Source organism: Danio aesculapii, chromosome 13, assembly GCF_903798145.1.
Source record: "Danio aesculapii chromosome 13, fDanAes4.1, whole genome shotgun sequence".
Classification (NCBI taxonomy): domain Eukaryota; kingdom Metazoa; phylum Chordata; class Actinopteri; order Cypriniformes; family Danionidae; genus Danio; species Danio aesculapii.
Genome location: NC_079447.1, coordinates 27,124,267 through 27,268,445, shown reverse-complemented (window position 1 = coordinate 27,268,445; position 144,179 = coordinate 27,124,267). Strand labels below are relative to the sequence as shown.

Below are 144,179 nucleotides of genomic sequence, written 5' to 3'. Positions count from 1 at the left end.
AGCCCAAAACTAGTCGTCAAATAGACAGATTAAATAGACTTTATATGTGTAGTCATTCATTTCTGTTTATTTGATGACTAGTCTAGTTTTGGCCTATTCCTAGACGTCTATTAGATTTTTACTGACAGTCCAAATTTAGCCTCGTTTTAGCCAAGACGGCCATGTTTAGACGTCTATTAGACATCTTTTAAAGTTAAAAAATGCTTGCTGGGACATTGGTTTCTGTCACACAGAGAGGAATTTTTTTTTTTAAATAAAATGTTTCCAACATAGTTTATATGCATGTTTTATAGTATAGTATATCTGCCTCATTTGCACCAAGCTTATTTATTTGTGCACTTCTTAATTTAGTATTAGCTTGTAACCCCATTTCTATGTATGTCTATTTGTCAAAATGTGTATGAAAACACTAGACTCTACTTGTCTTCAGGTGTGGAGGCTGGCTGGCATGGTTTGCTGATGGGTGTAGGAGAGCTGAATGGTGTGCCGATGTCTGTGTCCCTGGAGCTGTCCAGCTGACTGCTATCCAGAGAGCAGCGCTTTGACCCACCCCCATTTGAGCTCCGGTTTATATCTCCCAAACTCTGCCATAAAAAAAAAGGAAAGAAAAAAAAAAAAAAAAGGAATAAATATATAATGTCTTTAGAGACTAAATGCATCGACTCCTACTTCTAGACTTTGATTTTACCTTCTTTTTCCTCTGCACCAGCTCAGGAGGCAGGTAGTGATGCAGCTGTTTCTTCTTCACATGTGTGGCCTCAATAGTCATGCCATCCTTCAGCATGTTGATGTTGCTGGCCTGCCTATAAACTACAACAAAACACAATATTTGGACATTAAAAGATGGCAAGTTTCTTCAATAAAATCCAGAATTAAAAAAAAGGAGCAATTTACCAGTATCTGTGAAAGACTGAATGTCGTAAGTCAAGTCAATATTCACACAGTCAGAATTGTCCAGTTTTTTAAAGCTGATTCCAATAAACCACATGGAAACAAAATCATTCCTGCAAAATAAAAATACATACATTTAGAAGCAGATTTTTATATTTAAAGAGTCTGAGTAGTCTGAATATGAGGGCAATAATGTGCAAAAACATGAACCAATTATGATCTTGTACAGAATTTATTAATCATGGTTCAACATTTACTAATGCCTTATTAAAATCCCAATTCATGCTTGTTAACATTCATGCACCAACAATAAACTGTATTTTCATTAACAAACATGATCAAATACTTTAACTTTTAATAAAGAATGAATAAATCTATTAATGCATCTAACACGACCTTAATGTAAAGAGTAACCACATCAGATGTAGTATAAAACGGCAAAAAAGTATCAAATTCAAACTCTAAATGAAGAAATGATTCCTGAAAATAATGCAAACCACTTCTGCAGATTTATAGCTATCATTCAAAGGTAAATAATTAAAAATCCATGTCAGATTCAGAACGCTTTGAGATAAGATCCTATTTAGATTTTTATCCATCAATTCCCAAATAAAACAGCAATCGAATGTGTTCACATATCTGCATAAATTTATTGTGAAAAAAAAAATCTGCATTTGAAAGAAAACAAAAAAATACTGTACCACAACATGCCATAAAGGTAACATGAAATTACTGACAACTATGATAATACCCCCAACCGATCTTTAACTTACTCATTGCGGTTCTCTTTTGACCCAGGAAAAGACTGTGGGTTGACATGGGCAAGAGTGATGTACTCATTGCGCTCCAAGTTACCAACCAACACTCTTATCTTTGATTCAACCAGTCCAATCCTGTAGAGACCAGAAATTCATTATACAAACATTCTGTTGCCCTTGAGCCAAAACGGCCACAAAAATTGAACATTTAATAGATGTAATTAATAGTAAGAATTAAGAATGCATTGAGCCTTTACCACTCTAAATGGTTTTCCTCAGTGGATGCACTGGCAGTGAGGACAATATAATGCCTGCAACAAAAACACACATTAGGGTTTAACAATGCACTTAATCCTGGGTTATCATTGTGCGAACCACTTTTAATGCCTGCTAAAGTAAGCCTTCACACTTGCAGTTTAGAAGCAAGATTAGCACCACTTGTTGGTTATCAACAATGCAGCGTCAAACAATGCAATGTCAGAATATTACAGTTAGATGCTTAGCAAATGGAAACCAGTTTAGTGTACTATTGTATAGTATAGATACACTGTTCAAGCTGTAAGTTTCAGCAGTTATTTATTAAATATATATTTATTAAATATATATATATATATATATATATATATATATATATATATATATATATTTATTAAATATATATATATATATATATATATATATATATATATATATATATATATATATATATATATATATATATATATATATATATATATATATATATATATATATATATATATATAAAAACCTCAATCGGTGACAGAAGGGTAAATACTGGATTCACGGAGGTAAAGTGAATACCTTTTAAAGACTTTCCATACATTTTAAGACCTCATCATTTTAAACAGTTACATCAGCAACACTTAAATCGCATTTACTATATTCATTGTAAGACGACACAACTAAACTGACTCTGATTATGATGAATTAAAAAGGACTAATTTGCAATCATTCTTTCGGTTTTTGTTGGAGACACATACCACATCAGAAATCAGTGGGTAAAATTCAATACCTTTTAAGACTCTTGATACATTAAGGTCTGAACAGGTAACATTGGCAACATTTTTACTAAATACTGATTGTAGGAAACTAATCCTAAACAAACACATTATTAATATACTTTATAAAAATGTTAATCCAGAAGGTTTCGCCTATAGAACAGCCGAAATAATGGTGCTGCCTTGGTTACTGCAGTAAACAAAGCAGAGTGACACCAAATATAGCAGGATTTTATCGATTTCAAAAACTACACAGCATTCCAAAATTTCAAACTTTAGCAAACAACTATAATTATACAACTGTATTATCAACGATGAAGCAAAATTTAATACCTTGCAACAGCATTTAAAACCTTTTAAGGGCCTTCAATTTCTCTAAATCGATTGATCAACTTTTAATCCTTTAAAACACCCTGCACATATATCACATGACTCTACTTTGCCCCAAATGAAAAATAAAAAGATGCATGTATAAAGCATATCAGTCTCTTTAAACTGATACAAGACTAATGCCAAAGCAGCAGTTAGTGAGTGTTGAGATGACAAATCCAGTAGGATGCAACAAATGAACCAAACTCCCAAAATCTAAAAAACTTTTTTTTGAACAAAATAGATATACAATTAAAACATTATAATAAATTGTACACCTTGGAAATGGCATTTACGACTATATTCAGAAGGTCATAATTTGCACTCATTAAATCAGGGGTGCCCAAACTTTCTTATGAAGGGTCAAAAACCAAACTTGATTGAGGCTAGTGGGCCGAATGTAAATGTAGCTGAAAAAGTAATTTCCTAATTTATTTAATAATACTTAAAAATGACTAGAAAACATTGCTTCATATTAACCAATGCAGTATTTTAAGTCATGTCAAATTAGATATGATGATCTCGGTGTTAAAAGGCATTCACCCCAACACTCTCCATTATTTTCACTCTCCTCTCAGACGGAATGGTGGGCCACATCAAAGCTTACAATGGGCCAACTTTGGGCATCTCTGCATTAAATAATTACTTTATATAGCTTTATTTTACATTTTTGGGAGAAGCAAAACAGATGTTTCAGCAGTGGAAAGGCATTGAGAAAGGCATTGTGCTGAAACGTTTGTGTTTTGCATCTCCCAAGAATGTAAAATAAAGCTATATAAAGTAATTATTTAATGAGTGCGAATCATGACCTTCTGAATGATATTAACTAGATTAATAGACCAAAAATGTAAAAACGCAAGCGTGCAGTGTAGACTTCATTTCTGAACGCATTTATGACTTTATTACCTTATTAGGGCCTTCATTTTTTCTAAATTGATTTATCATCTTTTAATATGATCTCATGGACACCCTGGAAAGAAAACTAGACCTCTGGAGTGAAGAGACTTCTCATTCTACAAAGAAAATTCTTAATTGGACAGTCCGCAATTCATAAGAGAAATGCACAACTCCAGAGGCTTTAATGCAAACAGGTTGTGTGCGGTGTTTGTCTAAACACTCACAACGACACCACAAATGAAGATGTTACCTCAAGGTTTAGGAATGCAACACTATGTAAAACAGTGTATGTATATGGAAAAATTCCTGTTAAGTTCTAATATATTTGAAAAGATAGATAACTTAGGCATGTTTTACCTGGGCTTTAGAACTAGCCAGGGCTAACCATCTAAACTATGAAAAAGTGGAATGTTTAAAACTAAATCTTGAATATGACGTTGCGGATATCCATGTACCTATACTGTTGGAAAAAGTTGGGAGGTTCAAACAGCTTGGACCAGTCAGCTTTACCCTGAAGAATTTCATCTGTAACAGTAAGTCCTAAAACCAGAAATATTACAGAGGTCAATTTCAATGATCAGTAAAAAGACAAAGCTGTCCTTGTTTGACTTCAGTTACGGACCATTCTTGAACTCCTCATTCATAATGGTGCGTGTGGAAGTGGACACATTGTAGGTGGAATTCTGTTGTGGATATGCAGGAGTGATAATTGGCATTAGGTGATACCTGTCTGATGGATTCACCTGTAAGCAAAAGAACAAACAATGGTATAGTCAAATCAGAAAGCATGTAAAACCAAGAACAACAGCATATAATCACAATGAACATGAGTGCTGACCCGTGGATCCCAGACCGGCAGATTCAAATTGCTGTCTTCGGGTTGTTTTAAAAGCACAGGGTTTGGCCATTCCCTGAATAAGTCAAATCAGAGGACCAATGCATACGAATAGAATTAGGAAGGAAACAGGACATTCCATTGCTACATGATAGGGACTAGACAATTTTAGCACACGATACGTGAGGTTTCAGTTCCGCTATGTGGAACCTGGTGTGATATGACCTCACCATTTAGAGAAGACCAAAAAGAACTTATGCACAAGTGTGGCGGCAACAGCATTTGGGTAAAGCTGACATGTTCTGGCCACCAGCATAGCCCAGGAAACTCCACCGAGAAAGCCTAGCATGTTGGAATAGATTCCACGGCCTAAAAAAAAAAAAAAAAAAAAAAAAAAAAAAGGGGGGGGGGGGGGAAAGAGAATGTCAGTGAAATGTATTCTTAACATGTTTATTCAAGTTAAAATTGAGAACAAAAGATATCAGAAGTCTCCATTTCAAAGCAGATATAAGAGTGGTTAACACGTTAGGACACATTGAGCTGTGTGTGAAACACTTTTGAACCACAGTTTCCACTTCCCACTTTATCAAGAAAAGGGAGGGAAATAAATCAATAAAAGACTTACGTTTGGCCCACAGTTTAATCGCTCTTAATGTTAATCTGAAATTCTCTTTATTAGGCACCAAATATAGGATCTCATCTGTAACACGGCAACCTGCAAAACAATAATTTTGCACAAAATAATTAGACAGTAAATGTGACTATGTAACAATTTGAAGTGATAAGGACATTAATGAGATGAGCACATTTTTTTTAAATGGTTAGGTGAAAATTTTACTTGACAGACTGGACAAGTACCCAATTAAAACACCAAACTAGGGAAGTATTCATTTCATCAAGAGTCATTCTAATTTTAATAAGTAAACAGTGATATTGGTAATGAATTTAATGTAATATGGCCATCAAACTCCATATCATGCAGTTTGGCAGATGCACAATTGTATATTTTTGGCAACTTAAAAAGTCCTAGAGATCTCAGAAATACAGTTGCACATTTCCAACTCACACAGCAGTGTTCAGTAAACCCGGCTTCAAGTTAAATTAAAACTCACTCAATGATTTGCCGCCACCTACTGGTGGTTTACTCTCATTTTAAAAAGAATTAAGAATTTAACAACTTAAATGATTTAAAACAATCAATTTATAACTTCATACATTTATAAATGTTGGCAAGTAAATGCCTTTGAGCTAAATCAAAGACTTTACACTAAACATCTACAGGGTTCAGCATAGAGTACACCCCATTTTAAAAATGTTTATCTATTTCTTAGTAAATATGTAATATATTTTGATTCATTTTTCAACAAAACCGAAATGTATACTTACATTTAAACTTATCAAACAGATTTATAAAAAAATATATATAAATATATTTGGTCACCGAACAGCTTTAGAAATAAAGAGAATACATTAAAATTCATTCAAAATATTGCAAAACAAAACAAAAAATATATATATTTTGTTAGAGCGAGAGAGAGATGCTTATTCAACTAAAATTGACCAAAAAAAAAAACTGACAGCAAAGTAGTATGTTCACTGAACAGCAAATGTGGATATGACAAAGGTTTTGAACATGAAATGAAAATATATCTTCAAAATTATATGAAAACAAAAACAAACATATGTTCTTGTTAAAGGGATATGCTGCACTTCATGCTTAATACTAGGGCTGCACAATATTGGAAAAAACTGATATTGCGATATTTAATTTTTCCTGTGATAATTGCGATATGAATACACTTACACAAGATATTTTAAACAGCACTATTTGATGGTTTTCTGGAGAGTCTAACAGTATTCAGGTACAGAAATTGAATAATCACAATGCAAAAAATGCTTTTCTTTTTGTCTCGTTTCTAATCTAAATATTAAAAATTTATTAAAGCAAGTCAAATATTTTGTTTTCACCTTTATCTGTGAAATAATCTTGTTTTCACTTTGAAACGTAGATATTTGGACTAGAAACAAGACAAAAATTCTAAGTAAGAGATTTATTGGCATAAATACATAATACATTGATTGAATTATACTTGACCAGGAGCTACTGAAATGTATCCAGACTCAACATTGCATGTCTTTGCAATGTGACTATTGCAGACATGCACATTGCGATATCGATGCTGAAACGATACATTGTGCAGCCCTACCTAATACTAAAACATTTTTCAAAATTAATTACCATTAAGACTGCGAATACATCTGATGTCCAAGTTTCTGAGGAGAGAGTCTCCTCTCAGGTCCAGGTTATCAGGAATGGACTGTAGAGCTAGTCTAGCAAACAGCAGATCAATCTGAGTGGAGAGTGCAGGGGAAATTGGGATTAAAAACAAAATATCAAGCCGGTTTGATTTCATAAACAGGTCTTTACCAACAATTATTTACCTCAATGCCATCAAACTTGAATTTGATCACTGGTACAAATGCATCTTCCACAGCCTGAAAAAGAATTTCACACAATATTAAATTCACAAAAAAAATTCATTAAAAAGCCAGAGGAACAAACTTTGTAGAACATCAAAAAGTACTCACGCGCAGGTCCTTAATCTCATCATGCCGTTTTAGTTTTTCAAAGAAGGATGAAAAAAAGTCAGTTCTTTCAACATGACGTGGGGCAACACACAAAGCATCTATATCAGCACCTGAAGAAACATTATTTTGATTAGCAATGGCTCATGTGCTGTTTCTGAACAAAGGCTCTCTCTCAAGTTAGCATCCAGCAGCTCATCAAATGTACCTTTTGTGTGCACTCCCAACCTATAGGACCCAAACGTAAAAATTTTGCCACCAACATTCGCTACTGCTGACGGTGGAAGATTCTGTAGATTAAAAGGAACAATTTAGAAAAGCATCTCATGTAACCTGATGATCAAACAAAGAGACCTGCAGGTTTACTTACCTTTGATTCACTGATTTCAGAAATCCATTCCTTCACAAAGGAATTTAGCTTCCCAAGCACTGCAAGCCTACAAAAACACAAACATCACTCTCTTAATAAATCAGTCACCCAGAACATGCAAAAAGCTCACCTGCAGGACGCCAAGTCGTCAACTACACAAAATTGTGACAAGTGAACTAGGGTTGGGCTAATAGCCATTGATAGCCATCATGATGCTGAGCCGGCATCGCGATCCTCCGCCCCGCCCCAGCAGCAACCCGCTCTTAAAAAAAATACACACGGCCCCATTTACACGAATACGTCTTCGTTTTAAAATGGCATTTTGGAACGAAAACGATCCACATCCGCAGTGGCGTTTCACCTAGCCTTACTGATCTCCCTATAGTTGTTAAACATGATATTTAATTCATCTAGTTTCTATCTAACGACTCTTCGGTCTTTTGAATCTATCAGGTAACGTGTGTCAGCCTATTCATGCCAGAGCCCCACAAGAAAAAGTGATTGACAAGTGGTATTGTGTGTGTAACTTTATTTATGATTTGGTTATGGGTAAAAGAAAGACCATGCGGGTCAGATAGTAGAAACGGTAGGCTACGAATAATAAATTCACTGCCGCCTACAACGACAATGCCATCTTCCATCGCGATGTTTCAAATTAGACATTGTACGATGTTAAATTGGTCAACTTCGCCCAACCCTAAACAGAAGAGTTATTTTGTAACCACAAACCATGACAAGATGAGATTTTTTTTAATCCTCTTGATGCAAAAAGCTGTACATAAAAGATTTTACCACAACTGATCTAGGTATACAGGATGTGAATGTAAGTATGTGTTTGTGTATAAATAACAGTTGAACTGATTTCCAGAAAGAACTCAATTTCTCATGGCGCCACCGAGGGACAAATTTACAAAACGTTAAGTCTGGAAGATTTTCAGGGTCAGTGTTTGTGTCATGATTATCAACTGGCTACTGCGAGGTCACAGTGACATTCAAGCAAAGCATACACTAGCAAGACTAATGACTACCTGCACATATTAATTCATTAATTTCAGAGCCAGCGATTAAACAAATCTGTAGTTAAACGTTTCATAAGTTCAGGCAACAGATAAGTGACCAAGCACCTGCTTCCACGTGCATTTTCAGGGTTTATACCGCATGCAACATTAAAATGCATTTACAAAAATATCTGTAGTGGTCAAACTTGGAGATAGTTTTTGATGAACTATTGAAGAATATTTCTGTAATTTACACCTTTTACTTGTCACAAACCTGTTTAAATTTCTTTCTTCTGTTGAACACAAAAAATATAATGTTGGACACTGGTAACCATTGACTTCCATAGTATTTGTTTTGAAATACTTGGTGGCGTAAAATATTTTTCCCCACTTTTGGGTGAACTATCCCTTTAAAAATGTTGCAAGCCACATTTACATTTGCATTTAGCATCATCCATTTGTGATCAGATTAACCAAAATACATCTTATTATGAGGTGTAAACAGTCTAAACATTAGTGAAAAAAAAAAAAACCAACAAAAAAAACGAAGCTAGATGGGATTAAAAAAAGCACCATTTATAGCAGTGTTTCTCAATCACATTCCTATTGGTTCCAAAACCACCAACACTGCATGTTTTTGATTTCTCCTTTGCCAGTCACACTCATTACAAGTCTTTCATTCTCTGCTAACATGCTGTTGATCTGAATCAGATGTGTTTGGTTAAGGCGACTTGGAAAATGTGCAGAGCTGGTGGTCCACTAGGATCGTGGTTGAGAAACACTGAGTTATAGAACAAAATCAATGCCAAAAGCATTGAAACAAAAAGCTAGTCGAAAAGCCCTAACTGAAAACAATAATACATTGAATTAACAACTGCTTGCATTTTACTGACTTGAATTGTTTGTAATTTTAGGTCTTGAAATGTAACATATCGGTTTATTTAAATTTCAATTCAATACTTCATATTCAACTTCCAGATTTCACTTCCAAAATTCAGCTCTATTTAAAAATACAAAGTATAATATTCAAAACACAATTTTCAGTTAATTTCTTTTAAGCTCAAAAATTAGCTTCCATAACTTCAGTGGTTCAAATTTGGCAATACATCCAGGAGCTGCAGGAAAAGCAATAGACTGCAGACACTGGATTCGATAGATTGCTTTCTCACCACTTTTACATGCATTTTTTTCAGTTAGTGCCATTTTGCCAAGCTTTTAATTTCACCATTTTTAGCATTGATTGTGTTCCATAACATGTAGAAGAAAAGCAATTTTAGGTTCTATGTGACTTGATAAAACAGAAAAAATAAACTACAGCCGGCTAAAAAAGGAACTAAGTCAAATGCCTGTGTCGATTGCCATGGTGATGAAAAAGCACAAGCATGAGTTTCTAAAAGTTGTTAACTGACAGACATCAGCTGACAAGTAAACAGGGATAAATTGGTTCATGGAACAATGAGAAAGACTCGCATTGTTCGTTTACACATACTACCAACATTGTTACAATACAAAGTGGATGGCCCTTGTGCTGTGTTTGGCTTAACTGCTCTACACAATAGAGAAGGGCAAGCAATACTATTTCCGGTTGATTTTGTAGTTATATCACACAACTTTCAATGTCATAAATGCCACAAATAATATGACCAACAAACAGTCCAAAACAGGAGCTTAGAAAGCCCATTGCCCACCAATGTTTCAGAAGTGTTATTGCTTGAGAAGCAGACAGAACGCATAAATATAAATGCTCTATGATATCAGCTATGTGCAAGGTATGCACCATTGAGTACGCTGATCACTCGAAGCAGATCACTGGGCTGTTCAGACTGACACTGACACAAGGTGGACATATTTGTTTCTTTTTATGACGGCAGTAAACAACTGAACAATTATTTGAACTGTACAACCATACAAGCTAAAAATTAACATTTATTTTTATATCTTTATCCACAAAGTGTGCAGCTTTTGTCACTGCAGTGTATCTTTCTAGGCATCTGGAAGAACATTTTTAGTACACTACTAGTACATTGATATTAGTATACTTACTAAACAAAGTAAACTTTTATACTTGACTTTAAGTATACTTTTTCCTAAATGTGTATTTACTGACTTGCTTACTAAGATCAGTCTTGTACAGCCAGGGGGAGTATTGCCACTTTGACAACCAAGTTGGGTCAAAGCTAGGGATGCTCCAATCAGGATTTTTGCAGCCAATGCAGAGCACCTATTCCTTGTCATGGTGATCGGCCGATTCTAATGCTTAAAAGCACATTTCCCTCTAAGTATGAACCTTAAGAGAAGATCTCGCCTTAACTAAGAAAATAAATGGAGGATGCTGCATATAATCTTTTAAACATGTCTCATAACCATTTAGGAATGAATGTATTATGGCTAGAAGCAGCTTTACAGAAAATAATTCATCCGTTCATTTTACTTTGGCTTAGTTCCTTAATTTATAAAGGGGTCGCCACAGCGGAATGAACCGCCACAGAAAATAATAAAGACGAATATAAAAATTGGTAAGTAAAATGACAAACAATGCCATTTGGAAACACTGCAAACACTTTAAAAATGAATTCAACATGTCTCTATCAAGCACAAGTTTGGAGTGCATATTTGATGCATAACTTAAATTGCACACCTATAAATCCATTACTTATTTACTAAAAGAATAGGGGCCTATAACTGATTATTCCAACATGTTAGAAGTTGTATTATTAAATATTCATGTTTAAAAATAAATTAAGTTCTATTCAGCTAATAATTCCAGCCAGATTTAAGTGAACTTGCAATAGTCAAAAATACAGAACTTTCAGTTGTTATATGTAAAAAGGCCTAAATACATGCATACATGCAAATATTTTGCTTGTCTCCAACTATTGACAGCAGATCACTCAATGAGAGAGGGACTTGTACTCACAATGTCTTTACAGCTCTATTCATTTAACCGAAGAAATATAAAGCTTAGAACGTCTCTGTTCCTCTCACGATCTGTTCTCTTGCTTATTCACTCTTGTCGCCATGATTTCTGGGTATTTTAACTCATTTTTGGGGATCAGGGAGCAGGAGTAAATTCATGGGAAACTCCTGGAGCTTCAAGGAGAGGTCATAAGGTTAGATGACACACTACATAGGGGCGATCAATCTGCTCGCGTTACAGCAGCTCAAACACTTGAAATACAATGGCTGCACTTGCAACAAAGAGAACATCATTCGCACAAGTCACACCAATAAACAGGTCGCACCGCATCTATATATTTTAGCTGCTGTGATGCAAGCTCATTGATCGTTCAAGCCTCCACGCATCATTTAGCTGTGCTGTAGCTGCTGTAGCCTATGCATAATCTACGGGAGCGCATGTGCATCTTTGGTTCTGTCAGGTGTGGCTCACACTCCCATACAGCAGAGTGTCTGTGTGAAACTTCAATGTGCGCGATTCAGAGAGCAGAAATTTGTAAACGCGCAACCATGTAGCAGAGACAGGAATAACATGCCGTTGTGCAAGTAAGATAACACATATGGCTACTTCGCTTGTTAATTAGGAGAAGTTGTGAACTGGCTCTATACAGAAAATAAAATTAACTTGACTTCAAAGGGGGTGGGGAAAGCCGTTGGGAGGGCGGGGCGCTCCCGTAACATAATGGTAGGGGAAACACTGGTCTCTAACCTCTGGAAAGCAGTGACTAAACCAGCAGTTACACAACTGAAAGCTCACCTGTGATTGAGCTCATCTTCACCTTCAAACACTCCAAATGGTTTCATAGCCTCAGTGAGCTTCTGAGTGTAGATATTGTCTATCTCTCTGGGAAATGCCAGGCTGATTGAAGATGTGATGCCATAATGTTTCCGAGGCTGCTGCCCGCCAAGCGTACTGTTGCCAGTCCTGTGAATCAAAACAGGACAGTACTTCTGTTACATTCTATACTGATAAATGTAAAAAAAAAAAATGAAGGACCTAAGCATTTGACTCACTCGTCTGGTCACACTTTATTTTGATGGTCTGTTTGTTGAATTTAAGTTACATTGCATCTACATGCCAACTAATTCTCATTAAATTATAAGTAGACTGTTAGGTTGGGGTTAATGTAAGTTGTTAAAGTTTATTATAGTCAGTTAAATGTCTGTTGAAGGAGCAATATCAGCAGATATTAAGCATACGGTCAACTAATACTCAAATGGACCATCAAAATAAAAAAAGTGTTACAGAGTTTCCTTCTTAGAACACAAAACTAAGATATTTAAATCTATATAAACACTATTAGACATTGATGGTTCCCAGTAAGTAGCACTTTTTATAATATCTTGAGTTCAACAGGCCCAACACTACACGCTCATTTCTAGTTAATTTTAAGTATAAATACACACTTGTAAATGAAAAAAAAAAAAACTATATATATATATATATATATATATATATATATATATATATATATATATATATATATATATATATATATATACATATACACACATACATTTTTTTTCTTTCCCCTTGGAAAACTTGACCAAAATCAACAATATATTTGGCTCAAGTTACATACTTTAAAAGATGAGCAATTCACAGAAAACTTAAGACAATACTGGCTAACTAGAGAGCAAATAACCAAGTTTGTTGTAGAACAAGAACAGTGCTCTAATCATTTGTATATGAAACAAATAAGTCAAATGTGCTTTGTAATATTGTTTGTTAAAATGTATAGTTATAAATTACTGTTTGCGTGTTAAATGCTATGAACATTGATATGCGTTTGAATGAAAGCATGCATGTTACACACGCACACTTTAAAATACAAGTAAATACTACATGGAGCACTTATAATATTATCTGAGCACGTAAGAGACACACACAAGATCACGACAATGTTCACATCGTACTTGGCCATTTAGAGAAATTATATGTACATGCATTTGTATTTGCAACTTAATAAATGGGGTGTTTGTAGGGGTTCATGGTGAACTTGGGAACATCAAATTCATGTTGCATTTACATAATGTACCCCACCACACCTGTGCATTCGAATACACTGCGTTTTTGAAGCGTAAACAACAGCTGAAAGATCTGCGCTAACATGTACAAGCATTGCACAATATGTGCGTGTAAACAAAGACAAGATGACTTGATTAACTCGACAGAAAAACTAAATTCCAACTCAAACCACCAAACAATCGTGTACTATACATCTGTAACTACTGCGATTGTTTATTTTGGATTAAAAACACACATTTAGGCCGCTTATCCGCGACAGCCTGCATTCTCTGACCGTTATCTCAATAAACAGGCTAAACTAGCCTAGCCTTGCATATATCCTGAGTAACTAACTCGCTTACCAACATAACATCATTGTGAGGCACGGAACACTTACGCTGACATCTCTCTCATGACCTTGCGTAGAAATATCCAAATATTTTCAGAACAAACGCGCAAAAAACATGTAAACTCAGCCAGCAGCAGCCCCGTCTCAATTTATAACAATAGTTGCTGCTCCAATATGGCGCCCACCGGACAGACATATCCCGACGTGCTTTGCGCCCCGACGCCACCGTATGAATGTTTTCAAATATCAATCACGGTTTTATTGGACCAGACTGAGCGCAGATCAGCTTAGCCTACAGAAGAACTATCAACAAGTGTTTTATTATTTAACAAAGAAAACGACTCTCTCTAGTAAAAGAGGATTCAAGGTTACAAGTACGTTTTCGTCTCGTTGTGTGTTGGAGTGGATTTATTTTTGAAAATTAAATCGAATTGTAATATATTATTCACTGGAATTGTAATGTTTGACAGAGTGACAGTAATATTTAAAGAATTATTTATACAAGTGTTTTTGTGACTGACAACATGCCCTCGCTCGTCACGTGACCAGCGTTCCGTAAGTAAACACTCTGAAATGTTTTGTCCTATTTTAACCGATTTCGACATAAAGTTAGCCAATTCTATAATTTTAATTGGTTAGTATTGGCACGTGAAAGCACGCAGATTAACATATAATCATGAGAGTTAAACAAAACCGAACAGAAATGCTTATTACTTTTATCATAAGACTTCTTGCTAGGCAGTATTTGTTTGTGTCATGTAATATAGCCTAGCATTTCTGTGATATTTTCTTGATTGCAGTAAGGCCTTCTGCCTTTTTGTGTGCCTAGAGTAGATTGGTAGATTTTAAACCGTTTATAAATGACTTTAAATGATCTTTTAGACCAATTAGTGTGAAAAACTACCATCTGAAGGGCTCAGGCATCACTTTTGACCTTAACATTGTGTTTTAATTGGATTACAGAGGTTTAAATAAGGTGGCCTTCTTAGATGATTTCGTTTCTACTACTATGCACTTGATTCTAGTAAAACATTTTAGGTGTGCCACAGAAATAAGTATAGAAATTGGCATTTGCAAATAGACCTATACTATTTTTATACCATGAAAAAACAATAAAAATAAAAACAGTCATGGTCAGCAGTCATGATAAATCTTTTTTGGAAAAAAAAAATGTATAATGAATTAAAAATAATAGGCCTATAAATTTATGAATCAGTATAAATAATTCAGCGGGCTGCACAGTGGCTCAGTGGTCGCCTCACAGCAAGATGGTTGTTGCTGGTTCAAGTCTTAGCTGGGTCAGTTGGCATTTCTGTGTGGAGTTTGCATGTTCCCCCCGTGTTCTTGTTGGTTTCCTCTGGGTGCTCCGGTGTCCCCCACAGTCCAAACACATGCGCTATAGGTGACTTGAATAAACTAAATTGGGTGTTGTGAATGTGAGAGTTTATGGATGTTTCCCAGTATTGGGTTGCAGCTGGAAGGGCATCTGCTGTGTAAAACATATGCTGGATAAGTTGGCGGTTCATTCCGTAGACTAAAAAGGGACTATAAAGGGACTAAGCTGAAGGAAAATTAATAATTGAATAAATAATTAATGTGATAATAAAAGTTATATAATATATATTACATATAATATATAAATAATAAAGACAATAAAGTATAACTAAGTTTATGAGGCAAATTTATATTTGTTGTAGGACAATCCATTTTATACTGTAAAGTAAAAATTATTATAAAATATTATAAATGATCATACATATGGTTAAAAATTTTAAATGTATACATTTTTTGTTTGGTCACACTTAATTTTGATGGTTCATTTGTTGGATTTAGTTACATTGCATCTGCATGCCGACTAATTCTCATTAGATTATAAGTAGACTGTTAGGTTGGGGTTAGGGTTAGTGTAAGCTTACATGTACTTGAAAAGTTTCTTATAGTCAGCTAATTGTCTGTTGAAGGAGCAGTCTCAGCAGATATTAAGCAGACAGTCTACTAATACTCAAATGGACCATCAAAGTAAAGTGTTACTTTAAAAAAAAAAAAATTATTTACTTATTTCGGTAACATTAGGATCAACACTACTATTTTAATGCTAAAGTTTTAGCATCAATTAATGTACTGATTAATATTAACATGAGTAATACACTTGTTAGAGTATTTATTAATTAACATTAATAAACATACAGCTGTCATTAGTAATGTTAACTTAATTTGATTAAATAATGTGTATTGTAAAACATTAAATAGTGTTTAGAGTATTAATTAACTTTAATCAACAAAATGTCGTTATTATTAGTTCATGTTCTTAAATACATTTAATAATGTTTACTATATGCTTTTCTTGAAATAAATAAAATAGAATGTAATTAATAAATGTTATTTATTTGAATTTCAGTGTAAAATGTTACTTTAACATCTTTAACAGTTTATTTATTTTATTATTATTGACTTTAATCCATATTTTTTTATTTAGCCATATTTTAGTAAAAAAATTATCAATTATTTTATTATACTGCTATTTATATTTATCAGAATATTCTTATTTATTTACTGTATATCGTTTTAAATTTTACATTTATGCATTTTAATTATTTTTAATTGAAAAAAATCCACCTGACCCTCTTGCACTCCCTGTTGGAAAACCTCTACTAGGGAATACGATTATTTAGCTAATAATAGGCTTAAGACTATTGATTAAAGGATATAATAGGCTGCATCCGCTCCATTTCATGAAGCGTAGTAGTTCTAGTTAGAAAAGAGCTTTGGCATATGTTGTGATTGAATCGATTAGACACAAACCAGGCCTTGGCAAGAACGTGCGTTCCGTGGGTAATTGCTTATCCACAGCACCATCTAGTGGATCAGTGCCAGTAGTGTCCTGATGACGTCCAGCATCTCCTCAGCGAAAACCAGCTCAAAAAATGTTGCGTGAGTGCAATTTTAAAACATAGAATATTGCTTTGTTGTGTATGTTGTAATAAAAATCATGTAACAATGTATAGCATCACCATTCATATTGACCTACACGTTGGACACAAACGCCTATTAACATCGCATGCAGTGTATTATAGGGATAGTTCAACTAAAAATGACATTTCTACCTTATTTACTCAACACTCAAGTGGTTCTAAACGTTGATTATTTTTTTTCCATTTATCAATTAAACCAAGATGTAAGAATGTTATAAAAAGCAGCAATTGACATCCATACAAAAAAGTTAATGACTTTCTTCAGCTATCATCCTTTGTGTTCAGCAAAGAAATTCAAACACGTGAATTTTTAAACAAGTGAAGAGCAGCCTATATAAGGATATAATTATCTTTTTATTGGCGAGCTATTCCTTTAAAGCAATGCGCAAGTTATTAGGTCTCGGTAACTTTAGTAAATTTAAATGTGTAACATCCTCATGCATAACAGTTTCGGTGATTGTGCCTCGCTGTATACTTATACATCCGTGCTTTAATGAAATTGAATGCATTAGGATATACAATGCACTATACGTGCGTGTGCGCGTGCACATTTAAATACTCAAATTAAAACACCTTAAACAATCTTGTAGTTTGATTCATGATAACATTTTAAACGTTTATTTCTAATGACTAAAAGGCTCAGTGTATGAAATCTTGAGAATACCATCGACATCATATCTTCAAAATAACTTAAAACTTTATATGCTATAAACATAAGTGCTCTTCGCACAGATTCACGTTAACCATCAGCTTGTTGTTCACTAACACTGACGATCTTTAATCGTGGATGATTTTGGCGTTTTTTGACACTTTTCTCCATGTTGGTCAGTTTAGATCTACATCGAATTGATTTTCCGATGTTGCAGTCGAAAAATAATTTTTGTGTGTGTTACCCAACCGAGTTAAGAAACGATCCGGACATAAAGAACATTTTATTTAAGGTCTGTAATATCTAACACCATTTTCAAAGTTTAATGATCATCTGTATTTTCTAAAACAATTTAAGGAATTTTCACATGGCATACACTGTAAAAAATGCTGGGTTCCACACAATCCCTTCATATCGTCCCAATGCAAATCGATTAAGTTAATTTTAATGTTTTTTTTGCAATTTTAGGTTGATTGAACATAAAACAATTAAATTGTCCCAAAAACCCCTCAAGAATTTAGTTGTTTCAGCTTATTTTAAATAAGTAGTTTGAACATGCAAATATTTTTTTGAGTGTATAAGAACCATTTTTTGGTTCCTCAAAAACATTTCGATGAATATTCTTAAAAGAACCATTATTTTCTTGCTGGGAAGCATGTTAACATTGTTAAGGATCCAAAGAACCTTTTGTGCTATATACAAAGGATTCTTTAAAGCCAATAAATAACCTATTTTTAATAGTGCAGGCTATCCATATTAATTCTAAATGGCGTAATTAAGAAAGTATTAAGTATTCGAATATAAAAACCCCGTAGCCTTTATGAACAACGACATTGAGCAAAAAGCAAAGATGATGACTTATACACAAAAGCAAGACAATATTATATTATGAACTGTTTTGATTGCTTTATTAAAAAAAACAACAAAAACAACAACAACAACACTTCTATAGTGTGGATGCTGATTTTTCTCCTCTGTTCCTTCATGTCTGTTTCTGTTTTCATGTGCCATTTGTAAAAAAGAAAATGAGCAGATCAACCTGTTTTAGCAGTCTGCTTTAACCAGAGCTTCTTTGTGTAGAACCTGTTGGAAAGCAGTTATTAGTCACACTTAAAGCGTTGAGAGAGAAAGAGTGTTTAGTCGGTGTTCCCGCTGTAAAGGCCAGTTGGTAAATTCTTCTGCGAGATCGTCAGGCGCGAAAGCAGTGTGTTTCCTGATGTTTCCTCCCGTGTTTACAGACAAGCTTATTCGCTGCCAGAGTTTGTGTGGCAGTGAGTTGATTTCGCGTCGTCGCTGTCCATGGTTCTGAAGCAATTATAACAGCCACAACTCAGTCTGATTAAAATGAAAACATTTCAGCCAACTTGACAAATTAATGCTGGATGTAAAGGCTGTGCAAAAATAACCCGGAAAAAGTGCTATTTCTCACGAACTGTTAGATTGCGTATGTTGTACATTGTATTTCTGATTTACGGTATTTCAACTTTCGTTCTTTTTATATCAAAGCTCTGCTGACTCCTGTATTTATTTCCAGTTGCTGACGTGGGAGTTGGTCGAGACTGTTCATTTTTACACCGTCGAATCATGAGAAAATAACAATCAAATGCAGTTGTACACTATATTTAAACGACAAAAAATCTTTAAAGTTGGCTTCTTCTTTAAAGTTAAAGTTAAATCTTTAAAAATCCATTTGTTCAGCAGAATTTAAGTTTAATGCAAATATAAAACGCATCAAATCAAGATACAGCTTTTGTAGTGTCCATCTTTCGTGCAGAAATAGTCTACTAGTGACTGTTTAATTTTCTTGTTTCGTTTTTAGGCTTCCTGATGACCATGGTTCTCCTCTCAATGAAAAACAAAAAACATTTCACAGGTATAAAAGTTGGAAAGGATTGTATAAACATTTACTTCTTCCTTAGAGAAATGCTACACCTTTTGTACAGCATATAGCTTTAATAAGCAGTAAAAAAAAAATAGAAATAGCCAATTATGCTCAATAATCAAGCAAATTAAGAAGCAAAGAAACTTCAGGAATATCAAAAGAGAAAATTGATTTAAAATACGAAAAAAATAACTTGCACTTTAACGATGAAAACAGATTTCTGTTCTAAACCCCTAGACGTTTATTTCTCTTTAAAGCGTTGTATTTTATTCGTTTGCTGAGCTATATATTTTAATGATTTGTAATGTTATTAAATCAGGTTTCTTCATTCACTTCTTTTAGTGGGCTACGGCGATTCCTTGTAAATAATTCTGTGTCATTATAATTTCGCACACTAGAGGGAGCCTGGACCACGATACATTTCTTTTGCTCCTTTCTTCTCTCCCAAACTCCGCGAGTTCACGAGTCTATCATCAGAAACCTCTGTAAAAGTTTCCAGAATTTACCTTTATATCCCTTTTGTAGTTACAGTTAACTTTTATTTTTTATTATATGCTTATCCTGCTTATTTTTTTTTTTGCTTTTAGGCTATACTAAAAAGCTATTTACTATACAAATTAAACGTAAATGGGCTTTAATACTTGTATTTCTAAAGTAATTTCTAATTGCGCAAAAGCTAAGTTATCATAAAACTAAATATGGTTGCAATTCAACAGTTACCGCACTCAAACGTGATGAAAATAATTTGACAATCGGTGATTTGACATATAGTTTACTTATAGGCCTCAGTGTACATTATCCCGATTGATATTAGACATTTATGTGTATTTTCTAAGTATATTTTCTGTTGTTTTCACTTTAGCATCCTCTCTAAAGGAACATCAGCTTACAGAAACATGTAATGAACGAAAAGCTAAACGACAGGCGTCCCCAGTTTGCATCCATTAGTCAACATAATGTAATAATAACAGTTACAACAGCATAAACCCCATCTGGATTACTTTACAATAACGTTTACGCAGCGTCAAGGATGTGAATTTTGTTCTTATAAAACGTTCTTTTAATGATATATCTCGCAGTCACCACATAGTCCGCTCTCTCAGGTAATCTGATTTCCTCAGCCTCTCCTCTTATTCTCCTCTTTAACTCGCTCACATGCCGTTGCTTTTGTAGAAGAAGCAGTACTCACGTTTATAATTTCGCCCACAGAGTCGTAATCCCTTTGATTATATCTAATACCTGCCAAAACCCAGATGGCATGCCCACCCATCGCTCAGTGTGATAATGCCACATTGTGAAATCTAGCCATTAATATTAATTTTCAGTCTGCGAATGTGTCTGAACTGCCGAAGCTTAAAATTCCTTAAAGAAGGCAAGGCTTGACTTACCAGGGATTTTAAGAGCATTCCCATTTCGCCTTTCTCCGTCCTTTGAGGTAAAACTTGTATTTTGTGGGATGTGTAGATTTAAGGTGGTCAAAGTCTCTCTCAGTCGACACGACGAGGCCTATACATCTAATACCGTCAGGTTGGTTTATATGTCAAATCATTTCTTTGCGACATTTTGATCAACGTGAAGAACTGTTTCTGTAGTTTTCATGGGGGGTTTGTGTTCGAATTAAGCATGCTTTGGAAACTAGTCTTAGATAAAATAATTTGGTTAATAATGCTCACTTTTCCTATAGTGACATTTTACATGGTTAATTACTCAGGTTATTCGCAGAGCCTGTCCCAGAGGAACCCGTAAGAGGATAATATCACGATTACAACCATATCTGAGAGATACATGCCATTTTAAATTAACTACGAACAAGGCAAGGAAGCCGAATAATTTCATGCAGGAGGACCAGTACATGGCCTTCACTCAAAACCAGCCATACATATATGTGTGAATTATTATTTAGATATATCATATAATAGCCATATATGGAAAACAAAACGGGGCATATACATATCTAGCAATTTGGGTTTAGTTTTTTTCTCTTCTATTTAGCCTGCCATGGGTCTGGATTTGGATTAAACCAGTAGAACGTGTCATATTTGCGCTGTAGATTTTTTTTAAAGTTCCCTATATGTAAATGCAAACTTTTGAATTAAAAAGAGATTTAACGACACATGCATATATGATTAAAAGAAAAGGAAAATCTAAACAAATAATCGAGTAGGCTATCATACAAGTTTGTTTTCACTGTTTTGCAGAGTACTTTCTTTAGCACTAATTAGCCTAACACGAATCGTCGTGTTTACCAAGCATTTGTTGATCTATAACATGCTCAATGATGAGTAACAACACTAAGGTATTTATCGAAAAGTTTTATCATATTTGGTCAATTAAATAAAGGAAGAATAACAAAAGATTAAAAGAACATTGCTTTAAATATGTCACGTTTACTATTGGAATACACGTGGAAACCTAGAAAATATTAAACAGAGAAATTAAAACCAAAATTACTTACAATGATAATTTGCAAATTCATTAAAGTGGATAATATGAAAAAATAAAATAAATTAAAACACTGGCCCACACACACACTAGCTGCACGCGACGGGTGCTAGTAAATGCCAAAAGCCCCTCTTTGAACGTGACATCAGCGCTGGACAACAGTTGCAGGAAAACAGATCTGCTGATGAATTGCCAGAGCTAGTGGGAAAATGAGAGGAGTGAAGCATGAACAGGGCGTAGGGCGTTGATTTATCGCATAAGCCCTCGGTCATTTCCATATATTAAAATGTGCCCGAGGGGCCAGTCAGTCAATTTCCTTGAGCCACTACCTGTGGAAGGCAGGCACATGACCAAAAGACATTTAACTGTCTTGCTTTTCACCTGACCCATGTACCAATATTCATCCCCTCACCCCCGGTATAATATTCAATAGTGAAAACCTACTATTAACATTTTTATTATGTAGGTTTGGTAATCTGGTTTTTGTGTCATCCACTGGGCCTGGCGCATTGAGCTAAAACGTTATTTTAAGCATGAATCTGTCATCGCACTTTCCTCTCACTCTCATTTCCCATCGCTCCCTCTGTCATTCTCTCACACAAAAGCACTTTTTCTGTACGAGCGAGCGCGCCTGACCGTGCATTGGAGAGATGGATATTGCAATGCATTTAACGTCTGGCTGATTTATGATGGGATCAGTCGCATTGTCATTTACATATTGAGATTCTGTTTGTACGCGGCGTTTTGTTGCTGCCTGATAGCTTCCATTCTTGAAGGAGGTGTAAACGCTCCGTTTGCTCTGATCAATGTCCGCCTGGGAGCAAGAGACAGAGTTTCATGAAAGTAAAAAAAAAAGTGGAAAAAAGGCGGTCCATCAGCCAATGGCCTGAGTGGGCAGGTGCCATGGTTAGTTATGCTGAAATGCGTAAACGTCCCCAAATTTGTCCAGCACCAAAAGCAGAAGATATTTGCGCACTTTGCGCTCTAACCTCGGTAATATTAGCTGTTTAGGCGCGGGGGAATATTGCTTTCGGATTTAGAAGTGTTTAAAAGTTTTAATTAAACGTTCAGACTAAACCAAACCTGAAGGGTTATTTCGGCAAACTTGTATTTTAGGTAGCCTAGACGCAAATGCATCGAACAAAGTTTAACAGTGAAGTCTTTCTATGGGATAAATAAAACAAACAGCACAATCTCTGTCAAGAATTCCTTATAGAAATCCGTGGATATTTAAATGTAAAAAGTCCCACCTAAAGCCCAGAAGTGTTCACGGACTAAGAATTTTCTTTTGTTACTTTTTATCATCCAGAAACCGCCCGTGCTTGTGTTTTAAAGAAACCAGTTCAATAAGCATATCTAAACCTAACCTATAAGTACTGTTTCTTGTTCTTTATTAAATATTTTTCTTTGCTTAAAGCACCATTATTTCTAAAACGCCACTGAAGCGCGGCACTCTTAAAAGTGCTATAAATGTATCTCGCTCCTTTTGTGCACGCTGAATATAATGCGCTGCGTCGAAATGATATCAAAGGCTGGAAATACAAAATTCAGATCGATACGGTGCTTTTAATCATATGCACTTGTTGAGAACAATGACCTGAAAAGCATCGGCACAGTCAGTGTGGTACAGTCGAGCGGATCCATTGGCATTCCCAGATAGATCTCGCGCAAAGTTGACCTTTTTACCCAGCACAAACCTGACTCAACTTTCGCGTTAAGAGCTGACACCTCGCGTCGGAAAAAACACACGCGCACCAACACAGCGATCAGTCTTGGTCCAGAAACAAAGATGTCAGCGTATAAGCCTGCAAAGCAGTTTCACTCACTCGCTCGCGGGTCACGTATTATCTCCAGCATTCGACTTCAACTCCGATCGGTTCCCTATTGAATTGTGCCTTTTCCCCGCAGACTGTCACTTGTTCACGCAGCCTCTGCTTTCTCTGGAGTAGTCGCTATAGTCTAGTTGTACTTCTACTAGTTCGCAGGGGTGTCTCTCTCTTCCTCCCACCTCATGCATTGAACTAGCTTGTCATCGCGTTCGGTTATACGCTTCATGTCTCTTTAATTTCGAATGCATCAGCGCTGTTTACAGCATCTTTATATTTCTAAATCCACGCGGCGGTTTACTGACACCCCCTCCTCCCCCCAGTCGCCATTCTCTATAATCTGAACACATCTGAAAGTTATTACCCCGTCCCCTTTCTTTCTAGTGGGCTGCTCCCACAATCTATTCGTCAGTGTGTTGTTATATTTTTACAATTACACTCTTGTAGTATTTAAGTCCCACCTACATCGCGCGCAGAGCGCGCGAGCAAGTATCCCATCCCGCTTTATGTGATGTCCCTTAAGTTTCTCTGAGCTGGAGGAATGTGGCAGCGCACGCGGCGGTTGAACCCTGTACATGCCCCGGCTCGGAACCTGTCTGTCCTGTTCATGCAACCCGATCGTGTCTCGCTGAGAAGCAGCTACCTTGCGCGCTACCTTTGACTGTTTGACCAGGAGTTGAGTCAGTGTGTTTGAAACACCATCAGTGTCCACTACGAACCCTTAAATGCGAGGTTCCTCTCTCACTGTCTTTGTATATATAGCACGTCCGGCCCCCTTGAATCTCCTGTCCATTGGCTTTTCGTGCTCTGTTTTCCTGCGTCCACCCCCAGAGCGTGAGCGCGCGCGGACGCACACACACACACACACACACACCGCAGCGCACATTGCTTTCATTAAACATATCTCCCCCTCTCTCTCTCCTTGGGTGTGTACTTGTCTCTCGCTCCCTCTCTCTCTCGCCTCTTGTCCGGCCCCCTGATCTTTCTGTCCATTGGCTTCTTCGGGTCTATTTTTCATGTCCAGCCCCTAATGAGTGTCCATTGGTTTTGTTATTTCCACTCCCTCCTCCCACTCCACGGCTTTGCCCTGCCCATGTTCTGTATGTCTGTGTCCATCCATCTCCTGACGTTCAAGTTCGCAGGGACGTCACGTCCGCACTTGAACTTGCAGCTCAGGGGGGCTTTTGCCATTTTTTCATCTCTCTCTCTCTCTTTTCAAAAAAGCCATGACGGCTATCCCACAATCCATCTTCCCTGCGCCATCTTTGTATTATTTCTAATTTATTTTGGATGTCAAAGGCATTGATGAAGATATTTTCTCTGGAGTCTCCCTTCTAACCCGGCTCTCCCGATGTGAACCGAGCTGCAAGCCACCACCAACCACCATGTCTCGCCGCAAGCAAGGCAAACCCCAGCACTTAAGCAAACGGGATTTTTCGCGTAAGTAAAGACAAATATATGTTGTGCCCGTTGCCTTTACCTGTTTTTGGCTGCGTTGTGTAGCGTTGAGTTGCCGGAGAGGAGCGTAATTCTCAGGGAAGACACACTGGACATTGGACAGCGCAGCGCAGATCAAGTGGACTTTAGCGAAGAGAGCGTTCCCATCTCTTGAATGCCTTTACGCGCACCGAAACGCCAGAAAAGTTTGCCTTCCATCGCTGTACTTGGAGAAGTTCGTACCGACTCTGTGTTTAGGCGCATATGTCTTGGCTCTCATGCCCCAGTCGCTTTGACCACTTAAGAGCAAGCGCTCACATATACCGGACCGTGGTGGGTATATGCACGCGTGCTTTCGCTCGCTTATTTACTCTCACATCTCGTGGAGTGTCCCGTAACGCTGCCTGTCTGTGATTCTGGGCAGGATTTCCCCCCTCTCGCACTATTTTTGGAAGATTTTCAAAGAGTGGAAGCGAATTTTGATTGGGAAAAATCTCGTGTCCGACTGTTTACAAGCGCCGCGTGCGCGTACTACCCACTGCCAGCAAATAGAGCACGATAGTCGCCTGACTGAGACTAACAGCGCAGAGCAAGACATCTGCATATAGCCTAATATCGTTTCGAATTTTACACTTTAAAGCTTTTCTTACGTTTGAAGCAAAACGCGGTTGTGAGTACTTGTGGGCTTTCGTTTAAAAGCAGCAGAAGACTATTTTGCTTTACGCTCTTTGCCGTTTCGAGTACATTTGCAAGAAGAGAAATACGATTTCAATTTAGGCCTGATTTTCGTCTTAAATGTCGTTGACAAAGGTAAGACGAAACCTAAGTATAATGCAACTATTTGGATACAAATGTATCGAGAAAATGTATGCATACATTCGTAACACACTAACCTACTGTTCTAATGGTCATGTTGGTTGACACACTAAACGTGTTTTGAAGGACTATGATAAGTTGCATTTTTCTAAATAAAGTACGGTTCGCATTAAATTAACCTGAAATGTTCTCAGGAGCTCGACGAAACGACAACATTTTAGCTTCTATCTTTTTTATGTTTTAGTTTTGATGTCTGAAACGTAAAGCATCAAAAGCATTAGTCCGCGTTTTAATAGATAAACGTGTTTGACACAAATCCCGAGTTGTTGTAACATTGTAAAGTATCGTGTAACATTATTGGGTTTCCACACACAGGCTGTGGGATCTCAGCGCGGGTTACACTATGCTTTCGCTGTTGCACGTGTCCGAAATCCACCGCTAGGGGGCACACGACGATCATAAACTAGACTCGAACCCGATCAGTTTCATCACTATCTATATTTGACCATATGTTTGCAAGAGCGAAGCGTATTGTATATGAACTTGTAACTGTTTTTCTTACCCCGTCCTGAACTGGTATGAATTATAGGATTTTTAAAAAAATATCTTGAATATTTTGTAATGGATCCAGTAAACTAACAAATTACTTTAAAGTAATGCTATAAGAGCCAGTATCGATCTTGATAAACTTTGCCATCCAATTTATAATTACACAGAAGGTGGTTATTTTTAAAGCAAACGAGACATTATTACAGCGAGCCTACAAACTCTTATTAATTTATTCAAAACCGCTTTGAATGTCCTACACAGAGAAGCTAATACGAAATTTTTTTTTGTAACAAGATGCTTCTAGATTTTACACAGTTTAATTGTTTTTAAATCTTTAAATATATTCTGCAAGAACTGATTTAATTTGAAATTGCATATGCATGTAATGTAATTTTAAAAGCTATTGTGAAAACTCAGTATAATACAGTTTTGCACACTTTCCACAAATTTTGAGTTAGCTTTATTTGTTTTTAAATGGTTGAATATTCTTTCAAAACATATTTACGGAATCCTAGTTTATTTATGCAAGGTCAATCGTAGTTTATAAAGTATATTTGATAATATTTAAAATATGCATATGCACGGAAATCTTTAGATGCCATCACCGATAGTCGAACAAACTAATGTACAACTGTTAGAGCTTAAATGTTGTATTAAGATATGGTTTAATGTGACATTTTATTGAAGCTGAAATGTATATTACGTACTCGCTGGGTGTTATTAAAGCATGACTTAAGTTTTGCAAATATATCGATTATCTCTGTGTTTTTATCACACATTTCTGGACGTTCTACATCTGTTATCATTACAAATTTATTACGAATCAATATCAATCTGTGTATGTTGGAACGAGATACAAAAACGTTTCACTTTACTTTAAATTGCTATTTATTAGCAATGCGAGCAATTACGCTTAAAAATACAATGTAAAAACGGAAAGCATTCGTTCATATTCAAGGGTAATTTATCACGTTCGTCTTTGTTATTTCATGTGCAAACGTGTCGAATATTTTACTCATAACCACGTCTGGGAGATACTTCACATCTGCCCCTCAGTATCTGCCCCAGACTGGGCTGAGGTAAATTTAACCGCCCTGCTCATGATCCCAACCCCTTTTTTATTATTATAAAAATCTGTACCAATCATCACCCACTAAAATTAAAATCTATTTTTTGATTCTCAGTGGTTTTAGGTTCATTAAAGCATGAAATTGGCAGCTTATAAAGAAGGTCAAGATTCTTAACCATTAGCAGGCTATCGTGTAACCTCCGCGCGAAAGATTTCGCTAAACAACCGTTATAAATACCTGTGTGTGTGTGTGTGTGTGTGTGTGTGTGTGTGTGTGTGTGTGTGTGTGTGTGTGTGTGGACTGTATAGCTAACTTTATTGAGAATGTAAAAAGCTATCAGTCCCGTGAAGCATGTATTGATGCTGCTGTGACTGTTTTGGTTTTGCTGGATATCTACACGTGTTGTCCATACTGTCATAATGTCTGTGTGTGTGTGTGTTTGTGTGTGGATGATTGATACAGTCAGTCTGAGATGCAGTTTTAAACACCAAAGCAGATATAACTTATGTTATTTTAGTGTTATATAATCATAAATCAAGATGTCGTGTACTTTTAAGGATTCAAATCTTTGTGATTGTGAAGTTTAATGTTTGTTTTTAAAATTATTTTATGTTTAAATTATTATTTTTTACAATTTCTGAGGTGATTACATTCATGATACTGAAATTAAAAACTGAACCAGAAGTTTGATTTGTAAATATATATTTTTTTGTGCTCCCTCATCTTGTCTGCGTTCATTACTACACCCAGTCTCTAATATTCCCTCTGCTTTTCATTCCCTCTGTGTCGCATATGGATTCTTCCTGCGTGCAGCCGAGCCCCTGTCAGCCGTGGTCTCGGAGGAGAGGCAGGAACAGCGCGGGCTGGTACAGGTAGCTCCAGAGGGAGACCAGGACCTGCTCACCTGTGGCCAGTGTCAGATGAACTTCCCTTTGGGAGACATCCTTATTTTCATTGAGCACAAAAGGAAGCAGTGCAATGGCACTTTGTGCATGGACAAAGCAGTGGATAAGCCCCCCTCGCCATCGCACGCTGAGCTAAGGAGAGCCTCCAACCCGGTGGAGGTGGGCGTCCAGGTCACGCCAGAGGATGATGACTGCTTATCAACGTCTTCTCGAGGAATCTGTCCCAAACAGGAAAACATTACAGGTAACTTCATCCAACGTGATTTCTCTTTTATATTTGTAGCTTGTGTGTATCTGTTTGTGGTGAAGCAGAGTTGTTGTGTGGGCCACATATCGTAGACACATGTCCTTTCTTCGTGGGGCGTCTCGGAGACGTGCTGAATATTTAAGAGCTGTGGCGTATGAAGGGGAAGGGGGTTTATTCTGTCAAACCTCAGAGTGAGAAGCCATAACGAAGACCAAAAGAGGAACGGCGTGACTTCATAGAGCAACAAACATTTGAAATCTGATTTATTATCTCAAGATCAGCGCTGCTTGGAAGCAAGAATCTCCTTGAGTTGGGATTTGGATAATTAAGCTCAGATTCGAACCGTAGATCACACATTGCCACCACTGGCTGTACGCTTCGGTTTAGCACATTTGCACTTCTCAGTCCTTTTTCTCTGGTAACTTGTCGTTCGCTTGCCACATTTATCAAATGAGGCCTAAAGTGGTAGACTTTGCCTTAAAAGTTGTAGCGTAAAGGGTGTGTTCTTTACGACACAGCAGGCTGCTCGTCTGTATGGGGCGAAAAATAGAAGGATTGAGAGGGGGGAAATTTTGGCACTGGAGGGGTGGTTCGAGGAGTCCTTGCTGTGACAAGAGAGGCCATCCTCCTCAGTGTGTGTCCACAGGCTCATGGGAAATGCCTTTCTGAGCTGCACTGCCTCTCTCATGTGGTCTCGACAGATGTATCTTGATTTCGTTGTGGGTTCTTGCACAGCCACATCTTATCCGTACAAATGCACGCCTGCACATTTTCACTTTCTGTCGAAAAAAGCAAAGGAAATGGAAGGCCGTTTGGTTATTTTGGTTTGTCAGGGAACAATAATACGACGCTAATTATTTGTTTTAGTTTTGTGGATGTGCGTTTTAATTAGCGGTTGACTTTCTGCACTATATAAAACAGGGAAAATACAGTCATAAAAGAAGGAAGTCCCTTATTTTCAACTTAAAATAAAGAAAACAGGATTTGGTTGTAGCATAAGTCTAATCTCCCTTAAGCTGAGCGTTAAGTGAATTGAACTGCTTTAAGTTGTCACTGTGCTATTATGCGTCTTGGGCTGGTGAGGCGATTTAGAGTGGCTGTTTTTTTTTTTAAGTGCAGAAAATGTGAGAGTGAGTCTTTCCAGTCTGTTTTTCTGGCCTGGCTTTACGTTTGGCCATTCTCTGGTCTGCCTCAAAGATCAGGTTCCAGGAAGCGTCTGGGTCCGGTTAGCCCCATCAACAGTCATTTGGACTTGACCCTTTGCTCCAGGCTAATTATCGGCGGCTCAGTTCAAGTATCAAGTTGTTTTCCAACACTTCCCTCTCACATATTTCAAATCCTCCCAGTCTGTGTTCATATATTAAACGGACAGTGGAACTAAATTTTGATCAGATATGGAGGCTGAACGGGGTCATTTGCGTCTGCTTGCCCTCTTTGTTTTAAGCATGTTGATGCAGTTTCAGCACAAATTATACAACCTTTATGCGAGCCGGCTATCGCACACGTCTCTTGTTTCTGTCAGCCGCTAAACTGGGTTATTAAACTCATTTACATCATAATGTATCAGGGTTCAGCTGATAGCGTTGGGTCACGGGTATTATGTGTGCTTGTTATTATTATTTTTTTAAAACAATTTTGTGGGTAGGACCATAACAGCTTCTCAGCATGTTTCTGAATCTGCTGCCGTGTCAGGTCAGACAGGGAAGAGATATTAATTAGCCATATTATAGATGATTTCAGACATAACATATTCAAGGTTAGTTATGACTGCAGCTTACCATGAATATGTAAACTAGAACACTTTGAGAGTGCGTGAGTGTGTTTGTACCTGGGTTAGAGGTGGACTTGAACGTGACAACTGCATTTGAAAGAGTGAGGGAAAGGTGGCAGTTCAACACTTTTAAGAAAATGTGGCAAACTTTTTTTCTTTTCAAGTTTGTTCTGCTTAATACTTTTTTATTTATTACATTTCTTTTTGAATGGAAACATATTTCGTTTTCAGTTTATATATGTGTTATTTTTTATACAGCATTTTATTATACATTTTAAGATATTATTTAAAAAGTGGGGTCAGTATGATTTTTAAATGTTTTAAAAATAAGCTTATTCTGCTCACCAAAGCTGTATTTATTTAATCAATAATACTGTACACATTGTAAAATTGTCAAATGTTATTGCACTATAAAATAACTGATCAAAAGTAGTTTATAATTTAATTTAATAATTTATTCCAGTGATTTTAATGATGCATTTTCAGCTTTATCACTCCAGTCTTCAGAGTCACATAATCCTTCAGAAATCACTCTATTATTATTATTATTATTATTATTATTATTATTATTATTATTATTATTATTATTATTAATGGTAATAGTAATAAAAGCAATAATGACTGGAGTAATAATTTCATTTGAAACTAGTAATAAATAAAAAATAAATAAATATTTAATAAATTTGTTTTAACAATTTAACATTTTTGTTTACATTTAATAAATGCTGTCTTGATGAACAGAATAATTTTATTTAAATTATTAAATAAAATTATTAATAAAAAAAAACTGATCCCAAACTTTTGTCTGGTAGTGTACATTAATTATTTAATTATTTTTATTTGAATATTAAAAGTTTTTTTTTTATGAGGGATTATTAGGCTGCAGTTCAGACAGCCAAATAAGGAAATTGGTATGTGTGATGTAACAACTCCATTTCCATATAGAGCAGCTCACTGTGAGGAAAAACAGTACCTGCCAGAGAGGAATGGACTTGCTGTGTGAGCACAGAAAGAGGCAACACACACAGACGCACATGCACACACTGGTGTGTATTACCTCAAATAGCTCAATGCGTCCAGGTGAGGGGCTCTGCTAGGAAGGACTGAGACCCTCTCCTCTATCATTTTGTTATGTGATGCAGATACAATGCATTCATTTTATTTTTAATCCTCCAAATGAATCTTTGAATTCATTTATTTTCTGAAAATGGCCTAAATTGGACCGGTTGCCACAAAACAATTCCTACATCTTTATTAAAAGTATCTGTGTCATGTCGTTTGCTTCTCAATGCAAGATGATGAAATGTAAAAAATATGCAGAGTAACATCCTATGATCTTCTGTTTCTCAACACGTCGTCCAAAAACACGTAGATGGAACAGATTGAATTCGCTTTGGCTCGTGATATGTGGCCATTTGGAGCTCTGAACTTTTTTTCTTTCATCAAACGCTTTTCAGGACTCTTTCTTTCGCTATGGCAGCCCTTCAGAAATTATGACTGCTCTCCAATAAATCGGCAGATTAGATCGGACTAACACTGCCACCATGCAGAACGGACCTCAATACAGATAATTGTTTTTTAAATGGCCTTTGCTGGGTGGGTTTTTAATGCCTCTAACTCTCCCGCTCGCTTGCTCGCCCATTTTGTCACTCTCTCCCTCTCTGCTATGCATATGGCTGTAGCAGTCAATGTAAATCAGGGGCATCCAATTAATATTGAATCAATTACACTGTGTGCGATTGTCTGGCATGTGAGCCGCCTGCAATTTTCTGTGCCAAAATGTGACCCAAATGAGTGGCTTAACAAAGACCCCAGCAATTTAAGCCTTTTTTTTTTCTCCTTATTGTTTTTTTTCCCTTCCTCATTTTTTTTAAATCACATATTATCTGGAGCTTGACGATCTGTCATGATCATAATTATCATCAAAGCGCCTTTTTGGAGTTCAGCTGCGAGTGTGACACTGATCGTTTTTTAAGAGGACTTGTGAGGAGCAGCGTTCACTGACGTTCGGTCATCAGTGAGAGCCGAGGCTAGTTGTTTTTATTTCAGCATGTGTGTGTGTGTGTGCATTTCTGATTGATGTAATAGAAGCATGTATGCTGCATGTATACTGAGGCAGCTATAGCAGGTGTGTGTGTGTGTCTGCTGTCACGACTTAATATGGGGTGACACCCAAACCTTGCATGTCCTTTTTTTAACACCCAGGAAAATGAATTATCACGAAGCGACAAAGAGACATTTCTTACCCGAGCGGCGATGGCGCCCTGGAAGCAGCTCTTTATGAATATGTATTCGGATTGGACGAGAAAGGGGGGGGGGGCTCTAATTTTCCAAACCTTTTTATTTCCTTTCACCGGCAGAATTTCTTCATACACAACACAATCCCGTCGTCTCTTTTCAGAGAATGCCACGCTGTTGTATGCCCATGTGTGTTTGCATGTATTCCCTGCATACGTGTAGCATCTCCTGTCTGACCTTGGGAGAAGAAAAATAGCATTACCAAAATGTGTGTGTGAGAGATGTGCAAAGCTTTTCCAGAGGGACGAGGTGTAATAATAGCCCTGAATGATGTTTAATTCTCTCAGAGCTGTTTTGCTGCATGTGGAGATGTGTCTCGCAGCATCCCTTGCAGAAACATTGTGATATTCTGCATCCTCGGGCTTGATTTGCATGATACAGTCAGCTCGGTGCTGTGGGGGTGGACGGCTTCCTTTCATTCGCCATTCTCATCTAATGGGCTACACCACACATTTTTTTTTGCCGGGATGGGAATTTTGTGTTGCTTGGGAAAAATGAGAATCTATTTTTCATCGTTATTTGAGAAATAGCAGTTTTATTTCTATTGAAATTGACCGATATTATTTGGAAAACCCTAAAAATGGCATCGTTTTTTACCTGCTTTTTTTTGCACCAAAGCTGGCGTACAAGGAAACAAAGGTATTTAGCAGCCAGACGGGCACTGCCTGGCACAGTGCCACCCGCTCCGTCTCAGTTCTCCCACCCCCCGCACCCCTTCATACGCTCTTAGCACCCAATGACGCTCTCATCCCCCCCCCCCACTTACACACACACCCATTCCTCCCTCCTGCAGACAATGGCATCGCCTCCTCCATCACAAGAGAAGAAATACCCAGCTCTCTCCTTTCTGTCTGTCCTCATCTCCATAATGCCACCTGATCATGGCGTCTTTACAGGACTACCTCCAGCAATTGCTTTGTCTTCCGCCGGATGCTAGATGGAAAATAAATGTGCCTTGTCTGGTTGATGTAAAAATGCTCCAAATCTGTTCTGCGAAAGTCTTTCGCAGGTATGTGCGAGAAGGAGCAGAGTTAGATTTTTAGATTCGTGGGAAGTGGAAAGTGTGATTAGGTTTGATGACAGCGAAGAGGAAGTAATTATGAGAGGTTCTGCGTGTTTTTCGCAAAGTCTGCAGCAAATAATGTCTTAATTATGTTAATTTTAGGGCTGGTCAAAATCTTGATTAATTGAATATTTGAACTCTATTGTGATTTTAATGAACGATTATTTATTTATTTAAATTTTTTGCCCTCATAGTTCACTGACAAGTTTTTTATGCAGTCTAAAGGCATATCTAGCGTAGCTTCTAATCATCGTCAATGTAGTGCAAAGTAAGGCTCAAGAATGAGCCCATCGTCCTACTTGACCAGAGATCAGATGTGACTGCAAAGTGGACGCAGAAGTAGGAATCAGCCACAGTCTTTAACAGAGTGGGGTCACATGACATGTAGGGAAAGTAATGGAAAAAAATCATCCTGGAAAAATTTAATCAAATATAGGTTCTGAATTTCGATTTAGATTACTTTTCGATTAATCGCCAAGCCTATTAGTTTATTTGCACCTTCATTTATGGCAGTTTTTATTTTGTCAAAAAATTTAGAATAATAAATGTTTACTATTTCTCATACAATTCTTACTTGAAAGTTAAAAAGCCACATGAGCAATGAAAGAGCATGATTTTACTGAAATTTTGTGATTTCTAAATTTTTTTTTCCTTCTGAAAACTCCTCAGCAATGTCATGGAAATGTTTTAGAAGTTATCTCAGCGAAGTCTCAAACTCAAATTAGCTTAAGATGCCAAAATCTGAGATCCAATGAGGTCTTAATGTGAACCCAAACATTTATTATTAAATTCTTTGAGAACAATATTGATATCAAAAGTGATATCCACTTCATTCCTGTTCATTTACTTGTTTATAAGCAATTATGTCATCCGTGTGTATTTTACATACCCTAAAGAGTGTTAGCAAACAACTGCACTGTAAAAAATGCTGGGTTACACACAAGTCCTTCATGTTGTTCCAACACAAAGTGATTAAGTTAACTTAATCATTTTAAAAAAAGTATGTGGATTGAATATAAAACAAATAAGTTGTCCCCCAAAAAAACGTAACAATTGTGTTGTTTCAACTTGTTTTAAATAAGTAGTTTAAACAAGCAGCAACATTTCTTTGGAGTGTGCGAAAATGTCAACATTGTCTTAAATGTTTCCACTAAAATTCTTTATTATTTCTTGCAAAACTTCAACTTTAATTTTTACAGATTTTCTTTTCAGAACCTCCTCAGGAAACTCAATTTTACAAGAGATCTCAGTCTCAAATCATGTTTACATGTGTTCTAGACACCAAAGTCTGCAATCCAAACAAGATCTTAATATGAACTCCAGGTCTAAAAGGTGTAGGGGTTTGATTTTAGGTCATAGAGAATCAGAATTATGCCTCTGTGAAGAGATTTAGTGATCATTTTACAGATATTCAAGCTCCTCTCTGGTCTGATCTCCTCATTTTACTTGTGCCAACATGTGAGTGTGTGAGTGTGTGTGCTCTGTATGTGGGTGGATGCGCACAGATCCACTGGGTCCTGTCATATTGCAGCTCTCAAATTGTGTCAGATATTTTAGAGGAACATGTCCATAAAAATGTTTATGTACTACAAAGCGTATTTATAAATCTCAGCGGATTACAGACAGCTTCTATAAACACAGATAGGAATGGTGCAGAATTACTAGTGTAATGGTGGAAGGCCCGTGCGTTTGTTTGTGGTTTTCTGCAGCCATTCTTGCGAGGTGTGTGTGTGTATGTGTGTAAGTTGGCACTAGTACTGCAGGACATCCCTCAGCGGCCAATGCCAAAGAGAAATTGGCACAGAGCAGGGCTTGAGGCATCGGGTGGGCTTCAGGAGGGGTGTCCTCAACTACTCTGTTTACCTTTTACACACACTGTCAGACACATGCAGTGGCCGCGTCACTGCTCCAAAGCTAGGCTAGTCCATTTTGTTCACTTTTTGTCTTTTTTCTTTTTTGCTCTCTCTCTTGGTATAGCGGGGCGGACACAACTTCTCTATAAGGTCACCTTGACCAGCTTTGCCCCCCGCGCCAGCCGGGTCGCTCAATACGATCAATTCATCTGGGCTCTAATGGTTACAGATGGCAGGACTTGAGTCTCTACAGACACCTTCAGCGCTCACTGTTTTTTTCTCCCTTCCTGTCTGTTTTGTTGCTCGTTCTATCAGTCTAACTCTACTAATGTTTTAAGGGGGTATGTGGGGAAGGAGAGTCACAAATAAAACTGTGTGAATATTTCCGAAAACAGTGAGAATTTGGTTGATATTGTTCTCCTCAGGAATTGTAGAAAAGAAATCTTAGAAGAGAGTTTAGATTTGACAATATTTTTAGTTTTTTTTTATTTATATGAGGTTTAGGTATGCATATTTATATTTTTGTTCATATTTATATTATCCATATTCATTTTCTTGTGTAAAGAGTTTTGACAAAACATCAGGATAAAGTAATTTTTCTGAGGTGTTTTTTTTTTCTCTCAAAAGCCTTTTTTCACCTTTTAAAGTTGTAATTTAAAAGCACAAAATCTTGTACTTCTCACATAGAAATTGCACCAAGGTTTGGAGTGGGCATGGGAGGATAACCGTTTTCAAGGTATACCGTGGTTGGGGAAAAGTCAAGGTTTTAAAATCACCAAAATTTTCTGCTATACCGTTCCTATGGTATGTGTAAGATTATTTATTTACGTTTTTGTTATTTTAATTCTTTAGGAAAACAGTATCTACTGCAGAAAATATATCCAAAGATGCCGTTTTGTAAGGAAATGTTTCTCAAAATAAAATAAATTGTGTTCAAAGAGGAAAAAAGTTTTTGTTTTTTACCCAGACATTTAAAAAGAGTATATTTTAGAGCAGTAATCACAATACTGTGAAACCACAAAGCTTTTATCCAAGGTTATCATACTGTCAGAATCTTATACCAGCCAATGCCTAGTTTGGAGTCAAATAAAATTTTAGTATGAACATTCCCTATCAAGTATGTTATAGATATTTTATATTTCTCCATATTAATTTACTTGTTGACATGTAAACTGTCATGCTATCTGTGTATAATTATAAATTTTATAGAAACATCTGAAAAAATAGGTCAACTTTGTCTCAGATATTTCTCTTTTTATAACTTAATCAACTGATGATTAAAAGAACATGATTTTAACTTTGAATCATGTTTGACTTAACATTATAGTAGCACTTTACATTAAGTTTGTATTAGGTAATGATCATTAATGTTAGGGCTGGGCGATTTCTAACTTGATTATGTATTACTATTTTATTTTTTGCCCCCCACAGTTCACTGACAGGTTTTGCACAGTAAATATGCTCACATATTACAAGTGAGAGATTTTTTAATGAAAGGTGCATTACTTGATTTTAAAATAATTGAAGGAAACACACACTATCCACTATCTATGATTATTTATTGAACATCAACATTGAACAACTGAAATTAAAACACACATTGCCTAAAACCAACAGTCACTTTTTTAATAACAAAGTTAAAACAAATAGCTTTCACTTCTGGAACCAAACTTAATTATTTTCAATGTTTTCAAAAGTAAAAAATCAGCAGTATATTTTCAACAAAATAATCATGTAAATATTGTTTTAAAGTGCATTTCTTGAATCTTCTGTAAACAAATATTTTAATGAAAATGATAATTATTTTGTAATAGAAAATATGCCGTCTCAAAGCATATCTGGTGCAGATTCCAATCATTGTCAATGTAGTGCAAACGTGCAACGTGTAGTTACATTTTTCTAGAGGTGCGCATGCATGCGACCGCGCGCAGACCATACCTGTGCATTCGACACAGAAGTATAAATCAGCCTTAACAGAGCGGGGTCAAGTGACCCCACATGTGGTAGGGATAGTAATTGAAAAGATTGACCTGGAAATTTTAGAGCGATTTATAGGTTCTGAATGTCAATTTCGATTTAATTTTCGATTAAACGCTCAGCCTTAATCAATGTATTTATTAACATGAACAAATTACGAACAATGCATTCATTACTGTATTTATTCATCTTTGTCGACATTACGTAATGGAAATAAAGTTATTCACCGCCAGATAATTCACAGAGCATTAAATAATGTCAGCAAGCATGAATTTGGACTTAATTTATTAATAATTGTAGAACTAATTAATTAATTAATTAATAAATGCTCTACAAGTATTGTTCATTTTTAGTTTATGTTAGCAAACACATTAACTAATGAAACTTTATTGTAAAGTGTGTTTTACAATCTTAAAAAGTTGCTTAAAACTTTAAAGACACTTGAGCCAATTCAATTTTGCTCTGAGACTTAAGATAGGATGTTCAAGACCAGTTTCCTTGCCAAAAAGCCAACAACAGCAAAAACAATACAAAACAGCTGGACAGGCTGTCTCTTGTATGCTGGTAGATCTCTTTCTCTCTCTCTCATAAAAAAACAAAACAAAAACCCTCCTTTCACTCAGACTATTCCTGAAGCCACTCCACACCCGTCACCCATGTGAGGTCCTCGACAGCGTGCGTGCCACGACTGGAGCTGCCGTCCGTATCTCCCTCTCTGTGTTTGTGTGTGATTTGGGTGGTTGCCTGCTCTGCTCATGTTGGTATTGGGTGCCTGCCTAGTTTTAGTGGGTTGTAGTGTTTGCGTAAGCGTGTGCCCGTGTATTTGCCTGTGTGTGTGTGTGTGTGTGGGTTTATACTAAGCAGCGGTGACGATATGCAGACGTGTTGCGTGACGAGGGCTCAGATCTTTCACAGAGCAATAATGATGGGAACGTTCGTCGGAGAACAGACTGCATTAGGCATGTGCATTTGGTTTGTTTTGTTTATATGTTCTATATTGGGTATCGGACTGCTGGATTCACACATTGTATGATAGCTCACTGTAGATTTATGTGTGTGTGTACATATATGCGTGTATACTGTATATATATCTGTGTGAATGCTCAGAAATGTCCTGTTCTGTCAGTTGCAGTGGTGACTAGGCTTGGAATCTCTTTTTTTCTCCACTGTCGGAGACCTGTGTGGGTCACAACCCCTCACCCGGAGCAGGACGGCCTGTCATACTCTTTCCCCTCCTGCCTGCCAATAAGTTAATTGCTTTATTTTTAGATTTGAGTGGGATGAAGTCGCCCAAAGCCCAGCTGTAGCCCACAGAGACTCAACCTACCTGTGACCGCAGATACTCTCATATAGTTAGAAACCTTTCATTTCATTGATAAAAACTCCATATTGTGTCTTTTGCAAGGATTTAGAGCTAAAAACGTCTTTTTGTTGGTATAAATGAATAGAACTGAGATTATTTGAGGAATTTTGTTCATTTTGTGGTTTTTTTTTAAGTTCACAATTTGATCTTTTCTGTTTAAAATTGTCTTTTTGATAAATAAAGTGCACTCATAAAGTTACATTTGCTGTTTGTTCAAAGTATTTATTTTTAAATGAGCTCAAATAACACAATTCTTTAGTTTTTAGGGGACAACTAAACTGTTTATGTTCAATCCACTTAAATTTGTAAAAACTTATAAGTTGACTTAATTTCTTCATGTTGTCCCAACACAAATTGATTGTATGGAACCCAGCGTTTTTACAGTGCGTATTTGGGTCAAAACAGAAAAATAAAAGCAAGAAAAGCTTTACATTTTGTTTCTCTTCTTCACACATTAGAATGTACTACTTATTTATATATTTTTTCATACAAAATACAGATTATATTATATCTATTTTGTACCATGATTAACATTAGACGCATACTAAAATGTCATTCAGTGTAACAGTCAGGAATATTTAAAATGAAAATAATTTAACGACATATTAAAAGACTCTACATGACAGCTTCAAACAACTTATTAATTATCATTTAAAATATTTGTATATTCATTTTAAATATTTGCCACAATCTTGAAACCAAAAGGTTTCACCCATTTGTCATCAGGACATTTTATTTCTGTCTACAAATAAGTATATAGATATTAGGGCTGCACAATATATCATTTCAGCATCGATATTACAGTGTGCGCATCCGCAATTGTCACATCGCAAAGATATACAATGTTAAGTCTGGATTATAGTTGACCAGGAGCTACAGAATCGAATCACTGTATTTATGCTAACTTTATATAATTTTTTTTCTTACTTGGAATTTTTGTTTCTAGTCCAAATATCTACATTTCAAAGCAAAAGCAAGATTATATAACTTACCCCACTGGCAGATGATTTAGCTTGTTTTAAGGAAAAACTCTTAATTTTGCCTTATTTTATCTGAATTTTCAAACAAAACAATATTTTTTCTTCATCTAAGAATTTTTGCATTGCAGTCATTCAATTTCTGTACCTGAATCCTGTTAGAGTCATCAGAAAAACATCAAATAGAGCTATTAAACTATCTAGCGAAACTGTATTAATTGCAATATTTATCTCAGAAAAATAAAATATCGCAATATCAGATTTTTCCAATATCGTGCAGCCCATATTTAAATACTAAACGTTTGTAAACTTGATTTGAAACAGACACCACAGTGAAGCGTATCAACTTGACCCAGTTGTATTTATTTAGCTGCTGCTTTTGCTGTAATTGAATCGAATTACTTTTAATGTAAATAGAGACAGCAAAAAGTAGGGAAGCTATTATAATTGAATATCAAATGCTTCTTTCTTTAACAAACTATTATATCCACAATAAAGCTAGTTCTTTTATTACCTCTATTACCAATCTACCTGCACAATATATAATTTTAGCATGAATATCGCAATGTGCTTATCCGCAATAATCAAATTGCAAAGATATGCAATGTTAAGTCTGGATTATAGTTGACCAGGAGCTACAGAATTGTATTTATACAGAATTTACATGATTTATGCTACAATTTTTTTTCTTACTTAGAATTTTTGTCTTTGTTTCTTGTACAAATATCTACATTTCAAAGCAAAATGAATATTATGTAACTTACCGCATTGGCCGATAATTTAGCTTAATTTTGCCTTACTTCATCTGAATTTTTAAAACAAAACCATATTTTTTCTTGATCTAAGAATTTTTGCATTGTGATCATTCAATTTATGTACCTAAATACTGTTAGACTCTCCAGAAAAACCATCAAATAGAGCTATTAAACTGTCTGGCGAAACTGTATGTTTATCACAATATTTATCGCAATTTATCGTTTTTGCATCGATATCGCAATGTGCGTATCTGCAATAGTGAGATCGCAAAGATATGCAACGTTAAGTCTAGATTATAGTTGACCAGGAGCTACAGAATAGTTTTTAATCACTGTATTTATACGGAATTTATATGATTTATCAACTATCTGGCGAAACCGTATTTTAATTGCAATATCAATCACAGAAAAATAAAATATCGCAATATCAGATTTTTCCAATATCGTGCAGCTCATATTTAAATCCTAAACGTTTGTGAATTTGATTTGAAGCAGACACCACAGTGAAGCGTATCAACTTGACCAAGTTGTATTTATTTAGCTGCTGCTTTTGCTGTAATTGAATCGAATAGCTTTTAATGTAAATATAATAGCCTCCCTACTTTTGGCGTATCTAATTGAAATCATATGCCTCTTTCTTTAACTATTACATCCACACTAAAGCTAGTTCTTTTATTACCTCTATTACCGCTCTACCTCCTCAGTTGGCTGCTACCACAAATATTGAGCTGCTTTTCAAATGATCGTTTACTCAATAAACCGGCAATTGCCAACCCCTTTTTTCCCCTCTTTATGAATTAACCGATCTGAACGAGAGACAAATAAAGATTTGGAAGAGTCGAGTAAAGCTGAGAGGCAGCTTTGTTAAGCAGCCATTATTGTGTTGATTGGTCTCTAAGCTCACACCTAGACCCTCACTAGCCTGCGTCAGGCCCATGGGGCTCAAACACACACACACATAAACGCACCGGGCAGCTTTTCCTGTTAACAAACCTGAGGAAAATGGTGCAACATTTACTCGTAAAAACATGTGCAGGCGACATACACACACAGACACACACACATACGCACGTGCACGCTGCTACTTCCTGACTGAATCTTACTGATAATTTGCTCAGGCTCATTTGAATTTTAAGCACTTCTTTAATCTTCAAAGCCTAAATTGCTTTATGAATATGCATGGTGTGGGCAGACTTTAGTTCATTACCTAGTTGTAAATTCTAATGACCATTAGGTCTTCTCAGTAATTGCCAATTGTTTTGCATTTTTGATTGGCCTATTACCATACGCATTCTGAACACATCAGCACGGCCTGTCAGACCTTCTGCAGGGAAAGCACGTGTGTGTTTGTATGTGTGTGTGTGTGTGTCTGCATGCTTGCACAAGGGAGGGGGAATAAAGAAAAAAAGAGAAAAGAAGCAAAGGTATAAATTGCTTCAGCGCTTTGCTTTTTTTTCCCCTTTCCACCCTGGATTTTGAGCGAGAAATGGAGGATGTAAATGAAAGCAGCGTTTTTGTATGTGAAGATTGAAAGTTCACCGGGAGATTTGACATATTTAATTTACTTGATGACTCCGCACACCCTCATTAATGCACTTTGCATACAGCGGCGCACTTAATCACTGCTGATCAGACCCGGCTCAGCTGTAACACATTGCAGAGATAGTGGAGAAAGCCTCGGATAACCACTCAAATTACGCTCCATTCTACCTTATGCATATCACCACATCCATGCTATTTTTTCTTTCTTTTTTTAAAAATTCCTGCTTCAAACCCACCGTAAACCCCATTCCCTGTGAGGAAGCAGATGTTGAACCTCCTCCTTCTCCCAAACACACACACGCGCACACACACACTTGCTGGGATTCGAATGCTAGTGCCATTTTCTGAGAGTGATTTGTCTTACTAAGTGAGGCTCTCTGTTAACATGCTGAGGGAAATTAATTAAATCTTTCAGCGCGTCGCGTGTGTCCCTCTGCATGCGGACATGTGGCTGTAATGGTTCCAGATCTGAAACATGCGTTCGTACGGTTGGAACCCATATGGAAATACACATGTAAGGGACGCGCACACACACACACATTTCTCGTCTTGGTGTCAGTGTATACATTTCCCAAAAGAGAGACTGTCATGTGTAATTGAACCAGAAAGAGGCTTGTGGACAGAAACGTGTCAATCAAATAAACACATGCATATATTAGGATGATGAGTAAGGAAATGAAATGGAACGAAATAAAATATAATCATAATATGCCATTAGATGAAGCAGGGATAAAACTATACAATTAAATATAGTGTATATAATAATATGGGATGTTCTAGTTGAAACGTACAATATCTGTGCCTGAAATAAAAACAAATACAGTGAATAAAAAGTATTTAATCCCAAAAATATCTAAAATGGACTGATGGTTGATATCTGTTAAGGAATATGTCATTCATTAAGTTCTCAGATTTTTGTTCTTTATTAAAAACACTTAAAAACTGTTATTTAGAAAAAAGTACTTCAGAAATAGCAAGTTTAAGTTTTCATTCACATCAGTTGATTAAAAACATGAAATTATTAATAAACTCTGTAAATAAATACTACAAATATATAATACAAATAAATTTACAATTGTCCCCGTGTCCTGTCATATTTGCATTAAATTTAACATACTATTACGCCTATAATTTTGACGTGACATCATTTGATGGAGAAGAAGCTGACAGTGATCAAGGATGCGTTCAATCATTGAATGTGTATGATTTTTTTGAGGACGACAAGCGCAAGTGAGGCCCTGTCACGTTTTTTAAGTGAAAATGTAGGTTTCTGGTAGAATGTCCCATATAGTTTATATAATTGTAATTAAGTTATACAATTGTGATATAAAACTGATAATAATAATAACAATATTAAATAGTAGGTTCATGGACAATAACATGCAATCAGATAAATTAATATAATGTAACTATATATAAAATATAAAATATATATGTAATCTCAAAATGAACAATTAAAACAGAGATATTACAATAATAATAATGAAAATATATTATTATTAATCATGCCATTTACTAAAGACATTTAGCATATATTATAATGAATAATTAGATGAAAAAAGCATGAATAATTACAGAAATAATTAAAAATATAAATCAATAAATTAAGTCAGCATTAAATTAAATCATAAATTAAGCCAGGCCAGGCATATTTAATAATAATAATAATAATAATAATAATAATAATAATAATAATAATAATGATTATTATTAATATTGTTGGTATTATTATTAATATTTATAATAATAATAATAATAATAATAATAATAATAATAATAATAATAAATTGAAATTTTTTATTTTATTATTATTATTATTATTATTATTATTAATATTATCATTTATTATTATTATTTTTATTATTATTATTATTATTATTATTATTATTATTATTATTATTATTATTATTATTATTTAATTAAATAATAAATAGCAACAACAATAATAATACAAAATAAAACATACTGAAAATCCCCAAAGGCCTCCAATGTTTTGCATATTACTTTTTGTTCCCCTTTTCTTTTTCTCCTTGCTGGTTTTCACCAAAAAGTGCTTGAAGGGAATGCTGAAACCTACATTGCGATGAAAAGGAATTGTTAATCAGGAGAAAAGTTGCGTACGGCTGCATGGTTCACTCCTCGGACGGACACGGTTTTCAGGAGAGGAGGAGGAGGAGGATGAGGAGGAGGGGGGAGGAGGAGAATGGACTCGGGCCGGTGGGACTCGGCAGGCACTGTTTCCTCCGGACTCCTTTAGCCCTACCCTGGCTGTGAGCACGCTTCAAAGTTGTTAATATTCAGCTGGGAAACCGTATCCAGAACACAAATAAATTATTAAGTGCATGAACTTTTTAGGCAGTAAGATGAACTGATGGGGCACATCTGTGAGATCCAGGGTCTTTTTTTATTTGTGTGTGTGCGTAGTGTGGTGTAGTATGGGTTTCTCTGCGTATGTGTGTGTGTGTGTGTTTGTGTGCATGTGCGGAGTGGATCTGCCCTTTCCGACTTCCCAGCCTCTGGTCTCCGGCCAAGGGCATGCATAATTGATTCCACACGCGCTATCATTTTCTTGATGTAATTGCCTTAGTAAGATATGATGAAATCTAATGGATAATTTATCGTCTCAAAATGGGCAAAGAAAGAACGAAACGGCCGTGCACGTTTAGGGGAAGAGCGCTGGCTGTCCGTTTGACTCCGTCCCGAGCGGCACGTCTGATCTCAGTAATACGGCTTGATTAGTTCTCTTTTCTCCTTGATTAGCGGACTTAAAAAGCAAATACTTTATCAATCTCTCCATCCCGGGGTCTTCTCTTGGGCCATCTGTGTCTAATTCCGTCTTGAATTCAGCTTTGAGTTTTTTCCCTCCTGGTTGTCACCGGCTCTTTGCACCTGTACAGCAGAGAGAGAGAGAGAGGGTTGTCATCTTTTGGGAATTATATGTTTGTTGTTTGATTGAGACGTCTTGCTCTGGACTGCTGCAGTCAGCTTGTGTGATCTGTTGTATGCCGCATGCATTCGCTCGTGTGAGTGTGTGTGTGTGTATGTAAGTGAGAGATGAGATCCTGGCAGAGGCTCTGGACTGTTTGTTTCACAGTGGGGGTTGTGAACCGTGTCTGTTTGTGCTCTGAACAGGAACCTATCCCTGATGGGTGCTGCTGTCTCTAGTCTGTTGCCTGAGCTCATATAAACACACACACACACACATGCATAAACACGCAGTGGGGCTTACTTGTGTATTGGGGCCATGTGTGATATATAGATGGCCTGCTCTTGTTATGTCTGCCTTAATCCTTGTATCGGTTGTCAGCATAAAAAAGGAATGATCTATTATGATCTTTATTAGCTTGGCTTATGCATATTAATTAGGTAACATGCATGTACCATGCTGGAAAAGTAGTAGTAAGATTATGTCTGCTGTTGAATTTATTGGGAAACTGAGAATTGGTGCTTAAACTGTTTACTTTTTTAAAATACAGATTGTAAATGACAATTGGCTTTGTTAATGGATCCCAGTACAGCATGGTGCTAAAATACTTTGCATCTTAAAATATATTAATATATGTGAAAAAAAGATGTGAAGATCAATGTGATCTCAGAAAAAAGTGATTCATTGGATTTACTTAGTTGTTTTAAGGTTAGTGTTTGCAAACATTTTATATGGGTTGAATTTAAACAAACAAATTAAGTTTAATGTTCAACTAAATTTGTTCGTTTAAATTCAGTCCATATAAAACGTTTGCAATAGGGCTGAAAATTAATATTTATTGACTAAAAACCGTTGTCAATTACGATAAAAGTTCGGTATGAGGTTTTGGTATGAAAGCTATAGTTTAATTAAAATATTGCTGCTGAGTGCGCACCTTGGAAGGAATGCTAATAAGCTTGGGGTGAAAGTTTGTCATTTTCAATGGAGACGCACGACTTACACGACACGCACATGGTGTGCAAACGCCACACACGTGACGTGTGCGCATTTCCAGGTACCCCTAGTTAAAAAAACATCTGAACTTTTCATGATTCTTGTAAGTAGAACTAACCAATCTGCTTCATACTTTGAATGGAATATACATATTTCAGTAATAACGGCAGACTAATTGCCTGGGATAAACACAGCGCACCCAAACACTGCAGTGCTTTTTACTTTTCTATATGAACTTGCATTGCAGCTGCAGCAATGGTTTGTTCGTTTGTCATCCTCTGAGAAAATGGTTGATAGTCGCCTAGTTACGAGAGACGCCATAAAAATTGGTGAAGGAAAGCACGTGCCAACACATGTGAAAATGAGTGGGAAGGAGACTAAATAAATAACGATGTAAGGATGTCGCCAGAGTGGCTTTTTGGTTTCTTTTCTTGTGCATCCCAGCCACTAGCACCCCATTCGAAACAGTTTTAGCATAGGGGGTAATATAGTCATTTAATTTTCATTGTTGAATCATTGTTTTCAGTGCACTGAAATTCCTGTGAATTCATACTATCTCGTATTTTTATATCCCCAGTGATGGATATGTTTAGGGGGTTGGGACTAATTTTTGGAATATTATAAAAAGACAAAATATTCTGCCGGCTTTATGTGTCAGTTCTTTTTTAGTCAGTCAAAAACACAAACAGTGATATCTGATTCACACAAGAATGACTCAAATGAGTCAGTTCTTTTTTTAGTGAATCCCAAATGTTTTTGTCTCACATTAGTGTCTAATTTTAATTTGGCTTTCTTAATGACCTTTTCATTTCTTTCAGTATGTTCAACTTTGAGTTTTTGTGTTTTACATTCATGAAATCTAAATCACTATTGTAATGATAATGTAAATATATGTGGTGGCACGGTGGCACAGTGGTCAGCACTGTCGCCTCACAGCGAGAAGGTTGCTGGTTTGAGTCTCAGCTGGGCCAGTTGGCATTTCCATGTGGAATTTGCATGTTCTCCCTTGTTCGCATTGGTTTTCTCCGGGTGCTCCGGTTTCCCCCACAGTCCAAAGACATGCGCTATAGGTGAATTGGATAAACTTAGTGTATGAGTGACTGTGTGTATGGGTATTTCCCAATACTGGGTTGCAGCTGGAAGGGCATCCACTGCGTAAAAACATACGCTGGAATACTTGGCGGTTCCTTCCGCTGTGGCAGCCTCTGAAATAGAGACTTAGCTGAAGGAGAATTAATGATTGAATGAATAATTTCAGCTATCGATAAGAGAAATGCATTTTGTTTTCCTTTAGATACATCCTGGATGAACTTCTACACATTTCTAATGGTATGGGTGACGTGTCTTATAATACAGCACATTATTTATCAACTGGAATATTTGACAATATGATAAATGTAATACCTGACTGTGGAAAAGTATGAAAGGAATATATAATGCTGTCTTTGATTGCGAGACAAAAACTCCATTAAAATAGCCTTCTGTTTCAAAATCCCCGCAAGCAAGGACTAAAATACTCTTAAGTCTACTTCTTTTCCCCCTTTCTCCTGTGCTTTCTCTCGCTCTCCCTCCCTGTTCTTTTAGATTTTTCCCTCTCTTGAGTTTCATTCTCTCCATTGCATGTCATTCCAGGGAAAATCCAGGAGCCGAATGTGTCTCGACACGTCTGAAACTAATGCTAACCATTCTTTTATCTCTTCTCACCCCTGCTCTTTCTCTCACAAACTCTTATTTTCCTCCTTCATTTTCATCTAATCTTACCCTAATAAATGTCACTCTGTTCAAATCACACACGCATTGAAAATCTGACTTTGAAATCAAAATTCAACATATGGGTCATAAATGATAAGGGGTTCTCAAACATTAAAATAACACAAAAGATATTTATCTGAACAAAAAATATAGACTATCATATACTTTTATTATGATTTATTGAAGACACCCACTACAATGTCATTCAGTGTTGCAATAGTTTATATACTAATTAATCTCGTCAGGCATATTTAAAACAAGAATCATTTGATGACATATTAAATGACTTTATTTAAGGATCACAGTGCAGTGCCAAATTACAAATTGAACTTAATTTCAATTCTTAGCTGTTAAGTTTTTAATCCTTTAATAAAATCTGTTATGGTCGCTTATGATTTATGTTCATTAAAAAAATTAAAACCTGTTACACTGAATGATATTGAGACTATATCTTCAACCATTTTTTTTACATTTTATTTTTCTAAAAGTGACTTGAAACCTCAAATCAGTGATTTTTTTACTTGTATTTAATTTGCCTTCATTGTACAGTGTTCAGCATAATTGAGTACACCCCATTTTGAAAATGAATATTTTTATCAATTTCTCAGTGAATATAGGCAGTGAATTTTGGTGCATTTGAACAAAAGAGATGTATTAAACAGATATATTTATTAAAATAATATTTTAGTCACCAAACATATTTAGAAATTGAAAGATAATACAATTAAATTCTAAATATTGCAAAAAATTAAAATACTTCTCTTGATTATTCCTCTTTTTTTAAATTTGTATTTAATATTTCTCTTTAACATATACATTTGGGTGTACTAGTTTTTGGACAGTTATCATAAGTTATTTTGTTAGATAAGCTCCAGACTTGGCTTCAGCACTGACTAATCTAATGTATATGCACACATATAATATTGTATATCTTCCTATTAAAAATATGAATTTAAAAGAGATTTGTGAGGGGTGTACTTGTATATGCTGAGCACTGAATATGATTTTTAAATGATATTATTAGTTCAATTAAAGCTCGATGCTCTTTGACTCATTCTGGAATCATGCTGATAAACAATCTATAACACACAGAGGTCTTGCAGCTTGTCTCTGAATGTAATAAACTGAAGTTTCATTCAGTTTTTAATTGAATTGTCAGCTGAAATTACAGTTTGTAGTTTCAAAACTTCAAAATAGAAGTGGTTTCACCTCTCGTACCCCCCTATATGTAATAAAAGCAAGGCATGGGTGGATACAGGTCAGAGAGGGCCTGGTCAAGCACATCTGTGCCTGTGAGGGGGCATGGGGATGGGGTTGGCAGAATGAAGTGGGCATCCACACAAAGACAAAATTGTCCAGTGGGTCCATTAGCCTCCTTGGGCTCAGTGTGGTCAAACTGGCAGAGCCAGACAGGATGATAGATTGCTTTGTCAGTGTCCCAGGGTGAGTCCTGAACCTGAAGTACTTTGTTTATCTCCAACAAAACGCAAAGGCTTCAGAATAATCTACGTCTGTTTCTTTTTTGGAGAAAGCAAGAGAGGGAGAGCGCGATGGGTGAGGGAGGTGCTGGTTGAAGGGGGGAGTGCAGGGGCCCTATGGTGGTTGTCCATTAACAGATGAACTTGGCCGAGGTCCAGCTGTTTGATGAGACTGTGTCATAGCCCGCACTCACTCCGGCCTTTACAATTCCTCTCAGGCTTGTCTTGTTTTTTCCACCTCTCATTTTCATTCTCCCCTTTGCCTCTCTCTTTCTCTTAAACTCTACCTGCAGCCGATTCCTCAAATGCTTCCAGGTTCATTTTGGCCAAAGGCGAAAACAACGCTACTTTTCACTCCACCAGCTGCACCCCTTCCAATGTCAGAACCAGTTTAGACCGGTTTGCTGGCCTTGTAGCCTGGGCTCCGTCATCGTCTTCTTTAGCTTGGAGGACTTTCGAGAACAAAAACAAAGAAAATGAAAGCACAATTCTGATAATGCTCATGACCCTTTGGTGATTTAAGAGTTCAAATGAATCCGCGAATGAATGAGTTTGATGGGACCGTTTAGTACATTAGGCTGAGCTCAAGCTATGGTGGGGCATTAAACGGGACATGAGGGCCCATTGTGTGTGTGTGTGTGTGTGTGTGTTTTGCTGGACAGGGTCACGTATCGAGTGAGCCATAGCAAGGGCATTTCCTCAGTGGAGTCTGTCACTGTCCGCCCAGCTGCTGATCGCCACTTGCTAAGCAGCACACTGAACCCGGGACCCCTGATGTATGACCCACTTACCCTCGGCCAACAGAGGACACCATCGATTTGTCGCTCTCCTCTGAGGGATGGTCAGTGAACCCTGGGCCGGCACTGACCCAGCCACTGTGAATCATCAGTTGAGCACTGTGCTTCATAATTCAGTCCTGCTGGGATGTGAAGCGTGGACTGGATTGTTTGATTTAGACACAGGTCTCCTGGGTTCTCACAGTCATTAGGAGCTGGATATATCAGGGCATTTTAGGCTTTTCAAAATGATAATGGAAATGATATTGTATTCTACAGTGAATATAAACTTTTCTAATGATGCACAGCTGCTTAATATTTCATCAGAGAGAAGCTGTTTTCTGTAGTATTTGCAAAATGATTTTAGAGCTATTCTTAGCTAGGCATGGGACTGTTTTTTTTTACTGTGGTTCGGGAAAGTCAAGGTTTTAAAACCACCAAACTTTTTTGATATACCGTTTATATGGTACAGTATGTATATGATTTTTTTTATTTATGATTTTTGTTTGTTTGTTTGTTTGTTTTTGCGCACAACAGTATGTCTAGCAGAAAAGATCTCCAAATATGTCATTTTAAATGGTAAAAAATCTGTGTTTTGAAATGTATGAAGACAGCAGAAGTCAATGATTCATTTGAGTTATTTAGCCCGACATGTTTTCTGTTTCAAAATATTATAAATGTTTCTTAAAATAAAATAAATTGTGTTCAGTGGGGAAAAAGTTTTTTTTTTTTACCCAGACATTTAAAAAGAATACATTTCCGAGCAGATATCACAATTCTATGAAACTGTGATATTTTCTTAACCATCAGAATCTTTTTTTTGTATATAATAGCTTTTAATAGTTCATTTATACACTTATGTTGAAAAATAAAAGCAGTGAAGTACATTATATTTCAGCCAACAGCCAAAAGATTCAAAATAAATAGGATGGCTAATCAAATCAGAGGAGGCGGAGCTTTAATTAAACAGTTTCTTATACTAAACAAACATGGATGCCGGAATTTTTATTTTATTTTATTTATTTTTATTTATTTTTAAATTTCATTTATTTATTTATTTTGTATTATTATTTTTTTAACCATCAAAATCTTTTACCGGTCCATGCCTATTCTTATCTACTAATTATTGGTGGTTTAAAAGCATATCGACTGCTGTGTGCACCACACACTTCTAATACTTTATGCCTTGTTTTGGTTCGTCAGTTTATTGGATTAATTAATATTAGAAATTATGATCTCATGACAGCAGTCTTCTTCTTGTTTTATTTTGCATTACTTACTGGGAAATGCAAATTAAATTAAATTAAATAATGTTTTCATTAGTGAAGATCCTAATTTTTTTTAGCAAAATATATTGATGCCATATTGCTCATTGCCTGATTTTAATTAAATTTTTTTTTTTATTTAATATGTAAAGCTTTTTGGAGTTACAATTTAGCAGGGAAAGGGAGTGTAAATGTTAATGTTGCAAAAGATGTTGTTGCATCTTCTGTTTATAAAATAATTTAGCATAAGTGCATCATGGTTTGCACAAAAACATCAAGGACTGCAACTGTTTACAACACTGAAAATAACTAGAACAATCGATGTTGACAAGAATATCAATATCTGTGCAACCCTTACAATTATGAATGAGAAAAAAGTCAAAATCCAACATTTCCTGGATATCCTGTTTGCTTGTTCTTGTTTTTGATTTGCTTGAATTGAACTTGTGTTAAATGATACATACAGAGGAAAACAAATCTTTCTCATGAGACCTAAATATCTTAAAATACCCCAGACTGGTCTTGTGAGGGCAAGGGTAGATTCTGGAGCAATATGTCATAAAAGCATTTCGTTTTATCTGAAGCACAACCCACTTCCCCTAGTGGTGTATCAAAGGTGAGCTTGGACACAAGGAACAGAGGTCAGTCCTGGTCTGCTCTGTAAGTAATCAGCCATGATACACACACACACACACCTGGCTTATAGTCCAGCTATGGCATGACTGGCTTTTACCTTTTTTGTTTTTAATTAGCGTTTTTCAATACCAGACTATGCATGTTTGTCTTTTATATGGCTTTATGTGTGTGTGAGAGTGTGAGGTGATTTATATACATTCTGCTCTACTCCCCAGAGCGTTCAGTTTGTCATCAGATGTTTAAGACATAATCGCAGTAATGTTTTTGCAGTTTTATTAAACTGCACTGGTTTTAGTGGAATGATTTCCTGGTGAGTTTTATTTTTCCTCAAATATGTGTTTGCCGGAGGGCAGTCACATTTATTTGTGTGTGTGTGTGTGTGTGTGTGTGGCTGACCTGAATAGTCAGTCTAGAAGTTTTCTCCAAGTACTCTTTAGGGAGCTGCTTGTGTATTTCTCCGGTTCTTACCCTGAATTCACAGGGACACACCAGCAAATGTGAGTCTTCGGTCAAACGTTAGCTGTGTGTGTATAATATAATATTAGTGTTTATGTTTATGTGTGTTCTTTCAGAATATAATGTGTCTCTTTTTAAAGGGATAGTTCTAGGCATGGGCCGGTATAAGATTCTGACGGTATGATAACCAAAATATCACGGTTTCACGGTATCACAGTATTGTGATTGATTACTGCTCTAAAATAAGTTCTTTTTAAATGTCTGGGTAAAAAACACCCCCCCCCCCATTGAAAACAATATATTTTATTTTAAGAAACATTTAAAATATTTTGGACCAGTAGCTTTTGATGTAGAGGTTCATTTTCTTAGGAGCGTTAAACGGTATAACAAAATACTTTGGCGGTATTAAAACCTTGACTTTTCCAAAGCGCAGTAAACATAAACTATGTTTCCATCCACCTATTTTTATGCGCATTTTGCATATGCGCATAAAAAAGCGGTTGATGGAAATGCCATAATGCTTAAACTTATGCGCACAACTGAGTAGGATAAAGTTTTTATTTGATAAGAAAAGATGCGCATAAACTACGATGGAACTACTATTGTCCTATGCCTTGATAGTTCATGCAAAAATGACAATTGTACAATCATTTCATCATTACAAACTTTCAAACTTTTTTGTAAAACGATAAAATAAGACCTTTTGAGACATGTCTGAACTACTTTTATTCATAAAATGTAAGTCAGTGGGGTCCAGAATTATTTGAGGCTGTATAAATGGCTTAATTGATGTTCGACTAAACAATCTCTTCATGCAAACTAGTATGTTTGTAAGTTCAGCGCTCAGATGAGTGTGCATTTTTAATATACTGTAAGTTTAATAACCAAACACTAAGTTTAATTGTAATTTCTGCACATTTCATGAATGCCAGTGGGGTCCAAAACAGTTGTAGACCGTAAAATATGATTTGAGGTTGTGGAATGAAATAATTTTTATTTTTGAATGAACATTCTGTTTAAGCAAACATCTGTTTAACTGTACTTGAAAGTCAGTGGGGTCCAAAATCCAGTAGACATCATCCTTTAGAATATTCTTTTGCGACCAACAAAAGGAGAAGTAGAGTTTAGAACAGTATGAGTGTAAGTTGTGTAATTGTGCCAGTGTAGATTATTTTTTATTTATTTACATAATTTTTATGTTTAGATAAATTGTCTTTTTCAAGTAAACCAGCATATTTGTGTACAGTTCTCAGCAGATTTTCATAATATCCATTTATCAGTGAATATTGGCAATGTATTTCGATGCATTTAAGCAAAACAGATTTATTAAACAGATATATTATTAAATTAATATTATTAAAATAATATTTTAGTCACCAAACATATTTTTTTAGCAAAGTATTGCAAAAACAAATTACAACCTACAAAATGTCACCTAAATTTTTCTTTTTTTTTTTGCTTCTCTTCATTTTTTCCTCTTTTTAAAACTTGTATTTAATATTTTTCTCTAACACATATACATTTGGGTGTACTAGTTTTTGGACCGTTATTGTTAGTTATTTTGTTAGATAAGCTCCAGATTTGGCTTTAGTACTGACTAATCTAATGTAGGTGCACACATATAATATTGTATAGCTTCCTATTAAAAATATGAATTTAAAAGAAAGATTTATGATGGGTGTACTTGTATATGCTGAACACTGTAAATACATATGTACATAGCCCAAACAAAACTAAGAATCTATTCAAAATATCTTCTTTTGTGCTCCCCAGAAGAATAAAATCCCTATGCAATCTCGAATGATATATGAATGTGCAAAAGACGATCTTATTTTCTGCTGAACTGTCTCTTTAAGCAAAGCTGCATATGTAGGTGCATGTTCGGCACCCAGAGCGCTGTTTTGATGGCAGATACACAGGTCACGGTGTGTGTGCTACATGAGCCGGCTGGCATTTCAGAGTGTGTTCATGTTGCCGCTCATGTATGTGTGTGTGGAAGAGTCGACTGTGGTACATGTAACCCGATTGGGGCCAAAGATCTGAACCCTAGATGTAACCACAGGCCAGATACGGCTCGGCCCGGGCCAGACTGACAGGCCGGCTGGACCCAGAGAGGCCAAAGCCATACGTATAGCAGGACAGGCTCAACATAGACAACACGGAGTTCATTACACCGTGCCCACCATCTTCGCTGGCTTGGATTTCTAAGGATAGATGTGATCTGGCTATGCGTGTATTAAATAGCACAGAGCAAACTCGATACTATTTCTCGCAACTTTGGCTAACAGGCTATTTCTAGACACGCTGCGCATGCAGACACACACAATTATGCGCCTCATTTTATGTGATATTAGGATCACACACAAACTGGAACTTGCAAAAACAAAGTTCTACGTCAGCAAATGAACAAAATAAATTCCTCTGCTTCCTCCTTTTCTCAACCGTCGCCTTTTCCACACGCTTCATCTGCTCTCTTTAAAACCTATCGACAAGCATTTTAAGGCATCATAAACATGCTCCTATTTGCTCATTTTACTTTAGCTTGGTCATGTTTTACAGTAGAATTGTTTACAGTGTGCCATTATTGCATAATTCTATGGAAAACATCAACATACAACAATGCATTTGAACAAATAATACATTTTTACAATTATTTTAAATTTTTTTATATTAAATTTTATTTTATCCATTTTATTATTTATTTAGTTTTAATAATTTTAATTTAAATGACTTCATTTTAATAATAACAACAAAAACAACAATATAAAAAAAATAATAATAATAACGCAAGCTAAGTGAATAAATATAACATTTTATAATTATATTTTAAATTGAGTAAAAATTGTAATAATAATAATAATAATAATAATAATAATAATAATAATAATATTATTATTAATAACGCAAGATAAATGAATAAATATATTTTATAATTATATTTAAAATATTAATTTTTAGTAATAATAATAATAATAATCATAATAATAGCTTATTATTATTATTATTATTGTTGTTGTTGTTGTTGTTATGTAATTTTTTACAGCTTGCAGGTCTGCATATGTTTGCGTGATTAAGTATCAGTATGATAAAAAAAATAAAAGCAAATAGATATTCATCAAAATAAGGAATATAATATTAAATTGGAAAACTTTTTAGTTGTATCCAGGAAACATTATTGATATTATTAATTCTTTTATTTTAATCATTCCAATTATTTTTCACTGTTCTTTTTCAACCATAAACCACTTTTCAATGCTACCTTTTATCATCCTGTCAAATTAACTTAGATTCAAATCACTCAAATTGAGTTCTAACAGAGTTACTTCATGTGTATAATTTTTCAAAATAGGTCTTTATATTGGGCTGCACGATATTGGAAAAATCTAACGATATATATTGCGATATGAATACAATTTTACCTGATGACTTCATATCTCTATTTGGAAATAATTTGTAATGTTAGATTGATTGGGATGATTCTACAGTGGGAGGGAATCTCCATAAAATCTAATTAACAATCTATTAAATAAAAGTTAAACAATATTGTTTTTTAAGTCATATATCAAGTTTATGACACTCCCAAAATCATTCCGCATAAATATTTTACAGGAATCATAAACATGCTCCTTTTTTCTCATTTTAATTTAACTTGGTCGTATTTTATGGTATAATTGTTTACAGTGTGCCATAATTGCATAGTTCTATGGAAAACATACAACAATGCAAGATAAATTTGAATAAATAATACATTTTATAATTAAATTTTAAATTAAGTTAATGTTAGTAATAATAATAATAATAATAATAATAATAATAATAATAATAATAATAATAATAATAATACTAATAATTATAATAATAATAATAATAATAATAATAATTATAATAATAATAGTAATACTACTACTACTACTACTACTACTACTACTAATAATAATAATAATATTGCATGATAAATGAATAAAAATAATATTTTATATTTTTATATAATATATTTATATTTTATAATAACATTTTTAATTGAGTTAATTTTTTTATAATAATAATAACTTTATTATTATTATTATTATTATTATTATTATTATTATTATTATTATTATTATTATTATTATGTCATTTTGTTTTACAACTTACAGGGCTGCATATGTTTGAGTTATTACATATCATTATGACTAAAAAGTATATCAAAGTTTGTTATAATACGCCCAAAATCATTCCACATAAATCCACAGATTTGTCACAAAATTCTGCAAAAAATGTCCTCAGATTCTGTCTGGCCCTGCTTATAAGACAGCTGTAGCGTTTTGTTTTATCACTCGTTTAAAGCAAACACCAAGGGTACCAGGATGCAGAAAGAGCACAGGGAAGTGAGTGATCTTTAAACCGGTCTTTTTGTGTTCACGTCAATGGAGAAGAGAGAACAAGGTAATGGGGTCGCAGTGTTGGAGTTTGATGTATGGATTATGTTTACCGTGGCATATTTTGTTTGTGTGCGTGGGCTGTAAGATTGGGCCGTTTGATGAATGGACGTGCCCTCCAGATCCACATCAACACCTGCGCACCCCGTTTTTTCCCCATCCGTCCCGAACAACACAGCAGCCAAATCTGCCCCCTCACACCCCTGGTGCACCTCCATTTATGGGATTATAATTGGCTCAAATTAAAAAAGAAGTGCAGAGACAAAGAAGCCTCATCTTTTTTTTTACCCTCCTTCTTCATAATTATGTTTATATAACCCATTTCTGTTGTTTACTGTCCGTGCCATGAAAGGATATAGTCATGTTTATTTTGGATACAGGTTCACCCGCTGTTAGATGTTTCTGTTTAGTTATGCAAACGTGAAGTCTTTCTGCTTAGCGGGGCCAGAGTATCTGTGATGTTTGCGTTCGGGCCGTGTGAAGTCTTGTTAAAGTGCCTTTTATTAGCAGTTTGCCTGGACAAGAGCTCTTTGGCACTGAGGCATAGAGTGAGAGTGAAAAAAGGCAGTTTTCCACAGCTATTACTCCTGCAGAAGGACCATCAAAAGCCACATCAGTGCCCTTAATGGGGCCCAGTCCACAACTGATAGCTTCAATGTGTCCAACAACACTATAATCCTGAATACTAAAATATCCAGACAGCTTTATGTGCAAAATTCATTAGGATATAGAACATGGGATATAAAGAGAAATTAATCTGGGTGGCTGTAAAATGTGTGTGCGTGTTTTTTTTTTTTAAAGGAATAGCTCAGACAGAAGGGAAAATGTCGGTCATTATTTACTTCACTCTTATGTGGTTCCAAACCTGTTGAAGATATTGCACTTTTTTTAAGGATATTGTAAAGAATATCCTGATAATTGTTTTCCCATATGATGGATATGAATTAGGAATGGGACATGTCTAGTTACAAAAAGGACACAACATAACATAAAGCATTATAAAAGTAGATTTGTGTGATTTGAAATTGATGTGTTGTTTATTTATACATGTGTGCGGATTAAGAAATAATAAATAGTTTATTTATTTATTTATTTATTTATTTATTTATTTATTTATTTATTTATTTATTTAGTTTGACATAGACATCACAGTTACACTGGACAAATAAATGCATTTGTTTTAGTGTTAGCAGACTTGCTAATTCTCAACACCTGTCCACAGGAGGCTTGACATAAAATAAAAAATAAAATACGTAAGTTCAGATGCAAAAACCTCTAGAATTTTCTTCAAAAAGTATCTTTTATATCTGGCTCCTGTGTGTAGATTTAATAATTTCACTCTTATGGCAAAGAATAAATTTTCAATTCAACAAAGAATTTCAACAAAGAATTTTCATGGTCTTCAAAGTGACATAACTCAACATAAACAAGGGAGGCTGAGATTAATGCTCATTTTCTATGGACGTTTTAGATGGCATTTGAACTCATATACACTTCATATACACTATTCTAAACATTAAAACACATTATAAACACATAAACATTATTATTCTTTACATAAAATTGCTATAACGCAAAAGCAAAGTCAGCATAATCAAAAGTAAACTGTTTGTGTAAACACTGCTGTTTTGCTTTTAACCACTTTTTAAGTACACTACTAAAAACATTTGTATTTCTTTCTAATTTTTGGCTAACAGGTAAATCATTCCACAATTTAGTTCCCTTAACAGAGAAAACAGACTGACCAAAAGAGGACAAAAGTTGAAAAATTTTTATTTTTTGCTTTTATTCTTTTATTGTACTTATTTTAATTAAAGTACTAATAAATAAAGCAAATAACAATAAAGATATTATTAATCTTATTTGTTTAAATTTGTTTTATATTCTCTTGTGTGATATGTTTTCCCAGTGTTGGGTTGCAGCTAGAAGGGCATCCGTTGCGTAAAACATATGCTGGATAGGTTGGCGGTTCATTCCGCTGTGGCGGCCCCTGATTAATAAAGGAACTAAGCCGAAAAGAAAATGAATGAATGTGTTATATGTATATGTACTGTTTGTTGTATTTACATAGAGCTCTGTGAAACCATAACAAATACAAACTAATGTGTATTTATACAGGTCTGGTGAATTAAGCTCATCTGATTCTAAAAATCCTCTACTGTGGAAGACTGTAGGCATGGGCTGGTATAAGATTCTGACGGTATGATAACCTGGATAAAAAAAATAACACCGTTTCACAGTATCACGGAATTGTGATTACTGCACTAAAATAAGTTTTTTTTAAAATGTCTGGGTAAAACAAAAAACTTTTTACCTCATGTAACATAGTTTATTTTAGTTTAAGAAACATTTATAATATTTTGGAACAGTAAACATGTCAGACTAAATAGTTCAAATAAATCAATGACTTCTGCTCTCCTCATTAGTTTCAAAAACACAAATTTCTTTACAACTATAATAAAAATAAGTAATAAAAAAATCTTAGGAATGGTTAAGAAATCTTAAAACAGAACATTTTAGCAGTATTAAAACCTTGACTTTTGCAAACTGCTGTAAACCTTGAAACCGGTTATCGTCCTATGCCTAGTAGACTGCTAACTAACAAGTGAGCCAGTTAGTTACTTCTCATTTATCAGAATTTCTTGTTTTGAGTCAGGTCTTTTCAACCATTCTCTCAGTTCACGAAACCATTTGAATGATCTGTTCACAACTTGTTCAAACACGTTTTATGAAATGGATGAATTAATTCATAGAATAGATGAAAAAAATCATCAACAAAACTGTCAGCAGGAAGAATTTCAGTGAATAATAACTCAGATTCTTTGACTTCAGAAGATTTATAATACACTAAATGACTTAAAGAAGCTTTCTTTTAACTTTCAATACATTGAAAAGTGCAGTCGGTACATTCTTCAGAAATTCTTCTTTAGTGTTCCACAGATAAAAGGCTGTGTTTACACCTTCAGTATAATGTTATGTTTGGATCAATCCAATCACAAGTGGACGATGCTAATGTGTGAACAGGGTTTGAAATGAACCTCCTCACTTTCGTCCACTTCCAGAGGTATTATAAAATCAATCGAATTGCTTTCAGGGTGTAAACAATTAAAATGCCACAAAAGACCACTTCCTACCTATTGCCATACTTAATAAACATTTTGCGGCATGTTTTTAATTCACACTTGTTGAGAGATCTATACTTTTATAGTTCAAAATTTAGTTTGAATGTAAAAAAAAAAGATTTACAAATCACGAGACTCTATTTCCAGCCCTGATTCTATCTCTCAGACCAAAAACCAAAGCTACATCTCTCTATATGGCTCTCCTTTTTTCTCCTGTCGTGTTAATACGTCAAATGTCAGCTTATTTTCGCAACATTACACTAAGAAAATCAGAAACTCTCCCTTAGAATCTCCAAAGTAATAGAATCAACAAAATAATATAAGTAAATAGCTCAAAAAGTTACAGAAGAGACTAACTTGAACACCAGGTGTAAACTACAATCTGAATGACCAAAAACACCTCTCAATGGAACCAGAGAGAACCAAACCAGTTTTAATGACACAAGGGCGAGTGCACAAGGATGCAATTTCAATTTCCAACAGAACTGCTCCTTTAATTTGGAGCCGTGGTGTCGTTTTTTTGGCGAGCGCGGGACAGGCTTTGTGGTTTGCATGAGAGCAGAGGCCGGTGGCTCTCTGTGTGGGGTGGAGAGGTGAGTGTGCGGGTTTGATCTGCTCCATTGTCTTGCCTCTTCACACAGCGCTCTCCAGTGAGAAGTAATCAATCGCAGCAGTGGCTGACTCTCTGCCTTTGTCTGCGTCTCTCTGCAGCTACTGAGAGACAGTTTTGACATCTCGGCATGCCGCGGGCAAACTCTTACCCTCTCTCTCTCTCTCTTTTTTTTTTGTGCGTATACACATACACACACACATCATGCCAGCCTGGCTGCTCTTTGTTCAATGTTGTACCGCTCTGCCTTTCCGACACACACAGGGGCTTGTGTAGGAGTGTATCTCAGTCTCTCTCTCTCTCTCTCTTTTTTTTTAAACATTCCATTTTTATAACACCGTGCTGTTAAACGCATTACACTGATTCCATAAGCCGTGCTGTTCTGCTCTGGAGAGCTGACGCAGTGAACTCTGACCTCTGCCAGACTTTATAGCCTTTTAACGAAAAGTTGTTAATGCCTTTGATAAGTTGCGGGTCGGCTGCGTGTGCGTGGACGGGCCGTGGGGGAGGAGACTGTGTGCGACCTCACTGCCGGAGCTAGCTTGTATCGATAGCCAGAGAGTTACTGGCTCTTCAGTTATTTTTAACGGTACAGTAGTTCTTGCACGCATATACACACACAAAAAACTCTTTACCATAAGTGTTTTACCGTAATATGACTGGACTCATGTGTTTGGTTGCTTTTGCCCATATGTTTAATTTAATTTTATAACATTTATTTTATTTTCATTTATTCATTTTATTTCGGCTTAGTCCCTTTATTCATCAGGGGTCACCACAGTGGAATGAAGCGCCAATTACACACACACGCACGCACGCACGCACGCACACACACACACACACACACACACACCTGACAATTTAATTTATCCAATTCACCTTATAGCACAAGTCTTTGCACTCTGAGGAAACCAACGCCAACATGGGGAAAATAAACAATCTTCACACAGAAATGCCAACTGACCCAGGTGGGGCTCGAACCAGCCACCTTCTTGCTGTGAGGCAACTGTGCCACCCACTGAACCACTGTGTCGCACTTATTTTATTTTATTTTATTAAATTTTTTATTTATTTTATTAATTTTTTATTTTATTTATTCATTTATTTTTTTTCTTTAAAAGTTTCTTTAAAAGTTAAAACTTAAAAAGTTAAATTAATTAATTAATACATTTTTAATTTAATTTAATTTTATTAAATGTTTAATTTATTTTATTAATTTTTTATTTTATTTATTCATTTATTTTTATTAAAATCTTTAAAAATATATTTTATTTAAAATGTATTAAGTAAAATTAATTAATTAATTTTATTTTTTAATTTTTAATTTTAATTTTAATTTAATTTAATTTAATTTAATTTAATTTAATTTAATTTAATTTTATTTTATTTTATTTTATTTTATTTTATTTTATTTTATTTTATTTTATTTTATTTTATTTTATTTTATTTTATTTTATTTTATTTTATTTTATTTTATTTTTTGCACAATATAATGTGGTAATAGACGTCCCAAACATGTATTAATAATTATTATGACCTTTTTTCTTAGTAGTAACTGCCTAGTTTGCCTTTTAAAATTCACAAACAGTGAATAAAATCATTATTATTAAAATAATAGGTTTGAATTCCAGAAAAGCACAAATTTCTAATAGTAAATATTACAATTATAAGTCCGTTTAAATGAGTTTAGAAATCTGTTTTTATATATAAATCTCAATGATTAAAAAATTATTAATTAATTTTGTTAATTTCATTAAGTCTCAATGTTATTTGCTGGACAAACCTTTATTTTCAGTGCAAGCTGAATTTGATAAGTCAAATATTTATTTTATTTTTAAATATGCATTTACTTTTATTTTGCTTTGCTTCATTGTATGATTCCTCATGACCATCATAATGTATAGCTACCACAGAAAAAAACGGAGAGAGAGGAAGAAAGAGGCAATGAGCCTTTCTTCCTCTCTCTCCTGTTTTTTCTTTTGCGTTTTTCCTCTCATGGTCCCTCTGACCAGACAGAGATGCTTGTTTCTGCTTGACCAGACAGTGCTGTGCGAGAACTGTTAGCTGAATTCTCAGGTGACCCCTCTGCCCTGCAGACTAAAGGACTGTGTAACACTCTTCATATGTCTTACATGCCCTTGTACTTTATTTATTTATCTTTTACACAGAAATGAACAAAAAGCGCTTTACTCCCTGACACTGAGCATTTGCAGGCCCCGGTGGAGGTGAGCATGTCGCAGGAAAAGAGAGAGTAAACTGTAAGAGCAGCCCTACATTCAGCTGCCGGTCAATAAACTGATCCATGTCATCACTGACCTTCAGATTAAAGTGACCCCAGCTTCACACCACACATCTGACCAGTACAGTGGCCCAGTAGTTCATAACACAACAACACTTAAAAAAAGCAAACAGTGCAGGATTTAGTACAGGTCATAAAACCCGCCTTTGCCATGTAAATGAATGGGATTTCAGACCAAATAAAAAATGAATTACATTTGCAATAAAATTTTATGAAAGATGTTTTAGATGTCATGTAAAGTCATTGTTATCATGCTGATGAAGGTTCAGTTGCTTCCTTTTGTGAAAAGTTTGATTTTAGCCAGCAATTAGATATTAAGAAAATAGGGTGTTTGGTTATGATTAACAGTTGTGATTGACAGCTTCTCTGAGCAGACTCTGTTTTTTTACTGTGCTATTTATTTTATTTATTTTACAAAATGAGATCTTTGGGAGTAGATTTTACTAATCTACATGATGTAATGATCACTTTTTTCAGTTACTTTTAATTTGGGCTTTATTAGCTAAATAGTCTAAGAACACTTACGTTAAAGCCATCATGTGAAATACAGGTCATGATCTGGCTAATTCTTTTTATGGTTCTAAAATATTTACAATTAAGACAAAACTAATGTTAATCTATGCTCTAATAGAGTACATTAATAAACATTCAAATACATGTAAATTGCCATTTGTCATTTATAATCATTTAAACCAAATTTAAACAGGGAGGAAAACTGATAATGGAAAAATGTGTGATTTGATGCAGGGGCTGATGTGTTGTAACCTCTACAGCTAGTATGTGTGTATATATGTATATATATTAGAGTTGCACACTATATCGTTTCAGCATTGATATCACAATGTGTACATCTGCATTAGTCACATTGCAGGATAATTGGGCAAGAGCCATAATTTTGAGAACATGACATTTGTGGAGTTTAACCATAATAGAGTAAAAGTTTTAAGGCCTGAGACTATGGATTCAGGTACATGAAATTACACAATTTATAACCTTAATATAAAATCATTTTATTTAACTATTTATACAATGAAGATTATACAGTGCTATTTTTTTACACATGATTATTCAATTTCTGTACTCCACAGAAAACCATAAAGCAATCTTATTTTACTTGTATTGCACAAAGACGAAATATTGCAATGTCTTATTTTTCCCAATATCATTATCAATCAGACCCTATCTATCTATCTATCTATCTATCTATCTATCTATCTATCTATCTATCTATCTATCTATCTATCTATCTATCTATCTATCTATCTATCTATCTATCTATCTATCTATCTATCTATCTATCTGTCTATCTGTCTATCTGTCTGTTCGTCCAACTATCCATCCACACACACACATATATATATATATATATACAATTTCTGTTTAATAGAGAGATTTTTTTTCAACACATTTCTAAAAATAATAGTTTTAATAACTCATTTCTATTAACTGATTTATTTTATCTTTGCCATGATGACAGTAAATAATATTTTACGAGATATTTTTCAAGACACTTCTATACAGCTTAAAGTGCCATTTAAAGGCTTAACTAGGTTAATTAGGTTAACTAGGCAGGTTAGGGTAGTTATGCAAGTTATTGTATAATGATGATTTTTTTCTGTAGATTATCGAAAAAATATATAGCTTAATTAAAGGGGCTAATAATTTTGACCCTAAAATGGATTTAAAAAAATTAAAAGCTGCTTTTATTCTAGCCAAAATAAAACAAATAAGACATTCTCCAGAAGAAAGAATATTATCAAACATACTTTGAAAATTTCAATCAAAGGGGGGCTAATAATTCTGACTTCAACTGTATTCATTCAGTCATTCATTTATTATCTTTTCGGCTTAGTCCCTTTATTAATCAGGGGTTGCCACAGTGGAATGAACCGCTAACTTATCCAGCATATGTTCCACGCAGTGGATGCCCTTCCAGCTGCAACCCATCACTGGGAAACACCCATACACTCTCATTCACACACATATACTACGGACAATTTAGCTTACCCAATTCATCTAGAGCGCATGTCTTTGGACTTGTGGGGGAAACCAGAGCACACGGAGGAAACCCTTATTTTGTAAAACTAGGTATAACTGTATTTTCCTAACAAGGTTAGCCACTAACTCTTTCACTGATTCTCTCTACCAAGTGTTTTGCATCTGCACATGTCCTGGCTCCATTTTTACAACATGTTTTACATTCATTCATTATAATGGAAGGAAGAGGCGTCACGTCATTCATATTTTTTTTACGGTCTTTGCTTGATTTATTTTTGTGTTGTACAGTCGTGGTGATACTGCTGTATTGTGAAGTTGCAATTGCTTTTTAAATTCTGTTGTGTTGTGGCTTGCTTGCTTTGTGTTTTGAACTTATGTTTGCTTTTTACATTTCATTGTGTTGTGTCAGCCCCGACCACACATTCAGCCCAGGCCACTGCAAACACAGTCATAGACGAAAGGGCGCGCACAGTTCAGGATTGATTTTCTGTGGGTATTAGTGTGCGTTTGTAAGTGCACATGTGTTTATTTTAAAGTATTCTCCTGACCACAGGAGCGGCCACGTCTCTGTACAGATGCCCCGCTGTTTATCGGCTCTGCACTGTATGCATAATTTAAGCGGAGACCTTAGCCACACAAATTAGAGATGGGCCTCTGTTATCATTCATAATTCTCATCTGATAACCGCTAATAACAGCCCTCTCCCTCCTCCGACGATGCTCGCTGCATAATGGACCTAACAGCCTTAACCAAATTACCTCCAATACGTATATGCCACAAGGCTAATAAAGCCAAATAAATGTATCACAGGCTGGGTAGCCCAGTGCCTCCTAATGCACATAAATCCACGCTGGCTGGCTCTCATTACCCTGTGTGTGTAGCGGAGGCTAAATCCTGCCTCTATCATGTCCTCCTCCCCCAGTGACCACTAGCTGCCAAGTCAGAGAGGCAAGCTGCCAGTAATCAGTGTGCGATTCCCCTCGCTCGTCTGCGTGCGCCGGGCGGCCCGCTGCTGTCGTGGCCCAGTCCGAGAAGCCATGCTCTCGGTGGAGATGAGGGAGCTTGTTTAGCCTAACAGGTCCACTGCTGTGCCTTCGTACAAGAGTAAAAAGTCACTTTTGATTGGCTATATTTAACCTGGTCTATGAGATATATTTTATTTAGCATTAAAAAATAGTGTTAATGGTATTAAGCTTGTGTTTTTATTGCTGATGTTTGATTATAATATGTTTTGAGATGATTGTTTGAACTAGTTTTTTGAAACGGCTGCACATTTCATCGAAAATACAGTGAAGTTGTGTGAAAATACTAATACAGTTTGAAACAGTTTTCTATTTTAATGTAGTTTTAAATATAAATTATCATTCTTGCAGTAAAAGTATATTTTTAGCATAATTTCTATAGTTTCTATAGTCTGTAGTTTTATTGTCACATGATCTTAATTTGATGATTTGATTCTTAAAACATACTTAATGTTGTGCTGATTTTTTTTTGTGGAAACTGCCTCTTTTCCCCAAGTTCAGTTTTTTATTTATAATTTCTATTCATATTTTGGGCTTTTTAGTATGTTTAGCTAAAAAAATGTAAAAGTCTGACTTAATTTCATAATTTTATTTGTATATTTATCAGCCATTTATCCTGCAATCTAGGAAAAATCCATCTTAACGCCACTAATGCCTCATTCACACTAGCAGCGACTTTGTAGCTGTCTGTCGCACTGGGTGGCGATCTACTGCAAATGCAGGTCTGTGTAGGTCTACAGCATGAAGATACAAACAGCCTCTGGGCGAGCTAAGAGAGGATTACGTTAGCTCTACTGGTGCTCCTATTGGCTGTCGCTCAAGAAAGTTACTCTTCATTTGCATAAAGATTAAACTTTTGTCGCGTCAGTCAACACGCCCACCTGGTTGCCAATGGTCGCTGTTTTTCGCGTAGATGAAGGTCGTTGGAAGTAGCTCGCTTTGCGTTGAAATGAACAGTCGCTTGTCGATTTGCCGCTGCGATTGATGCAATAGTTTTGAAGTCATTTCAGGCCAGAAATGTTTTATGGAAAAGGTCAGATAAACATAGGAAATTGTAAACATTGTAAATGTAAACATTGTTTCAGCTTTTGGTCCTGCTCTCTAGGAAAAGTACATGTTTGGACCACTATTGATTCAGCATTTTAAAAGTATTTTTAAGACAAACAATTCAAAAAATGCATAATTTTAAATGTAATATCAATGTTTCGTTTGCACTATAGAAATTGTTTTATAAATGGGTATTGTATCAGCCACTGATCCTGCTCTCTAGGAAAAATCCATGTTCTGACCATTAGTATTGATGCAGTAGTCGCTGTGCTGATGCAGTTTACTGTGTTTGTATAGACTGAGTACATGTGGACACTGTTTGGTGTGTGTGTGTGTGTGTTTGGTGGAGAACATCTGGACATGACAAGAATGCAGAAGTGAAAATCTCCCACAGCAGACTAAATCACCCCCTCCATTCACTCCCCTTTATGTCTTTATCAGAGGCTGTGAGAGGCCCCCTGCCCGCTCTTTTCCTCCTGTCTCACTCTCTCAGTCCATCTCTGTTTCCAGACTGCTTATAAGCAGATATGATAGAGATACACAGCAGTCAAAGCAATGATAATGAAAATGCATTCACTACACAAACCCATGTTTTTCAAAGCTATTATGTAAAAATGCTACCTGTTTGTCTTTTCTGATTTATTATGACAGCATTTTTGGATTTTTCAGGTTGTTGAAAGTGGAAACAATTGTATTATATTTACCTTTTTAGAACAAAATTGTTAAAGGAAAGTAAGTCATTTAACAGGATTCTGCGCTAATTTCAAGTAAGGGATGCAGGAGATAAAATTTCTCCACATGGATTTCACTACATCTTCAAGTATGTTTAACTTTTGATATTGCAAATTTGTCTTGTTGACCAAGAATGAACTGCTAACTTAGTAAGTGAACTCTGAGGGCTTCATACATCCTCATTAATGGAGTTTCAGTAATGTCTTAACGGTCACTTTCAATTCAGAAGCATTCAGCTGCCACGAGTGTCTACACATACATTGAAACTTCACTAACGTTATGGCTTGACAAACCCGATAGTGCCCTTTTGTACTATTTCTTACTGAGGTTTTCCTCCCACACGTGTCCATTCCAGACAGCATCACCTCTTGACACCTGAGGAAAGAAAAGCAGAAAACAGGTAGTGAAAAACAAAACCGAGAGAGCAGCGTCTGTGAAGCCATTGAACAGGAACGTGTTGTTGCCTCAACAATGTACAGTAAATCTGTTTATTTTTCAGTCAAATGGTGTTTCCTCCCCTCTATAAATACTTGCTCTCCTGCGTGAACGAGAGAAAGAGAGTGCCATGATGTGTCCGTTGGGCTTTTGGCTCTTAAACACACACACGGTGGTTTTAGCTTGGTGCTCTATTGCTTCAAGCTCAGCCCTGACCTGCCAGGCCCTGTCTCAGATTCCCACGTAGGGCGTGTTGAGACCTTGTGTAATGACACAGTACCACAGAAGCTGCTCAACCTGTCTCCCCCTTCTTCTCCTCCGATTTCCCCCCCTTCAACCATGCGCTAATCTTCTGCTCCTTGACTGGATCCAAACCGTCACAGCTTGACGGACCTGAGAGCTGAGTCTCCATTCAGACATACGGGGGCTTGAAAAGGGGACATTTTTATATCATCTATAAATCCTTGCTCCTACTTGCGGCTTGCACTTCCTTGCCCCAGACTTGCAGACAAAAGCATGTAGGCCCATTGTTGCATGGCGGCCGAGGGCTGAAAGAGAGACCACGGGTCATTGGCGGGTTTAGGATTGGCTAATCAGGGCAGGGATTGGGTGGAGCTTGTGGGGTGCACAAGTGCGGGCGGCCTGTGAGAGGATCTCACCCGTCGGGGGAGCTGGGACCATCCACTCCCCTGTTTCCCAGGCACCCAGCGTCTCTCTACGGTTACACAAAATGTCCGCCGTGGCTCCCCTGTTGCCAGGGTCTATTATTAGCAAGTGTCAGTCAGTTATCTGAGAGTAGTGCTTTTAGCTGCCATTTAAGTGGCTGACACTCAGGTTTTGCAGCAGATTAAATGAAATTTTAGGCGCAGTTTGGCTTGGCTGCGAGCGGACAAAGGAGGCAGCTGTTGTTGGAAATGTAATCTGGCACCAGCGGGAAAAGGGTGCCACGACTGACGCTGCCCACTGACTCCTGCTCGATCTCTCTGCCACCTTGTTTCCTCCAGAAGCAAAAAGTCCCGTTCCATCCTTATTAAGCACACAGAGCACATTGATTTGAAAAGTTGACACTCACGGTCTTCTAAGAGTTGGACGTACCGTGAGACACACTCCACACCTTGCTGATGAGTGAGGCTGTCAAAACACATCTTCTTTTTCCCATTTCCTTCTCAGCAGTTTCATATACTCATAGTTATGCTCAAATCTGTCAAGGTTCACGGTGCGATTTACTAAGATTGACACGTTTATGTCCTAATAAGAAGTTTCAGACAGCTGAAGGAGCCTTGGTGAATGTGTATTTGTGTGTATTCTGTAGGTCAGAGGGGATTTCCTGGTCTGCCTTACTGTACCGTGACACTTACAATGTCACCACGCCCTGCCCAGTGCTGCTTATCAGGTGTCACGCTAAAGTTTTTTTGTGGCCTTGTTTGTACTTCTACCTCTCTCTGTGTGTTTTCCCTTCAAGGTGTGTCCAAACGTTTTTTGGCTAGAGAGGCTCCAGTATGGGATAATGGACTTATGCAGCATTCAATTGCCGCCAGCATCCAATTAATTAATTTATTCATTCATGTTTATCCGTTCTTATAATTTTGTATAAGTACAAACTGTCCTCCCATTTTAATCCTCATAGTGTAACTTAAAGGCCATTTTTAAAAGGGTTTGTGCGTGATCAACACCATTATCTAGACCAGGTATGTCCAAACTTGGTCCTGGAGGGCTGATGTCCTGCTTATTTTAGTTCTAACCCCAATTAAACATACCTGAACCAGCTAAACAAGCTCTTTCTAGGTATACTAGACAAGTACAGGGAGGTTTGTTAAAGGAAGTTGAACCTAAACTATGCAGGACACCGTCCCTCCAGGACCAAGTTTGGACACCCCTGATCTAGACAAACCCCTATTCCTTCAAGTTGCTTTTTTGTTTTGGTTGTCAAGAACGCTCAGAATCCCAGAATTTGTAATGAAAATACTGTCAAAAACCCATGACCTATTCATTTGTAGATTATTATTTTTTTTTGCTTTGCATGTTTGTGTTTGTAGATTACATTAATGAATAGTGTAACCTGTCTAATTTTTGTGACCTTGTATAGTCTTTTTAAGTTTTGATTCAGTCCCACTTTTAGGACCAAAATTAGGGATTTGAATTTTAAGATCATTCCTTGTTTACACTCACCCCTTTGTCTCTCTGTTTGTCTTTTATGTGTAATATTTCTGTTTGTATATAGAAGGTATCATATCTTACAGTGTGTGTTCACAGAGATCTGGAGTTTATTAAAGGCCACTTTCTGGCCTGTTCCAGTCCCTATGAAATGCGTGAAAAGAGACAGTTGTAAACGAGCGCAGAAAGTAGAGGGGTCTGAACTGTGAACGGCATCAATTTTAGCCCGCCCGCTTCCTCACGCTACTGCGGGGCAGAGAGTATTGATGTCAGCCGCCGTTTGAAGCCAGTCTGCGCTAAGTGCTCTGTTCTGTGACTGGAATCTGATTGTCTGTTTTTAATGAAATGGATTAGTTCCACTTGTCCACTGTGAAACAACATCATTTCGCTCCGTTCAGACAGGCTTCTAAAAACAGTCTGATACTGTACAGAGCTGTGGTATTTACAAATAAAGACCCAGTTTGCACCGCAGCCTGAATATACATTATCTGTTTGGCTGGGAGCCACAGAGGGCAGAAATGGCGCTGCTTGCGCTTTGCTCTACTTACGTAGCTTTATATAACTTTGTGTTCTGTAAAGCAACGTGAGGTCGAGGACTGAGCTTAGAAGGGCAAGGTTGGGGTCAAAAATTAGAAGCTGAAACAGGATCATATGAACATAGTGAAGTCTCGCCTACACATACTCGGATAGAGAGAGACCGGTGTCCTTTGCTCATCTCAACTACTTGGAAAAAAAAAATCAGCAGTCGAGGGCTCAGACGGGTTTGGTGAGTTGATTTTCTAGAAGCGGGAAACACACTGCATCATAATAAATGTCAGACACACACACACCTCTTTTCTGAAGGAAGTTTTTTAGGAAGTCCAGCCACTTGAGATAAACATCTGAGATATGTTTCGCCAACCCTAGCAACCTTACCGAAAGCGCTTCCCCTCTCAATTCTCCTCACTTCCTTGTACCCTGCTTCACGCCACCCCTATGAGATCTCTGATCTATAGGACCCTGGACACATTTTTGGCAGAGCGTGCAAGTAATGTTCCAGCATGCTTTGAGTTGTGGCTCCTTGCCGTGTTAAAACCTGATTTATTGACTTTAGCCGTTGAAGAGGGCTTGCAGGTACAGCTGCGGTAATTAAGATTTTTATATCAGTTGTGTAAGTGTCCTGGGCAGGAACGGGTCACATTTTTTGCTTATGAATGGCTGGTTTTCTTGGTCTTCTTACATGAAAAGGCCTTCACGCTGAGCTCAGAGCGTTTGCTTTGTGTCCAACTCATACCACTAACTCTGTCTCTGAGCAGAAAAATGGACCGAGATGAAACAAATGGTAATATGCTCATTTTTTTGCAGAGGAGGACTCGGACTGTGGCCGTACTGACTGGTTGTTAGAGGCGGAGAGCTTGCAGCCCCAGTGCTGAGCTGTCAGCGGTAACGTACGATGGGATGATATGGATTAGAACACTTGTATTGAATTATCTGCGGGACTGGGAGTAAATGTGGTTAGAAGCGCTGCCATGAAGAATTAGACTGAGCTGCAAAAGCCACAGCCCTGCATGCATAGCATCCATCTTACCACCCCGTTATTGATGGTAAATGTTATACTGTAGTATTAACGTCCTCTTTCCACACCATACTAATGGTTGTCTCCCCACCCTTCCAACACACGCAGTGAGACGCAGATAAATATTTGAAGCGACTGTCATACAGTATTGTGGAGTTGTTAACTAAATGTAAGCAAGTCTACTGTAGCATCACAGAGGCTGCTATGTATGACAATATAAATTATTTATATATATATATATATATATATATATATATATATATATATATATATATATATATATATATATATATATATATATAGATACACACACACACATGCTAGTACCGGGTTGGACCCCCTTTTGCTTTCAGAACTGCCTTAATCCTTCGTGGCATAGATTCAACAAAGTACTGGTAATGTTCCTCAGAAATTTTGTTCCATATTGACATAGTAGCATCACGCAGTTGCTGCAGATTTGTTGGCCCCACATCCAGGATGCCAATCTCCCGTTCCACCACATCCCAGAGGTGATCTGGTGACTGTGCCTATATTTGAGATGATTCGTGCTTTATGACATGGTGTGTTATCATGCTGAAAGTAGCGATCAGATGGGTACACTGCGGTCTAAAATGGATGGACATGGTCAGCAACAGTACTCGGCTTGGCTCTGGCATTGGCACGAGGCTCAATTGGTACTTATGGGCCCAAAGTTTGGCAATAAAATATCCCCCACACCATTATACCACCACCACCAGCCTGAACTGTTGATAGAAGGCAGGATGGATCCATGCTTTCATGTAGTTGACGCCAAATTTTGACCCTACCATCCGGATGTCGCAGCAGAAATCGAGACTCGTCAGACCAGCAAAGTTTTTCCAATCTTCTATTGTCCAATATTGGTGAGCCTGTGCGAATTGTAGCCTCAGTTTCCTCTTCTTAGCTGACAGGAGTGACACCCGGTGTGGCTTCTGCTGCTGTAGCCCATCCGCCTCAAGGTTCAACGTGTTGTGCGTTCAGAGATGCTCTTCTGCATACCTCGGTTGTAAGAGTGGTTATTTGAGTTACTGTTGCCTTCTATCAGCTCGAACCATTCTGGACAATTCTCTGTAAACCCTAGAAATGGTTCTGCTCGAAAATCCCAGTGGATCAGCAGTTTTTGAAATACTCAGACCAGCGTTTCTGGCACCAACAACCATGTCACGTTCAAAATCACTTAAATCACCTTTCTTCCCCATTCTTATGCTTAGTTTGAACTGCTGCAGATCGTCTTGACCATGTCTGCATTCCTAAATGCATGCTGCTATGTGATTGGCTGATTAGAAATTTGCATTAACGAGCAGTTGGACAGGTGTACCTAATAAAGTGAGTGTATGTATGTATGTATGTGTGTGTGTGTGTGTGTGTGCGTGCGTGCGTGCGTGCGTGCGTGCGTGCGTTTGTGCGTGTGTGTGTGTATGTATGTATGTATGTGTATATATATATATATATATATATATATATATATATATATATATATATATATATATATATATATATATATATATTCTCTTATATGTTTATTACATATTTTTATAATTAAAAAATGCTAGTAACTTCTAGTGTTGCTGACTGCTTTTTTTTGTTTAAATGCTTAAAATTTTGAGTAGTTTTAAAACTAGCATGCAAAGTTAAAAGTATCTTCCCCAGCGCTGCAATAGCAGACATATGGGGAAAGTGCTCTGGTGTCACAAAAACCTAAAGGTCTCTCTATCTTTCCTTCCTTCTCTCTAGTCTTCCACTCTCTCTCTCTTTCTACTAATGGCTGTGGCCTGCTAAAGGGGGCAGTAGAAGGGTCAGCCTGAATTTTTTATCTCAATAAAGTGCAGGGCCGCAGAGTGGCTTTGAGTCATGCGCTCTGTCCCGCGTGAATCCAGCACACACACACACACACACACACGCACACACACACACACACACACACACACACGCACACACATACATACAGACAAGTGCTTGTCCATTCACCTCTGCCTCGCTGCCTCACCACGGGCATCTGATGTGCCTTATCAGCGTATTGACGCATGGCTCAAATTGTTTTATGACCATGTGGAAGCAGTTTGTTTCCTGGACTGAGCTTTGATGTCTGTCTCATTATCAATTTCACTCCTCAAGCCCCCCACCCCATCTGAGTTTTGCATGCTCACATTTATACACCTCTATGGCCTTGGCCCTTGGGCCTGATGGACATGTCGCCTCAGTAGCACCAATGTGTTCTGTAAACCAAGATACTGAAAATGAGTCCAAAGCAGCAGATTTCAAGCCCAAAGGTTAATGTGAAAAGAGATAGACAGGAGCAATCTTTCTAGCAGGGTCATTCGTTCATGCTTCATGAACTCTGTGAGATACTGGGCTACTTCACTGCCCTCTGGACACTAAAATGATTTTGAATAACTCTATTTAAAGGCATAGTTAACCTGTAAATGAAAATTCAGTCATCATTTACTCACACTCGTATTTACCAAACCTGTGTGACTTTACAGTGTACCATCTTTGAAGAATTTGTCAAGGCAGCATTGGAGCCTTTCATTGTATAAACAACAAACACAGATGCATTCTTTAATGTGTTCTTTTGTATACAACAAAATAAAGAAGACTATACAGGAAGGGAACATCATGAGGACGAATTGTAGGGAATTCCTCTTTGGCTTCAGATGCATTTATTAAACTCATCTGTATTTATGAGAAGCTTTAAATGAACATATCATTTCCTGGTATGAGCTCCAGTATTTTGGCCCAGGCTGCCAAAACATGCGTCTCCAGGGAGAGAGAGAGAGAGAGCGAGGGAGAGCAGACTCAGTGTGTGTTTAAGCGATTGAAACGAGGGGCAGCACTGCAGGCCGACCACACTCTCACCAGCCGGCCATGCGCCAGTCGGGAGGAATGCAACAGCCTGCCTTGGCCGCTCTTGAAACAGTGCTCTGTTTGTGTGTGGCCTCGTGTCCCCGCTGCGCTCGATAGATGTGCTGAGAGCTCCTTCTTTAAGGCATGGATGTCACATGTTCTCCCCAGACCTGGTGGACATGTCACACAGCTCGGGGCAGCAGTCAGGAGGGTGGTGTGATGTATCAGGTCAGTCGGAGTTCTGTGGGGTTTGGTGTCCTCATGCTCTCTGAAAAGTTCTGTCGAGTTGTAGGTCTTCAACCCAACACACACGTATCACATATTAGTCACTGCGGTTTCTTCGCCAAATTCGAGGCATGTATGTTATGGCTACACTGAGAGGTTTTGGAGCGAATCGTGGGGCTTGCTGGAGAGTGAGTCACAGAGTTCCTTTGGGAATGAGATAGGGAGTGTTTGTTGGCTTTGACATGGTTGCTGGGTTTCGCTCTCTCTGGCCTTGGCTGACATTACCACTAGTTCTTGCCCCAGCAGATCCAACCCGTTCGTCCTGCCCACCCCCCTTCCTCCAGGCCGTACCGAAAGCCGAGAAAGGCAGGAGCAACAAAGAAACCTAGATAGCGAATGCTGAGGGGATTCTGGGAGTGGAGCACGGGGAACGCGAAGACAAAAACAGGTCGGGAGAGACGTGAGAACAGGAATTCCACTGAAACCTGAAATGGCTTCAACAGAAAAGCCGAGGTTATTTATGCGATCACACTCGAGGCTATTTTCCAGGAGGGTGGCATCCTGCCGTAGCCTGTTTAGCAGTGATAGGCCACACGCTATTAGCATCCGAGTAATACTGGCATCTGAGGCCGGCTGAATTTATGTGAATAGCAATTTAATCTTCTGGTTTTAATGGGATATAAAACCCCTTCCCGGACAACTGTCCTCTAATAGGTCTTAAAAGTTGTTTGTTGGTGTCGAGATGGGGGTAATTAGTAGACCCATAGCTTTGGGAGTGGGCGTCGGTGGTCGGGCCCTGGCTCTTCCCGCACGGCCGGCCGATCTTTTGGGCCTGGCTAAAAGGCGCTGGCCACTCCTCGAAGGGAAGCATTTGGAGGGCTTGTGACCGCTGCGCTCAGGGGGGTGGAAGGGAAATGAATGGCACAGCACTTAGAGTATCTCTGATGGGAACATTAGCCACATTAGACTGCTCTCAAAATGCCCTAATGGAGCACTCACATTCGAACACGCACACACCACTAAAAAAAGGATTGCAAATAGTTTTCTGGAACTTTTAATGTGTGATTTATATATTTCTGTAATTTGCCAGCTGCCCTCTCCCTTGCCTCTTAAGTAAGATGAAAAACTAAACCAGGGCGGCCGGTAATTTCTCTGGAAGAGATTGATGATAAGAGAGAGCGCTAAGGAGAAGGGATCTTCAACACCTCTCAATCTCCTTACATGCCCTGTCTTTAAATCAACCGTGGTGCAAAAAGCTGCTACACACTTGTCCGTTGCTTCCTCTTTTTTTTTTTTTTTGGTTTACTCTCTGCTTCTTCATGCAAGGAGCTACTGTGGGCTTCCTTTAAAGGCGGTGTGTATGTGTTTTGGGGGTGTTTGTTTGGCGCTAGTGGCGAGGCCTTGGTGTTTGTGTAAATGTCAGAGGCTGTGTCGTTATTGACTGCTCTGTAACGGCTGTGTGCCTCTGTGTTCTCCTACACAACTAGCCCCAGGCGGCCTGCTGCTGCAATACTGCCTTTCTTCTGACGTTCATCAAACTGCTGCTTCTCTCTCTCTCTCTCTCTCTCTCCCGTTTTCTCCCTCCCAACCCCTGCTAGCCTCTCACTTACTTTCCCACTCTCTGGATATGTTCTTTTTAGGGCAGTGCCCAGTAGATGTGTGCTTGTCCACTCTGAATAATTTAGAGAAATTTTTGTCCTCTTGTCAGACACAGGCCTGAGCCGTGAGGCAGAGCGAGTGATCTATCTGTTTGGACTTTCTCTCATCGCTCTTCTTTTATTTTTTTTGTTACCAAGCTTCTCCAGCAAGGTCTTGTTTCTTACATATGCCATTTTTAATTTAATTAGTAAATACAGTATAAATTATATTATTATTATTCTGTTATTATTAACACCTTATAAAACATAACACCTTGTATTATTCCCAAAACTGCCTAGTTTACCATAGTCATGCTATTTTGTTTACATTAGTAACTAAAGTGTAATATTTTAGATATATTTCTATAATAATAATAATAATACTTATTATTATTATTATTATTATTATTATTAGTAGTAGTAGTAGTAGTAGTAGTAGTAGTAGTAGTAGTAGTAATAATAATAATAATAATAATAATAATAACAATAATAAAAATAATAATAACAATGATAAAAACAATGATAATAACATCATATAAACCATAACACCTTTCCCAAAACTTCCCAGTTTGCCATAGTTATGTTATTTTATTTACATTAAATACAGTGTAATATTTTAGAAATATTTATATTATTATTATTATTAATATTAATAATAATAATAGTAATAAAAATAATAATAATAATAATAATAATAGTAATAAAAATAACATCATATAACCCGTAAAACCTGGTATCATTACCAAAACTGCCCAGTTTTCATTAATTATGCTATTTTATCAACATTAGTAAATACAGTGTAATATTTTATGTATATTTCTATTATTATTATTATTCTTTTTGATCATTATTATTATTTTTATAATAATAATAGCACCATATAAATCATAACACTTTGTATCATTCCCAAAACTGCTCTGTTTGCGTTGCATAATCAGGCTAAATAAATAAAAATGAAAGCATTTATGGATGTGATTTTAATTTTTATTCAGGAATTATTGCATGTGGACATTTCCTCTGCCATTGATTTGAGTTGAAGCTTCTGAATTAGTGTAGCAGCTAATTCATGTCAGATCTTAAGGGTTTAGCCACGTTTTGTACACATACACACACACCACGCACACACACACACACGCACACACACACACACACACACACACACACACACACACAGGCTCCTCACACCTCTCGCTGCATGTTTGTCAGCTTGTGTAGTGCAAGGGTCAGTGACTCCAGGAGGCAGTAAGAGGCAGTTATGCGAGTAAACTTGTTTATGATTCTCTCACCCTCCTTACTGCCACCAGGATAATTCATGGGATTTTACTATTGACAGGGCAGCAGTTACAGTATAAATTTGTTGTAGAAATGGCTGAAAATACTGGTTGTTGAATATATTCAAAGATTGTTTTTTAATACAGTAAAAAGGTCAGAGCAAAAGGTGAGAAATGAAGTTGTTTAGCTGTTTGTTTAAGTTTTCAGTGGTCATGTTTACTTTACCCATGGATAATTTGACCTATTTTGAAAAAAAAACCCGGCTATATACTGTATATTTAGAAAAGTGCTTGTAGATATTGGATAGTCCAGTATTATTGTTGCTGGATTCTAGTTCTGGTTCTTTTGTACAGTAATTGAATATATTCATGCAATAATTGTAGCTCTTGGGACCAATTTTCTATTCTAATGTTCTCAAAATTCCATTTTCTATCAGAAACAGACTGAAAGTCCCATATGTCTTACTTTGTTTTCTCGTACTCGCTCTGTTTCTCTTCATCTTTCCTTGTTGTTTTGAGAGCTCTGGGCATCTGTGAGGCAGAAAACGGCCTCTTGGTGAGGTGAGGTGTGTGTTCGATTGTGTATGTGTGTGCTTATATGAGAGAGTGAGGGTCAGTCTTGCTGAGGTTTCTTCTCTTGAGACTGCAGAGCAAAAAGGGCTCTGACTTACAGGTTTAACTTTTCCTTTTGTTCTTTTCTTTCTTTTTCTCTCTCATCAACTACCCACCCCCCTCTCTCCTTTCTGAACCCCTGAGGTTGAGTCAGTGCAGACCTGAAGCCAGATAGTGGAGAAAAAAAAATATTTCCAAAGATAGTCTGGGCTGGGAAAAACAAACACCTGAACAACCCCCTAGTGCCGATGGACAAATGAATGAGAGCAAAAGAGAGAGAGAAACCAGAGTCTGAATAAAAGGGAGGAGACGGACCACTTATAGGAAAATGATGATAGAAATTGCAACATTTAATATGGCAGATGTTAAAAAAAGATAAAGTCCTGGCTTTCAGTTAAAAGAGTCAGTCAGTTTTTAGGATTGCCTTTAGAGTGCACATGCAAATAAAAAAACAATCCATCTACAACTTATCTATTGAAAAATCTCTGTAGTAACTGTGATGTCAGTCCAGCTCATCATTGCTAAATCTGCTTTGTTGTTGTTTTCATTTTGAAAACTTAATGACAGATTAATGACAGGTGCACGTTCTAACAGGGTTGTGCTTATTCTCTTAATGAGTTCTGGGTGTTTTGAGCATAACTTGCAATAAACCAATCAGAGTCTCATCTCAAATTCCCTTTAAGAGTCAGTTGTGTCGCATCATGGTGCATTTGCTATTTACATGGCAGACTTTGTAAGCAGAAAAACTGAACACTTCACTACCGAGAAAACGGTTAAACAGACCATCTGCAGCGCGAGGGTAAAGAACAAACCTCCTTCATGCGGCCTCTTTACTTTCTCTTTACTTTTACTCTTTAATCCTTTTCTTTCGTGGATATGAAAGCGATGTTGTACGCACTCTACTGAAGACATCCATTAGCCTACATATTCATTTGTTAAGCACAAAGATTTGTTTCAAAACTATTTCTAAATTCAGTTCTAATTTCCAGCAAACAAATAAATGAACGATAACAACTAAGTGTGGTCAAAAAACTTGGTTATATCCAAACACACATCCTATTCTTGTGCCTCATATAGTGACGCATACGTCTCCAAAACCCGACAGGTGGACAGATCTAAACTATTAACATTATACAATTGCAAATTGTCATGAATAAACTGAAAAAGCCCCCTGAGATGATGCATGGAGGCATTGTTTTTTATATTTATGTAAAAAGTAAAAATTTGGGGGTGCATCACGGTGGCACAGGGGGTAGCACATTTACCTCACAGCAAGAAGGTCGCTGGCTCGAGCCTTGGCTGGGTCAGTTGGCATTTCTGTGTGGAGTTTGCATGTTCTCCCCGTGATCACGTGGGTTTCCTCTGGGTGCTCCGGTTTCCCCCACAGTCCACAGACATGTGGTACAGGTGAATTGGGTAAGCTAAATTGTCCGTAGTGTATGAGTGTGAATGAGTGTGTTTTCCATGTGATGGGTTGCGGCTGGAAGGGCATCCGCTGCATAAAACATATGCTGGATAAGTTGGTGGTTCATTCCGCTGTGGCGACCCCAGATTAATAAAGGGACTAAGCCGAAAAGAAAATGAATGAATGAATGAATCATGAAAAATTTTAATCCTTTAATATTTTTCATATGTAAAGATATTTGTGTATTGCTGTACATCCTGTGTGTATTTAACAATGTGTAAGCATTTGGACTAGCATAGAGGCATAACTAACGCGCTCTGAGCTGGACATTAGATCTGCTTTCAGTTGATCATTGGCGCAGTCTGTTTCAGTTCCTCAAAATAGCAATGCTCCAGCAATGCACCTTAACACACCTCTATTTTAGACCAGCACACCCACGAGTCAACAAAGTGGCGCAAAAGGATTTGCTATTTAAACAACGTGATGCAAAATGTGAAAATTAGGCTTGCGCTGGTCTGAAAATAGCAACAAATCGCGCCAAACACGTCTTGTGCATTGTTGCGCCGAGTGTATGATAGGGCCCCATCTCTCGTTTCTGCTCAGACTGTGAATCAGTGGAACTGTTCAGTGTTGACACATTGTGGACAAACTAAGTAGTGCCAAAACACTGTTTGTACAGTGCCAAAAATTGGGCTGCACACTGTATGGTGTACTCTGTTCTTAAAACCAAAACACAGTTTGGACTATTGCTATGCCCCAAACATGAATCCCTACAAAAAATGCAGGTTTTTTAACTTTATTTCAGCTTAAGCTCAAGTCAAATTTTAGTCAAATCATTTGAAATATTAAAATCCATTAAAATGAATATGATTTCTGCATGTAAGCCTGTTGCTGACATGAAAAATTGCGTCTTGTTAGAGGCTCGTTAAAGTGTTTGTGTTATATGCATGTGTGCATTTCCAAGGGCGTGAGGCCAATGCCTTGTGTTTGCTGAGCTGATGGTACTATAAGGCTGATGAGTGATGTTCTGCGGCCGACAGCTGCTGCCTCTGCTCACTGCCCTGCTCTGCATGTCCCTGCACATCCCTCGTCTCTCCATGTAGATGTGTGCGTTTTTCATCCAGGTGACCGCTGACCTATTGCGTGTGAAGGAAGAAGGGAAAAAAAATTACCCCTCTGAATTGATTTGAAAAAGCATCAGCATTTGTGTGCTCGTGCGTCTATTTGAGCTTAAAAGGGGATAAATTGCAGACAAAGTGCGGAATGAGAGGCAGAATGGAAGCCTCTCTCTCGCGTACTGTACTTCATATACACTATACCACAGTGACAGTGCCGAAGGTAGCTGAATAATTAATGAAGTACAAGCGAACAGACTTCCAGCTGTTCAGCCACCGTAGGACACGCTATTCATGAATGTTTGAATGTCCTATAAGAAAATATATTCAAATTGAAAAAGCACAAAAAAGCCTTAATGGAAATATGAATTGCCCAAGTTGAATACGATGGGGGACAGAAAGGGCGAAAACGCTGAGCGAAGTGCAATTATGTGAAAGCAAATGTTATGGAGCCTCAGAACTGGCTTTGGTCCTCTAATTAAAATGGCTGAAAATGTTTTGACAGTGTCTGAAGCCATGCCCCGGGCCCCAGCTCTGCACAGCTCCAATTTCTCTTCCTTACAGATGCAGCGATACATTTATGCAGAACGTGCTGTGAATATCTCACTCACCCCCACCTCCTCCCTTCTATTTCATTCCCTCGTTCTCTTTGGCTCTGAGAGAGAGAGAGAGAAAGAGACAATGAAGAAAAGAGGTCTCCATGATCTGTGCTTCAGAAGCCTCAGTCGTGTGCTGCTTTGCTGTGTTGTTGTAAGAATGATCTGTTTGTTTAGAGCAACACTGATGCCAGTTTGGTGTTTGTGCTGTGGCTTAATTAGTTCTCCTAGTCTTATTGAAAAGTGTATTTTAAAAAAACTGTAAATCTTTGGGGATACCTCAGACGAAGATCTATTTTCTAACAATGATTCCAGTAATAATGACTTTTTCTCTGGTAATGATTTTGGGCACTAAGCCTGTGTTCCTCCACAGGAATAAATGAATTTGGCTTTAATTAATTGGTGCATTTGGAGCAGTGTAGTAGTTTGCACAGTGGTTCATTAGTCTGTTTATTACAACCAATGTCACTTTATCCTTCCCTTCTTTTCATTCTTTCTAGACGGGGCTGATTTCACAATGTCATAAAGAAATGTCAATTATAGTACACTCAAAAATGAAGGTACAAAAGCTGTCACTGTGAGGTAGGGAGGCAACAATTTTAGATTTTGGTTATACGATTATATTCTTAAGGAATAATCACGGTTATAACGATTGTTATGCATTCATAGATTTCAAAACACTGCTAGTTGAGAAAACAAAAAACTCCTTATATTTTTAAGTGTTATTTATAATAATACAGCTAATAATAATAATAATAATAACAATAATAATAATAATAATAATAATAATAATAATATTAATAATAATAATAATAATAATAATTGTAATAATAATAATAATAATAATAATAAACGAACATAGTCCTTATCTCTATGAACTTAAATGTAAATGAAAAAAGGTTTTCTCAGTAAATTTATACTGAAAATAAATAAATAAATAAATAAATAAATAAATAAATAAATAAATAAATAAATAATAGTTTTTGTCTAATGTAAATCTAAGCTTCATATTAGCTAAAGATTTCCCTTTTAAAGCGAACAAATGTAGTCAAGGGCTGCTGAACTTTTGATCAACTATATTACAAAATTGTTTGGTATTTTCCTTTTGTATTTTTTCTCTTTGGAGATAAAATGTGTATGTGTATATACAAAGTGTGAAGCTGAACGGTCAGTTCTTGTCACGTGACTCGCGGTGCGCTTGCTGCATTCTTTCAACGCATGCTGCATGCCTCCATTGGCAATAACAAACTTGCGAGCACAAAAGATGGGATATGTGATTAGCCGTTATGCCGAGTTCAGACTGCATGATTTTCACAGTAGTCGTGTCACAGATGTTCTCACACTGCATGACTATCTGGGGTAGCATTTCGTCGCTGCTTTGTTTACACTGTAGGATGAATTTGCGACAAGGGGTTTCACGCTGCATGACTATAGAATAGGAAGAATCGCCGACAACTTTGTCTCTGTCCAAAAACTACGTCTCTCACAACCAAACACACGAGAGAATTGACATGGAAACAACACGAGGACACGTAGTATATCTTTTGTTATTAACTACATAATGAGAAAGAAGCCTTTGGTGGGGTTGAAAATATACTTATTTTGCTTACCTGGCTTTGAAGGGAATTAGCAATTTCTCCTCAAATTTTTTAATTTTTCACCACGGTTGTGATATTGCTCAGATGACACGGTTGCTCCTGTCAAATTTATACTAGTTTTTCCTCTATTTTGTGGCTCCACATAGACTGAGAGGAAGCGCTTTTAAGTTCTCCCCAACCTCCCGCTGGCCTGCAGATACCCATACTAGTGGATGCTGCTCTCTCATTGGCTGTAGGTGACGGTGTTATTTTCAACCAGAATAAATTTCACACGGCATGATTTGAATCCGTTCTCTCAGATTACGTCTTTGATAGTTGATACTCTGTGATTGTTACTCACGTGAGCACCTATTTGCCTGTGACTTCAGGTATTTGTCGGCGATTTCTCAAAACCTGTCAGCGAGTCAAAATCGAGGCTAAAATCATGCAGTCTGAACTCGCCATTAGTTAACAGCCTCAGCCATAGTTAAAATCAGCCTTAATCTAGTGTGTGTGTGTATTTTGTACAAGCTCAGAACTTTAAACCAGTATACAGTTGGCATAACTTTAAGTTGCAGCAGTTTTGTTCCATGCAGAAACGTGGTGTTGAGAAGCCTTTACGATTAATTAACCATAGCGAATTAAAGCGAGGTTAATACTGAAATCGGTTAATCGTTGCATACCTACAGGAAGGGTATGCTTTTGTACCTTAAAGATGCATATTGATACCATATTAATCATTTTTTACTTTTTTGAAGCACTATAAGATGCACATTTGTCCTTTTTAGTTATTAATATGTTCTTTTAAGGTACAAATATGAACCTTTTAGGTACAAAAGTGTACTTTTTGAAAACATACCACTCCAGTGTCAGGTTTTATTGAGTTGAGAACACAATTTTGGTTTAATAAAAATTAGAAATGTATTAAGTGTGAAGGTTTTGTTTACACAGGATGCTTCAAAACAGGTTTACCTTAAAGTTGTGACAGAAATAGGCCTATTACCATTGTTCAGTAGAAAGTAATAACCATAATAAGGATAATAAAGCAATTATTAAAATGGAAAAAGAGGAAAAAAGACATATTAAAAAAATATTGTTGTATGAGTTATAAAACTGTATTAAAGTAAATGTAATAAAATTTTAAATTACATTTTATGAGTTATTTTAATTGAGACACATTTTTATCACTTATATATTATATATTATTTAGTACCAAAAGAGATAAATAGTCTAGTATTTGTAATCTAATCTAGAAATATTAAAATGGCAAAAAAAAGTAGTATAAAACATACTGTAAAACAGAATTTAGGGGTGAAAAAGCAGATTGGGCCCAATTTAGGGTCCCACATGTGTGTGCATCTAAATGCAGGTTAGCCTGGCATTTCTCTGAGCTTTTCTTACCCCCTCCTCGGCTTAAAAAAAGAAAAAAGAGCAAAGCACACAACCCTTCTATGCTGTAATTTGTGCGCTCTATAATTTTGACATTTTGGTTTTGGGTTAAGAGTAGTCTACAGTTGCCACCATCAGCAGTGAGGTTCTCTGCTCACAAGAGGAGAGAGAGAGAGAGAGGGAGAGAGGATGCGCTCACGGTTTTACGCTCTGACGGTTATATAAAGGTTTGGCCATTTAATTACAATCATAAACACAGTTTAAGAGGCTCTGACTGTATTATTAAAATTATGTTTATGAGGTTATGTGGGAATTCATTTTTAAACAATCCATTCCAGGGTGATTCGCACACTCATAGTGCGGGAACGGCAGTTACAATAATCCCATGATGGAACGGCATTTTCCTTCATTGTTCAGTCCACCAAGGGTACTCCATCTGTCCCTCTGGGGCTTCTGCTCTCCAGGCATGTTCCCCAGTGGTAAAGCAGATCCCCAGCACTGCTTCTACATGAAGACATCATCACTGCACACACTCACCAAATTCACATCTACTAGCTGAGGATGTTCAACCGCTCCATTAGTGCTTTTTAGAGGAAACCTTTCAGTATATGGATTATTTAGACACTTTGGGATATTATTCAGATGTATGGATGTCAGTGTGATACATATGACAAAACAAGTAACATCTGCAAACATTAGAAGTTTATTCAGAACTTCACTTTTTATGTTTGCAGTAAACTTTTTTTGTTTGAATAATTTCTTACTTTGTATACATATAAATACTCAACTTAATAAAAATTTAGGAAACCACTTGGAAACTCTCAGCCCCTCTCTATTTACAATTTATAGTTACATGTTTAATTAAAATAAGATTTTTAATGAGATCTGATGAGATTCCTTATAAATTAAGTAAATGACAATTGGTCAAAGTAGCAAAATATATATTTTTCGATTAAACAATACGAATGTTTTAGTTTTAATTTCAAAAGAGGTTAAAAAAACAATATTTAGGGCGATAAATCATATTTTCAATCATAGCTAATGAAAATGTTTATTGTTCTGTTTTTTTTTTTTGCTAAATAAATAAATGAATAATAATTATAAGTCAATTATAAATGTAAAAATATGATAAAAAATGTTATTAAACCTTTACTAAGCACTTTCCTAATAAATCTTTAAATAAAAAAGTGGTCTCTTCATTTTTTCTTTAGCCGGATGTACACTGTATAGTTCCTATGTGTGAATGACTTGCCATCAGCAGCACTAAAAGGTACAACCCCCCCCCCCCCCCCCCCACAATGTGGATCATAGCAGGGACTCTCGAACTCTAGCACTCAGTATTTATATTTCACCCCGGCAGCACAATCCTTCATAACAAGTCAAACCAACTTCTATACATGCACACGTGTGGCTCACATGAGCAAATATACATTTGCACACACATAAAGTCCTGATTGGCCTCCTTGCCAAAACAATACAGCTTTCATATCCCAGTTCTTTAAAAGCACTCGGGGGTAATTGTGTTTTGTCTTCGTTCTTGTGTGGCAGATTGTAGAGCAGCGCCTAATGACACACCGAGAGGATTGTGAAATTAGCCTTATTGTTGCTCTTAAATACCGAAATCAACTTCTCGTATTCAGCAATAACAGAATCCGCGCACTCTTTACTCTCAGGCCTGAGCAGCCGGGTTTGATTTGACTGGCTTGAGAGGGAAACGTATGCCACTCTCTGCGGTTATCATTAGCTGGGCAGGCCCTGTTTAGCTGTGTGTATTTCTGATTGGAGGGGACACGTTTTTCCCTCGCTGTAATAATGATAAGGAGAGGGGAGTCAGGTGTGTGTGGAAATCTCTTCGCTCTTAATTGCACTTGCTGTCCGGCAGGCAAGCAGACTGGAGAAATGATGGTGTACATTACAATGAGTTGATTCTTACTTGCATTATGTGCACAGGGAATTGCATCTGGATTTTTAATATTAACCAATATTTTCAGTTCAGGATGACTGACCCATCCTTCTTAATTGTTGATGTTTGCTATCCAGACTTGTTTTTGCCAAAACACATTGCTACAAATATGCAGTTTTCAGCTGAAGTGAACACTGGTGGCAGTGATACACCAATAAAAACAATTCCTTGGTATCACTTTATTTTGATGGTCTCTCTTGGACAATTTGTTGCCTATAAGTTACATTGCAACTGCATACAAACCAATTCTCTTTAGAGTATTAGTTGACTGTGCTTAATATCTACTGACACTGCTCCATCAACAGACACCCTGACTGTAAGAAACTTTGCAAGTACACGTCAGCTTACAATAGCCTTAACCTTAACCAAACAGTCTACTAATACTCTAATGAGAATTATTTTGCGTGTTGTTGAAATTTAATAGTTTAATAAAGTAACGCCAATTCCTTTTTACATAAAGGATTTAAGGACAGATTGTTAATGAATGAAGAATTACTTTGATTTTATTACCTCAAAACACTTTTACCATAGTGCAAGAGTTTTACATTTGCATCTAGACATCTTTAGTATGTTGGGATAATGAACTTGCAACATATTGATATCATTGGCATTATGGGAATAATTCTTTATTATTGAAACTTTAATGCCTTTCGGATTGTTCAGATTGTTGTATTTGCAGTAGTGTTCATCACATTACAGCAATGCTTGAAGACTTAATAGGTGGTTTATTTTCAAATAAAAACATATTTACATATTGTATATCCCATGACATTAAACATTGTTGAAATAATTTGTACCTATTGTGCTTGATTATACTTTTGCAATTTCTATTTGCTATATACAATAAAGCAATACACCAAGTTTTTTTTCTTGGTATACCTGTTAAAGTAATACTTTTGGCAGCTTAGGTCAATGTCTTATGCAATTAATCACAATAAGAAAATTTGCTACCGCCAGAAGCCTATATGCATCACATATCTATCTCTGTATGTATGTTTTTTTCATACATGGTAAACATGCTTAGTAGCTCACCTGGTACATGCATGCATTTGTGATGTGATGCTATTGGTTTCAATAAAAGACCTCAAAACATGCAACCTATTCGGACATTGCTTCAGAAAATTCATTATTGCTTCACATTTTTTTTACATTATAAAGGTGTAGTGTAAATGGTTTGTTGATTTTAAATTGATAAAGCAGTAATCGTTTAGTGCCACTCATAAAAAGCGATTAGTTAACTTAAAGCAAGCATGTCCAAGCTCGGTCCTGGAGGGCCGGTGTCCTGCAAAGTTTAGTTCCAACCCCAATCAGACACACCTGGGCTAGCTAATCAAGCACTTACTAGGCTTTCTAGAAACATCCGTGCAGGTGTGTTGAGGCAAGTTGGAGCTAAAATCTGCAGGACACCGGCCCTCCAGGACCGAGTTTGGACACCCCTGACTTAAAGTGAGTAAACCCATCGTGACTTGGAACTGTTGACCTTTTTTTTTTATAATTATGCACATATTTATATCCTAAGTCCTAATTTTAAGGCAGGTTTAATCACTTCGTTAAGTAAAGTTTACTGATTGACTTAAAAGCAATGGGTTTATTCACTTGAAAAAAAGTAAATTAATCACTTTTTTATAGTGTGGGCATTTGATTTGTGAACTTTCATTACACATTCATGAACCAGTGTAATACAATGTTGACAGTCATGCATTTCTGATTCTGAGGAACACACATTTTAGCGCTGCTCGCTTTGAAACTGCTGTGAAATGTGCAAAGATGTCACCACATGCACATGTTTTTTTTCCTGAGCAAGGCATTTTTACACCTTTTCTTCAAAAATGTCAGAGATTTTCAGACAAATGTATTTTTCTTAACTTCAGGCATGCATAAATAATAGTTTCCGTGTCATTAGTGAAAGTTTTTGACTAGAAATGTGACCCAGTTGCTCATCCTCTTGCTGAAAAGGAAGAAAAGGCTTCATTCTCTTGCTTCTTATCAGGGCTCTCGATGGCAAAAGTTAATAAATGTGAAAGTCAGATTTTTGCCGGCCTGTCCAGGTTAATTACTGACATGCTTCTGCCCAGGAGCACTAGCTCTAGTTATCGCAGTATCTCTTTTAAGTGCCTCTTTTTTCCCCCCTTTCCTTTCCTCAGTCTATTTGGAAAGCACAGTTAATGGACGCATTACATCTCATTGTTTAGATATTAGTGTGCGCTCTTTTGGCGAGGCAGAGAGAAATGCATAATGTTTGGGTTTGGAGGACACACAGAGTGAGAAGTGTTTCAGAGTCTTTTGCAGGATTTTTATGGCACTTCCTCTGTCCAGCTTTGTCTGTGAACAAGTGTTGGTCAAACAGGCCTTTGTTTGTGGCCAGTCACTCGGCACACCACAAAGAGTCTGGAACTGGACAAAGAGCTGAGTGTGTGAGAGCGGTGCTAGGCTGACCAAGCCAGACTGCTTGGAGGAATACTGATACAAGCCAGAGACGCACATGACCTGAACACAGACGCACATTAGAAACTTCAGTCTTGTCATATTTAGCAAACACTTTCCTTTTTAAGTATTGGTTTTAATTTTAATTAAAATACACTTTCTAAAATAATGTTCATAGTTTGAAATATGAGTAGTTAAAAACAGAGAAAATGGATATCTGATAAAAACACTGCTATTGTTTATGGGTGTACTTTTAAAGATGATTTTTGACAGCACAATATTAAAGTATCAAAGGCAAAAGGGATTAAAATGTATAATCTTGAAAACATACAGTATATGCAGTTATTTTTAACCTTATATTCATTAAAGAATCCAGAAAAAGTTTTGTGGTTTTCATGAAAATATAAAGCAGTGTAAGTGTTTTCAATAAGCATATTAGAATGATTTTATTGGAGAAAAGGCTGCTAAAAATTTGACTTTGAATAAAAGAAATGAATAGTTTTTGGAAGTAGGGGCGCACAATATTGGAAAAAAATTGACATTGCAATATTTTGTTTTTCAGCCATATACATTGCGATATGAAATGTACTTCAGTAAATAGATTGAATAACACTTTTTTTTGAATACTTTATTATTTCAGAATGCCCAATCCCAATTTTATTTTTGTACCTCTACTCGTTTCCCTTTTCATTCCCCTTGGCCCTTATAGGGGAAGGGCTTCACAATTTACCCCTAAGAAATGGGACAGCTCTACAACACCTGCACACGTCATCATATATCATTGCGATCTCATGCATCAAATGAGATCGACGATCACGACTGTTGTAGTTATTCCAGTTGCGATATTTTTTTGTTATTTATCTTCAGGAAATCACTGAAGGCATATTTCATGTTATCATAGCGATATAATGTGGCTATAAGATCATAACTGTACTGTGCATTTACACCGTGGCCATATTCATCTATATAAACACACAAAAACATTAACATTATATCAGTCACTGTAAAAAGGCCATTCCCAGTCATTAGACTTTTCTGACAGGATATTTGAGTGTTATCAAGTGACAGATGTGAAAGTATGTTGTGGGATTACTATTTTAGCAGTTTTTAAAAAAAGCATGACGGTAAAACACAAACACGGTTATGAATATATTAAAACATATGCTTGTTTGTTGTAAAAACTTGTAATAGCGACAAAAAATACTAATTTGTGCATCTCCACACTTCCGTGTGCAGCCATGCTGCCGTTGTGGCTCATGTATTCTGGGAAATTTTCTTACTGCTTGGTTTCAAGTGTGGTCCTGAAAATCTCTATTTCGAGGGGTATCTAGCACTTCCCCTTAGCCCTACGTCTTCAAGCTAAAGAGAATTGGGTTGGCCTTATCTCTTTACGTGAACGCGCAAATCGAGAGGTAGGGGTAAGGGGAAGGGGAAGGGCTAAGGGGGAGAATTGGGATTGGGCCTTTATAGAGGAATGTTTATGCATAATTGATTAAAATTAGTTAATTAAATTAATGCACGTTTTTTATTTGACGTAATCTCAACTAAAACATAAAGAGAGGGCAGGGCATACAGTAGTTCTGCCCCTTTTAAAAAAACAGTAAATATTTTGTTTTTATCAAAGCTCTAAATTCAAATTTTAATTTTCAATATTTAATCAATTTAACTTTAAACTAGATTTTTAGTGGTGAAAAATCATACAAATGAGAGAAAAAATGCTTATATTTGTCTGGTAAGTCTTAATAGCAGTTGGACACACATATTTAAAAAAATAACTTAAAATGACACTTGGTAGTTTTCACTGGAAAAATGTATGTTTGTTAAACTACAAATGCAATTGTTTCTTGTGCCTAAATGGTTTAAACTCACTTGATGTGTTTAACAGGAAAAAAAAATGCAATTAATAACTTTAAATGGTTAAAACTTGCCATTAATCTACAAGCTCCTGTTCAACAAAAGTCCATACTTGACACCAGCTATGTTTCCATCCAAAAATGCAAATTCAATTTATGCGCAAAATTGGATCATCGCATAAAAGATGTGCAAATAAAGCAGCGTTTCCATACAATGAGTCAAAGAGAATAAAATTGTCACTTCCTGATTAACTGGCACCAAATATCAACAGTAAAAACGGGATTTTCTGTGGTAGGAGAAGCTGCATCAATGTTTTCTTTATTTAATAAATGACTTTCACCTCAGAAGATGATGCCGACACGGAATGAATTTGAAGCTATGAGACGCAAACCGCAGATGCTCTTGACAGTTCTGGAGTTAATTAATAATATAATAGCACTAATACTGAAATGGTTACGCCGTTTTAGAATGACCAAAACAACATGTCAGATGTTTTACAAAGTGCTCAGCCTGCTGGTTTGTCCATACACACACATTTTTATCATCACATGATCTCTTATAACAAAATCACATGACCGTTTTTAATGCACATACTGGAATTTGTTTGGTAAAAGTGTTTCCATTGTAGTTTATGCGCAACTTTTCTTATCGAATAAAAAGTTTATCCGACTCAGTTGTGGGCAGACAATTTTTTATGCGCAATTTCAACATTTATGTGCACCTTGGTATTTTTCTATCAACCGATATTTATTTATTTAATTTTTTTATGTGCATATCCAAAATACACATGAAAATTGGTGCATGGAAACATAACTAATGAGATCCTTTGATGGGACCATTGCGGAGGCGCACATTGCGATATCGATGCTAAAACAATATATTGTGCATCGCTAATACAAAGCAGCTATTTGAAATTGCAGTATTATTTCACAATTTTACCCTATATTTGAAAAGATAATTGGTGAGTGTAAGAGTCGTCTGTCAAAAACAAAACATTCTGATCCTAAAAAATGTGTCGATTTTTCTTGATTTCAAAAGTTTGACACTGATTGATTTCTAAAATCAATTTCATTTGTCAGCCTTGACAGGATTCACGTACGTGGTGCTTCACTCTCATTATGAAAATGTAATACAAAAATTGTAATGTCATAATTGTGAGATTTGAGCAGGTGCAGAGGTGAAGGGACACCTCAAACGCAAATATATGCAGAGGCTCTTGAAAGCATAAGCCCCTGATAAAATTCAAAAATGATATTACATGGCATTGTCCTTTCTCCCCCTGCATTCAGTAATCCTGTTACTGCATTGTTGCATTACTTCAATTACCATTATCTCTGAGAGCTGTTGAATCTTAACACAATCGTCAAGGACAAAACAAAAGGAGCTGCAGTCTGGGCTAGTGACAGCAGTGAAGCTGTCGAGATGGAAGGCTGAGAGTACAGCTCGCGAAATGCCAGCAACTGTCCAAATGACCTGCGCTTTCGCATGTAGGAGGTTTTGAATCGCTGTACGCAAGAGCGTCCGTATCCGGTGCTTTTGTTTGCTGTGGACGCCGTGTATATGTGTGTGTGTGTGAGAGAGAGAGAGTGAGGGGGGTGGTTTTCTAGTGGTGGGAGGAAGAACAATGGATGAATCTGCATGTTGGGGATATTGGGCTGCCCGAGCTGTTTTAATCTGGCATTCATCTTAGTCTGCCAGCGCCATCGATCCAGACGGCACACATAGAAATGCACCCCGGTCTCTTAACAAAGCCAACAGCAGACATTACTCCAAATACTCACACACACACACTCCATCTATACGTGTCAGTCATCCACGTGTGTCAGTCAAGATAAATCCATCCCTTTCAATGCGCTTAGCTGTATTTAAGTGTATTTTAATGAAATTGCGATGACAATTTCTCATTTGTAAATGCACTTGTGTAACTAACACAATGCCTTTCGAGTGTCAGCAAACAGGTTACGTGTGTGCGAGTGCAATAATATCCAGCTGACCGGTCCGCCAGCCGGATTTTGACCCAGATGAGCTGTCTGAAATTTGCACAAGTCACACTTTTTTGGTTATTTTTGCACTGTAAAGTTATCTGTTTGGTGTGCTACACTTTTCCTGCGCAAGATGCAAGACTCAGCAAGGGGGGAATGGGGAACTCGCAACATATTTCCTTCCTCCGTGTCTCCGGTTTCACCATGGGCACCAGTCACTCTCTGCCAAGCCATCACCGCTCTGTAATACAGCCTTACTTTTTTGTCAAGATCATTTAGTGTGGCTTTATCTAACTGCAGTTTAATGCGTGTGTGTGTGTGTGTGTGTGTGTATGTGTGCCGATTTAGCTGGATTAGTCGGTCCTGTGAGGATGTGGTTGGCAGTTTGGGGAAGAGAGAGAGAGGGGGGGTGTTCTTGTTTTCCCGTGGCTCTGTGCTGTAACATTGCTCTGACATTTCCCTGTGTAAAAACTGCCAGCAATGCACTGAGCGCTCGCATCCGTCTGTAAGTAGCCTTGCCGCTGCCAGCTCCCGCAGACCAGTCCAACAACTGTCACCGGCATTCTCTGCCTCAAACGCAGTGGCTTGCCAGCTTGTCCGGACTGACCCGCTTTCGCTGCAAATTGGAGAGCTTTCTAATTAACTGAGGAATTGGTGAAAATTAGAAGAAGTCTGACTTTTTTTCTGAGTATACAGATTAGCTTCTCATTGCGGGAGCAGTAGTCAACTACATTAAACAGCTGTGAGTCTCTTTTACCTCTCATCCAACGTCTCCAATGCTCCGCTCTCCGGTTCTTCTCTCAAAAAGACAGTCAATGACACAAAGAATACTCTTTCAAGTCTCTTGAGAAAATTAAAATTAGACCGAAAGGAGGGGGAGGCTAATTTCTTTGGCAGGCTGCTGCTTTTAATTCCACCCAGTAAAATCTTCAGAGTCTAATAGCAGATTATTGGAGCACCTGTCGGTGGCTCGCCGACTCCCGTCATCCGAACAGATTGTGACAGTTTTGTCAGAAGAAGAACCTGGCTGTGAGCGTGCCAAGCACGATGTCCGCATGGCACTCGCCGGTTGCCTGCGCAAGGCACGCCAGTCAATAATACCGCCGCCTGCGCGAAGCTATCAATTATTGCCGCAATTATTTGTCTAGTTGGATATTCAAAATGTCATGTGAAAAAGATGATTACATATTCCGCCGAGTGTTGCCATGTGTAATGAAATGAAGCGGGCCCTTGTTAAACATGGAGATGCGCTAACCTGTCCTTCAGAACATCCCTGTGGCTGGTGAGGAGCCAATGGACCCTCAAAGTCTATTTAAAGAATCCAAGGCCTCCGTTTTGAAAGCGAAATTGGGTGTTGTGTTGGAGGCAAATTAAAACTCTCTCGCAACCTCCACAACAACAGATAGCCATTACGGCTGTGTGACAGGAGTGAAAAAATACCCTTTGCATGATAATACAAAAATGTATACTAGGTTAAACCCTCTGCAGGTGGCAGCAATTAAATGTAATTTCTGCAGATTGTAATGATCCATAATTTAGCTGGCCTTTGCATCAACCCCCCTGATATAAAGTAGTGTGCAGTCTTGATTTGGTTGCAGCGCTTTCAGCTGTTGGTCATGAGTGAGATTGTCAGGAGGTGTCGTGGGTGGCAGGGCCATAGAGCAGCAGTGTGCTGTTATTTTTCTCTCTGTTCACACCAAGCGTCACCTCCTTTGCTGCCCATCTCTCTCAGCTGAAAGCTGGCGTGTGATAGCGCCACCGTTGCTCTCTTGGGACCTTGGTATATTTTTAAACGTTTGTCAAATTGCAGATACATTCTGTCTTATTTATTTATATTTGTGGATTGTGCTACTTTTAATGAATGATATCTCAAAACAGTATGTATTTGTTTGATGTTTCATATATGTAAGTGGAACAAAGCCATACAAGGCTTCAAATGAACAAAGTTTGTGAAACACTAGTATACAGTGCTCAGCATAATTGAGTACACCCCATTTTGCAAATGATTTTTTTTAATCAATTTATCAACAAATATCATATATTTTGGTGCATTTGAACAAAACAGATTTATTAAATAGATATATTTATTAAAATAATATTTTAGTCAGCGAACATCTTTAGAAATAAAAAGATAATACAGTTAAATTCATGTAAAATATTGAAAAAAATTGACAAATTACAAAAATTTCAACAAAATTTTATACTTTTTTTTATTTTTTATATTTTTTAATTTGTATTTAATATTTTTGTTTAACATATAACTAATTTTGGACTGTTATTTTGTTAGATAAGCTCCAGATTTGGTTTCAGTACTGACTAATCTGATGTATATGCACAAATATAATATTGTCTAGCTTCCTATAGAAAATATTCATTTAAATGAGAGATCTGTAAGGGGTGTACTCATATATGCTGAGCACTGTACACACATGACCATGTTTTATACTATTTTGAGCTCTGCTTGTATAATGGTTGCTCCTAAATATGATCATGTGTTTATCTCACACCTTGATGAGCATGGTGGGTTTTTGTTGTTGACCACGTTAAAGAAGTACCAAGCCAGACATAAAATGATGACCGGACAAAAGGGTGCAGCGATGTCCGGAGGTGGCTGTCTGCCCGCCACGGTGTCTTCCAGAACCACCCCCATTTGTGTGCATTAACAGGATTATCCGAGAAAACCCACAGTGGCTCTGGCCTGCCTTTCCTCCTCTGAGCAGCAGAAAGGCCTTGCCTCGTTACATGCTTTGCTGGCTATTGAAGACTTCAGAGAAAGCCCCTCTGAGGAAAACAAACGAGATGAAAGAGTGCATGCTGCCTGTTCGGCTCCGTTCAGCACCTCTTTCAGCCTTTCTTCCCGCCATCTCTCCATTTTTTACATTTTCCCCTCTCCCTCTCTTTCTCTTGGGATGGTTGTAAACAGTACATGATAGCAGTTTAGAGACCTCTGGCTTTTGGGGGGAGTTAAATCCATCTCCCCTGTCCATTTTCGCTGTTTGTTGTTGTGGTTCCTGTGTGGATGATGGCTCTTTTCCTGACCGCTTGACCTTGCGTTTTTTTTGGGAGCGTAGGTAGATATCTGTACCTTTTGCATGTAACATCGCTTTTAGCGTTGGTAATTTTCAAAGTTCAAACTGTCACTCATTACCTTATGAAAATATCCATTTCATTGCCATTTGTCAGTTAATCGTGTGTTTTTTTAACTATAGACGCCCTGAACCTGCTGCTTGTTTACCTGTTGATGGTGCAAATGCCATTTGCAGCACTTTATAACATTTTGTTTTTATTTAGGAATGTATTCAGTGTAATTATCAAAAATGGCTCTGTAGCTTTTGACAGCCTTCCATCTGGACTAGATAAAACATTTAGATTTGAGCATATTCATGAGAGAGGTTTTTCTTTTTTTTCCCCTCCAATATGTTTTGGGTGTAATTAAGACAATTTTAAACGTGTATAGTAGTAATAAATGCAATGTAAAATGTAAAAACAAAATTAAATGTATGCGTCCACATTAACCTGATTTCACCAAGTAGGACATGTTCCTGGATTAACATCTATGTTGATCCTGGAACAACATTCCAATCTGTCAATCAAAATTAAGTGATACGTTTAACATTTATGTTAAGTTTAGGCTTACGGTTAAGTTTGTGCACTTCTACATTATTTTTATCCAATTGCTCTGATTTTAGGAATAATTTACAGTTATGGTTTGTTTTAGGGGTAAGGAATAGGTATGGATTACATATTCGAACAAAAATGATGTTAATCATCACATAGATGTTAATCCAGGATTGCATCGTACTTGCCAAAATCATGACGTGTATGGGTCCACTGGTTGTCATTTATCTACATTTAGAACACACTATATCAGTTCCTTCAGCATGCAGTGGCATAAAGATATTTAATAAATAGATAGCTTGGCATCAGGCATCAGCGTATTTAATGTTGAAAGGCTAGCCTCCTTCCTATTTAATATCCTAAATATGGCGGTGGAGGAGTCAGAAACATGAAATGAGATTACAAATGCAATGAGAGGAAAATCACAGGTCATTGTAAAAGTGCCATTGAAAGTCAATTGTTTTAAATGTTCTTTTGCTGTGACAGTTGTCCACATGCATTACCATTTCAGTTGTGTCTTTTTACTGTAACTTTTTCTTTATTTCCATTTTTACTTCATTTTTAAGAGCTTGCATTTGAAGAGAAGACAAATTATCAAATGAAGTTTATATCTTTTCATTGTTTACAGTAAACATACTAGTACCTTAAGTTACCTGAAGTTTGTAACCTTTAACAAATCCTAACTATATGTGCTTCCTCTGCTGCTCTTTTTACAGGATCTATTATTGTAGTCCTTCCAAATTTTCTTTTTGTGGTATGCTTCCTGCTTCATCTGTTTTGGTACATGGATGAAAGCGTTCAGCTCGAGCAAGCAGTATTGTTTGCTTTTACAGTCCTGCTGACAACTGTTACAAGACCCAAAGCAGGAGTGTATCACCTCATGCAAAGACCTGAGCTAAACCCCAACGCAGCCTTTCTCTGCTGGAATACTAGTGCTTTGTCTGGTCTTATGTTGTAAAAAGCTTTGCTCCACTGGGTTCTGGCCTACAGTCCTGTTTGGGAGCATGTTTATAATAAGAACAATGTTTACTGCTGTGTGATACTTACTTTAGCCTGCTGAGGGGCTAAAGCCGATGAGAGACTGTTAGTATAGGGGGCAGCACAGGTCTGGGATCTAAGCGGGTGATAAGGGAAGTTCATAAATGATTAAAGCTCAGATGTGTAGCATTGAGGAAACAGCTGAAAATGGAAGGAGTGTGAAAAATCAGGGTGCAGATCTGTTATCTTGATGGTTTTCCTTTAAATGAGTGGTATTACCTGCCTTTTGCTCTGTTAGAGAATTAACGTTTATTTTATTTTTGTGTTTTGCAGGTAAAGATGAGCCCAGCAGCTACACTTGCACAACCTGTAAGCAGCCGTTCAGCAGTGCTTGGTTTCTCCTGCAACACGCCCAAAACACTCATGGCTTCCGAATCTACCTTGAGAGTGAACGTGGAAGTCCGCTCACACCCCGAGTGGGAGCTCCTTCGGGAATGGGCGCGGATTGCTCCTCTCAGCCTCCTTTGCATGGCATCCATCTCCCGGAGGGAAGTCCGTTCAACCTCCTACGAATACCGAACTCTGGACGTGATGGGCCCCCTCTGCGAGAGGGGCGGTTTCCTCCTACGCCGCCTCTTTTTAGCCCTCCACCTCGTCATCACTTGGACCCTCATCGCATGGAGCACCTGAGCCCGGAGGAGCTGGCTTTGGCCACCCACCACCCGAGTGCCTTCGACAGGGTGCTACGCCTCAACCCCATACCCATGGATCCCCCAGCTATGGACTTCTCTCGTAGGTTGAGAGAGCTTGCTGGTAACACCTCAGGGTCAACTCCTCCTCTTTCACCTAATCGGCCCAGCCCTATGCAACGGCTACTACAACCATTCCAGTCAGGAACCAAGCCGCCCTTTCTCTCCACCCCTCCCCTACCTTCCATGCAGTCACCCTCTGGCTCCCAGTCCACCCCAACCCCTCTCAACCAACAGTCCAACACGCCCATGAAGACCAAGTCTTGTGAATTCTGTGGGAAAACCTTCAAGTTCCAGAGTAATTTAATAGTGCATCGACGCAGTCACACGGGTGAGAAACCATACAAGTGCCATCTGTGCGACCATGCTTGTACGCAGGCCAGCAAGTTGAAAAGGCACATGAAGACACACATGAACAAGTCATCGCCCACAACGGTCAAATCCGATGATGGCTTGTCCACAGCCAGCTCCCCTGAACCAGGAACCAGCGACTTGGTGGGTAGTGCCAGTAATGCCCTCAAGTCTGTGGTAGCCAAATTCAAGAGTGAAAATGACCGCATGATTCCAGAAAATGGAGAGGAGGAGGAGGAAGAGGAAGAAGAGGAGGAGGAGGAAGAAGAGGAGGAAGAGGAAGAAGAGGAAGGAGAAGAGGAGGAGCTGGAACGGGAAAGGGAGAGAGAGAGGGAGAGGGAGAGGGATAGGGACCGAGATGGAGGGAGAAACAACTACCACTTCGGTCTCAACCTTCAAGCTGCACGACACCACGAGAACAACGGTGGGCGTCTGGGCGAGGATGGGATTCCACGCTCACTGCCTGAGGTTATGCAGGGCATGGGCCTGGCTGCCAGCATGCAGCACTACAGTGAGGCATTTCACCAACACAAGCGGGGAGCCCTAAACTCTGACAATGATGCACATAGGGACATGTGTGATGAGGATTCGGCTCTAGAATCAGACAGAGTGGACGAGGGTTGCGGCTCAGCTATCAATGGCCGAGGCTCTTCTCCCAGCGAATCTGCCTCTGTGGGCTTGTCCAAGAAGCTCCTGCTTGGTAGTCCCAGTTCACTTAGCCCTTTCTCCAAACGAATCAAGCTGGAGAAGGACTTTGATCTCTCCACCCCTACAATTCCCAACACTGAGAATGTTTATTCCCAGTGGTTGGCTGGTTATGCTGCTTCTAGGCAGCTCAAGGACCCCTTTCTGAATTTCGGGGATTCCAGACAATCGCCTTTCGCCTCATCTTCAGAGCACTCCTCAGAGAATGGAAGCCTGCGCTTCTCTACGCCACCAGGGGACCTGGACGGCGGGGTCTCGGGCCGCAGCGGGACTGGCAGTGGCGGCAGCACGCCACATCTCGGGGGTCCTGGTCGGCCCAGCTCAAAAGATGGGCGTCGCACTGACACCTGTGAGTTCTGTGGCAAAATATTCAAAAACTGCAGCAATCTGACAGTGCACCGGCGCAGCCACACGGGCGAAAGGCCTTATAAGTGTGAGCTCTGCAATTACGCCTGCGCCCAGAGCAGCAAGCTAACACGGCACATGAAAACGCACGGGCAAGTGGGCAAGGACGTTTACAAATGTGAAATCTGTCAGATGCCTTTTAGTGTGTACAGCACCCTTGAGAAACACATGAAAAAATGGCACAGTGACCGCGCATTGAACAACGAAATTAAAACTGAGTAGCGGTGGAGTGTGGTGGCTCACTTGCCTATTAACAGCGAATAACACCTTGGCCCACTCCCACCCTCATCCTTGTAGATTTCCCTGTTTCGCTAGTCCAGTGGCGGCTAAGACAACGTGCTTGGCACCACCAGCACACCTTTTTCATTTACCGTTGAATGCATGATCTGTATCGGGGCAATACTATTGCATTGACGCAAACTTGGAGCCTTTCTCTTGTGCAATAATTTACATGTTGTGTACATTTTCTTTTTTCTTTCACATTTTGGAAGATTTGACAGCATGCATGATATATTTTGGCTAATTTTAAAAATAAATTGTCCCTGGTTGGTTAGTTGTTTAGTAAATGTGTTGCTGTTTTATCGTTCATTATTTTACAAATGTTTTTCCTTTGCTTTTCTTTTTTTGAGATCTAAGAAAAAGAAAAGAAAAACCATGCTGCATACATTCTGTAATACATATCATGTACAGGTTTGTGTTGTAACATGGAAGACTGCAGGCTATCGCTTAACCCTCTTTGGACGGGCTGGATATCGCACTTAAACTAATCTTTCAAAAAGATGTTCTGTCCACATAGGGTTAAAATAATAATTGGCCCCTATTACAGAATAAAAGTAATGACAGCCTTTGAATTTCTGAATGAAAACAGCATTGAGATTTGAATTTGTACTATCATTTGGTAAAACAAACAAAAAAAAAAAGAGTGCCTTGGATATCGTAAAATTGCATTGGTTAATCTCATTTGCTGGAATTCTGGAGTCTCAGCTAGACATTACACAAGGATCGATTTGGATCCTCATAAGGTTCTTGCATCAAGTACCTGACTGCTACAGTCAACTGTGACTTTGGAGAGAAGTAGTAATAATCAAAAAGCGAAGGAAATTTGTAGTTAATCATCATTAGGTACCAATGGAAAACGTATCCTTTCGTTGGGCATAGCACATGCAGTATATGGTGTGGGATTCCGCCTTGTTTACTATTATCTGAAGGTACTGTACTTAGCGGTACTAGTTTTCAATCCACAATCATATTGGATGAAATAATTTTCTGTGTTTGTTCAAGTCTCATCTTCAGTATCACATTTTGACATTTCTTTGATGGCCATTGTTAGTGTGAACATCCATTGCGAAGGAACACCTGAGGGCATTTGGAGCAAACTAATGTAATGTACACTTGAGAATTGGTTATTAAGAAAGCATTGAAATATTTGCAGCTGTCAGTGATGATTAACTATGAATTGCCTACAGGTCTAAGTCAAAATCTTATTTCTTTATTATTGCCTATGTCTGAGCTCCCTAAAAGACTAAATGAACCTGAAAGAGCGAGCGAGCGAGAGAGGGAAAACCATACACGTCACTTTTTTCCTTTGTTTTATTTGAGTTTCACACATAGTGTGGTACAAGCTGACATTCAAGGAGACTCTAATTTTGTTTTTTCATTGTTGCAAGACATCAGTGATGTTTTTGGTGTTTAGACAGCACCTGCCACTCTGCCCTTTCTTATTTTTAAGTAATGCTAATTGGAGGTCTAGTAGAGTATAAATTACGTTTGCTTTCTTGTTGGACAAAGAAGTGCACTGTTAAAGTTTCCCAGTTTACAGGTATTTACGAGAGGGAAAACTTCCTAAAGAATCAAACATGGTGTCATTATTTAATGTAAAAAAGCCAACTTCTCCTCTCACCTCATAAAAGATAAAGCCCAAGTCTGAGATAATATTAATGCGTCAAAGCACACAGTGCTTGACAAAGTACGGACAATTGAAACTTGCTGCTTTCACTGCAAGAACTTTTTTTTGTACAAATCTTTTTTTAAGTATGAAAATAAAAAGACTTTTTTAAAAAAGTTACATTTCATTATCTTAGGGGAAACTGTATTTAAGTTGGTTGTTTCTCTTTTGTCTTGGTGGTGTTCAAGACTTGATTACGATATATATAAAATGGGAAAAATCTGTGATTTTCTTTTTCTTTTTCCTTTCTTTTCTTCCTGCTTTTTCTTTCTTTCTTCTTTTTCATCTTGGCTCTTCACAGCTCTTCAGGTCAAACTTGCATTGGGGAAAGGTTTAAGATTATATATAAAATATATAATAGAGAAACTTAAATATAGGAAAATGCACATCATGTCAGTTCCTATGCTAAAACACATTTATGGTCTACTTTCTTCTGTATTTCTAGAATGGTATTTGAATTAAATGTTCACCTAGTGTAGGTACTACAGTATTTATATTGAGGCTTGTATTTTTAACTGTTGCTTGTTCTCAAAAGGTATTATTGTACCTTTTTTGGTAGTGGAAAAAAAACAACAAGCTGCCACGGTATATTTTTTTAATTTGGCAGGATAATATAGTGCGAATTATTTGTATGTTTAAAAAAAGAAAACAGAAAAAAATCCAATTAAAAAATTTAAGTATGTGGCATTGTACAAAGGAGGCCATTCAATGGTTTCCCCGAGGAGTCTTTTGAGAATGTCCACACTAGCTAAAACAGGTGGTTGTACATATCTTTTTTCTGTTCTTCTTTTTTAAAATCTCCTCTGCTGCCATTCTGTATGCAGTACAGCAAGCTAATGTTGGGTTGTTCTGTAGTGTGCTTCTGTCTTTTCACCTGTCTCACCTGAATACATTCCAGCATCTTGAAAAAAAAGCTAACTTCATATGCAGTAAAATACCAGTAAATAAACAAACAAACAACAAAAAAAAGGTTCAAATAAATGAGTTCAAATAATCACTGTTTTGCAGGTGTTTTCTTTGTTTTGTTTTTTTCATTGCCAAATATTAAATGGTGCTTTATATTTAGATTGGGACGACTTTCATATGCAAAGCATATTTAAAAATGAAATGGAACTAAAGGAGCAGCCCACTTAAGTTCATACTCTTTTGTAAATGGCAATGCGGAATATTTTGTTATCAGCCTTTTCTATTCCTGTTATGAGAGCTGTTTGTTGTAACTTGAACTTGAACTTTATCTTTTTCAATGGGAGTCACTATTTATTATTGCTTAAATACTCTGTTCAAAACGGAGACATAGAATGGATCATTTTCGTTTGTTTTCATTTTGTTTTTCTTTAGTTTTTTAAAAAAAGAAAATGACCAAAGGTCATTGACAGACTTGCTTTTTTGTTGTTTTTGTTTCTGGTCTATGTTAAGTTTTATTGGAGAAACCACTGTCTGTGTTTTCTGGCAGTTGTCTACATTATCCTGTTCACCAACCAATTTTGTCCCTTTATTGAAAACAATTAATAAAAAAATTAAAGCATATATTCGTGTCTGGTGGGCAAGATTTCTTTCTACATTTTGAGGAAATTACTCTTTTACACACACGCACACACACGCACACACACACACACACACACACACACACAAACCTCTTTTACTAGGGATGTCCACATCCGATCACGTGATCGGAAATCGAAATCGGGTCCGGTCATGCGGTTTCAGACTTGATCGGAATTGGACGTTACCTCCCGATCAGGACTCTAATATATGTATATATTATTTTTTAACACATCTATAGTCATGCGGTGGCACAGAGTTAGACCTCTTTCTTGACTTCACACAGAAACAGTAAAGCATGAGGCATGACATCACTTTGTTGCAGAGACACTATTGGTTAAATGCTGGCAAAATAGATCTCGGAAGCAGCTTGAAGTGCAAAGCGTGAGAATGTCTGTGGTCTGGAGGTATTATAAAGTTGATGATGACAAGATTGCCATAACAAGCTGTGCAATATGTAAACTTGAGATTGCCTGCTGGGTATTGTAAGTTGAGGCGCTATTTGTTTTTATATTAGATTTTTTTAATATATTTAATGTTGAACTAAAGTCCAAAGATGAAGAATTGATGTTATTTATTACTTGGTTGTTCAAGCTACCTCACAGAAGTGCTCTGTTTGTTAACAGAGTTGTTAAATAAAAAAAAGAACATCCTGGCTTTGTTTCTTCGCTCTGTTTTTTTTTTCTTCATATATTATAGAAGTATCAGACCGGCTTTTGGTATCGGTAGAAACTCCAAATCAAATGACTCTGACTCGAGGGCAATGAAACCTGATTGGGACATTCCTATCTTTTACAGCTATCTTTATGGGGAATTCCCATAGACGTAATGAATTATATACTATACAGATCGTATATTTTGTGGCCATACCCTAACCCTGCGCCTAAACCCAACCCTCACAGGAAACAATCTGCATTTTTACATTTTCAAAAATATGTGTGATTTATGAATTCATATTTCATCCCCACAACATAAGGAACACACAATTGCCCAGCTCAGGATGTTGCACTAAAGCCATGATGGTGTTTAACTCTCAAACTATATGCATGCCAGATAATTAGGCCAGTCGTCTTGAGCGGCTCTGTACTCGTGGCACCTCCTCCCTCCCCCATTCACTTGCTCGCTACTGTGTTTGCATGCTTCGCCAGCGGTGTGTTTGAGCCCCTAGGCTTATGTTCTGTTCTGGGGTCATGTGACCAAATAACTTGAAAAATGTTACTTTACCTGTTCTGAAGTTCAGAAGAACAGCTTAACACCCTTCATTTCGTCTGTACCTTTTGTGTGACATGCTACAAAACTTCGCCTTCACCTTCACAGAAAGTTAGTTTCAAGCCTTGACCATGAAGCTGGTCTTGGTTATAGTGATGCGCACTCAAATTTTCTCCTTTGTCTAACACAAATCCATAAAAGCAGACGGAGATGTGTTTCTTTAAGATTCCTCTTCAAACACAAGAAGGAAATAGCCACTTGTGTTTAGAGAGGCCTTTTGTGTTTTGGCAGGTGGGAAAGACGCAAAACTTCAAGCCCTCCCTTCGCAATCATTCCTATTTTATTCATCTGGCTCTTGAAGTCAGCGTCACTCTATTCGAACAATGCTGCGCTACAGACAGACAAATAAAACAAATCACTGACTTTTCTCTCCACGCCTGATAAACGAATGCTCTCATAACCCCATGAACTCAAATTCCCTCCATTTTTACAGACTTCAGTGCTGTGTTTATGATAATGATTCTGCCATCATTTACACAACCTCATGCCTTTTAAATCCTGTATGACAAATGTGCAACAGAAAAGAAGATGTTAGTCGGAATGTCCAAGCTGCTCTTTTCTGCACACTGGAGGTGAATGTGGACTGTGGCTGCCTCAACAATCAATCACTTTAAGGGCTGATTATCATCCAACATCTAATATTTTAATTTTAGTTATGTTCTTAAATGTACAAAGGTATGTAATTTTTGAACATCTGTAATTTAGTGTACAATTTTTTATGTAGCTATCCCCCCCCCCCTTTTTGCAGCTTGCCAGTTTTTAAAAACCACATGAGCGTCACATATTTTGGAATATTTTCATGTGAAAAAACTGACCATGTGCATACGTTTTTTGTTTGGTTTTTCTGTGTTTCACGTGTTCCATGTTTGATTTTTCAACCTGTATTTTACGTTTTGTCCGTTTAGTGGTTAATTTAGATGAATTAGTATGCGTTCAGTCATATGAAAATGTATTTAAAATGGACCCCTAAACCCCTGAATTTGATTGGCATTTTAAGCAGTTATTAATTTTGCATTGATTTAAATGGATTTTTTTAAGTGCGTCTGTTATGCTATTAATTATTATTTTTTGTCTCAAAAATAAATGCTAAAGTATGGTATAAAAACCAATGATCTGCCACACATTTTCTGATATAAAAAAAAAAAATAAGGCTGTATGTATTATTTACAACATACTGTTACTAAAAAACTACCAAAAAAGCTTGTTAAACTGTAGAGATACTGTTTTTTTTTTCAGAGGGCCAATAGAAGTTAACAGAGATCGAAGTTGCAAAATACAGTATAGAAGTGTAAATAAAACCATATATATATATATATATATATATATATATATATATATATATATATATATATATATATATATTTATTCATTTATTTATTTATTATTATTTTATTTTTTTTTACGGGAAACTATTAAATAACAGATTTATTGACAGCGTTGATCCACTTTAACAGTTCAAACATGAATTGTCTAAACATTCTACTAAACTTTTTTGTGCTGCGCTGAAGAAAGAACATCAAGTGACATGTAGGCATTGGACGATGCTCTTTTGTATACCGCGGTTTAAAAACTCAAGGTTTTAAAACCACCAAAATTTTCTGCTATACCATTCCTAAGGTACAGTTGAAGTCAGAATTATTAGCCCCCCCCCCCCCCCCCCCCCCCCGTTTTTTTCCCCCCAGTTTCTGTTTAATAGAGAGAAGATTTTTATTTCAAAGCATAATAGTTATAATAACTTATTTCTAATAACTTAGATATTTTATCTTTGCCATGATGACAGTAAATAATATTTGACTAGATATTTTTCAAGACACTTCTATACAGCTTAAAGTGACATTTAAATTCTTAACTAGGTTAATTAGGTTAACTAGGCTGGTTAGGGTAATTGGGCAAGTTAATGTATAACGCTGGTTTGTTCTGTAGACTATTGAAAAAAAAATGCTTAAAGGGGCTAATATTTTTTACCCTAAAATGGTTTTTAAAAAATGTAAAACTGCTTTTATTCTAGCCAAAATAAAACAAATAAGTCTTTCTCCAGAATAAAAAAATATTATCAGACATGCTGTGAAAATGTTCTCGCTCTGTTAAACATCATTTGGGAAATACTTAAAAAAGGAGAAAAAAAAATTATCAAAAGAGGGCTAATAAATCTGACTTCAACTGTACATGTACGTGTAAGATTTTTCATTTATGTTTTTGTTATTTTAGTTCTTTAACACAACAGTATCTACAACAGAAAATATATCTAAAGATGCCATTTTAAATTGTAAAGAAATCTGTGTTTTTGAAACTAATGAAGACAGCAGAAGTTAATGATTCATTTGAATTATTGAATGTTTTCTGCTCCAAAATACTTGAAATATTTCTCAGATTAAAATAAATTGTGTTCAAAGGGGGAAAAAGCTTTTATTTTTTACCTAGACATTTAAAAAGAATATATTTTAGAGCATTAATCACACTACCGTGAAATCTTGATATTTTATCAAACCGTCAGAATCTTATTCCAGCCCATGCATAGTGACATGCGGGTAAGTCAATTTTCAGGAATTTGAAAACTTTAGTCAAGGTTTAAAATTGCAACTAATAAAACAATATACAAATATACAAACAAATACAAATCGTCACGGTTATGCTCCTAGGAAACAAATGTTCTCACTGTTGTAAAACTCCATACATACTCACTCAGTATCCTCAGATATCTTTTTGTCTCTTTTCTCAGTGTTTTACTTCAGAATTCACTGCTGACTTGGAAAATGTGAGTCCTAAAACATTGAGGTGCATGGTTTGTTTTAGTTTTGTGTCTGTGTGGACTTGGCTGTGCAAATTAGTCTCCTGATCAAAAGTTCCTTGTGTTTATGGCCCGCTGGCAGGCCTTCTGCTCTGGGCTATTCAGCCAAAGCGGACCATACCACTGTCTAAACAGAGGTTGACTCGGTTGTATAAACGTTATACGTTGTCAAGTCTCTCAGTGGTTTGAGATCTTGCGGTACTGCTCGTCACGAATGCGTCATCACCAATGCTTCATCTCGTGTGTTGAACTAGCTTTGCATCATTTCCTTTACTCCATCTTGGCTTTGTTCAATTAATTGTGTGGTGTGTGGAGGTGAGTGGGCACAAAGTAAGTGCACCTTAATGGACAATGACCACCTCACGCCAGCTCTCAAAGTATGTGGCCGTTAACCAAGCTTAGATTTACAGCACATCATCTCAACTATTTGGCTTTTACAGAACAGCTTCACACAGCAATTCTCAACTTCCACACCAAGGAGACACAAAAAAATGGCAAACCTTTGGTCAAATGGGTTTGGTTAAAAAGTGATTACTCTTACTAACACCAATTCTCAAAATTTGAAAATGAAAATATGATTTATTAATTTTTTCTGATGTTTTCACTCACCAAATAAATTGCATCCTGTATTGATACACTCTAAAAAAGGCTGGGTTCTAACCCAAAGTTGAACAAACATGGATAAACCTAACCATTGTGTATAAAGGGGGTCATGTGAATTGCATTTTTAAATAATCAACCTAATGTTGGATTTGTTCATATTTGGCACAATGTTGGGTTGCAACAACCTCTAAATTTTTAGAGTGTAAACACATTTTGATTTTGAAGGCTGCAGCACACTCCAAAAAAAATAGGACAGAGACATGTTTAACATGGCATTATATCAACTTTCCTTTTCTTTGCAAGGTTTAGTTTAGTTTGGGAATTGGTGATACTGCGCTTTAAAAAATGCTGGATTATTTTAACCCAAATTGGGTAAGATATGTACAAAGCCAAACGTTGATCTATATTAGATTCCATAAATGTATTAAAATGAACCCAGCAGTTATTTTATCCAAAATTGGGTTGAAATAACCCAGCATTTTTAGAGTGTAATTGGTTATATAGGCAAAATTTAGCTCAATCTGACATAATACAAGACCTCAGCTGCTCAACAGTCTGTGTTTTTCATTGTCTGATTCTCCATTCCATAATGGGCACTGCAGCCTGATTTCATGAGCAAACGTAACTATTTTACATATTGTCCCCAAACACCACCACTAAACCTAACTGACGTTGGGGATGATCAAACTGTATTAAAATGCACAAATAAGATAGTACAAATTCATTTAAATTAGACACTAAATCAAAAAGTTACAAATTTCTGTTAGATTGCATTGAATGGTCCATAATAGTTCAATAGGAGACAGATCTTAAGTTCAGGGAGGGCGGTCAAACACATTCACTCTGTGCCTACAAAACCATGCTGTCTTTCTCATATAGTTACAAAGATTGAAGTTGCTTTTCTTGATGCGGTGGCAGACTCTGTTAAGCAACAATGGTTTTCTGAAGTACTCCTGAGCCCATGTGACTTTATTTAACTTGACAGCATGACACTTTTTTTAATGCAAGGTCATCTGAGAGCTCAAAGGTCAAGCACATTCAGCTGTGGTCTCTTTCTTGTTCTACTCAGACTCTGATTTCTCTGGATTTCCTAAATCTTTTCACAATATCAGTAAAACACCCAAATTTGTTGTGATTTTTCATTGAGAAATATTGATTTGTTTGACAATTCTCTCATGACTTTGGTCACATTTTATTTTGCTTTGCTTGCAAAGACTGAGGGTCCTTTTATAGGTTGTTTTTACATGACGTCATTGAGATGTGCAAAATTTAGATGGAGGGCAGGAAATGATTCTTCTTCATAGGAATCGCTATCAGAATATCAAAATGTTTCTGTTTTATGTTGTTTATAGTTGTTTAAATTGGACAAAATGAAAAATGCCAAATCGATTTTATAGACTTTCTAAATTTTTGCTCATAAAGCATTTAAGACACAGGCTGAAAAACGAAAAAAAGGTGGACTGTAACAAACATTTATTCAATACATCCATGTGTACAAGCTTTTTTTGAACATGATAATTCGTTTGCCAGCATCAATAAAGATTATATATAGGCCTAGCTATGCGTATAAATGTTCATGTGTTTTATAAAAATCAGATACAAACCCGACCACACTTATGCAACTACCAGGAAAATATAAATAACATACCCTACCATGTAATCGCTGCAATGAAATCTCCATCTTTGTTTCCATAATCCATGTCTTTACTGGCGTTTTGGCAGAAAATAAACATCTGTAACATGAACATCGAGATGCACAGCACCAGTAAATGTTTGTTGATGGTAAGTTCATCTACAGAACAAAAAAGAAATGCAACCCTTGTGACAAAACTAGACAGTTATTATTATTGTGGAGCACTTTCCCCCCCTTACAAAACTAAACAAATAATAATAATAATGTAGACTATGCGTCCACGCTTTTGTACGCTTTATCAGTTCTTTTGTGATGTCTGGAAGATATCCGCATGGGGGAAAAACTATAATGTACACAACACTTGGTTAACGAATGCTAGTGAATACTGCAGCATAGTAAACTGATAAACTGTAATGAATACTGTGACGTTAGTGTAAACTGTGGAGCATTATGATGGTGAATAATTATAGCGTAAAAAAGTCTATTGAATAATTTGTTTATTACTACAGTTGTGTCATACCACAGCAACAATATAATTACTATGACAGTTTAATTCAAGTAACTATCTATAATATGCTTCCAAGCACTATAGTATTTACTTTTGTATTTTTTGATGTAATGTAATAGCTTATACAGTATTTACCGCCGCAATGACAGGCCAATATATTTGAGTTCAGTAGAAAACTTGGCCCTCTTCATAAATATTTGGACATCGACACAATGCTAATGTTTTTGGCACTATACACCAACACAATGAGTTGGAAATGAAACAAACAAGATGTGCTTGCAGATTGTCAGCTTTAATTTGAGGGTATTTACATCCAAATCAGGTGGACGCTGTAGGAATTACAACAGTTTGCATATGTGCCTCCCTTTTGTTAGGGGTCCAAAAGTAATTGGACAATTGGCTTCAAAGCAGTTCCATGGCCAGGTGTGTGTCATTCCCTCATTATCCCAATGGACACTGAGCAGATGAAAGCTCTAGAGTTCATTCAAGTGTGCTATTTGCATTTGAAATCGCTCAAGATGAGATCCAAAGAGCTGTCGCTATCAGTCAAACAAGCATAATTATGCTGAAAAAACAAAACAAAACCATCAGAGAGATAGCAAAAAATGTGGGAATGCCCAATACAATTGTTTGGAACATTCCTAAAAAAGAAAAAAAAAACACACACAAACAAGTGAGCTCAGCAAGACCAAAAGACCCGGATGACCATGGAAACAACTGTGGTGGACAACCGAAGAACATTCGTTACATTCTTACCCTGGTAAAGAAAACACCCTTCACAACAGTTGGCCAGATGAAGAACACTCTCCAGGAGGTAGGTGTATGTGTGTCAGAGTCAACAACCAAGAGAAGACAACACCAGAGTGAATACAGAGGGTTTAACAAGATGTAAACCATTGGTGAGCCTCAAAAACAGGAAGGCCAGATTAGAGTTCTAAAAAAGCCTTCACAGTGCTGGAACAACATCCTATGGACAGATGAGATCAAGATCAACTTGCATCAGAATGATGGGAAGAGAAGAGTATGGAGTAGGAAAGGAACTGCTCTTGATCCTAAGCAGTGAATCATAGTGGTAGTAGTGTCATGGCGTGGGCATGTATGGCTGTCGGTGGAACTGGTTCTCTTGTATTTATTGATGATGTGACTGCTAACAAAAGCAGGAGGATGAAGTGTTTCAGGCAATATTTTCTGCTCATATTCAGCTAAATTCTTCTGAACTCATTGGACAGCGCTTCGCAGTGCAGATGGACAATGACACATACTGCATACTGCAAAAGCAACCAAAGAGTTTTTGAAGGGAAAGAAGTGGAACATTATGCAATGGCCAAGTCAATCACCTGATCTGAATCCGATTGAGCTTGCATTTCACTTGCTGAAGGCAAAACTGAAGGGAAAATGCCCCAAGAACAAGCAGGAATTGAAGATAGTTGCTGTAGAGGTCTGGCAGTGCACCACCAGGGATGAAACCCAACGTCTGGGGGTGTCTATGTTTTCCAGACTTAGGCAAAGGATTTGCAACCAAGTATTAAAAAGTGAAAGTTTGATTTATGACTATTATTTTGTCCAATTAATTTTGGACCCTTAACAAGTGGGAGGCACATATGCACATAACTGTTGTAATTCCTACACCGTTCACCTGATTTGGATGTAAATACCCTCAAATTAAAGCTGACAGTCCGCAGTTAAAGCACATCTTGTTCCTTTATAGTTGGTGTACAGAACCAAAAAATGTTAGAATTGTGTCGATGTCTAAATATTTACGGACCTAACAGTACGTGCTTATTTTCTATTTATATCTTTGAAATATGATATAAATCGCAAAAATATGGACTGTCCTCTGTCTCAACTTCAGTTTTTTTTTACTTCCTGCCCTCCATCTGAATTTCACGCATCACCAGAACCACGTGATTGAAAACAACCTATACCCATACATGAAATCTCATGTATTATCAGTTCGACTCTTTATTGTGGACCTTTGTGGTTTCAAAGCCATGCAATTTAGATGTTCTATATTCTTTTACTTTTATTTGACCTCTGTTCTGACTTTTTGTAAAGTGTTACAGCCATAAAATCTTTGTATATTTACAGTTCATAAGTTTGTCAGTAAAAACACTCTTTGTCCTTTTGTGAACTGAAAAAAGTTCAAGAGAATGAACAAATGTCAAATGTGTGAATTCATTACATTTGACTAAATGTCCCAACAAGGGTTTTGGTTAGCACTCAAACATGACACCAAAGTCCACCTCTGACCCTGACAGCCCTGCTCAAAGGTTTGAGAGGTCAACTGGTCAAGTGGCATTTTATCCCCATTCCAGTGAGCCATATCTAACATGCTTTTCTTCTCCCCGTGTCTCACTTTCTTTAACGGCAGGCTGTCAGGCTTCTGGAGTCATTAGAAACGGACACCTGCTTGCTGAATGGGGGTCGAGCAATGCCACAAGAACTTGTGCGCCGACTCCAATCTCATTAAAGGTGGAATCAGTCTCTTCATTGTTGTTTTTCCCCCTCAAGCGCAGGACAACAGATAGATAGTTAGGAGCAACCATGTGTGTTCTATGATTAGATTTGTGAGGGATAATTAATCACAAATGGTGCAGGGGAGAAAAATACACACACTCGCACACATACACACTCAAACAGCAGCAGAAGCAGCAGCATCATTTGAATATGTTAGTGCTTTAATAAGCTAACTGATTGATCCCAGGTGAACACTTTGTTGTGGAGATTGCAATGCCCTTTAGGTTTGAATAAACAGAGCCCGCAGCCCACACTGAGCCCTGTTTGCAGATAACAGCCTGTTTGAATGAGGCGTGTTGAATTCTGGGAAGGTGTGTCACTTGAACACTCTGTAAGTATGTCACATATGGACTCCTCTTTTTTTCTTAGCAGTGGTATGAGGCCCTGGAGAGAGTGTCATTTTTAGAACATACTGTATGTACAGTCGGATACCTTCACTGAGCTTTAATGAACAGTTATAGGTTCACATATTTAAAGAACAATGAGAAATGACTTCTGTTAAGTTGTCACTAATTCTGATCAAATAAGTCCCAAAAGGCTTTTATTTATTTTTATTTTACCATTATTTAACCAGGAAGAATTAATTGTGATTTAAAATCTCTTTTAGAAGAGAGACCTGGCCAAGGTAACAGCCATACAGTAAAACAATTTTAAAAATAACACCACATAACAACAACATTTCATCAGTCCTTTCAACAAAAACAATCACATGCTTCCAATACCGCTCTCTTTATAATGCTTTTAAATTCACCAAAAGACTCAATTTTATTTAGTTTGAAGTCTTTTTGCAGATTATTCCACGCCCAAGGTGCACAATAAGAAAAGGCAGTTTTACCCAGCTCTGTACAAACTCGAGGTGTAAGCAAACACTTGGAAGAGCATAGCTGGTAGTTCCCAGTGAAAGGTAGTTTAGAGTGAAATCTGTTTGCATAAAGTACTTTTCAGATGAATTTTGGGAACAAGCTGAGGATTTCTGCTCAATTGATTTTAAACATGGTAAACTGTTTAATGTTGAATTTGGTAAAGGAATTACTCTACAAAATGTATTTCCTTGCGTTTTGATAACAAATTTTCTGATTTATTCTTTAGGATAACTTGTGTGTAAACAGAATATCAAAATATGTGTGAAATGATATTCAATCATCGCTGAGTGTAAAGGAAATATTTATGTAAAAATACCATATTATAACTATTATGACTTTATTAAGTGATTATTAATGTTATTATTAATTTCATGGTGCTATTATAGTTATACAGAAGACCAGTGGTGTAAAATGGCAAATTACAAATACTCAAATTACTGTAATTGAGTAGTTTTTCCTCAGATATTGTAATTTACTAGGTAGTTTTAAATGTTGTGTACTTTTACTTTCACTTGAGTACATTTTTAGTCCAGTATCGGTACTTTTACTTCACTTTCCTTCAACCTGCAGTCACTACTTTATTTTTTTTCTGTCTATGGGGATAAGAAAAATCAGTCCAGTGATTTCTGTCCAATCAAATTGCACATAGAAAGTAAATCACATCATACTGAACCTCAAAATTTTATTTTTAAAATTTTTAAATACAGCAAACTGTTTGGAAGCATTAAAAGTGTCCAAGAAGATTTCTGAAATCTTTACACGCAATTACCCAACGAGATGCATGTCACTGATAAAAAAAGGACGGATATGTACTGAATGTTGACTGAAAAGGCCTTATACAATAACTAAATGCACTACAGAATGTTACGTTTACACACACATCCACAAATTACAGTACATGTAAACTCATCAGCTTTTCACAGCATAATACTCGTTAATCACTACTCTTAAGTACTTTTATAAGGGCTACTTTTTACTCATACTTTGAGTGATATTTACTACAGACACTTTTACTGTACTTGTACTACTTTTTTGGACAAGTAATAGTACTTTTACTAAAGTATTATTTTTTAGTTCAACTGCAGAAGACAAGTACCTTTGGGCTGCTTTTGGGCTAGATTCTTTTAATTATTCTGGTTCAAAATATGCCCAACTAGAAATTATGCATTTATTTTGCAAATAAATAATAATTGAACTTAATGAAATTATCTGCACTTTCCTGTGTTTTGTGATTTTTGGGTGTTTTTAATTTATTTACTCATTCAAATGGCATTGTAGGATCTACATCTCTACTCTGACAACATTTGATGTGAAAAAAAAGTTTAACAAAGTGCTTTTTATTGACAATTTTTATAGCTTAAAACAAAAAAAAATATCTCTGCAAGTAATTTTTTGTTATTTCACAAATTTCTTTCCTTCTTTTTATTAACACTTTCTTTATTCAACTACCAAAACTATATTTAAAAGTCACTTTTTATCATTGATGGTCTCACAATGCAATTCCAATGAGTAAATAAACTGAAAACACCTGTGAATCACAAAATGCAGGAAACTGTAAACTAACAAATAATTTTGTTTACAGTGTATGGTAGTCATTATTGTTTCCTCAAGACCATGAGTGCCCAAACTTTTTTGCATGAAAGGCCAAAAACTAAAAACTAAATATCGTAAGTATACCAAACTATATTACATTAAAGTTGCCATAGATAATCTCCAGTTTTTTTCATTATATTTAAAAATAAACAGGAAATATTACTTTAAATCATATTACCTAATGCAGTATATATTTTTTTACAATTATACCTTATTACAATAAAAACAAAAACAATCACATTTATAACAGTGGAATCAATGCTGAATACACTAGTCAAGCAGAATCTGCCTTTGTCTTCATTTGCTTACTGCTGTCTCTGCATTGATTCATTTAAAACATTTAATTGAAACATTTAATTTCAGTTAGTTTTTTGTAGCTTAGTAATAAAACAAACAAACAAACAAACAAAATAACAAACAAAATGTTACATTAAATTAGAAATGACAGTCTTTTAACATGCCCATCATTCTCCTTCTCTTCTAAGATGGGATGGTGGGCCAAATCAAAGGTTACCATGGGCCAACTTTGGCCCGCGGCCCTAGTTTGGGCAACTCTGCTTAAGACACAGCACATTTTTAAGTAAGGAAAACACATTTAATGGGCTAAAACATGTAAATCTAGTAGATGCAATGTAGTCCTGGTCATCTATTGACCAAAGTAATAAAATAGGACTTTGCGATATCACACACAAACTCCTCTCAAGCCTTGAACCTCAGACATCAGATGTTGGAGTTTAGTTTTTGGTCACTTATCTGAGTCCCCTGCCCTTGCATGGTCAACAGAGTTAGTGTGTCATTACCATAAATCTATCAGTGTCTTCCTGTGTGTGTGTGTGTGTGTGTGTGTGTGTGTGTGTGTGTGTGTGTGCGTGTGTGTGTGTGTGTGTGTGTGTGTGTGTGTGTCCCTCTCTTGTCCTCTTTTAGCACCCTGGGGCATATTGGACTAATGGCTGGCCTTGTTCTCACCCTGGCTGTTTGCTGAGCTTGGAAGGCTAAAGTCTATAGATAGACAAGAGACTTGGAATGCAAGGTGTGGACAACCGAGATAAAGTTAAGACTGTGTGGACTGAAGGGCAGGGTGTGTGTGTGTGTCTGGATGGATGGTCTGGAGTGTAAAGGTCAGAGAGTCAAGTTCACTCCCTAAGGAGACAACATTTATGATTGGTAAAAGTGTGTGATGTAGTTTTATATTTGTACTAACCGGCCTATAATCTGTTTTCCAGTATTGGAGTGTTTACCTGTGATGACAGTCTCTCACAGCCACATGTACAACAGCCTTGGACTCTCTTCTCCTCTCCTCGGGGCATCTGGTGTGGACCTTAATCCCAGCGTAGCCTGATGGTTGAGTGTGCCCAAGCAGACTGGAGCTAATCTGCTGGAGAGAGAGAGAGAAAAAAGAGCCTGTCCGTGCTTGCTGTTAACACGTCTCGTTCCTGCTCAACTCTGGGAGCTGTGCAGGGTGACCTGGGTTAATTGCAGCTGCAGAGATGAACAGCCTGGGTCACCTTCGCTACGGAAGAGACGGGGGAAAAATGAGGTAATCATAGAGGACGGCTGAAGTTGAACTGCAGAGATTTTTTCAGGACAGTTCCTAATGGCTGGTGGAGGGTTTCAGAGGGGAGGAGAGGATGGGACAGGTGTGAAAGGGAGGCATCGCTTACAACTGGAATTAACTGGTTGGAGTTGATCCGATTAAAAGTGGTCAGTGCTACATACAGCCATCCAAAATCACATGTGCTTGTTTTGCGCTTAACAGTTTCGGAAAAAGTTTCAGCTATTGGAATGTGTATATGGCGGCATGGTGGCTCAGTCGTTAGCACTGTCACCTCACGGCAAGAAGGTTGCTGGTTCGAGTCCCGGCTGCAGTTGTCATTTCTGTGTGGAATTTGCATGTTCTTCCCATGATCGTGTAGGTTTTCTCCGCCTCCTCCAGTTCGAAACAGTCCAAAGACATGCGCTATTGGTGAAATGGATGAACTAAATTGCCCATAGTGTATGAGTGTGTGATTGTGAGAGTCTATGGGTGTTTCCCAGTACTGGGTTGTGGCTGGAAGGACATTCACCGAGTAAAACATATGCTGAAATAGTTCGTGGTTCATTCCACTTTGGCGAACCCTGATAAATCAGGAACTAAGCCGAAGGACAATGAATGAATGCATAAATTTCAGCAAAGATTCAGCTATTGGAATTTGTTATGCGATTTGTATTGTGGGCATCTTGATCATCAAAACGATTTGTGTGAATTTGCATCTAAAACATGTCAGAAATCATTGATTTTTGACACCAATGTTAGATGTCAGATTGATGTCAATTTACATGCGCTGCAGGGATACAAAATCCAGTGTAAATTTGTCATGTGGAATTGAAGCTTTCAGATAAACAAAACCTTATAATACCTTTTGAGTCGTTATTTGGGTGGTCAAAGAGCATCAATCGGATGTCAAATGGACATCAAAGTTTTAACATCAAATTGATTTGTCATTTTGACATGCTGATCAACTGGGATACTTTTTAATACTTTACGAAACTATTCAGAGGAGGAAATTGACAATGTGCTCGAATGCCAATTTCAAGTAATAGTAATCATCCGTCATGCCAAAAAGTGTTTTAAAAGTATATGTTAATGTATGAAATAACTTGCAAATAAGTCTGCATGAACTGTTTTGTACATTTTTTTAAATTCAATTCAATTCATGTTTATTTCTCAAGCGCTTTTACAATGTAGATTGTGTCAAAGCAGCTTAACAGAAGTTCTGGTCAATTAAAACAGTGTCAGTCCAGTTTTCAGAGTTTAAGTTCAGTTAAGGTCAGTTCAATGTGGTTTAATTATCATTGCTGAAATTCAAAACACTGAAGAGCAAATCCGTTGATGTGCAGCTCCACAAGTCTCAAACCAAGCAAGCCAGTGGTGACAGTGGTGAGGAACAAAAGTTCACCAATTGACGAAAGTGAAAGGAAATAGAGAATGAAGAGAGAAGCCAGGCTCAGTTGGGCATGACCATTTCTCCTCTGGCCAAACTTCTTGTGCAGAGCAGCAGTCTAGGCGCCGGAGGCTGAAGAACACTGGAAGTCTATCGTGGAGAAGCTGCAGGTGTGAGTAGGTTAGGAGGGTGTTCAAGCTAGCCCATGGGATCAATGCGAAGACTCATCTGTCACTGGGGTCTTTCAGGAATCAGTCTCATGCTCTCCACTCCTCCATGACCGCCACAGCATCTGCTCAGGATACAGCCTGGTCCAGGATTGTGGATACCTCTAGAAGTGCTTTGTGGTTGGCATCATCTCTTCACATGTCTTGGATCATGACAATGGTGCTTCACAATCTCTAGAGGCCTCGGGATGAGTATCCTCAGGTGGAAATAGAGAATAAAGAAAATAATTAGTGTAGCTGCAGTTCATTGTGTATTTAAATAAGAGATATTAAAACATAAACACTTTGACAACACACATTTTCTCAACACATGAAAATACAATGCTTGGCAAATAGGCCAGACCCTAACAGAAATTTGTTGAAGACCCTTAAAAAAAAGATGCTTCCTGTTTAGAGTCAGCTGTTCATTTAGCATTATTTGTGCAATTCTTTTCCTATCAAGTTGTCATAAACTCATCCAATGTGATAGAGTTTACTATACTCCAGTTAGATTGCTCTCTTTTTAAAACTCCCCCCCAAGAACTTTGTCCTTGATGTAAAGCAGATAGAGGGACTCTAATACATATGCTGTGGTCTTACTCTGACTTGAAAAGAAGTCTTAGAGGTTATTGTCATGGCTGTAGGCACTAATGTGCCTAGAGAGCCTAGATTTACCCTCTTAGGAGATACTGTACTACACCACTTGATCATCAAAGCATTAATCTGAAATTTGTCAGACTAGCCAACACAATCTCACGGCAATTCGTAACTTTTTGATTTAGTGGCTAATTCCTATGAATTCGTACGATCTAATTCATACGATTTAGGTTTATACAATTTGCTCATCCCCTAATGACGGTTGGGTTTAGGGGTGGGTTAGGTGCCACGCCTCCTTTATAAAATCATACAATTTCGTACAAATGAACTCGTACTAATTCGTACGAATTAGCCACTAAACTGACAAAACGTAAAATACTTACGTTTTCTCGTGAGATCAGGCTGGACTAGCCCTACTAGCAGCCATAAAATGTATAACTTTGAGATAAATGATTTCTAAACCACCTTCTACTTCCATCTGGATTAAAGAAATGTCATCTTATGAAAAAATTGCGTTTCGTTTGAAAAAGTGGGAAGATTTGTTTGTCAAATACTGGGGCAGCTTCATTTCTTACTTGGGTATAACAGGACAGAATGCTTAGAACCTGACTTATTTATGTTTTCTTGTTTAATTTTATCCATGGTTTATTTGTGGCACTACAGGTTGGAGCAGTGCTTAATTTGTGAATTGCGAGGTCCCGAAACAGATCGAAGTAACGGATCCGGCATGTCACCCCAGAATGGAAAGGTGTCGCGCATGAAAGTGGGTGGTGCAGAAGTGTCCCGGACGAAAGTGAACAGGGTTGGGGAATCGCAGAAAAAAGTGAAAGTGAACAGCAGACAGTGGAGGTGGGCGGTTGAGGAGGGTGATCAGCAAAATGAGGTGCCGGATCAGATTTCAGAGGTGCAGGATCCGGCACAAATTAAGCCCTGGGTTAGAGGTTTGGGACATGTATCTATTAGATTATTCTTTGCTTTGTTGAGTTCGGTGTTCAAGTCTGCATCGGTGCGTCCTCGACATCAAGAACACATCCGGAAACATTCACACGTCCTCCGTTCTTGCGGTCTTGAGTTTTGGAACTAAGTTTTGGCAGATGATGATGACGTTACACCAGAACACGAGGACAAGATTGCTGAAGAACACATATTGAGAAACAATCACTGACTCTGAACAGGAAGCAGCTGGGTTCGTCACTTTTTGGGTTCCCCTGATACATTTCTGTTGTGGTCTGAGCTATCTGCAGTGTTGAGAGAATTTGACTGTTTGCATAAGAACATGCTAGTTTACCGCTATCAAATCCTTCACATACAAACATGATATGTGTATACATACATATATCCCAATAGAACGTTGCATCACATATGCAAATATATTTTCAAATACAGTGATCTGATTGGCTGTTGTGCTTGTTTTTTTATTGCAATAACAACAGGCATTTACAACAAGTAGAAATACAAACAGATAGAAGTATAGTACAAGCTATACAACTATTTATTTTTTGCAACAAGAGAAATGTGACAATTTTAAAGAAATATAATAAAGGTAAAGCAAAAGAAAGACAATGAGAAAGAAAAAGAAACAATAATTAAATAAATGAGGGCACATGAAAAAATTATACAAATTAATGCAGAATATTAAATAAACACATGTTTTATAAGTTTTAATGGCTTGTTATGAGACTCTGTGATGGTTTTTAAGTACAGTTCCAATTCTCATTTAAAAATACAAAATTTGGCTTACATTGAGTATATTTGCATTTATGGGCTGTTGTGCTTGTTGGTGACATATTTTGCATGTTTGATTTAAAGCTTTTGTTCACGTTAGCCTGCCATATCATGCCTGTAAATTTATTCACTATGAATCCTACTCTTTACAATACATCAACAACAACAACAACAACAACAACAACAAAAACCTCACCATTTTAATTTCCCTGTCACTTCTAATTATGGTTGGCAACACAGCGTGGCATCTCTCTGCCGTCGGAACACTATAGCAGGTAAAAACAGTATTCAAAACTATATAATGCACATTAATAAGTTGCACCTTCACAATAGAGCACGCTGTTTGGTTCAAACCAAGTCTTTCTCATGAATTAATGCTGAAAACGTTATCCAGTCTACATGCTGGAATTTACACAATGATCTCATGGCTGTGACGTAGCTTTAAAATTTCTTTCCAAACTAGAAGAACGTGTTTGCTCGAAATAACGCAAAAACAACCAATTTTCACCTTTTTTTGTGAAATATATGCGTACTAATAGTGTTTTTAGCAACGTGGGACACATGTATGACTGTCAATGTCTCAAAAAATGTGTTTTGGTGTTTCGTGACCCTTTAAAGCAAACACAATAGGTTTGTAAATGGTGAGCTGCCTTGTTTGATCATTTGCGGTTGCCAGAAAAGAACAGTGTGCCACTTTGTTTTGTCTAGTGGCCCTACTGTTTTGTGTTAAAGTGACCCCAGTGCACTCTGTCTACCGCTTAAGACTCTTTTGACACTCTCTCACGTTTGTATCCCCAGAGTCCTGCTCATACACACACACAAGCGTGAACAAGCACACAGAGAAATGCGTCAGGAACACAGGGAACATTTTTCATGTGCTATAAGCGACTCCAAAAGGCCATTCCATCTTCATTTTACAACTTCATGGTCTCTCCGGTATGTTCTTCATGCCTTTTTCCCTGCGTCTAAGCACAGCTCTCTCTCCCTTTCACAGTCTTAAGGCGGCAGAGGTGAGAGGTCAGAATGGCAAAGCTGCAGATTAAGTTTCAGATGACTGAGCACCTTTGTTGGGGCGGCCCACTGGAAAGGAAGTGTCCGAGAGGAGGATGGTGTGCTGAGATTGGCCACCGTTGCATAGAGCCTCTCGGAGCATGTTTGCCCGTCTGAGGGGGGTGTTTTGAACTCTGCATGCTACACAATCTGGTTGATCTGCAGTGTCTCAGACGCTTTCATGAACTACAATATGTCTGGCCTGACACATGCTGCTGAATGCAAGGGGAGAACCAGTGGAGACTTGAGAGTGAAGGCAAGTTCAGTTAATCAGTTCTCAACTGTGTTTAGGTAGTTTAATAATGTAGAATACAGAGCAAAACCTTGATATGCAAATTTTTTTTTTCATTTTTTTTTTAATTCTGCCAATTTAGGAATTCATAAATTAAGTCAAATTATGTTTAAGTTTATTATTTGTATTTTATTAAAAACTGTTTTATTTAGTTTGTTTTATTATCACAATTTTTTATATTATTTGTTTAAATGCAAGAAAATGTGCTGAATAATATTCATTATAAAATAAGTTGCTTTGGTCATTGACAGCAAAATTAACTATACAATTATATTTTTTCTATATTATTAAGTAGTTAAAAATTAAGGGGGTAAGTTATAGATATTCTAACATTAAATATTCCGTCTCATAGAATTCAAAATATTGCAGTCAGTATTATTTTTATGTACATTTATATTATTTGATTAAATCCAGGAATGTTCAGATTAATATTTATTAAAAACAAGTAAATGTGTCACCATCACCAGCAATCCACTCCTGACAGATCGCTGGTGAACTACATATGTTTTGTTTATAAACTACAAATCCCATCAGGCCATGTCACACACACCAGTTGCTGATCACGACTGATGAGATACACACAGCTGAGACTTGTGACCACTGATCATTCAGACTATTTATACACCACACATACACCAGTTTAACATGGAGGGCCCTATCATACACCCGGTGCAATAAGGCGCAAGATATGTTTGCCCTGACGTGTTGCTATTTTTAGACCAGCGCAACCTTAATTTTCCTGTTTTCCGCCACGTTGTTTAAATAGTAAATCCATTTGCGCCTCTTTGTGGACTCATTGGTGTTTCGGTCTAGAAAAGAGGTGTGTCAAGGCGCATTGTTCTGTAGCATGTTGATATTTTGAGGAATTAAAATAGACTGTACAATAGACCAGCTGAAAGCAGGTCTAAAGTTTAGCGCAGAGTGTGTTAGCTGTGTGCCTCGATTACACATTGCTTAAAACACGCAGGACTTACAGCAATACACAAATATCTTTACAAATGAAAAATAATTAAAGGATTAAAATATTACAAAAATGATTACTTTCTACATAAATATAAAAACACTGCCTCCATGCCTTCATATTGGGGGGCTTTTTTTTAGTTTATTCATGACAACTTGCTTTTGTATAATGTTATTATTATTAGTAATATATATTTTTTATATGCATATTTATATTTGTTTTATTAAAAACAAGCAGCTTTGTCCACCTGTCAGGTTTTGGACCATATGGGGCATAGCATGTGTGTTTGGAAATAACTTGGATATAAAGTGTTTTTGACCACACTTCGTTATTATTGCTAACAAAGAAATTAATTATATAGGCTAATGGATGTCTGTGCGTACAACACTGTTTCCTTATTCACGAAAGAGAGAAAGAGAACGTGAAAGTAAAGGCTGATTGGAGGAAGTTTGTTCTTTACCCTTGTGCTGCAGATGATCTATTTAATTGTTTCCGTTTTTCCACTTAGAAAGTGTAAGATGTAAATAGCAAATGCGCCATGGCACGACTCAACTGACTCTGAAAAGGAATGGGAGATGAGACTCTGATTGGTTTATTCTCAAAACACACTCATAACTCATTAAGAGAATAAGCTCAACCCTGTTAGACCATGTGCCGCGGCGCAGAGCGTATTTTTCCGTCCTTAAAATAGCAAAAGTGGATTCGGACATCCCCTCAATGCTTTGATGTTGATGTATGGTTGCATTTCTTTGCTTTGCCCGTTTGTTTTTGACCTTAGCCTTATTTATTGTTTAATCCTGTTTGCTGCCAGTTTTTTGACCATGTTTTAGAATTTCCTTTTTTTCTCCCAGCCACTTTTGCTTGTCCCTGTTTGCCTTAAATATAATCCTTTTTTTACCTGCACTTGGATCCTCATCTCTGTTGTTCTATGCTTTGTTCTCCGCATGTGACAATGTGTTTTTTAGCTATTAACAGCCAAATTAAATGTATTTTACTATATACCAGAGTTCATCAAGATGGTTTGGATGCATCTTCAATGCTTCCTCCTTCATCTTACCCCAGACATACTCAGTAATGTTCATGTCTGGTGACTGGGCTAGGCTTGTTATTATTTGTTGCTCTTACAGCTGGGATTGACAAGACTTTTGTCAGGTAGTGTACACAGTCCCATTGAACTTTGCAGTCAGTATTATTTTTATGTATTTATGAAAAAAATATAGATTTTTTTCTTCACAATATAGAAGTAAATGGAAATGCAATGTAATCAGCACATAAAATATATTTTTATATAAAATAATCAAGCTTTGTTGTAATAATATATTACATGTATTTTTTAACTAATTATAACAAAGGCATTAGTGATGAACATAAGAGACTTTTTCGAAAACCTAACCTAAATCCTTCCAACCAGAAATGACATGCATATTTATAGTTTTTTTAACACTCATGAACATACTTATCAAGCACAAGCAAAAAAAAAAAAAAAAAAAAATTAAACATGGCATTGAAAAAGTCACATAAACAGCTGCTTACCTTACTTCCTCCAACTTTCCCACCATCCTCATTCTCAAACAGCTCCTTTACAAACTTAATCAACCTTCCTGGTCTTTCACATTACCACATTTACCCATCAATATTTACCCAACAATGATAATTATACAATAATGTGCATTTCAGAGTCTGACATTGGACTCGGTAGACTTGAGTTTATGAAGTGAGTGGATGAGGTTTGCTCTCTGTTCTCCTGCGTGAGGGATTTTCTGTTTACACACCCCACACCGTGACTATTGGGCCACCAGGGCCGAATTAATTTGAGCGATCGATACCTTCTTCATCAACATTTTCGTTTCCTGCCTCTGCTGGATGGGTGGAGGCCCATTAGTTGTGGTGTCTTCAGCAGTGATGACCAGTGTGTGTGTGTGTTTGAACAGTGATGACATGGCCAAGGTCAGCCTGCCAGTGGCCAACTAGAGATCTCGCTCTGACAGGTGAGAGATATTTATTTCAGTGAAGACCCTCTTCTATAGCCTTCAACACACAATAGAGTGTAAACAAACAAACAAGGTAAAGTTGGACACTTCTTTTTTTTAAACTCTTCTTAAAGGTACAGTGCACCCAAAAAAAGAAAACGTGGAACAATATGAGGCCAACCTGAATTCACCAAGTAGGACATGTTCCTGGATTAACATCTGTGTTAATCGTGGAACAACATTTAAATCAGCTAATCAATATTAAGGGATAGGTTTACAGTTTATGTGAAGTTTAGGCTTATGGTTAAGTTTGTACACTTCTACAGTACATGATTGTTGTCCAACTTATTCCCTCTGATTTCAGGAATAATGTACAGTTATGGTTGGGTTCAGGCGTAAGGAATAGATATTGATTACGTTTCTAAATAAACATGATGTTCCAGGATCAACATAGATGTTAATCCAGGATCGCATCATGATGTGCACAATATTAGCCGATGGTCTGTCGCCTGGAAGTGTTGGGTCTTTGGGGAGGTCTCTAGTTAAATAGTATCTGGTAGACTTTCACATGCAAGCTGACACATGTTGGTCTCAGACATGTAGTTTCAGACACATGCGCTCAATAGAGCTAGTGACATCACTGTGAGAGGTAGGGTTAGGTGTATGCATTAAAAGCAGTCTCCGCTTGCATGTGCACTTGATCTGCAGCCAGACCCTTCTCGGCTAGTTTTTTGTTGTGTTCTACATGTTGATTCTCATCAGGCTAACATTGGAGGGAGTTTGCCCAATTTAGCTTGTAGAATCATACAGAAGGATACATCCTTTAACAAACATGCCAATAGTATCTGGATGCAGCCTTCATGATGCAAGCTGAGATTGCATCACTCAGCGATGCAATGTCAGACACAATGCACTCAAATGGAGTGAGTGACGTCACTGTGACAGGTAGGGTTAGGGGTGGGGTTTGGTGAGCGCATTAAAAAGCATTGGATGCAGCTCAGATTGCACTGCACCAGGTCTGCATCCAGACCCGTCTCAAAGGTGCAGAATGTAATTGGCTGTTGTCCATTTGGGACTAAAGGCTTGTTTATACTTCTGCGTCAAGCTATCACCGTGACCCATGGCGCTTGCCTTGCGCGTAGCCATACATTTATACTTCTGCATGCTGTTTGTGTTTCTCTGCAATAACACTTCCGAAACACTAGCTGGCAGTAGGTTTTTATGTTCCTCTGGGTCAAGTTTCTTCGTGGGTGTTTTGTTTTTTTCTTAACACTTCCTTAATCTACAAGTGGCTCAAGCTCGCTCATTTTTAGGCAGAAACTGGCAGACATGCAACAACTTTAAACATACTGTAAGGTGAACACAAAACAATATTTTTCATCTGGAGCTCCTTCACGGGACTCGACACTTGTAAATACTCACTCCAACGGACACGCGCGGCTCTCGGTCCCGCCCATACGTTATCGCTACCAAGCCGACCAAATCACAGAGCTTGTGCTATAAGTCGTTGCGATCTGCAGTTACATTTTTTGACAGGTGCGCGTCAGCGTCGGCCACAGCGAGGGCTATGCAACTACGCATAGGCTGCGCTGGACCACACGTGTGCACGATGCAGAAGTATAAATCAGCCTTAAGGCCAACTACATGTCAGCTAGTAGTCAATTGAGTATTAGTGGAAAAAAAGAATGTTAGTGGTTATAAAATAAACTGGCATTTATATATATATATATATTAAGTTTAAAAGAATCCTCAGCACATTCACTAGTCTGAAATTGTTTCTCCTGTTATGTAACAAGGTATATTATACAACATTTGTGAGAAGTAAGTTTACCTGAATGTGATCACAAATGCAAAAAGTTGATTTTATTTTCTGGTTGAACTCTCCCTTTACATTTTGTACAGTTTTTTTCACCATTACATGGTAAAATGTCAACCAATAAACTTTTTTTTACAATTTTTAATAGAAAAATGAACACTTTTCTGGTTAGAAAAGAATGAGCACACTATTTACTTTTGGATCAGTTATCTTTTTAGTGTGTTCATGCTTATGTTTTGTACTTATATAAGTATATTTTGGGTGTGCGTCTATGTGAGTGAATGCTGCACTTGCTGACCTTAGAGATCAGTATTTGGAGTAGCTGATCATATCAGCGGTCTGGTCTTCTAGGAATGCTAGATGGCCACAGGTGGCCATTAGTTATCCCGCCAAATGATTCAGGTCACATCGGTCAACATTCCGGAACTCTCCTAGACAAGACCACTCTGGAAAAGGGGGAAGATCCTCCTCTAAATCTCTCCAGCCCAAATGCAGCTTCAGCGTTGACATAATGGATGTTTATGACAAGCGTTGAGTAGATTCTGTAAGGTTCGCTAATGTGTGCCATTTTACTCAGCCAGCAAGTGGCATCAGTGCGGTGGTCTTTTGTTTCCCAGCAGTGCTCACAGAACCCCGGTTGCCCCGCTCTGTGCTTTTGGAGGTTTGTTAAACTGAAGTAAGCCTTTTGGGTCATCTACTTCTGTAAATTTGAACCTTTTTTGATGGGTTACATGTTCTAATTATTTTCAGAAAGTGTGTGGAGAATCTCTTTTCTTCTCTCTTTTTTGCTCGCATTATAAAGCTGACTGTTATTGAGACCAGGCCCAGATTCTGGGCCCTTGAGATGAGCTGTACTACTTTTAAAGTGCCTACATAGACCCAGCTCTTCTGACACTGACTAGCCTTCTCTACCTCATAGCTGACTGTATTTCTGATAGCTCAGCTTTATGTAAATGATAAATGTTTCTGATTGCACAAATGAGCCTTTGCTAATCTCTGCTCCTTTTTCCTTCAGATTCTTTCAAAGGATTTCTGTGAACTGTGTAATTTTCAAGAAAATTTGCTCATAAAGTGATAAAACAACAGTGATGTTGCCCATTTTCTTAATGGAAATTGTTAAAAAGAGCAAAATCTTGTAGACAAAGTGACAAGTGGCAACAGAGACATTTTAAGGTTTATTGAAAATAAACCTCCTTCTGAAAAAAATGTGCTCTAGAGCATGCAGTGATTTAAAGCTTACTTTTATTGGTTATAAATATGTTATGGTGAATGTACATAAGAAATTAGCATTCCAAACTCTCTTTAGCTTACCCCAGCTTTCAATAATTATTGCAATATTTTGAGTTGTCAAATTTGCTTAAAATATTTTCGTCTTTGAGTGGTTCAATTCGTTTAGAATTTTGTTGCTTAGAATTGAAGCTTATCATTAAGTTGGTTGTTTTTAATTGGTAAAGTGGTGAATGGCAATAATCTAGGGAATCACCTGTTGTTAAAATTGAGAAACCATGAACTGCGGAGAACCTGCAGTCAAAATTTTTAAGTGACGGAGTCTGCAACCCTCGAGAGTGACTGAGAGAGCTTAATGTGCCACAATTTAAGAAAACACATGCAATTACAAAAAATTCCAGCAAATTAAGAAAAGGTCTTCATCCGTTTGACAGCACATGTGCTACAAATCCTCACAATGCAAACACATTAAAAAACACACTGCATTTTCACACAAAGCAAACAAATGAATAAAACCCGCACGCAAACAATTTATGAAAACGCGTTACATTTTCTCACAACACTTGCAAAAACAACAGAACACAATGGAAATGTTTCAAGGGGACCCAAAAAACGTGATGGACGCCACTGTGCTGTGACAATGGCTGCGCCAAAAACCGCCTATGACTCAGGTAATTCATTTGAATTTAAATGTACTACTCGACCGTTAGAAAAGTACATTCTATACAGTATGAATGTGAACAGTATGAATAGAACTCGGACCAAAGAGCATAGAATCACCAAGAGGCAACACTCTAGTGCGATTTGGGAAACAGCCACTAGATGCCGAAGCGGCCATTTTGGAATGAAAATTCCAATAGAACAACAGCATATTATAAGTCTGTAAAATAATCTTATAGAACTGCAGATGATTGTGATAGTAAGTGGTGTATTGTCGTCTTTCAGGTTGTATCTCAGCTGTAATGCGCTTTTTAAAAGAATAAATAAAAAACAAAGCAGCTGCTTGCCATCGCAATAGCAGTAAGATCCAAAGGACGGCCGATCGCTTTCACTCCAAAATGGCGGAATCGGGGGGCTGTTGCTGGGTGCTGCTGTTTGGTGATTCTAAGCTCTTTGCTCGGACATACTACATCCGCTATTTTGTCATAATCATGTGATCTACCCACGTCAGTTGCATCGCTTCACTCTCATTCATGAATTCTCTTGCAGGGCATCATGGGATAGCGCAGCCTTCTTCAGTTAGTGAAGTTGTAGGTGATCTTATTATTATAAGATCCAAAAAACAATAAAGAAAAGCAAAACAACACATAATCTTAGTTGAAGAGAACAAGTTATTTTAACATGTTTAAGAACAGAACATACAAACATAAATCAAACAACGGGGAAACATGAGACAGGTTTATGTAACATATGTTTAACAGAGGAGACAGTGGAACATGTTTTAAAAAGGTGCAAAGCATATAACAATGAAAGAAGAAATCTTAAAGAGGAATTGTTTAGGATACCAGGATTTTTTTTAACAATGAAAGGTTTATTAAAAGATGGTTTAGATTAAGGGATACAAATAAAGGCAGTTATAAGATTCATTAAGAATAGTGGATTATACAATAGAATTTAGGAAACCAGGTCAATCTCTTCACACTCCATCACAGTAGGTGGCGATATGCACCTCTAAAGTTGGTTCGCAACTCACCATAAAACCAAGAAGAAGAAGGTGATCTTTGAAAGGTGAGTTTTTTGTTTGTATATTTTAACTTCTCGATCCCCTTGTCTTTTGTATTTTATTATCCTAATTAACCATAACAATTAACCGTCACATTTAGGGTCTCCTTGAAGCATTTCCATTGTGTTCTGAGCTATTTGTATGTGCTGTGAGAAAATGCAGTGTGTTTTCGTAAATTGTTTTTGTTGTGGGAAAATGCAGCACCTTTTATTAATTTGTTTGCGTTGTGAGAAAATGCAGCCCATTTTTAAAAAAAATGTGTTTGCATTGTGAGGATTTTCAGAAAGTGTGCTATCAAACGGATGAAGAGGGTTTCTTAATTTGCTGGTGTTTTTTGTAATTGCAGCACGTTAAGCTCTCTCGGTCAACGTGTGCTTGTACACTTGTTTGCTTTATTTAGGTGTAGTTTTTTCATTAAATTTGACTTTTTTTCTGATTCAGATTTAAATTGACTACTTTAAAACTTATTAAATAAGTGTAGCTGTATCCTAAATGGCACACTATACACTATGTACTTATTTACTTACACAATCAACAGTATAGTATATGCATGTAGTGTCATCCCAAATGGAACACTAATGGTGAATTTTTTGGAAATTCAAATCGTTTCCCTGATGATGTTTGACGGTTGCCAAATTAGTGAAATAAATGACCGAACTACCAAATAATACCTGCCATGAGTATAATCGCATTCACAATCAGATGGCAGTATAATCACTCCCATAGGAGAATTTTGCGATCATAATTCAAAATAAATAAAGAAATCCAACATGAGCGCTCGAAAGCTCCGCCCCATTCCGTTACTTGAGCAAAGCTGCGACTATTGAATCATTCCACACTTCATTTTACTGGCTAAATGAGTGCATCATCCGGGTAACTGAAGTGCACTTATTATTTTTAGAGTTTTCAGTGTGAACGCACTACTTACACTATTTATACTACAAAATGGCATAGAATAGTGCATAAGTATGCAATTTGGGACGCACCTTGTGTTCTTTGTTGTTGACAGAGTATCCAAGGCAGGATGTTTAAAGGCCCTGTCCTGTTTTGGAAAAGTGGACATTTAACAGCAGCTTATATTATACATTTAAAGGCACATACACAAAATGCACGTTCCAGCATAGTATTTTGAGCTGGAACTTTACACCTGAGACGTACAGTACATTACATCTTGTAAAAAGCATAACATATTTAAAGGTCATGAGCATTTATTTAAAGTACACTTCAGAAGCCTTTTGTTTGATTAATCTTATCTACAACAACAGTTCATAAAAATATACTTTTAAGATTAAAGTACTGCATTCAACACCTTTAAGCACACTTCTTTTCCTCCTAATATGGCCATCTGAAGATACTCTACAAGCACGATTGCTCCTTTCATCTCAGGGTCTTGTGGGCACTAAAAGGTTAACCAGAACATGAGAGACTGACTCATCTCTATCAATTTGTTTGTGAAACAGTGGAAACTGCCTGCAGGCTTGTGTATGTGTGTGAAATATTACTTCTCCTCCTCTTCCCGCAGGCACACTTTGTACCTGAAGTGGAGTCGGCAGAGATTGGCCCTCCTTCAGCTTATCTCTCTGGGTTTCTCCACACCCTTCCTCTGCTCGCCTGTGCTGGTCACATGCTTGACCTGCTCGACTGGCCTGAACCGCACCTGTCCCACATACCTGCTTCACACCTGCACTGTACCCAATGACACTTTAGTGAGTACACACGCACACAGACATGCACGCATACACAGAGTTTGCCATAGGGGATGTTGGGGAATTGATCATAACATCCTATAGTATCAATATTAACATTGGAACTGGGTTGGTATTAAGCAGAAGAGATTGATACTTTGGTTTAAAGTTCATACCCCCTATTCTTTAATGTGTGGATATGTTACTCTCATATACTGTTGTTCCTGCTCTGCTGTGTTTAGTTGTTCTTTTATCACATGACCAAGTGGTGTTTTTGGCTGTTGTGAAAGAGATATGACTTTAAGAAAGAGGAGTGTGGAGCTTTTATGAAAACAATGTTCTTCAATAAAAAATGTTGTGCAATTATTAAATTAAATTAAATTAAATTAAATTAAATTAAATTAAATTAAATTAAATTAAATTAAATTAAATTAAATTAAATTAAATTAAATTAAATTAAATTAAACTAAATTAAACTAAATTAAACTAAATTAAATTAAATGGGAACGTTTTGTTTTATTTATGTTTTTCTTTCTGCTCAGAAACTCAGACTTAAAGTGGAGAAATATGTTTTACATTTAAGTGCATGTTTATCAGATGCTTTTATTAAAAATTTCTCACAAATAAAGGATAAAACAAACAATTCATCATGAAAAGGCAAATAATCATGAAATATTATTACAAGATTTCACTTATTGCTAGAAAAATGAAATGAAATAAAATAAAATAAAAATAAAACAAACAAGCAAACAAACAAACAAGCAAGCAAAGCCAAAATAGAGAGGAAAGTTATACATTTTGATAGTTCTCCAGTAGAATTTTGTTGTGTAAATTGCAAATGTATTACCTACAGTATTAATGAAATGAATAATTAAATAATTTGTCTCATCTGTCCTGGGTTTTAACATGCACATGAACAATTACAGGAACTTTGAGAGCACAAATCACAATATCTAGAGTTGATTAATACATGTTCCCCTCCTAAAACACAGCTTTACCTTACAGAAACTTCATAAAGGTTTAAGTGCTTGCTTTTAAAAGAAGCTGCTATGAATGTAAACCAGCAATACAGACCATGTATTCGTCTAGTTTCAAATAAATTTTGCAGTATTTCCACCTAAATCTATATATACACACAACTATACACAAATCTATATATAAATATATATATATATATATATATATATATATATATATACACACACAGTTGAAATCATCAGAATTATTAAACCCCCTTTGATTTTTTTTCTTTTTAAAATATTTAATATTTAGTTATATTTATATTTTAAATATTATGATGCCCAAGGCAATTTTCACAGTATGTCTGATAATATTTTTTCTTCTGGAGAAAGTCTTATTTGTTTTATTTTGGCTAGAATAAAAGCAGTTTTTAATTTTTTAAAAACCATTTTAAGGTCAAAATTATTAGCCCCTTTAAGCTATATATATTTTTCGATAGTCTACAGAACAAACCATCATTATACAATAACTTGGCTAATTACCTTAACCTGCCTAGTTAACCTAATTAACCTAGTTTAGCCTTTAAATTTCACTTTAAGCTGTATAGAAGTGTCTAGAAAATATCTAGTAAAATATTATTTACTGTCATCATGGCAAAGATAAAATAAATCAGTTATTAGAAATGAGTTGATAAAACTATTATGTTTAGAAATGTCTTCTCTCTGTTAAATAGAAATTGCGTCTAATAATTCAGGGGGTTTAATAATTCTGACTTCAACTGTATATAATGTATTAAAGTACCATATTAAAAAAGTGTAACTTCGTTCAAATGTAATATTTGAAACTCATACAAACTGTTTTAAGTCAGTTAAATGTAAGTTAAACTCACTCAGAACTGGAAGCCAACCATAAGTTTTTAGCGTGCTGTTTATTCTCCATGCTGTGTGCGTGAGGAGAGCAGATGATTGGCTTCTCTGTCATTAGAGCACATCGCCGTTGCTGTTAAACCTTCATCTGCTAGATTAAAAACGCGGCAAGCCCTTTAATGTTCATGAACTTGCACACTGCAAACAATTACCTAAAAATAACAAAATTATCATAACCTGAGCCCCTCTCTGTCAAGGCAAAGGGCAAATAATTAGAGTGAGAAAGTGTGTTTTCATTGTGTAAAGCACACATGCAGTCGCTCCAAATTGCCAGTGTCTGTGTCTCATCTGGTCAGTCAATAAACTTTGCTGTAAAACAGGGAAAAAAATGCTTCCATGGCAAATTATGCCTCTGTTTTTTTCTGCATCAAATTTTCCACTGTTGCCTACCATTTAATCTTTTCTTCAAAAGCTCATTAAACTCCAGTGCTAATGAACATTTAATGAGAGCAGTGTAAACTTAAAGCAAACCTGATTTTATTTATTTTTATTCTCTTGGTTTATCCTAAACATTTTTAGGCTCTATTTAAGATTGGTTTTAAAATCTGGCTTGGGTGGTTTGATTACTACTGGTCAACTGAGAGACATTATTATTGTTTATACCTGATAGTAACACGCAGCTTAGATGGGTCTCTTGTGAACAGTTAGGTTTTTAGAAGAGAAAAGGTTTTATGACTATGTGTACTACTAGTCTTTTTTATTTTCAGAAAAAAAATAATCAAAAATGTGTTAAAGCAGTAAGTTTGTTAAATGATTACATTTTTGTTTTTAATAGATTTCAAAATTTAATAGGATGCCTTTGAGCTGCTTAATATTTTTGTGGGAAATGTGACATATTTTCTTTAGGATTCTTTGGTTTTCAAAGCAACAACATTTATTTCCAAATAAATATTAATAAAAATGATTAAGGTTGTTGTAAGGTTGTAGTGTTCTTTGATGAAGCACAAACTAATATTGTTTCAAATAATAACAAATTAACAATGATACAATAAAGTAAAACAGTTTGTTTTACTTTAAATCAATACTATGTGTTTATGGTGAATAAAACGCCCTTTTTTAAATTAAATAATAATAAAACTTTAAATAAAATCACTCTGACTCAGACATGTCTAAATATCTGCAAATAATTTGTCTTGTATTAAAGACTATAAAACATATATAATATTATCAAATAATTTTAGAAACAGTAACTATTAAATAAAATAATATAAACTTTAGTAACAATATAAATGTCTGTACTATCCCTTTTGATCCATTTAATGTGTCCATTGTAAATAAAAGTTTGTATTTCTCGGAATTCTTACAAGCGTTTGTAAATCGTTTGTGATAAAACACAAATAAAAAAATAAATATCACATGAAAAATCTCTGAAATGTAATTAAAAAATAAATAAATTAAATTAAATTGTCAGAATGCATGTATACATCCCCAAAGTTTATTTAATGTTTAAATAAAATAAAATAAAATAAAATAAAATAAAATAAAATAAAATAAAATAAAATAAAATAAAATTTAAATAAATAAATAAATAAATAAATAAAATAAAATTGTCAGAATGCATGAATACATCCCATATGTTTACTTAAAGTAAAAAAATAAATAAATAAATAAAAAAATAAAAAATAAAATAATAATAATAATAATAATAATAATAATAATAAATAAATAAAATAAAATAATTAAATTGTCAGAATGCATGAATACATCCCATATGTTTACTTAAAGTTTAAAAATAAAATAAAATAAAATAAATAAATGAATAATAATAATAATAAATAAATAAATTAATAAATTAATTAAATAAAATAATTGAATTAAATTGTCAGAATGCATGTATACATCCCACATGTTTACTTAAAATTTAAAATAAATAAAATAAAATAAAATAAAATAAAATTGTCAGAATGCATGTACACATCCCCTATGTTTACATAAAGTTTAAAATAAAATAAAATAAAATGTTTAGAATGCATTTCCTAGAAAAAAACTCCACCTTCTCTTTCAATCTTACATTCCAGTCATTACATTACCATTATGGCTAATCTGTCCTGATGTTCACAGGTGTTGATGATCACATGACCTGCAGACCCTGCCTCTCTGAATGCACCTTCCTCTTTCCCTCTTCTGGATTGGCTGACGTTGCCATCGGATCTAAGGCTGATTGACGGGCAGTGCGGCATGAAGGAGAGGGTCAGGGGTGACCCTGGGGCAGCAGCGGGGGCCCGGGTGACTGACGCTGGCTCTCCCTGTCCTCCGGGCTCAGGGATTGAATGTCAGTTTCTCTAATAACGGGTTATAGTGAAAAGGTCAGCTCCAGTCGTCTGACCATGAGAACGGAGAGAAAAAGAGAGATGAACGCAATGCCAGCGGCGGAAATTGATTGTCTGGCAGGGCGAAAGGAAATGAAGAGAAAAAGAAAAATGGAAGGCCGGTAAGCAAAAAAAAAAAAAAAAAAAAAAAAAAAAAAAAGAGAGAGAGAAGGAGCGAGACTGGAGGACAGAAGGGTGTCATGGCCAGTCTCAGATATGCATGCCTGCTTTTTAAATTACCATCAGCGCTTTATTACTCTCTCCTCACTCTGACATCCACAGCACCTGAAAGAGGACTTCCTATACGCACAGCATCGCCACTAAATCTCTGCTAAATAAAAGCAGGAACGTCCGGCGAATACCAAATTGGCCCGCGCGGAGCTGCAGTGGAGGCCGCCAAACTCTGTATGGGTAACAGCTTTTGGCATGTGTACTGATATTATGCACCGATATTATTTGGGGAAAATTGCTTTTGTTAAAATATGTCAGGAGGAACTTCAGGGCATTTTCTATCGATTTTCTTCTTTGATAGTGTATGTTTAGCTCACAAAAAAAAAAAAAAAAAAAAAAAAAGAATCAGAGAATTTGTGGTTATGAAAATGTATATATAATAGATTATAATATAATATAATATAATATAATATAATATAATATAATATAATATAATATAATATAATATAATAATATTTGTAAACGTAAACCACAAAACCTTTGAATTAAACATTTTATGTTGCTTTTAAATTTCAAAAATCATTAGAATAATACATAAAGATCATTTCCAGTGACATTTAGTCACTGAAAATTGTGCAAAAGTCCTAATGTATATCAAAACTAAATTTTGATTAGTTTAAGAGTTCACACGTAACTGAGGATTGATTATAAAATGTGCAGCATGGTGGCGCAGTGGGTAGCACAATCGCCTCACAGCAAAAAGGTCAGTTGGCATTTTTTTGTGTGGAGTTTGCATGTTCTCCTCGTGTTTGCGTGGGTTTCCTCCAGGTGCTCCGGTTTTCCTCACAAGTCCAAAGGTGTGGTATAGGTGAATTGGGTAAGCTAAATTGTATGAGTGTGTATGGATGTTTTCCAGTGATGGGTTGCAGCTGGAAGGGCATCCGCTATGTAAAACATATGCTGGATGAGTTGGCGGTTCATTCCCTTGTGGCGAACCTAGATTAATAAAGGGTCTAAGCCAAAAAAAAAAAATGGATGATTGAATGGTTCTAAAACATGTTTGGCATGCTGTTTGCAGGGCGAGAGTGGAGTTTAAGCTCTGGTAGGTCTCGAGAATTCCCTGCTTATTTATGGCTAATGTCAAATTGGAGATTGCTATGGAGAGATATACTGCTGATTATGAACTCATCTATGGTGCCATTTTGGTTTGGTCAATTCAACTATGTCACATGTCTTTGGATTATGGGAGGAAACCAGAGAACCTGAGGGAAACCCATGCAAGCACGGGGAGAACATGTAAACTCTGTACAGAAACGTTGACTGTTCTGGTAAGGGCTTGAAACAGGGACGGCAACTGTGCTAACCACTGGGTCGCCGTGCCACCCTATGAAAAGGGAGGAGGAGTAGGGGTGGAAGGGGGATACTTCAAGACGAAGATAACTGAGGTAAGAAACTTTGGTTATTTAAAGTGAGTTAGGAATCATCTGATTGCTAAATCAATCGTAAGCTAATGCAGGACCAGCCGTGGACAATCATAAGCACGTGATCCTCTCGAAATTAGTTCATAAATAAACTTCACATCACTAAGAATTACATTTAGACTATTCATTTTCTCAATATAATTTTTTTGAACCTCAGATTACAGATTAGCAAATAATTAAATCTCAGCCAAATATTGTCTAATTCTAGCAAACCATACATCATTGGAACATTTAGTCAATCAGTTGTTTGTTCTAATATAATATAATATAATATAATATAATATAATATAAATATAATATAATATAATATAATATAATATAATATAATATAATATAATATAATATAATATAATATAATATAATATAATATAATAACAGTTTATTAACAGTTTAACAAAGGCAGCCATGCCCTAATGGTTAGAGAGTTGTACTTGGGTTCTAAAGGTCAAATGTTCGAGTCTCTGCACCATCTCTAAAATAACAGTTTACTTCTTAAAATTTGTGCCTGTCTTGAGGCTTAGTTGAAATCTCACATTCAGATGTATCTTCATTTAGTCAACAACTGATGCATATAAGCATTTTTTCTTTTTCTATAATTTGTTTACTTCTATCTGTCACTACTTCTGTTACACCATGAATTCACCATGTTTAAATCTACTCTGCAAAATGTGCATAAAAAATAATATGGCATCTGATTGTGATGCTTGTATATTCCTTCTCAAAAATGAAAAGTATCAAGTGACTCGTCAGCTTAATTGGCATCCATTAGTGCTCATCCGAAGCCTTTGGGACTGTTTTGACAGTGGGTCTCTTTTGGCCCTCAGGATTTCTCCATTGGATCTCCATTCGGCTATAACAGACTAAACACAGGCCACTCTTTCAGAAACAGCTCTGCTCTCCAGTTACAACCACCAGCAATGACCCGCGGGGAGGGTCAAGTGCTCTTCTCAAGGTCATGGCAAGAGGGCAGAGGTGTGACGGGACTGGAGCAGAAGATCAACCTCCAGGGACCTGCTCCATATTGAGCCAAGATGGTCTGCAAACTGAGCACAGCCTATAATGAGTGAGTCTTACATCTGTTGGTGGAAATGTACATGTCTGTATGATGACTTTATCAGCTTTTATATAAAGTGTAGGCAAACAGCCTAACTAAAAGAGTAGATTACTGTAAAAGACAGTAAATGTAAGTGTGGCAAATTTGGGGAATTTGTTATCAAATTATCTTTAGGAGGAGCTTTTCGCTTGTTAATTCTAAGGTCATTCTTCATTGTTTTCAGCTTGAAATCCTCTGTCAGATACTAAAACAAATAGTGAGAAATGCTAATAGGCCTAAACTTTATTGGCATCGATGGTTCCATGAAAATCCTTTAACATCCTCTGAATATTTTCATTCCACAAATAGTTATTTATAGAGAATAATGTTTCTATATTTTATTAATATCAATTAAAAATGGTTCTTAGAAGAACTGTTCACTAAAAAAAGTTCACCATTTTTTTGGCCATCACTGGGAACCACATTTTTGGTTCTTCCTGGAGCCTTTATTTTTAAATTGTGTTCTGTAACAATAGTAAATATCACAATCTTAACTTTTAATATTCATACTGTAATCTAGTATTATAAAGGGTAGATAATAATTCATCTTTATTTATTAAAATATTTGAATGAGAACATTATAAGTCAAGGGAGTTTGAAGTGTGAGTTTTCAAAAGTTTGGCTTAATGTGCAGTTTAACCAAACAGTGGTTATAGTGGTTGTTGTAGCAGAGGCTTAACATGGAAATTTTTCCATAAGAAGGATGGAAAACCAAAAGTTTGAAAATAGTTTTTCTTTTTGGTCATCTGAAGTCTGAATTGATCAAAATTACATAAAAAATTTAAAGTTGTAAAATATTATTTAAATTTAAAATAGCTGGACACTAACCACTAACCATGGATGGATTAATTATCATTTCTAAAGGTTAAGGTTTAGCTTAAGCTAAACCTTAACCTTTAGAAATTACAAATTACTGTATTTACATTTTTCATGCCATGAACACCCCCTTCCCTGTCTCAGCAGGGTGTTTTTACACCTCTAGTTTGAAAAACTCAGAAAAGAGTCCAGTTCTGTTTAGGTGGGAGTGTTGGAGGAAGGAAAGAGGGAAGGGTTTGCATAAAAATGGGAGTTTCAGTTCGAAAAACAACACACAGACGCAGGGTAGAAAGACAGTGACTGTGTTTACATGGACATCAGTAATCAAATTATTTATTTGTCGACTTTAATTGCAGTTCAGCACTTTCACTTTCATTCAGGAACATTTCATCCATGGAAGAGTATAGTTTTAATGGAATGTTTGATACATTCACGCACGTTGTATGGGAGAAAAAAAAACCCCTCTGCATTTCTCGGTAACTTAGATGCACTCTGTATGTAGCATCAGAAAGCCCTGTGTGTATAGACTATCCTGTCACAAAATATGCTGAAAATCCTACACGACAGTAATTGTTTGATTAAGGTGTTTACATTCGGAGAGCAGCATTTACAGTGGATCTTTTAGTCCATAATATTGTAGTGATATTAATGTACTGTAAACTTAAAAACTCAATCGTTTTGACTAAGGTATGGCTTTAAAAACTGAAAGAGTACTGCTGACGATACTGACTTTGCCTCTGAATAAACATAAACAAAGAACACTGATCACACACTAACCAAATCTGTAAGGACAGGGTGATCAACACCAACTGGAGCCGCATCTTTTTTAAAAGAAGTCGAGTGGCAAATCCAGATTTTACCATTTCCATATGCGAAAAGCTCTTGGGTAAAAGATGTTCCTTACATGCATACTATTGTTGCATGTTAGCAGACCACTGTAATGAGCTCTCATAGCGGGGAATTGAAAACAAAACCTTCATTACAGCACATTTATATACACTGATGACCCATGTCTCCAAACAATTCTTCTTCTTGCACTTGTTTTAATTACGGTTGGCAACACAACGTGGCGTCTCTCTGCCATCTGAACACTGTAACAGGTACAAACTCTCTTCGAAGCTATCATGCATGTTAATAAACTTGCACCTCATACACAATAGAGGGTGCTGATTGGTTGGAACCAAGTCTTGAATTAATGCTGAAAGCTCAAAGACATCACAGTGTACCGGCCGGTACAGACATCCAGTCTACACACTGGAATTCACACAAGGATCTAATCGCCGTGACTTAGCTTCAAAATTAATTTTCAAACCGGAAGAACGAATTTGCTCAAATTAACGTAAAAACAACCAATTTTCACTTTTTATTGAAATATATGTGTCCTAATAGTGTTTTTAGGAACGCGGGACACATATATCACTGTCAGCATCTCAAAAAAATGTGTTTTGGTGTTTCGTGATCCTTTAATTTACCTTTACACTTGAGTGCTAGATTAAATTCTAGTGCATATTAAATAAATATATACAATATAAAATGCATTTGATAGAAATAAATTATATACACAATACACAGACAAATACAATAAAATGGCTATATATGAACTGACTTCCTAGCATAATGAATGACTTGGCATTATTTACAAATAGTTTAGTCAGTTGTTCCATTTAAAAACAAATCTTTCCCATAATTTGACTGAGAAAATCTTGCACTTACAAAAGTGTAGAAAATGGCCACTTCACATTATTCCCTACATTTGCTATTTTTTTCCCCAAAATCGCAAAGGAAGACATTAAATCACTAAAAGAGATTGGAGAAGATAGAATAACTGTAGAAGAGTCTCTACCTCTCAACACACACACATACGCACACGTTAATAACAGGATATTAAAGAGGTGATATAATTAAGCTAACAAGTGAGCGAGTCTGGCTAAGCTGTCTCCTAAGGTCCGATATCGATACATTAGCTTAGACAAGCGCAATGCATTTTACATGGGGCCCTGGGAAAATGATTGATCAAGGCATAATAGCGGGACCCACTCCTCTCCTCTTCCGCCATTAGCCGGGTCAAGCTGGCAGGCCAGTTCGTCTGGGCACAGGTCAGAGCCATGCTATAATAGCTCTGCTGCCATTACCAGTGAAAAACTACCATTAATTAGCATTACACAGCTTCACTCTCTCTCACACACACACACACACACACACATACTCTCTCTCTCATTGACTACAGAAAGACCAGAGCTCCGGCCTTCTCTCTCAGTGCCAAATACAGGCACACAGCCATGCTCTCATTTGGACAGATAGAAAGAGATGTAGGGAATTAAGGAGAGAGAGAACGAGAGACCCGGGGTCTGACTGGCTGCCCGCTCGCTACTCCCGTTGGTTTCACTGGCTAATTGAATTGGCTTGTCAACAAAGCCGTTGTCATTCAGTAAGTGAATTTGTTGTATTATTGCGCATCACAGCTGCTGCAAATTGTCTGCTATTTCCTGGAGGCAAAGGCAGCCCCCCGTGTCCTGTCGCAAAAAGCATGAGTTGGTTAAAAAAAAAAAAAAAAAAGCCAAACAAATGAAAGTAAAAACGCTAGATGACATAAACAAACAGAAACAACAGGGGCGCCGCAGACAGAGGGTGTTTGAGGGAGACGGGCAGGTGTAATTGCAGCGCTGTTGTTTCAGCTGGGATTCGGAGCTCACACTGGCACAATGGCTGTGCCCCCTGGCAGCGCTTGTAGGCCTGTCCGTGCCCCTGCTCATTCAAAGAGCTTTATCTTTCTCAATCTGTCCGTCTCGAACATACACGCATACAAATCAGCCGCTCTTTGATGTGGCCACTGGGTGTTTTTTTTGCTGAAAGGTGGACATTTGTTGTTTGTACTGCGCTGGTGGCTATCACAGTTTTTTTATGCTCATCAGAACCAATGCTAATCTTGTTATCCATGATTGTTCATGACTTTGAACATATTTTGCTTTATTCTCACTACAAAGTACTAATTATCAGTATTATGTGTAAAAACTAATATAAAAATAAACTTAAAGAGCCACGAGACCCCCTGTCTCAGCAGGGTGTTTTCACACCTCTAGTTTGAAAAAAAGGCAGGAAAGTGGGTGTTTAGGTAGGAGTGTCGAGTGGCGAAAGAGGAAAAGGTTTGCATGAAAAGAGAAGTTTCCTTATGTGCACATGCTTATTTTCACAGCGGCAACACAAACACAGATGCAGGAGAGATAGACAGTGACTACTGTACATTTATTACATGGACATTAGTAATCGAATTACTTGCCTTAATCTGAAAAAGACAATAACATGATTAAGTTGTTTACATGAGTTGCTTATTAAATGTTCCCTTCATGATCCGTTTTACATGTTATAGGACATAATTCGATTAACATCATTGCATCATTGCCACGCTATCCACATTTCCTCCAGAGTTTCATGTAATTTCGGGTGTTTTATTCTTAAGTTGTGGACTTTAACTGCAGTTTGGCACTTTCACTTTCATTCAGGAACATTTCATGCATGCCCCCCATGGAAAACGAGATATTGGATGCGAAGAACTGCTGGAAGAGTGTAGTTAATGGAATTTTTGATAACGCATGACATTTGGGAGAAAAAAAAACTCTGTAGGTGCAGTGAATAGAGTTAAACAGCCGTGTATGTATATATATAGACTATCTTGTCACAAAAATGAGGTGAAAGTTCAACACGACGGTAATAGATTGATTAAGGTGTTTACATTCGGAGAGCAGCATTTACAGCAGATCTTCCAGTCTATAATATTGTAGTGATATTAACGTACTGTAAACTTAGTAACTAAATAATTTTGACTAAGCTATGTCTTTAACAGCTGAACGAGTAGGCTACTGCTGACGATACTAACTTTGCCATCTGAATAAACATAAACAAAGAACACTGATCACACACTTACCAAATCTGCAGAGACAGGACAATCAACACGAACTGGAGCCGCATCTTTTTTTTTAAAGAAGACGAGTGGCAAATCCGGATTTCATCGTTTCCAGATGGGAAAAGCTCTCGGGTAAAAAAGTTTCTTACAAACATACTGTTGTCGCATGTTAGCAGACCACTGTAATCCACAATGTGGGCCCACACGCAGCGGTGCTTTTATTGTTTTAACCTTCGTTGCAGCACATTTATAAGCGCAACACTGACAGCCCATGCCTCCAATTTTTCTTCCACTTATTTTAATTACGGATGGCAACACAATGTGGCATCTCTCTGCCATCTGAACACTGTAACAGGTAAAAGCAGTCTTCGAAGCTATCATGCATATTAATGAAGTTGCTCCTCACAATAGGGTGCGCTGATTAGTTTGAACCAAGTCTTTCTCATGAATTATTGCTGAAAACTCAAAGACGTTACATTGTACCGGTTGGTACAGACATCCAGTCTCCACAGTGGAATTTACACAAGGATCTCATAGTCGTGATGTAGCTTAAATTTTTTTTTTACAAATCGGAATAACGAATCTGCTCGAAATAACGCAAAAACAACCAATTTTGACTTTTTAGTATGGTTTATTTATAAACTAATTTCGAGAGGATCATGTGCTTATGATCAACACGGCTGGCTCCTCATTAGCTCCGTAATCTGACCCATTATATGATTACGGAAGCATTATAAATAACCAGAGTTTTTCACTCCAGTTATCTTCGTCTTGAAGCTCCCCCCCCTTCCACCCCTACTTCCTCCCCCTTTTTCCGATAGGGTGACACGGTGGCCCAGTGGCTAGCACTGTTGCCTCACAGCAAGAACACCGCTGGTCCAACCTCCTATCGGGCTGGTTGGTGTTTCTGTGCGGAGTTTACATGTTCTCCCCGTGTTCGCGTGGGTTTCCCCGGGTCCCCCAGTTTTCTCCCACCGTCCAAAAACATAAACCATAGCCAATCGACTAAACCAAATTATCACCGAAAACAACCCTAGTTTACACCTCTCACGCGGTGACAAGCAGGGGAGTCCTCGAGACCTACCTGAGCTCGAACTCCCCTCTCGCCCTTCTAACGGGAGGGAGCCCGGGGCTTGAGGATATTACGATCTCAGGGCTCTCTCCCGGGACAGCATGCCAAATACGCTTTATTGATTATCAGCTAAGTGTGAACTCTTGAAGTGAAATATATGTGTACTAATAGTGTTTTTAGCAGGGTGGGACACAT

The 144,179-nt window shown here is 36.9% G+C and overlaps 2 protein-coding genes and 1 long non-coding RNA gene across 6 annotated transcripts in view; 2 read left to right on the top strand and 1 right to left on the bottom strand.

The window, feature by feature from the left end:
- Positions 1-14,232, bottom strand: part of papolg (poly(A) polymerase gamma) — a 19,022-nt gene extending 4,790 nt beyond the window's left edge. The window contains exons 1-17 of one of the 3 annotated variants that reach the window (XM_056470698.1): positions 14,049-14,230; positions 12,436-12,603; positions 7,726-7,792; positions 7,564-7,645; positions 7,359-7,468; positions 7,212-7,265; positions 7,009-7,120; positions 5,395-5,484; positions 5,000-5,138; positions 4,773-4,845; positions 4,557-4,677; positions 4,390-4,474; positions 1,907-1,960; positions 1,665-1,784; positions 895-1,004; positions 689-810; positions 421-584 (exon numbers count right to left, since the gene is read on the bottom strand). In XM_056470698.1, the coding sequence (XP_056326673.1) occupies positions 421-584; positions 689-810; positions 895-1,004; positions 1,665-1,784; positions 1,907-1,960; positions 4,390-4,474; positions 4,557-4,677; positions 4,773-4,845; positions 5,000-5,138; positions 5,395-5,484; positions 7,009-7,120; positions 7,212-7,265; positions 7,359-7,468; positions 7,564-7,645; positions 7,726-7,792; positions 12,436-12,603; positions 14,049-14,062 (1,685 nt within the window). In that variant the 5' untranslated portion in view covers positions 14,063-14,230. Of the gene's footprint in view, positions 1-420; positions 585-688; positions 811-894; positions 1,005-1,664; positions 1,785-1,906; positions 1,961-4,389; positions 4,475-4,556; positions 4,678-4,772; positions 4,846-4,995; positions 5,139-5,394; positions 5,485-7,008; positions 7,121-7,211; positions 7,266-7,358; positions 7,469-7,563; positions 7,646-7,725; positions 7,793-12,435; positions 12,604-14,048 lie in introns of those variants that run through there. The other 2 variants (XM_056470697.1, XM_056470699.1) reach the window with 2 other exon arrangements.
- Positions 14,233-24,764: 10,532 nt separating this feature from the next.
- Positions 24,765-103,293, top strand: bcl11aa (BCL11 transcription factor A a). 2 transcript variants are annotated; one of them, XM_056471415.1, is made up of 3 exons: positions 24,765-25,246; positions 28,492-28,827; positions 97,945-103,293. In XM_056471415.1, exons 1-3 carry the CDS (start codon positions 25,192-25,194, stop codon positions 100,041-100,043), a joined length of 2,490 nt encoding a protein of 829 aa, XP_056327390.1. In that variant the 5' UTR covers positions 24,765-25,191; the 3' UTR covers positions 100,044-103,293. The 2 variants fall into 2 exon arrangements, with proteins under 2 accessions (XP_056327390.1, XP_056327391.1); XM_056471416.1 differs by lacking the exon at positions 24,765-25,246 and adding an exon at positions 25,929-26,053.
- A 12,939-nt stretch (positions 103,294-116,232) lies between these two features.
- Positions 116,233-135,988, top strand: LOC130239193 (uncharacterized). The gene is made up of 4 exons (XR_008838677.1): positions 116,233-116,619; positions 131,093-131,276; positions 135,203-135,572; positions 135,733-135,988. It is a non-coding gene; the product is annotated as an uncharacterized LOC130239193 (long non-coding RNA).
- The last annotated feature ends 8,191 nt before the right edge of the window (positions 135,989-144,179 follow it).

What these genes read in the sequence shown, in the direction of transcription:
- bcl11aa (XM_056471415.1), top strand. Translation starts at nt 25,192, where the DNA reads ATGTCTCGCCGCAAGCAAGGCAAACCCCAGCACTTAAGCAAACGGGAT. An exon ending in AAGCAAACGGGATTTTTCGC is followed by an intron (nt 25,247 to 28,491) that starts GTAAGTAAAGAC and finishes TCCTGCGTGCAG; the next exon opens with CCGAGCCCCTGTCAGCCGTG. An exon ending in CAAACAGGAAAACATTACAG is followed by an intron (nt 28,828 to 97,944) that starts GTAACTTCATCC and finishes TGTGTTTTGCAG; the next exon opens with GTAAAGATGAGCCCAGCAGC.